The sequence below is a fragment of the Corvus cornix genome, chromosome Z (genome assembly GCF_000738735.6).
Source record: "Corvus cornix cornix isolate S_Up_H32 chromosome Z, ASM73873v5, whole genome shotgun sequence".
Taxonomy (NCBI): domain Eukaryota; kingdom Metazoa; phylum Chordata; class Aves; order Passeriformes; family Corvidae; genus Corvus; species Corvus cornix.
The window spans coordinates 70,694,719-70,838,897 of NC_046357.1; the positions used below are offsets into that span (position 1 = coordinate 70,694,719).

At 38.4% G+C, this 144,179-nt stretch overlaps 2 protein-coding genes across 5 annotated transcripts; both read left to right on the forward strand.

The window, feature by feature from the left end:
- The first annotated feature begins 60,234 nt into the window (after positions 1 to 60,234).
- Positions 60,235 to 71,313, forward strand: NUDT12 (nudix hydrolase 12). Its single transcript, XM_010405721.4, has 7 exons — positions 60,235 to 60,524; positions 60,733 to 60,946; positions 63,713 to 64,305; positions 65,234 to 65,401; positions 66,324 to 66,437; positions 68,495 to 68,694; positions 69,934 to 71,313. Exons 2-7 carry the CDS (start codon positions 60,741 to 60,743, stop codon positions 70,042 to 70,044), a joined length of 1,392 nt encoding a protein of 463 aa, XP_010404023.3. The 5' UTR covers positions 60,235 to 60,524; positions 60,733 to 60,740; the 3' UTR covers positions 70,045 to 71,313.
- Positions 71,314 to 73,398: 2,085 nt separating this feature from the next.
- LOC104693197 lies at positions 73,399 to 113,725 on the forward strand. Of its 4 annotated transcripts, none has more exons than XM_019289616.2 (13): positions 73,399 to 73,514; positions 81,136 to 81,227; positions 82,234 to 84,753; positions 87,230 to 87,412; positions 90,610 to 90,777; positions 92,479 to 92,580; positions 95,894 to 96,004; positions 97,605 to 97,783; positions 105,875 to 106,032; positions 107,273 to 107,315; positions 110,581 to 110,767; positions 112,582 to 112,717; positions 113,450 to 113,725. In XM_019289616.2, the coding sequence occupies exons 2-13, from the start codon at positions 81,170 to 81,172 to the stop codon at positions 113,547 to 113,549; spliced, it is 3,945 nt and encodes a 1,314-aa protein (XP_019145161.1). In that variant the 5' UTR covers positions 73,399 to 73,514; positions 81,136 to 81,169; the 3' UTR covers positions 113,550 to 113,725. The 4 variants fall into 4 exon arrangements, with proteins under 4 accessions (XP_019145161.1, XP_019145160.1, XP_019145162.1 ...); XM_019289615.3 differs by lacking the exon at positions 73,399 to 73,514 and adding an exon at positions 73,521 to 73,806; XM_019289617.2 differs by lacking the exon at positions 73,399 to 73,514 and adding an exon at positions 73,521 to 73,653.
- Positions 113,726 to 144,179: the final 30,454 nt, after the last annotated feature.

Here is a 144,179-nt window from a genome sequence, read left to right on the forward strand (position 1 = left end):
GAGGACTCCAATAGGTCAAAAAATGTTCTTTGAACAGTTTTCGGTAAGCACTTATATCATGTGTTAAGATCAAGTCTATAAAAATATTTTCCTTGGATTTCTTTCCATCTTCTTATACTTACCACTAAATAAATTTCTCACAGATTGTATAACTTCCACTGGTTTTTCATTAGACACAAAGGACAGACACCCCACTTCCAGCTTTTGTCTTTTGATGAAGTCAAAACAAAAAGTTCAGAATACACAGATACTTCTACTCTCTGACGACTTCTCAGAAGTCACTCAGTCACTCAGTCCCTACATTTACCTCCAAAGTTCTGAAGCCATTAGGTGTTAAAGATCTCCTAACTTGCATTCTCTCCTTTACCATTATAGGCATCTATTGTCATTTCAAAAAACAAATTTCAGCCTCCAGATCAAAGGAGCAAACACTAGGATTAACAACAGCATACATGTGCTCACCCAGGTAGTTTTTCTGTGCTAGTGTACATCAATGGATCAACTTGTTTGGAATCTTATCATGCCCACATATCCATTTTAGCGTACCCTTCATCTGCACAGGAACTAATAAAAAGGACATTTTTGGAAATGTGTATGACAAACACACAAGCTTCACAGGTAAAATAAATACACTGTAGTAACCCAGCATAGGACTATAACAGATCCGTAAAGCACAGAAAAGTTAAATTTCATCAGGTGATATGGAGCAAAGTTTTCTTAAAAGCCTTAGGAAAAAACATTACTAGTTGTATGTAAATGGGAGGGATTCGCCTATTCTTCAGGCAGTTATTTCTCTAGGTTTGTAAAATGATGGCTTTACAAGAACAGTCCCAGTGTCAGACTGAAGGCCAAATCTCAGCATCGTATTTCTTACCCAGAGTATGCCCCCAAAGGCAGACCTGGTCTGAAGTAGTCACATATCAGAAGGATGTGTTCTCCATGTCATGTCACTGCTCTGTGGATTATTTCCAGCATCCTCCATGTAATTTTTACTCTTACAGCAAAAGCTAGCATTTCCACTCATAGACTTCTTTTAACTGAAACAGATGCCCATGTTCTGTAAGATATGCAGGTTCACAACACAACTGCATCAGATATGCTCAGCCTTACTGTCAATCTTTGATTCAATACACTGACATGTCAAAAAGATTTTGAAAGTACATACTCTCCTTCCCCCAAGCAGACACCGTGCAACACTAAAAAAAACAAGCAATTACAGTTTTGATTCCCCTTCAGGAAAAGAAAGGAAGGTTATACTTGATACTTCAATAGTAACTTTAGAAAGGCATAATGTAATTATTGCAGTTGGAATCTAAACAAGGCCAATAGAATGCATAAACCTGTTCTTGCAAAATGTACCATGAAATGGACAATAGTTATCATGAACATAGTTTTATTACTCAGCTGAAAGGTAGAAAGCACCCTGCAATTCTAAGCTAGAGTACTTGAGTCAGTATTAAGTAATTGAGAAGTATATCATCCTCTGCACCACAAATCTACAAACCTTTCCACCTTTCTATTCATTGAAGGACTCTCATACAATACTAACATATGTAATTTTAAAGAAATAACCCAAAACATTTAAAATGGCCTCAGCGATTTTTAGGATTTCACTATAAAAGGGTTAGAGAGAGATATACCCTAAAATTATGCGATTCCATGAGTGTAGTTCACGTTTCCATTTTTAATCTTCTTATAGTTCCCAACAAGCACTCAAAAGTTTGTAAGTTTACATACGAACTTGTGTGTTTACACACAAATTTTCTGGAAAAAATAGATGTTAAATCCATTTTTAGATTACAGTTACAGGATTGTTATTTTCTTCACTTTCTGGTACACAGAAAGAGCATTACTTTAAAATTTTTTTTTACATTTAGGTTTATTAATTGCTAATTAGCCATATTAGAAAATAATAACTTCTATCTTTGACCGAGGTCATCATAGAGAGGCAACATAATCACAAACCTGTAAATTGTTTAATACTGAAGGTAGACTGTTATATCTTTAAACAAAGGCAGAGAGTGAAATACACAGAAAATAATTTTGACCAAGTAACAATGGGTATTCTCTGGATTTTGAAGACTGACAGCACCACTGTTGTTAAACTGGAAGCCATATATTTTCCCTATCAGCTGTTTAATACTTTTTAATTTTTTTGTGGGCCACAGTTGCATAATAAATTCAGTGGAAGAATTTACCACCAATATCAGACCACAAGCCATCTCAGAAGAGACTGTTTCTTATACTAGTTAATTGCAGTTATTCTATGACTTTATGGAAATTTTAGTTTCTAAAAACAATCACAAGGAAGTTCTGAATTAAAATATTCATTCTGTTTAGTAATATTAAGCAAAATAGGAAGATTAAGCATTTCCTTACCAAGGCAGTACGTAACCTTGAAGCAATGAAATAAGAACTAAAATGATTAAGCATGTTCTGTTTCCTTGCTGGGGCTCTATTGCTCAGTCCCTTTATACTGTACCACATGTATTTATTTGATCTTACTTCATCCAGTCCAGGGTATACAAAATTTTATTAAAATTTTAAGCTTTATGTTGTCTTCTAGTGCTCTGGAGCAAGAATGTGCTGAGGGACACTGATCTGTCACCTGGCCTTCTCATACACCAGAGGCTCCTTTACAAAGTAGTACTCGTAATATCACCACAGTTATAGGATAAGAAATGCATTTCTCTTACCATTGCACAAGGAGTCATGGGAAAATTGTTATGTATTTATTTCGCCTTTATACTATTAGACACAAAGCTACATTTTCAGGGAAATAAGCCAGAAACACAAAGGTTAATATGGGGTTTGTGGGGGTTTTTTAATTGCAGGAGAGATGGGATCCTCACATTATACAGTGAATATGAGCCAATTACACTAGTGAGATTAGGTACTGACAGAATTCTTGGAGATGCCATACTAAGCTTTTTCTATAAATTAGTCTCTTGGAACTGTAAAACAACAATCTCAGTTTAATAGTTATTTATTTTTAAATTGGATTTTTCCTCTGTTTCTCAGGTTTTCCAAGAAAAGCTAATAAATAACAATAATAAAAAACATAACCAGCAAGAAAACATTTTTTGGGTTTACAATTTCTAAATCAATTGTACTGTTTCAGGCAACCAACTCCATTCATGATTTTTGGGAGTATTTGGAATGAGTTATTTGTGGTTCACTTCTTTGATAACACTGGCAGCTTTTGACTGGTGTATAAAGCGCTGTTACTGAAACAGGAGGCAAAACGGAAGTTTTAAAAAATTAAATATATCCACATTTTTATGCATACAGCTAGTACATATCAAAATTTGTTTTTAGTTTATTCAGGAATTGGCTCTTCATTACTGCCAGTGCCTAATTTAAATGGAAAACTGAGTTTGTAGATGGTACCACCTGTGCTTAGCTAAGTGCTGACTAAATTCTTTGCTAAGTCATTTCTGCCTCCTTGCCATTTATGACTCAATGTTACTGGGATGAAAAAAATTCACAAGATATTTTATGATAAGTGATACCTGCATCCTCTAAACAGAATATTTCAGACCACCAGAAATGCCTTACAGTAATGCACAGTAGTAATTAACTTAAATTGGTTAAGACCTACAGCATGGAAGACAAAATGAAAACATTTTGCCCTAAAAAAAGAACAGTGACTTCTAATTGAGATTTTTTTTTTTTTCAGTGAGCATAACATGATAACAGAGCAGTATGAGCTAAGCTATGTGAATTAATCAATCACATGAAGTGAAGTTATATTTCATTTTACAGGAAGCATTCGTTTCCCCTTGATCAAATCAGGTCTTTTGCCCAGCTTCAGCACCTGAAAGCAGAACCCTGAAGAAACAATTAACACTGCCTCCTTCTGGCACGTAGGTGTTTTTCTTTACATATTCCCCCAGTCTGCAAGATAATACCCTACATAATAATGATAAACAGTGAGAATGGAAAATTGGTTAGGAATATTTGGTTTGCATTTAATTTCTTGGCACTTCAGGAAATTCAGTACTCTGAGAAATTGTATTTGGCTCTGAGAACACCATATGAAATCCTTTTATTTCAATTTTATAATCATACTTCAGCTTCATGCTCTCTCTGACTCATTGTTTAAATCCTATAACTGAAGAAATGTGAGAATAGTTATTGTCTCCAAATTCCCTTAACATTTTCATGTCAGCTCTAGTCAGCTGACTTATTTTTTAATCTCTTCAAGAACAAATTTAAGAGTTTTCTTTTTACATCAAGATAATGTAAGGAGATAAAGAGTGTATGTTTTCATCCCCTGGTTTTTCACATTTTCAGAAATAATAAAATACAATATTAATTTTTTTCTGAGTTTTATCCCTTACAGATTCACATTATAATCTTCCTCAGGGCTTGATGCAAAGGACTACATTTTATACAAGAAAACAGTAATTATATCTTTTCCAAAGATTATTCAAGTGTGTAATTTCCCACAAATATTGTACAAGGATACATTTAAATAGGCTTAAATGTTTTTTTACTTCTATTAAATACCAATAGGCTGTCTACCAGATCCTGATCTAGCAATACCTAGATCTAACATTAGTTTTCATTTAATTTTATAGGAATGCAAAGGAATACAATTGCTAAAAATACATATTCTCTTGCACTTTTACAATGCTAAGTATTTAACATATTTGCAATTAAGCTTGTTTATCTGAATTTGCAAAGCATAGTACTGCAGAAGGGAGCACTTTATTTATATTTCTCATGAGCAAAATTTTAAGAGCTGTATTCACTAGTCACCAGAATTGAATTCCTAGTCTGCATGAGTCTAAGAAATAGCTGGGTTCCTTGTTGGTGTGACCCAGCCCGCTGCGGGGCTGGGGCAGCGTGATGCCAATCAATCCCAGCCCCTCCCCTGGATCGAGTTTCCCGAAGAGGCAGACTCAGAGGGTGGGTCAATGGGCAGCTCAGAAGCCTAAGCTGCACCCCCTGGGCGGTGCCCAGGTACAAGCCACCTCCCGCGGTTCAGGAAAATTCTCGGTTACTCGGTTGTTCACTGATTCTTTGTTATCCCTCCCGCCTCTCGGTTTCCCCCAGTGGTTCTTGTTAATTTGTATCCTGCCCCTGGCTTGTAACTCATTGGTTGCTTTCCCCTTTCACCAGGGTTTTCAAATTCCGTATAAAACTGAGGACAAGCCTCAGGGGATGATCCCATTGCATACCTTCCCACCGGATTTCATCCCTCCGAGTTTGTTCGGGTTGCGAAACTTCGAACAATAAACCTGTTAGAAGCCAGATCTGAACAGCCTCTCTCTTCCTTTGTCTCCGAGCTAATGTGAGCCGATCCCGTCGGCTCCTCCCGTGTTCCCTCTGCAAAGAAGCCAGCTAGCTAGCTCAGCCAGCAGCTCTTTTCCTGATGCCGAAGTCGTTTCAGGGACGCGCAGAAGTAACGCAGCTGGACTCTGACCTGGGGCACGCCAGAGCTCGTGTCTCAAGCACCAAGAACTGCATTAGTTCCTGAAGCAATTTCTGTTCATGTCAGCTCTGCAGGCTACAGATTCAAACTCAGTGAAAGGTCGTTTGGCCTCCCAGCAACTTCTGGACCTTGAGCTTTACTGACACCTCCTGGGTTTTTTTCAAGGTAAATCTTGTGGTGATCTCCACCCACAGTCTAGCAAAACATTTCCATGCTGCAGTAAGACACCTGTCAAAGAAACCTGTTCCCATCAAAATACAAGAATTCCCATCTTATATTCTGAATAGGGTTTCCTAGAGTATACAATATTGAAGGTAAAAAGGTTTTATGTATTTTACCTTCAAAAACTTCCTAGCAAAATAGTATTAAAAACAGATCTTTTCACATTGTGAAAAGAGACAGAAAAGATAAAAATACGAAAAGTCACCAGAATATTTTTTTTTAATCTGATTGAAATTTGAGATTTAAATCTGATAAAATTTGACAAGCTGCAGTTCTTTTACATTGACCCATTGTAACTTAAAAAGAGTCTTTAAATATCTTATCTTGGAAGTTGTACTCAACCTAATTATACTCTGAATATTGCTCTTTGTCACTAGGCTGCTGTTTACCCATTATAGCCCTCATTTTCATGATGAATCACAATTGGTCAAAACAGTAATATAAGTGCAATGTATGTTTTACCCTCCCTCTTTATGATTAATTCTACTAGTGGTATAAATTTGCATGAATGAATGTCAGAGTGCTTTCTGCCCTGAACATTTCCTGCTGGCTTCAATTCAGCCCCACTGACATTTATTACAAATAATAGCTAAATATTCTTAATGGCTGTGGTGGCCCCACATCTGAAGGTGATGCCTGTAATAAAAGCAGGCAAGACTAGCTTATAAAAAATACTAATCAGATTGTGTTTGCACATACAGTGGAGAGGACCACAGACAGCAGCAAAATGGAATGACAGCTTTTAAGTGCAGCTGCTGAAAGTCAAGGGTTCAAGAACATATCACATGCAATATTTTTTGTCGCTCTCCATTCTTTTACCATCTCTCTGAAGCACCTGTGACAACAATAAGAACATAGTCAAGTCAAAAGGGTCAAAGTTTCTATTTTGACCCTCTTTCCACAAATAGCAATAAATACCATAAATCACAGTGTAGTCACACCTACTGTCATTGTTAATTCTTCTACCAGAAAAGCATGAGAAATTAGAGGGACTTGTCACAACTGAGTCAGAGCTACATCTTCAGAGTCACATTTATCTTAGGTTAATATGAATCATATTAAAAACCTCAATTCTCCCCACCATGTCCCCCAAATGCAAAAATGTTCTAGTCCTTATACAGGGGAAAAAAATATGTTGCTCACCAGAAGTACAGAGCAGACAAGAAAATAGCTGAAGAAGTTTTGCAAGATGTTCACATATGCATCATACAGAAAGACTGGAGAAAACATAAAAAGAAGGATACTATACAGGTTTCCTATTGAGGACACAAAGCATTCTCCCCTTGACCTATGAATGAGCAGCTGCTATGCAGCAGGGATGACAAAGGTTAACAGGGTCATTTTAGGTTTTAATCAAGCAGTGCTACCATGTTCTCCAGAATATTCTAGAAACGATCCTAGAGCATCCAAATTAAAATTCGTAAGGACACTGCCTGTAAGGCTCTGATGGGGGTCATGGGGAAATAAATCATACTAATCATGTTGTTGAGAGGTGCCTCACAGCACTATATCTTTGCTTCCACTTAGTATTATCACCATGCAAATGGTTTAAGAAATTTTCTTCATCACCTTCTCAAGGACTGGAGGTGCAGGACTGGCCAGTAGCTCTTCTGGACTTATCCTCTCCAAGGATGTATCCCATGGGATTCTTCCAGGCATATCCCTGAAGAGGCCAACACAGAGCTGTTGTTTGGCTTTGTGCCTTTCTTCCCCTTTTAAGATCATGAACCCACAACCTTATGGTCCTTGCAGCCAAGGCTGCCCCTGAGTTTCACATCCATGACCAGTTCTTCATAAGAGCAGGACCAGCAGAGCACCCTGCCTTCTTGGCTCCTCAATTACTCATCATCCACATGCTCTAGAAAATCTCCAAGACCGATTGAACCCTTTTGTTTTGTCCCTCCAAAAGATATCAGGGTGGTTGAAGTCCCCCACAATGACCAGGGCCTGTAAATGTGATGTTTCTTCCAGTCATCTGAAGAAGGCCTCAGCTACTACTTCCTCCTGCTAAGGAGATCTGTAGCAGATACCCACTGCAGCAGCAACCACACTGGTCTACCTGCTGACCTTCATCCAGACACAAGCTCCCAACTGGCTCCTTACCCATTCCTGGACCCAGCTCCATGCACTCCAACTGCTCTCTCACATAAAGCGCAAATCATTCTCAATTTCCTCATCTCATTCCTAAGGAGCCTGTATCCCTCCTGAAACAACAACCCTCTTTGCTCATTTTTCTAGAGCCACATCAATGACACTCCTTAACCTTTTAATGAGACTACTCCCTTCTACTAATTACATAAAATATTTTTTTTACAGAAAAATCCATACCCAGGTTATTGTCCTGTCATATTTTGGGTATCAATAACAAAATGTTTATCACCATTTATCAGTAACAAACAGAACTTACAAGAAAGTGTATCTTTACAACAAATTGACAAAAAACTGAATGGTTTTGTTTAAAAGCTCCTTTTTTCCTTTCATTTTATAATGAGGACATTTAAAAATCTATAAGCATCTATTTCTATAAGCATAAATAACACAAATCTATGCATATGTAGAATATTTTTATATACATACAACTGATGTATGGATGTATGTACATGTACAACATCTAGTACTACCTAAGAGCTTTTTCTCATCTACTGTTCATGTCAAAATAGTGTCCTGTATCCTGTTTTTCTCTTCCCTTACCAACTCGTGAATTCACAGCACTACTTTGTTCTTAATTCCTTTACCAGGAAAGACTTGTGCATCAATAATTCCTCTTGCAGATAAGAACTTCTAGGAGCAGGGCTTGTTTTATCTATATTTATCTCCTGTCTAATGCAACTCTGTTTTGTCTTTTCTGACAGGCACCAAATAAGGAATGTCCACATCCGAGATTTTAATTACTTGAAATCTTTTTTTCTATTGATCACAGGCAGCAAAGCAGCTCTTGTGTTAACCTTTCAAAATGTCAATTTAAGTTATGAATACAGTAATCTTTTTTAGCTCTATTGCTCCAGATGATACATATTGAATTATATTACTGTTACAAAGTGTTTTAATTGTATACCAAAAATCTGCTTAGGAATTGCCTTTATGAGAAGAGCTGCTTGACTGCAGCTAAGGCTAAGCAGATCGGGACATAGGCTTAGACATTTTGCTGGGGCAATGCATATTGTATTTGTTCAGATTTTTATGCCAGCCCCTCTCACTCAGATTCTGCAGGGACCTCACATTTTTATGTAGCAGGGGCCAGAATGAAGGACAGTGGCTGCATATAAAAACAGCAGCATTTAGACAGAATACAAGCACCTCACTGTGGCGATCTATTCACCCATTGCTTTTCCTATTGCTCCCCCACTTTTCCTTGCCCCTAGTCCTGGCCACTCCCTCAAGCTCTCCCTATTGGTTCCTGTACCCCAACTCCGCCCAGGGACCACCCCGAGTCCCTGACAAAACCCCCCTACGCCCAGACCACCCGGTCTCTCTGCCTCTGGGGATCACGGGGACAAGATGTGATTCAAGTCATCTCAAACCCCTATGGGAGACCCTTCTTGACTCCTTTGCCATCACTGGTTGTAGTGCTGCTAGCTGTCAGAGCATGATCGTGGGGCCATCCGAAATGGACTATGGGAGGGCAGCCAGAATCGCACTTCCCTAAGCATCTCTGCTGAGCTCTCAGGAAGCTACAGCCTGCTAAGCTAAATCTAGCACTACAACACCTCACATGGCTAACATGAAATGTAACAAAAACTTACCTTCAGGAAGATACTAGCAGAGTTCTATTACCTCTGTAAATGGCTTCACATCATTCCCACTTCATCAGGGAAGTGTGACCTGTACCTCACTGGACATGCAGTAGTTTGACATTACATAATTTCTTTACATGACATAGTAAAGAGGAAGCAGAGATTGTGAATTTTTATATCGTCGGAGTTTTGATAGCTCACAGTCAGTGACTGCTAGTAAGAAGCTTCAGAACATATATTCGTTGATACAAGGTGCATACAACCTTTCTCTCAGGATTTACAAAAATAAAGATTCTGGTGGATTCATGACAACATTCTGGAACATTTCTACAGAAAGCAGTGCCGCTGATGCGCTCGCTAAGTTCATAAGAGCTGGCAAATGAAAAAAATGGCAACTTGACATGTTGGTGGTTTTTTATTGTTCAAGCAACATACATTTTCCAGATTCTAAATAAAGTTCAAATCAAAGGAGAGAAAGATTACCTTCTGGCTACTGGCCCAGTGACCTATCCTGAACACCATTTTTCCTCCTCTGTGTTTCATCATCAAAAGCAGAACAGATTGGGTTTATTCTCCATGGAATTTCCATGATAAACAATCAAATTTGTAATAATTTGGATGACCTGTGATATTATTCATGTTCTTAAGACTTTGTGGGATTACAGCTTAATTCCATATTCCTTCGAGGTTATATAAGGTCCTTAACTAATTTCATTAGAACTTTAATGAAGGGTTTCATATTTTATTCTCTCTTTTCTATTTTTTTCTTATATTTTGCAGAACATTTCTGCAACTGTGCAATTGAGATCTGAAAGAAACACTTCCACAGAAGTCTTCAGAAAGTCAAAGTCAAATAAAGAATACTAAATTCTTTAGCAAAATCCACAAAGGAAAAGAAAAATCAAAACCAAAAAATGCCAACATTTTCTTTAAACAAAAATATTGACATTGTTATTTAAACTAAACACAAGTGCACATTAAGAACATTTTCTATTTATTCTTGGACTGGAAATTAAATGTCTACATCCTTCCTCACAACATTGCCAAAGGCAAATCAGTTACTAACAAACAAAACCTTGTGATGTGTTCTTAAACAGCTTGTCATTGCATCTATTTTTATATTAGGTACAACATAATGCCTGTGTGCTCCTTAAGTCCACATTTTACAATATGACACATATGTTATTTCTCTCCAAAAACCTGCAAGCCAGGTGGGAAAAGTCAATAGTTTTCATGACATTGAGCATTCCTACCACAATATGCCAGCTTTGTGTCTTGCATTGTCTGCCTATTGTGCAGAGAATCAAATTGCCAAAACATCCTTTTGCTTAAAGCTGTAAACACATAGAAGATCATAGCAAACACTAGCTCTGTCACCAGTGATGCTCATGTAGCAGGTGTCTACAAACGTCTTCTTAAGATTTTTATTTTGAAAGGTCCTTCAAATAAAAACAGTCATGTATATAAATTAGAGTCATTGCTTGCCAAGGTCTGCAAATGTATGCCACTCCTGACGGAATAAGACTTTTTCCCATTGTGCTGACTGTGTCTAGTTCTTCTCTGATATATTTCAGACCATTTACCTAAAAAAATTATGGAAGTAGTGGAAAGGAGGGCACTTCTTCCAACTCATTTGCTCAATTTAAGTATCAGAGTATGTAAAATTTGCAACACAGATCACAGTTCAAAATTTCTGCAAATATCTCTACCAGACCAGGTCCAGAAGGGCTGGTACTACTGAATCTAAATGAATCAATTATCTGTAATACATCTGAAGGTGGCAAACTTGAGCATAAGGAAAGACTTGGAAATAAGCTAACTGGTGTAACTAGAGAGCATCAGTCAAGCATTTAATTACAAGAAAATATTTCCTAGTGAAATTCTGAAAGCCTAAAGATGAGAAAAGCTCTATGAGATCATTTTTTCAAGGTTTCCCAGTCTACATGTTTAAAAGTAATACCAGGAAAAGTTTTTCCTGTTGAGACTGACAATTTTGAAGGATAAAAATATCACAGCAAGAATTGACTCTCCATCACTATTTCCACCTTTGAAATCAGAAGTCACAGAAGGTTATTTTTAAACCAGTGGATGGAGGGAAGAGACGAATTAGAGAACTGGCATTTAAAATATACATTCTAGAATAAAGCTTGTGCTTTCATCTCAGCAAGGTGGTGTCAGATGTGCAGTAAGGTGTGTCAGTTTTTACACAATAAAATTCTCTGAGACCAAAAGTGTATGAAGAGAGAAAAATGTATCATTCTTGAAAGCTGATTCTACTTCAAATGAATTGAATACAGAAACCACAACTGTGATATCACATATGCACACACAATTTCAGGTTAGTGAGTTCACTATTGGTCTCTATTTGACAGAGTAAAAGCCATCATTCTCAGGAAGGAGTATTTCCAGTCTTGATCTTCATTGTTAATATCAGTAGCAATGAAATTCTCTTCAGTCATTTTTATTTATATTTAACATTATTGGTACAAAGACTGGTAATTCTTTTTCAAGTTAGTGCCACATTAGCCTAGTGTTACCTTAGTCCATGGATCAACAGCTATATACCAGCCAACAGCTATGCAACACAATTTCCTTGCCAGCAAAACCAGTGAAAGTTCAAATGTGTGACGGGTCCCACTTTAATAGCATAAGTAGAATTAAGCAGATATAAATCACAAACTTTCTGTTAACTTCCTATTAATAAAGAAACAGCTACAATGTCACAATAAACTACACTGCAAATCACTCTAAATGTCCTTGGACAAATTCTCCAATAATGCCATTAGCTGTTGAGAGCCACTCAAAACAACTCTGAAATAAGAAACAAGATTCCCAGAAATCCTAAATACAATTCCCCTCTAATATCTCTTCATGAGGGCCACTTCGGTCATTTTTTAAAATGCTTTAGAAAGCAGAGCAGAAAAGCAAAAACTCCTTCAAAAGCAAAGCTCTATGATGCAAAGCCATGTTAACAGAAATTTTCCTGTAAATCTAGATGGAGGTTCTCTCAGATGAAACAATTCCATTTCTCTGGAGCTCCAACAGCTAAATAAGAAACATATTCACAGAAAACATAGACAATAAAATATACCTGCACCTAACAATCAGCTGATTTTTAGCTGATAGATAGAATCTAATGCTTAATTGACACAGCCTGCTGTGTCAGTAAGGGAATCAGTGCTGTGTCTTCCCTGAGCGTCCTTGAGGGATCCGGCACTCTCGGAGAGGCTGATCCTCATTGGAGGCACCCAGGAGGGGCTCTGGAGCTGCCATGCAAACACCCACAACTACCGGTGTGGTTAAGAGCACATCACACACACAGGCACCCCAAAGTCGTTGACCGCAGATGAAGGAGCTGAAAGGGTTCTTTCATACAGTTATCCACAGGTTTATTGTGGAAGGTATCTTTCAGCTTTTTACCAGCTAGGCTAGTGGTTTAATGCCTTAGAAAGCCTCGAGCAGCGTAGAGAGGTAGCACGGGCGATCTAGCACTTTAGTAGCTCTAAAATCGGTACCTGTATCAGCTGCAAAGCAAATACCATCAGCAGAAGCAAAGAGGGAGAAATACAGCTCCCTGCTCACTCAATTCCCTGCAGTTAGAAGCTTTCAAATGAGACAGACAACAAGAGATGTTCACAGGAGGGTAGCTGAACCAAGAGAGGACGGGGCCTCCCTCGATCGTCCCTTTTATTCGGAGAAGGGGAAAGGGGAGGACTGGGGGCAGACCCGGGGTGAGCGGCCAATCAGACACTGCTGAAGAGTTTGAGTTACATTTGGCTTTGCCCGCGCTTGGAACAAAGGAGCTCGGAGCACATGGCAGGAGCAAGTGTCTTTGGGAGGGGGAGGGGAAGCTCAGAACAGGCAGCAACAGTTTATGCCCAGAAGGGTCCAGGGATGAAAGACCAGGATAGCACAGGGTCCAGGGGATGAACATTTTATAGGGGGACGAACAACCAATCAGGAGAGGGCCCAGGGGCGGAGAGGGCACATAAACCAATGGGATGGGAGAGGGGTGGGACAAAGGAGAATGAGACCAATGGGGCATTGAGGAACAGGGAACATTCTAGAACTTATACATATTAAACAAGGAACTTACATATTAAAACATCCATAAAACAGGGTGGAGTGCCAACAGGCCAACCAGAAACCATTGATCTACATGGGGAAACAAAGGTTTGTGGGACCTCACAGTAAGCTGGAGGGAGATGATAAACCTCTGAGCTGGCCCACCACAAGTTCGAGCTTGTGCTTGGGCCTTGTGGCTCTCCAACCACTCCAGCAGCAGCCACAACCGCCGCACCACTTAATGAATGCAAAGTTCCCAGTTCAGTGTTCCAGTGGCTAAACTGCATAGACTATTTCACAATAAAAAGCATGTCATGTCTTTTGGTGATCAGGCTTCCACTTTAAAGCTAAGTAGCTGTAATAAGAAGCTGATAAGGACTCAAAGAATGAGGACACTGAAGACTGAGAGGCTAAGTGTTTTTTCTGCTTTTTTCCTTTTACCATCTTCATATATTACCTTTTGAGGCATTTTTCCTGAATGGGCATGCAACCCATGTACAGAATTTTGGGAAAATGGAGTAAACGGAATACCTATAACTGTTTTCTTTCACCACTGTGGCACAATAACTTAATGTTATTGCATTGAATTGCTATATTCAATGGTATTAGTGGCTCTAAAAATACTGCAACAGTTAATGAAAATATTATCCTTATTCAAGTGGATTATAGTAAGGTTAGTAGTTTTCTAAAATCTGGATGAATCCTCACATTCTATACATTAAACTCCACTGGGAGGGTTTGGTGTTGATGACTTATACTTATCCTAATACAGTTATTTATTTCCATAGCAGCTTTTTAGAAATTAACATGCTGTACAGTTCAGCCAATATTTTAGGAAATAACATTTTTCTATGACAACACATTGTACACAAATCATTCCATCTCCCACATTTGCAGCATTTGTGATCAGTCTATTTTGCACCAATTAGCTCAATTCAAAAATGTTCAGCAACAGGTTGATTGTACCTTTAAGTCAGTCAAAAGAACTTACTGGTTTTCCTCACTAAATGACAAATCCAGTTCCATTATTAGTTTACTTACAGTCAGTCTTCAACATATATTGACAGTTTCTTGGCCTTATCAGCAGCATCCAATTAACATGGCAGCATACATTAATACAATTTTAAATCACCAAATTATTATCAGTTAAGTAAGTGGTGGCAAAATATAGCTATTGTAGAATTTTGTGCCATTAGATAATGTCTGTTTACAGAGGGCTGTGTACCTAATAAATCATCCATTATGTGGGAATTTGTGATGCAGCATATTATTAAGAATAGCCGCTCTACTCCCCAACACAATTTTTAATTCACTTCAGCTGACAAAATTAGAATTCCAAAATGTCTAAGCTCCTTGTTTAGCATGGGTACCACTGTCAAGCTTAACGACTAACTCCAGCAGCTAATATTTGCAGAAAACCAACCATGACCCAGGTAATGGCAAGGTAATAACAAGACAGAGACAGCCTAAGTCCTTTGGTTAAGAATGACATAATGTTTGCTGTCTTGTTCTCACTCTCTCTGTCCTTTCCATCCACCACATCTTCAAATGAATTGAAACATCATCACCTATAAATCTGAGTATCACTCCATTGCTTTCAAACACTGAATGGGCAATAACAGTAAACACTCACAGGTGTGATATGCTTCTCTTTCCATCTTTGAGCAGCACAAAAAGACTGAATCCAGAATTCTCAGTCCAGCCTCACTTACCATTCCATATCCTTGAAACTACATTGGTATTGATTATCATATTAGACATTCTTTTTCAAAACCCTTCTAAGTTTAATGTCTTTTTGATTAGTCATTCCTGAAAAAAATGACATTCAAATATACCTCCATTGTGCTAGGCCAATTTACCTCAGGTCAAATTCTGCACTATTTATACTCAGCTCACATACACGTTTTATTGTAGTTCTGTTGGGAAAAAAAAGGAAGAAAAGAAGAAAATAGGCAGGTTTTAAAGATACTGCAAGTTGTTAGATACTACCCAACGTTCTTCACTCAGAGCATATAAAGCATAAGTCTTTTTTAACAGAAATATTTCAAATTCCTTCTTTGAAGAGGTGTTTTCTGTCATCATTACAGGAATGCAGTTTACAGTACTTACAGGTAGAAAAGAAGCATTTTCTTTCATAAGGAGGAAAAAATATGGCATAAGGCTCAGTAGTTCATATGGCTCCTGGACACCACATGGTACCATTTTCCACCAAGAACTGAACACATGAAAAAGCAAATCATGTGTCAGAGGCTTTGACAACTTTTATTTGAACTGATCATAGAATGATCTGACATAGATTTATGCAGTGTGCTACACTTACAGTATGTTAAGGTTCAGGAGAAAAAGGTGGTGATGCAACTTCAAGAATTGAGCTGAGGCATTTTTACCTTTTATTTCTTAGCAGTAACAACATAAGGACCGATGTCTACAAACCAGTTTTATCATTGCAGAAGTGGTTAACACACAGTCCAAGAGCAGAAGCTAAGCACAAGGAGGTTAGCTAATCAAGAAACTGTTTCCATCCATACCTTTGATTCTTCCAGTATGAGAGATACACAGTCTTGCATTGTCTGAGAAGTCACCAGGCAGTTTCGTAGTGATGGTTTTCTAAGAAGCAGGTGAGAATATCCTTGAGAGACTTGCACACTGTGGGAGAACAGCTTGCACTTGGCCAGCTGCACAAATAAGAACAAGTGGAACAGAAAAGTGAAGATTTATTCTGGTGTGATAGGTTGGTTACTGTAAAATCCTTAGTTATATTCAGTACTAAAGGCTGAAGTTAATATCTTAAGAAAAATGTCAATTTTCATTACATGTGTAATTTTCATTACCTGTTGCAGTGAGCCACGGTTCCCACCAGGGTGTACTGGACCCTATCAGGCAAAAGGTCCAATGGTTTGACCCCTCAGGGACCCAGGAACCATAAAATGGCCGCCCATCCCAACATGGCTTCCCCGAGATAGCTTGGCAGGAAAAGTCATTGGCCTCGGCGGGAAAGACACGCCATCCCGCTTGCAGGCAATGGCCTCCACACTCTTCTCTCTTTTCTCATGCAACCAGTTTGGATTGGCCCACTTTCACCCTCCCCACGTACCTCCCTCCCCACTGGTTATGATGTGCTGTTCTCCACCTCTGTACCACCCCTTGACTGTTATGTTATTGGTTACCAGATGTCTGCTCCGCCCTGGCTGTCAGGGTATAAAACCCCCTGCCAGAGGCTTTTCTGTGCTCTTCTTGGCCCTTCTCCCTGCCGCCAATAAACCTGCTTCTGTTCTTCCAAGAAGAGTCCCTCGCCTCTTCCTTCTCCCTGTGCGCCTTATTCACCAGTGGTCGAGGCGAGCCCTGCTAGGGATCTTGCCCGTCCTCCCACGTCTGATTGGCCTCCATCCTCTCCTCCAGCCGTGAGCGAAGATCGCCCAGTGCTCAGGTCTAGCCAAGCTAGCCCTAGGCGAGCACCGCGGCAGCTACCCAGATACACACACTCAAAAAAAAAGACCATTACATCCTACAACAGGCATAAACAGCAAGGTTTTGGTACTGGTGAGCAGTTGTACTGCAGAGGTAGGTAGCCTCTGTGAGAAGAGGCTGGGGCTGCTCTGTACTGGACACAGCCAATTCCAGCCGGCTGCAATAGACTTACTGCAGGGACAAGATGGTTGTGCCTCTGTGAAAGTGTATTTAATACACAGGAAAAAGATTATGGACAGGTAGAGGGAGGAAAACGCTAGAAACAGCATGTAAGAGAAGAAAAGGGAGGAGATACTCCATCACAGAGATGAGATTTTCCCACAGCTGATGAAGCGGACAATGGTAGAATAAATTTGTTTCCTGCAGTAACCCACCCTGGAGCAGGAGAGACGTATGAGGAGCAGCAGCAGAAAGAAACTGCCAAGTACAGAATACAGCCCCATTCTCATCCTCAACTCCCTCTCTTGTGCCATGAGAGGGGATGAGTAGAGACCCCCTCTCCTGTGCCATGAGAGGTGTTGGAAGTGAAGGAGTGAAGTTGCATGTGCGAAAACAGGGATGCAATACATTAAAATTTGTCTTCTTGTTTCCCACTACCTGAATCTATTTAATTGTGAGTACACTAAAGTAATTCTTTCCAAGTCAAGCCTGGTTTGCCTGTGCCAATAATTGTTAAATGATCTCTTTGTCTTATCTCAGTTTGCAATTTTTCTCATCCTAGTTTCTCCTCCCATCTCACAGAGGGGAAAGTGAGAGAGAGGTTGGGTGCATAGCCCTTAGCCAGAGCTAATGCTCCACATATCCATAGACTGAAACACAGGCTGAGGTTTGGGCTCTTGTCATGTGTCTGAGACAGTAAGTCTGGGCAAAGACCTATTAGAAACTGGTGCTTGACTGAAAGATAATGAATTATTAGTTGCATTTTAGGCTAACCTTGAAAAAGAAGCCTGTGAGTCTTTGTTGGTAATCCTAATAATTTCTAGATTTTTAGTTATTTATTATGACAACATTAGCACTTACCCTCTTGATAGTTCCAATATATGTGTGCATAATGGTGGCATTTTTCCTTTATTTGTCTGTCTTTGCTAAATTCATTAACAGTGCACTAGCATAGATCCACTTTATTGACAGACACACAGTCAAAACACATTTCCACCAGGCACACTCTTGCACTTTACCTTATCCTCACTACTACAATTCAAGGTATTAATAAGAATATGTTTACAATATTAAGGGTTGAGGGAACAAAGCCAAGAAGAGGGGAGAAGAATTGAGAGTCAGGAGAATATACTTCTGACATACTCAGGAGAAGCATTCTTTGAATTAATTTCTTGCTGTAGTAGTTTCCTTCTACTAACAGTGGCTGGCAATTTCCATGTGCTTTTCAAACTACCTTCACAGCCAGAAAGTATCTCACCATGTTAGAGATACATCTTACATCTCTCTGACTCCAAGTACACTGACCCCCAAAATTTGTTGTTTCAGAAAGGGTACATGAGCAGGATACACTAACATGGCTAGGATTCAATAAGATATGACAATTTTTGCATTGCAAATAAATTTATGACATTTGTTAATGGCTCACTGAACTTCCAGGGTTTTCTCTTTCTTTTTGTTTAATTCCCTGAATTTGGAATGTTCCTGAGAAGTCTAAGAAGTTCAGGATGGACATTCTGGTGAATATCAGAAAGAATGCCATCCTCTTCCCTATGATATAAATATTGATATTGAAGAGTCCAGAGGTGGGAAAAGTCTCACTTGTGACAGGTAACAAAATGACTGCAGTAAAAATGACAACATGTCAAGTTGAGGTGAAATATTCATACACTGAACAAAAGCCATTTTCATGATGGCAAGTTGCAATAAAGTACCAGAAATTCAGCACATGTGGTGTTTTATCCTAGAGCAACCGACCTTGAGCACCTTCAATAAACACAAGACAACAAGAAAACTAAATACATAGATGCATCGCACCAGACATTTTCAAGGCAATCAAACCACATACTTATCTGAAAGCCTGCATGACCTTCCCTACTACTTTAACAAAAAAAAGAGTCTAATATAATTCCTAAAGTGACGTCTGTATAACTCCTTCAGGAATTAATGACTCTGAAGGTTCACAGGTTTTGAAAGAGAAGAATTTTCACTGCCAAAACCAAGTATCTGGAGGTGACAATAAAATTCTCAAAGTTAGTTTGTCATTTTATCTTTGGGCATGCTTTCAAATATACTACATATAATTGATTATATCAGCTAAAAGGAATGTTTCCTTGTATTTCATCACAGCTTCTTGCTGAAGAATTCCAAGTGAACCAGCAATACAGCTGACAGATAAGCTGAAAGAGGTATGGAGAATGCAAGTAGGAGAGGATTTCACTACTCATTGTTCACTTCATCACAGATCATAGTAGGGGAAAATAAGTAATTGCCATTTGCATCAGTGAATACTCCCCTCAAAATTACAATACTAAGACCACATTAACACAGGATATCCCATAACTTCATCATTGTTGCATCTTTCTATCTGATCCTTGTTAGAAAAAAAATTCCCATTTTTAAGTCTTCTAATAAAGTCTTAATTCCTGCTGTTCAATCTTATCAAAAAGAAGAATACATTAACTCCTTGGCAGGAGCCTTTGCAGTAGTTGAAGACTGTCAGCCCATATTCACCACTCTACTCATCTCTAAGCTAAACATCTTCAAGCTGTTTGGTCTTTTCCTGATAGTTAAGGTTTCTTCTTGACCCCTTGAGGGAAGAATTCAGTTTTTCAGAATGACTTTGAATTTTACTTCATATTCCAGTGTGCTTGTAGCCACTCCTAAACTAGTGACATTGGCAAATTCAGTAGATACACTCTTCATCATCTTTTAGAACAGTTTGCAGATTTATCTCCTAACCCCTGTATTGGGATTCAATTCTGTTTGTATACTCCTGAAATAAATAAGACTTCTTGTCTTTGAGAATACAAGTGGGGCTCCAAAGACTAAATATGACAAATATTTATAGGAAACAGCTAAGTAGCAATGGATAGCTCCCTAGAAATTGTAATTTTACTTGGAACGTACACAGATGTTAGGTAAAAAGTGAATAGGTGGCCCCATAAACTCATTTGCTAGATTTATAAGTGTATATTCACATATTAAGCTTCCTAAATTATTTTTTGGGTGAAATAAAAATCAGTATTACCATCTATTAAATATGTAAAGAAATCTGGCCAGGATATTAATACCCATTCCCTGATTTTTAATATATAAAAACTGCCAGGACTTAATCATAAAATCATAAAATTGGGTTGAAAGGAACCTTTAAGATCTAGTCCCAATCTCCCAGCCACTAGAGCAGGATGCTCAAAGCGCCATCCAACCCGGCCCAGAACACTTCCAAGGAGGGGGTATCCACAGTTTCTCTGGGCAGCCTGTTACAGGGCCTCACCATCCTTAGTCATCTTAACCTCATTACTTCTATTCCATGTTAAACACTATCACAACTCTTTTCTTTAATGTAATTATTCAGCTATTTGTTAGCTTAAGCACTGATCCTCATTTTCAGTTGTATTACCTATGAAACTCACGTCTTTATCATTAATGAAGTCAAGTAATACAATTGTCTTAATTAATCTATTGCTTTATCTAAATATGGTCACAACTTTAAAAATCACTGATTTATGGATTTATACAGTTTGGGCTGTTGATGGAAAAAATTACTGGTTTTTAAATCACTGGGGATCCAAATTAAGCAGGCTACTACAAATATGCGTGTGGAAAGTTTCACTAGACATTGTTTGCTCAATAAGTATTACCTACTGCGAACAAAATTAAATTCACAGAGAAAAGTAAAGCCCTGTCTACTGTCAGCTAGAATATCATTTAAATGTTAATAATTAATTTTACACTTCATATTTAATGACAGAGGGACAATCCCCTCTCCTGCCTGGTTGGAGATGCTGTGCCTGATGCACCCCAGGACAGAGTTGGCCCTCCTGGATGCCAGGGCACTGCTGACTCAAATTCAGCTTGCCTTTGACTGGGACCCCTAGGTCCCTTTCTGTGGCGCTGCTTTCCAGCATCTCATTCCCCACGCTGTCCATACGTCCAGGGTTACCCCATCCCAGGTACAGAATGGGGACTTTCCCATGTTAAACTTCATACACTTAGTGATTACCCAGTCCCCTGATTTGTTAAGGTGTCTCTGCAGGATCTCTCTGCCCTTCAGAGTGTCAATAGCTCCTCTCAATATAGTATCATCAGCAAACTTACTTACTGTCTTTTAATGTCATAACTGTTATGAAATGAATGCCATTTCATTTCCATTTGCAACATTCAGTGACATTTTTTTAAAGACCTACTACTTTAAGTCTCTGATCAACAGTGCTGTTAAATTCTCTGTATTACCATTAGGACCATGCAAGATAAAAGAAAATAACATTGACTCAATCTACTAAGAAGTTTCCTTAGCAATATTTCTTCCTTTGAAGAAACTAAAGGAAGAGTGTGTACTTTTTAAATAGAAAAAAAAAAAGGTTGGCAATTTGTTCTATGTTACTGTGAATCAAAAAACCTGCAGGCTGTTTGATTGTCTTTTGATCCAGATCTACTCTGCAGACAAGAAAAAATTACACAAGATAGAAGTCCTTCTTTTTCTTTGCCTCAGAGCTCTTTTGGGTTGGATTCATACTTCATTTCATCAGTTTTCTGGAGTGCAGCAATAAGCTATGATTCTGCATCTCGCCATCACTCCCCCTTCAGCGTACAATCTGCTTCTGACTTGCCTGTCTCAAACATAACACTGTAACCCCTCCCAATAAACTGTTTAAAGAAACCATGTCAAATAAATGTCAAAAAACTATGTCAAATAGTCTGTCTCTGACCTCCCAGCAGCACATTTATCTATGTTGCATTAGTGGCAAACTACTGCCCTGACATCTATAAGCCCCTACACAATAGAGGAAATACAACCAACTTAACCAACAAAGAACCACAAAAGAACTTGAAGTGGTAGGTACAAGGGACAGACACCACTATCCCAATGCCACAATGGTCATCACAGTCTGCAGCACCCTGCAAAGTTACAATGACTTTGGGTGAGTTCTTCTACCAGAAACATAAACAAGAGCACAGAGACCCTTACAATGCAGTCCAGCAGTGAGCTTGGCTTCTAAGACAGAAAAAGAACAAGGAACCCAGACCTTAGAGCTGTAAATTGTACAAAGAAAGAATGGTTGCTGGTCACTAGGACCTACTAGTGTGGAACAGCCCACACCTACACTCCTGAACTTCCTCGCTCTCAAAACAACAAATCCAGTTGGAAATACCCTATGATAAATACTCAGTCTTTTTACTCAGTAGAAAACAAGCTGGAAATTAAGCCCCATGCAGCCACTCCCCTTCCCCTGCCCCCTCAGTGACACAAAGGCCAGAATTTATGGGTTAACAACTTACCGAAAACAGCAAACAGAAAAGAAAATAAACAGTAGCATCAACAATACTAATAACAGCAATATATAAAAGAGAGTGATCACATGCAAAACGCTCACTGAGTCTCAGCCAATGTGACAGGACCACAGCTGAGACCTCCGCACCACTCTATTCATCATTTGCTCCCCTAGAAAAGAAACGAATTGCCCCCAGACCTGCTGTGCAGCACCTTTTTCTGCCACTTAAAGCCATGCCCCCTTCTTCTCAGAAGAGAGACTCCTCTTCCACTTGCTATTTCCAGACCTAATAGATGATGTAAGTGGTACAGAAAAACAACCTAGACATACCACAGAGCTCCAGCCTCCAGCCCCTCTCAGCTGCAGTGAAAAATTAATCCTGTCCTTGGCTTAAACTAGGACACTCAGACACACATCTCTTCAGCACCACATATGTGTGAAACTCCCCATAGCTTTTCACAAAAGCCACACATCAGTATACATTACATGCAAATAATAATGTACCCTATACCATGCCTTATCAGGTTTGTCACCTCTGTTGGGTACACAGTATCAAATACTGCTGCTATACATCAACAATGTAACTTTGCCAAGGCCTTCTTGCTCCTGATTTTCAACTAGGCGCCTTGTGTTCTCAAGCCTCCTTTACTATCCTCTCTAATAGGAAAAAACCCTTCATATCCAGCCAGGAGATGGGGCCCTCCTGTGGATGATTTCTTAAAGAAATTCTCTTATCTGATGCTGTCAACAATGCAAAAGTCCCTAAGGGAGTCTTATTTAAGGCTCTGTTAACAGCCTCTCCTCCCATAAGTCACAATCCATAGTGCTGGCTGTTCCAGAAACTCAGATAGTGTCTCCATTGATCAGATCCCAAAATAGAACTCCTTAAGAGTAAAGAACACAATTTTTACTCTGAGTGAAAAAGACAGACTGTGCCACAAGGGTACATGACATTAATGATAAAAGCAGAAGAAAGGATAAGGCTCTCTCTCAGGTTCTATACCCTGGCCTGGCATAGTCCTCTGGAGGAGAAAACATCCTAAAACTATGCCCCATGGTAGGGTCTGGGAATGTCTCCCACTTGAAGATCCCAACCACTCAAAAAGGTGCAAGCATATGTGTACCTTGCCCTTACTTAGTGTGTGGAAGTGTCTGATCATCACTCTTGAAAAGGAGTCAAGCCAGTCTTGGCATAGGCAGTGATGAATGAAGAAGAAAGATCTAGCCAGACCTGAACTCCATTTGTCACTCAGTTTCTTGCAGACTGTAAAGAGGGTGGTCATCTCCCAGCCTCCTCAGTACTACGACTCTGCTTTTTGCTTTCCGACAGTGAAAAATCTCCGAATTACATCACAACCCTTCATAAGAATGGCATTTGTAGAGCGTGACGCCAAAGGTGCATCTGGCAGGCCCTGGGGAATGGGAGAAGGCCTGCTGGGATGATTGTAGAGCCATGCCAGAAGGAGCATGACAAAGCAGCACAGCCTTATCTATTCTAGTAATTGAGAGCATTTTAACTGCCAAATCATACCCAGGGAGGGCACTGGGGAGGGCTTTGGATGGCACAGACCAAATTCATGCCCAGAAGCATTCTGCTTCTGTACTAGTCTGGATAACGTGAGCCAGCACCAGGAAACATTAATGGCACACTCAGAGCCACTTGCATAGACACAACCACAACACACAAATAACTCCACCTACACCCATCCATCTTGTCTTGTATCCTCATTTAAACTCACAGGCTTCATGTTGCAGACTTTCTCTCCAGGCTCTTATTTCTTTGGTTCATTACACACAAAGATCCCAGAATTTTTACTGATAACATTTATCTAATTACACTACTTACCTAAGACTTATCTTCTTCGTGACTTTTGTACATTGATTTCTGCTGGTAGAGACTCTGAGTTTGCAAGTCTTATTCTGATCTAAGGATGTATGTAACATTTCTATTTTTTCTCCCAGTGTAGGAACAGATTTTTTTAAAAATTGAAGATACAAATACATGTTTCTGTTCATTTTTTTTTGAAAGTGAAGTCAAAGGTGCAGATGGAAGGAGTAGGTAATTGATTGTCTTTGCAAATTACAGTAATGGCCTAGAATTTCTCCTGTAATGCAGCGTTTTGTAATTCCAAGCAAATGCATGATAGGTAATTCACAAATTGCTCAGGTTTTACCAGAAAGCTGACAAAAACTTTGAATTCCTCATACTTCTCAGAATCTGAAGCCTTGTCAATCCTATCTCCAATGATTAAAAACTGTTCTCTTAGGTTAATTCAATGGCCAGTTTATAATTTGCATTCTCAAATTCCAAGACACAATTCCAAGGTTTAAAATTATAAAAAAGTCAGTACTCCTACATAACTTTTGTTGGGTTTTTTAACTCCTGAAAAGACTTCAGGGAAACTAATACAATCTGTTTGGACACTGATTTGTATACTGTAAAGGTCAACAAAGTTGGTAAACCTGTTATTTAGAGTAAAGAATTTCAACCCTATTCCCATGAATGGTACCTGAATTCAGACTAACTCTGTTTTTATCTACAACTAATTTATTTAAAGAAACAACAAAAGATACTGAAATTCTTAGTACCTCTATGTTATTTAACTTTATAGATTCATATAGCAACACAGAGGTTACCAAAAATTCAAAGTGACTAGTAACATAGCTCTAAAACTGTAAAATAAAAGCTGGACTTTTGAGATTAGTGACTGTGAATAAATCAATGATACATTCAAATACTAGAGGTCTTATTCTAGGTGGCAGAAAATAATGTTTTTCTGGCACTTGAATGCATTACAGTATTTTCTTTTGTATGCACCCATTAGATCTGAGACCTTTTAATTAGCCAAAAAGAGCCATTTCATTCACTTTTAAAAGTGCCTAAAATGCATATATAGCTGATAGAACATAATGAGGCTTTTTTCCCCCCTCCAACCATCGTACTATCCAGAGTAAACATGTATTTTCAAAACAGGATCTAAATCCTTATTTACCCAGTTGACCACCAAGTAGTCCTATCCGTTCAACGGTTTTTTTCTGCTTGTCCAAGTGACCATTAGTACAATGCTTTCCAAGTAAAAGAAAACTCAAAAATAAGAAATCATGCCTACAGTATGTGAGGTAGAAAAAAACCAGTCTGTTATTTACAGGTTTTGGGTTGGGGTTTTTTCAGTCCTTAGGCTGAAGTGTAATGTTAGAATGTCACTCCTAATGTCATACATGTACTCTTTTTTCTTTTTTGAACTTCTTCACATTCAGAGTTACATACAAAGTTCCCATGCTACATTTTATATCACTGTCAAAGCAGCCTAGAATTTTTAGTGGTATTTCATGAAATTCTACCAGCATCCTCAGATCCTCCTGTCACTTTACCTCTGCACCACAATCACAGAGTTTGTGGTTTTGCTTTTTCCTTGTTCTTATGCACAGCTCTATCTAACTGTTCTTTCCTTTAAACTGCACAAACTTCTTATTTACACTTGTAAAGATGGGAACCTATAATATCATCTGGGCCTTTATTGAGTTTTTGCGTATGTCGTGCATTGTCTACTACCATATTTTGCTATTTGTTTTCAGGCACAAATGGTGTAGAAAGAAAGGCAAACGTTTAGAAATATGACTTATCACCAGTGGAAAAATATACCCAGGAAAAAATCTTCGAGTTTCAAGTTAAGTGTGAAAGCCAGACTGGTTATTCTTGTCCTAACATACTTAGCAAGCATGCGTCAAAAAGCTCAGTAACTCATGTTTTTGCAGTAACTGCAATCATCCACTAGAGTATTTTCTTCTTCTGTTTTTAGCACAAACCAACTTGAAATGTCCCAGAATCATTCACAATAACCTAATGAAAAACGCAGGGAATTGCAAAAACATAGAAGGATCTACATGTCCCTGTCTGTGAATTTCAGGAATTACTGGTAACAGTTAAAGGCATTCTCAAAATCCATGCCACTTCACACTTGATCTTGCACCTCTGAGTATTTCCTCAGCTCTTGGACCATTGTCTTCAAGGCTACCAGTCCATTTTCCTCTTCTACCTGGGCTGCAATTATTCACAATAACTAAATCTTTTCAGAGCAAAAGGTTTGTTATACTGAGAAGCTAACAGGGCCCATTATAAATGATTTCCATAAATGCACAAGCCTCTCACAGGCCCAGCATTCATAATTATTACTTTCATACATACTACCACAAAGGAGCACTCTGAAGATGCCCCTGGAAGTGGAACTTACTTTCTCAGAGGCGTGGAATTAATATTAAGCCTTTCCTTCCCCACTAAGCATAAAAAACTGATCATTCCAATTAAAGTACACATCTATAAAAAAATAACAAACACAAAAACTAATACAAACATATCCATTATTTTTCTGTCCAGGAAAATTGCAAGTTAACAAGAATTCTATTCTCTTTTATCATCAGAGTTTGTAATTCCATAGACCTGGAATATTTTACCCTATGTTTTAGTTGTATTTACCTTTCTTCGCATGGTACTAGTATTTCAAAATTCCTTAGTTACTGTACTAGTTTACATGTGTGAATGAAGAAGTTCATCTACATTGCGGTGTCTCTTTCAGAATAATTCTGTCTAGGCACATTCTACTCCAAGTTCTCATTTCTGCCCTTGCTAACACATCTGTTACCTCAGTCTTCACTTTGTGTAAAAGAAAGAAAAAAAATCCTCTAAGATGCACTACTGTCTTTAACTAAGATGGAAGATAAATATGTGTCCCCATTCATATAAAGGTGAGAAACCAAAACCCTCTACAAAGAAGACAGCAGAAGTGAACTTCAGTTTTCAATGACTGACTGGACATATAAAATGAAGATAATAAAGCACATCACATAAAAACATGAAAGTTGTGTAAAATGACTTGTCTTATTACACTACTGCAATCTTCAATGTTCCTTTCATATTCTGGATATTGGTCACTGTTCAGAAAAACAAAATAGAGCTCACAATGCTCCTGGTTCAGTTTACAAGAGAGAACAGAGACGTTTTATCTTCACCTCTTTCTTTTCCAAGGTCGTTTCAGCAATTAAGATGCATATTACACTCTAACAGTACTGTAGCTCTCCTCATCTGTGACTTCAACCTCTTTTCTAAAGATCTTACTCCTTTTCATAGTACTGTGCAATCCTCTCAAATATCTCAAAAATCCTCATCTTTCAATGAATTTTAAACAAGGACTATAGTTGAAAAAAAAAGAAAAACTAAAACAAAAAGAAAACCAGCCCGAGATACATACAACATATTAGGCAAACCATCTAAAAATTTATTTGCAAGTGTTATTTCTGCAAACACTAATGAAGATGCAAAACATATCTGCATTATTTACACTTACACTCCTAGTTTCACTTTTTAAATTAAACCACACCCACTACTGGGAGGAAAAACTTCAACTGCAAAAGCTATAGACAGCATGTTCAATACGTAGATTTTCTTTATCTCATTTTCATTAGCCTCTCTGCTTTTGTATGTGAAATCTAGGCCTTCAGCTTGGCAGTTGGATTTAAGTTTCTCTTCTCATTGGTGGATTGATAGAGGTTTTCTGAGGCGTGGAGTGAATTTCTACTGTATATGTTCAAGTAAGGAATTTACAGCAATGGTTAACGATGCCAGACATGGTACTAGCAGATGCTACACAAACTTCCCTTCAGAGCTCTGTGAACGCATTTCAGTCCTGATCTATAATACCCCTGCTATTCGATCTGGACCTCTCCTGTGCAGGGCCTGACAGAAGTTATCTGGTATTGTGGCTCTGTGATTCGGGCAAATAGCCACTAAGGACTAAATAGATATCCCAAAAGTCACCTTCACTTGTTTGATAAGCCAGTTTTATGATCAGATCTAGATTATGCAGAAGTTAATAGGCATTGTCATGAGTCAGTAAACACGAAATTGTTTTTCCGCATCTGACACAGCAAAGCAGTAAAAACAAGGTTACTCACAAAAACACAGGAAAAAAAAATAAATCTGGAATTAAGGCATACAAAACCAGTATTTTTTTCCTAGAACTATACGGTGTCCTTTAATTCTACACATAAAATTCCCAGTGGGGAATTTCAGCTTGTGCTTACAACTGACTGATCCTGAGGAGTCACTGTTGTACTAGTGCTGTTTACTCACTGTAAGATAGTTTAAAAAAAAAAAAAGAAGTTTGAAGTGCTAGAAGCTATACATAGTGGTTATTTAATGAGAAAGCATTTCTAAAAAAAGAATACTGCCAGGAGTGCTAGTTTGAAGTGAGCTGGAAGGCTTAGCATTTCCTCTCCATTCTCTGTGAGACTGTGGAATACATCAGGAAAAGTAGAGCAAACATGTAGAAACAGACCACCAGCATATCCTCACTACTACAAGCTTTCACAGATCTCTCAATGCCAGAGATATGACAGTTTTCAGCTGCTGAGTATCTGTCCCTGGTGTAGTAAGAAAACCATAGAGCCAGTTAGGCGTAAAAAGAATGAATTCCAGATGCTTGTTTTGTAACTGCATGTTGATATTATTTCTTGAAATGCAAGTTAAGCATTTTTAACGCTTTTTTTCTGTTATCTTTGTAATATGGCACAGTCCTGAATCTTAACATATAAAATTTTAATAATGATTCATCAGGTTTCAAAATCTTTAATGAACATGTTGCCCTTTTTCTTGGGAAAAATATTCTATTACTACATTCAAGACAAGAATACTAAATTTCCTTAGATGTTGCATTAATGACTAACTTACAAACCTTTGAAAATAAAGTACTTGCTAAATAACAATATACTTACAGTTATATTAGTGTGAACAGTGTCACTGAAACACAAAATATGATTCTAAGTCCAATTGTTTCAAAACAAAGTAGAAAGCATTAAAGAGGTATTTGTAGCCAATACTCGTATGATGAACTGCTGGATGCTCCCATGGGCAATAAACAAGATTATCAGTTATCCATTATCCTACAACAGCACAGTCCATCAGTACCTAGTGTTCTTGGCTAATCAAAACAAATAGACCAAACATAGTGAACTGTAGTGAACAAGTGTGAGGAGGACAAGGCAGCAGAGAGGACCTGTTGTGGGCTGACCCCAACCCCTGTTCCTTGAGAAGCTGGGAATGAAGCAGTGAATGCGATCTCTTATTAGCACGTTATTGACAGGACACAGGTAGAGTTAAAATAGCTTTGAAAAACTTACCATATTTCACATTGGTGAAGTGTCACAATCATAAGCCTGAGACAAACAGGGGTTAGGGAGCATTTTTTTATCTGTTTTTGTTTCTCACAATTCAACTCTATTTTAAATGGCAATAAAATAATTTTTCCTAAGTTGAGTCTGCTTTGTCCATGATGGTAATTGGTGAATGATCTCCCTGTCCTTATTTTGACTTGCGGGCTTCTCTATCTTGTTTTCTCCCACCAGCCTGGTGAGGAGGAGGACAACAAGAGTGGCTAGATGACTGTCTGGCTGCAAGCTGAGGTCAGCCCACCAAAACTTCCTTTATGGACTTGACCAGTTTTAAATGGTTCTCTGTACTTTCTTGGCTACACCTGGGCAGATATCAGAAACCTATTAGGAAGGGATAGCTGTCTAGATTTCAGAAATTTTTTAAATGAATTTTAATGAACTGATGTGATTTTTATGACAGAAATGTAATCATAATGGAGAAAGAATGCTATTAGGCTGAATTTGTCAAGGCCCCAAACTAGGGGAAGTGACATTAAATGCAGAAACACATTTATTCCCCTTAATTATGTTGTCATATTTTCTGTGAATATTGTGTTTTGCATTTCAGAAGAGACTTATTCCATTATATATATTGGATTGTAGCTATATTATTTTAAAAAATAAGTAAATATTTTTGTATTAGCATGTGATTTATATAATTTAAATAGAGTTCAGGTAGTTTTCAAAACTTATCATATGTGCCATTAAATCTACTGAAATGTTAGTTACAAAACTCTAACTTACACATTTCTTGACATCTCTGCAAGAGGTTTTGATATTTCAAGATTATAGCATTAAGAAAAAAAGCAAGAAATCTGCGGCACACATTTGTTAGGAACTATAATGCGTTCCACTGGACCTTTATGCAGAGGTAAAAGTATGTCTTCAGGGTAAGGTCCCTAGGTGACAGTCTCAAAAAGCATATTCATGTCAGCTTGGACTCTGTGAACAGCAGAGTGAATTGGCATTGTAAAACAATCAGTTTCTCCCAGCCCTGTGCTTGGAGGTGTGTCACACACAGTAACAGCAGTAAAGAGCCTTGCTTCTATCAAAGCCATCAGAGAGGCAAGAATCAGGAACTGTACAGTAAGATATAAATACAAAATCAATAACAGGAATACATAATTTGTCATCTACATGTAAATTAATTTTACTACCAGCATCTGCACGTCCAGAGAAAGCACAAATGTACCATACAGGAGACTTCAAGCTATTTTTCACTCAGTTTGTTAAATAAATTTATTACAAACATCTTCTTATTGAATTGATTACACAATTTACATCACTCTTCAAAATGATACAGAACCTTTATTATCTTTATATGGGATTTACATTCTAAATATTTAAAGCTAGAAAAAGCACACTGCATTCATTAACTTTAGACCTGTAAATGTTCTGTAAGACATATCTTTTGCTATTTTTAATTTAGGGTGTTCTGAACCATAATCTGAGCCATTCAAAAGGCTATGAAGAATTAGAAAAGCAACAATTAGATAACTGGCAAAAGATTATATTTCCCTGCCTAGCAGAAGCACCTATGCACATATTTAATTTTAAATAGTTGGTTCATTTCTGAACTACTTCTTAAATTTCTTCTTATTTTCATTAATTTTCATTATCTGTCAAGAAGGAAGTGTGCTACATTATCTGTGTATTCAATCTGAAACTGTCTCACTTCACTAAAAGCTAGATTAATGTGATCTTTTCTTTTACATTTCTTGACCTCAGAAGAGAAATTGTTACTTCACAATAGAAGATCTCCAATTGAAAAAAGATTTCCTAACAGCTTTGTGATACAGCATCTTTGAAACTGGTTTGCTTCTCCTTTTCTAACTTATTTTTGGATGTACAAAAAATCTCACTTTTTTTTTCTGAAAAAGAAAGCATAACTCATGAGAACATGAAGCACACAGCTTATTAAAGTCAGAACATTAGGAGAAATTATCTATTAGTTTGTCTGAGAAGCAAGTAAGTGTTTTCTTTCAAAGCCGAATTTCAGCCTTTGTGAAATATGCTGTAGGAAGCCCAGGAAACAAATCACCCACACAAACTGTTCAGATTACATACGTCTTGAGAAGCAGCAGTGAAAAATTTTCTACATATCCAAATTCTGTTCTGGTCAGAGTGAGATCTTGTTATTTTAAGACTCAGGATTTTGATGGAAGTGTAATAACATGAAGAAAACAACATGCTCAATAACTTCATGGAATACAGGTGATTAGAACTTTTAGATACAGGATGGTTACTAAACAATACATTCCTAATATTCACATAAAAAGCTAAACACTTGTAGTGGTTTGGTCCAAAATACTCATTATGGTTTATCTTCTGTGAGTAAGAATTAGGAGAAACGCAAAGAATATAAAAGAATATATGAATATGAAAGAATATAAAGAAGTTTATTAACAGACCTAAAAGAGGGGAAAAAAAATTATACCATACCTTCAGAACTCTCCTCCTGGCCCCCCACCTTCCTCCCTTCTCCCACTGACAATGTAAAAAGACAACCCTTGAGATGTTCAGTCTGTTTACCACTTCCATAATAACCTTGTTCAGTCCATTTAGAAAGAGAAGTCTCTTCTTGCTCGTGCTACGAAAACATTATCACAACAAGACAGCCACCCGGGTTGGTTCTCTGCTCGCATGTGAGTCCCTTCCCCCTGACTTGCAGCTTTTCCCGCAACTGCTTTCGAGGGTCCACTCTTGAAGTTTTTTGGGGTACAATTTTAAGGTTGAGCTGTTCAGAAACAAAAACAGAGGCCCTTCTCCTTCCCTGGGAGCAAAGGGTCTTCCTCATCTTCATCATTAAGACTATCTCTGGGAGCATCTCTAGGAACTGAGGTTTTCTCCTTTCCCATTTGGAGCAAAAGTCCTCATCTGGTCCATCTCTCCCTGTCCAAACTTCTCATGAAATTACAGCTGCCTCAGCATCTGCCTATCTCAGCGCAGGTGCTTTTGCTTACGAGCTGAACACTCCACCCCCCATATCCTCATGAAATTACAGCGGGATACTCTGATATATCATAGCTTCACAACAGAATTCCAGCTTTAAGCATCTCCTCTCTCTCTTCCCTCAGGTTTTCAGCTCTTCACAGCAATAAAAGGGTTAATCTCACCTCGGCCTTGCAGCTGTGTGGCTTATCGCTGTTGGTCACCTGACAGAGGTGCCGCTTTGCTGAAATCTTGGCCGCAGTGGGGGCGGTGCTGAGCCGCTCTGGCTGCCACAGAAGGGCCTGGCCGGGCCCGCTGGCCCCCACTTGGGGCCCGCAGCCACCTGTCCCAGCGCCGGAAACGAGAGAGAGCTTGCGGGGGGAGGTTTGCCTATTCTTAAGTGTGGATCACAGAGGCGGTCACAACTTTAAGTGGCTTAAAGAATTGTCCATATTCAAACTGGCCAGCTGATAGGTTCTGTCAGGTCCCAGAGGAAGCTGTAAGCACCCCTTAGCAAGGACATCCCTTCCGGGACTACGCTTGCTAACCTATGACAACACTTAAATGAAAAAAAGGAAAAATCCAAATGTCTTCACTATTGTTAAAACTACTCAAAGATGTCCACATTATAATAAACAGTGAAGAAGAAACCTCTGAAGACCTTCAGAGAAAAAGAGAAAACTCAAATGCCTAAGGATGCATGTAAGAACACCCATATACATGATACTGTGTGAAGGATTGGTTACGTGAGAAAGGGCATATAGATTCTTTGCAGCTTACTGATCTGAGAGGCTGGCTACGTGAGAACGGGCACATAGACCCTTGCAGTTAGCTGAGCAAGGTCTCACAGAACACTGCACCACACATCCTATGTAACAATTGAAGTTGCAGAATATTACATGTATCTTGCTCAATAACTGAACCACCATTGAGTCTTATTGCTGAGCTATGGGTTTTATTGCAGAGTTAGCAAGGATAGGTTTTGGCAGCAAAACAATGGACATCTGTGGTTAGAAGGCCAGAGAAAAAGGAGAACTGCTGACCACAGAAGGGGGACTAAAGGAGGGGTTAGAGATCAGCTTAGATGACGTGAACCACTTAGAATGTGCCTTTTACGAATATGCATGAGCCTATTATTGTTAGTATATAAGAAGCTCTGGTACAATCAATAAACGAATTCCTGTTGATCACTCATATTGAGCGTCTGGGTTTCCCCTCTATCGCAACAATACTGCAAAGCAGAAGGGCAAATATTTTAACACCTGTCACCCAAACTCCTCGTGTCAAGTTTTCCCTGGACTTTACTCTTTCTGCGTGATTTGCAGGAATTCTTTAACCAGAATTCTTTCTTACAGTGTCTAATGGGCACTGTAAGAAAATGTTGATTTGGTAATACTAAGAAAGAGCAGCACCCAGAGGCATTAGTAGGTGTGGAGTTAAAGCCCCAGTGGGCAACTAATTATCATGTAGCCACTCACTCCCCTTCCCCTCACCAACCAACACTGTATAGGGAGGAGAAATGGAAAAAGTAAAAAAACTAAAATTCCACAAAATAATGATGAGTAATAAATTAATATAATAAAAGAGAGGAATTAAAACACAAGAAGTCAAATTAATGCCCGATACAATTTCTCACTGTCTGCCAACTGATGCCTAGAGTGTCCTTAGGCAACAACCAGGACCTCCACTTTCTGTACTGAGCATGGCGTTCTGTGGTATGGAATATCTCTTTGGCCAGTTTGGATCACCTCTGCTGGCCATGCTCTCCCCTGGCTTCTTGTGCAGACACTCACTGGCAGCATGGGAGACAGATTATTTGATTACTTTAATATCTCATAATGAAACATAACTACTTACAAGTTTATTAGACACTGACAATGTTATGAATTACTTTTGTCCCAAGACTGTTTCAAAATTAGAATTTCCTATTGCTATTCTGCTATTGCAGAAATAGCAGTCTTGGCTTAAGTTTCTAGGAAGTACAAGAAAAATGTGCATAAAAAATCTATGCTTGTATTTCCAGACAAGTTTTTTACTGCTGGTGACTTAAGCAAACATAGAGATAACAAAGTAACAGGTGAAGGTAACTGGTCAAAGTAATTTTTCTCAAAAGACAAATAGCAAACACTGCATTGCTTATTCTATTTCAGTGAGAATTTGTCTTGAAAATCACCTTCTTTTTCCCTTGCTCAGGTTGCTGGTGCAGCTGGAAACTCAGATGAAAAATTAGCTAACAAACAGGCCCTGAGACACATTTGTTCAAAACCTGCTTCATCTTCAATGGACACCTGAGGAGAAACTAGTTAAAAGCTTGACAGATTCAACACGTGGCAAAGCATCTTTTGTTGGCAGTGCTTTAAATTGCTATGAGGGAAGGTGAATCAGTGAATCAGAGGTCAGCAGAGGGAAAGACAAAGCCTCTGTTACTTCCATGTTAGAAAAAAAGTGTTATATGCAGAATCCCAAAAACTCAGAAAACCACCGAATTTTACAAACTAATTTTAAAAATTCTTAAGGAAATCTTATATATATATCTGTGGAAACATATATATTCTAAGAGTGATTTTATGTGTAGCACTAGTTTTACATGAGATAAAAGGACAGATTATCCAGTTCCTACTCTCTGACCTTTAGAAGAGTCAAATTTAGATTCTGTAGATGCAGGAGAATAAATAAGTTTGGGTTTAAATCACAGTTTGGTAAGCTGATTAACAGGATTCTAAGATGTGCCCAGATGTGATAGTAAAGGTCCGTATTTAATGAGCCAAAAAAGCTTTTTAAGTCCTCTTTCTTACATCCCACTGACATACATGAATGCAAAAAATGTCCAGAACTATTCAAATGCAAGTTGACCAGATTTAATGAAGCATGGATTAGACTCCGAACAAAAAGGATCATATGTCTGAAAAATACCTGAAAGTATAACAGAAAACAAAATATATCAAATTAAATAGGATTTCCTGAATGACTCTACTATAATGGTAATAACCACTTAGTAGCTTTGGGTAGCCTTTCTGCCATTTAGAAATGGCTTGGGCTGAAGATGTGTTTAAATACTTGGCCAATATATAATATAAATTACGATTATGAAAGGGTCTGTGAGTATGAGGCACTTAATTTTCTTTTCAGTTCCCTGTCTTTCTTCTGTAACTCCCTTCAGAAAGGGAGGAGAGAGATTATAGACATAAAATTCTCTGTAGATTAATCAGATATACAGTATCAGGTCAACTGAATTCTAGAATGTATAAAAAAAATTCTTCTACAGATGTTCTGAATTCTGTCCTTTCTCCTGGAGGATACTGTCACATCACCCACCCTGCAAGACGCAATGAGTGTGTGAATCAGAGCAGATATACACCTGTCCACCTCCTTTTCCTGGATAAAAATAGGCCTCTATAGACAAAAGTATGTACAGGAAAACCTAACTAAAGAAAAAAAAAAATCATATTTTGTTCATTTGGATCAAAGAGCATAAGCCTGACACAAGGCCCTCAGAAATGAGAAGGAACCAACCAGCTGTGTTTGGATCACCTCCATTCTGTTACTCTGATAGGAAATCCAGATTGTTTTGTGTGCAGAACCCACCTTTACATTCTGGTTTTAAAAGGTTCTTTTTATGTTTAAGTGATTTCATTATTAGTTGGTTTCATTTCTTCATAGGTGTGAAGGAAAAGTCCATATCACTAGGCAGAAAAGCATGCAAACGTAAAGGAATTATTTATCCCTTTTGACTAATCAGCTAATGAATTTACCAGGGAAGAAGCAGGGACAACATGACACGGCATTTTATTTTCATCACAAGCTAACTAAAATTATTGCTTGTGTCGCAACCGTAATGAGTCAACAAACTTGCTTGCATTTCTTTGTACTCACAAATTATACCTGTGACAACAAATCAGCACACATTTTGTTCCAAAGAGTAAAAAACTCCAAAGTATGTTTTAAAGCTCTTTTCAAGTTTGACTTACTATCTTCTTGAGTTCTACTCCCTGCTTGACAAAGTTTTCCAACTTATCTGAATGCTGATATACAAGAATGCAATTATTTGACCAGGTAGGAAAGCTGCCAGAAAGGCCTTTGGTGTTCTACAGCCACAGGACAGGTATGAATATATGTGCAGTTACACGATGGGTATGCCTTCATGCTAGAAAGGGCAACTGATGGACACCAACCACACTGCCAGCCAAGTGCCTTGGTACTGTACCCTCAGTCAATCTTCTTTGAGCCTGGATTTCTCTCCAGAAGATACAGGCCTAGCTGCAGTGCAATAACCTGGTAGTGTTCTCAGAAATAGTTGGGAGCCAGAGACATATTGTGAAGATGTGCTGGGAATGTGTTCCAGCCAATCTGTGTGTCAAGAGAATTAGGAGGTGAGGTGTGAGGAGTGAGTGTCACAGTCACAGCATGGGAACTTTACATGCTTTTCTTCTGGAAGGAGAAAAGATGAATGGTTACAAGCACCTTTCCTTTCTGGAGGCAAGTCTGAACAATTAAGCCTGTTCTCATGTGCCTGAACTCCAGTCTCACACTACAGAGGAGACCAATTAATATTTTCAGTGAGGCTATGAAGACTGTGCTTTCAAAAGGCAGTCTACCTCTAGAAAGCATGATAGAGTAGGCATGAGGAAAGATTGGCTCTATTACAGTTTCAACTATTAACACAGAGCTCATTTAACTCATTTATAATAATATTACACTAAATTGTCCTGTAACAAGTGAGCAATGATTATTTTAAGGCAAAAACAGGTTTTGTGAAGGCAGTACAAGTAAAAAATATTCATCTGCCCTCTTCTCAATAATAATAATGCAATTTACACGCTCTGACATGCATTCTTAATAATAACATTAGCACTCATAGGAATGATCCAGTTTTAATAAACTTTGCAAGATTTACATTTTCAAATAAAATCAATAGCAAGCATGTTCAGCAAAAATAGGACAATTTTTTTTCTAAGTAAACTTTTAACTGTGTTGTCATGTCAATGACCTACAATGAGAATAATCGTCACAATCTTAAATTATATATAATATTCTATTCTATTCTATTACATTGTATTATTCTATTCCTATTCTATTCTATTTGTTAATTCCTCGATGATTTTATGGATTTGCTGCATAATGATTCACCATAATCTTTTATTCATTTACTTTGACCAAAATTTCCTGCAAGTATAAAGCAAATATTTCACTTCTATAGCACCTAACCTAAGAATCTCAAAAAGTTTAAAATTGTCAGCTAATTAATTCTAACAACATTGCCATAATTTGACAAAGGTTATAACAGTTTCACTTCAGCCACCAGCAAAATGCCTTATCCTCTGATGTGAAATACAATAGCTGACTGTCTCAATAGAATAATATTTTGGGTCTTTTTCTTTCTGTGCTTAGCAGTTTCTATTAGCTAGTTGTAGACTGTTTGGGATCTTACAAAGTCAGACATTAAATTACTTCAGAGAAGACGTATGTTTATCTAGAAGGGGTCAGCAAACATGCAGAAGGCATAGACTTAAAAAAGCAAAAATTTGGATTTACTCTAGACTATGCATGTTTGGCCAGATGTTCTTTTCATGTTAGCAAAATGAATTAGCCATAGAGTTTGTTACTATTACATTCTGGGACCCCTTAGTACAATTATCACACTACTAATTTAACTGTTACACCATGAACTTGCAAATGCTAGCTTAAATTGCTAGCACATGGCAACATCTGTGTGTTTATAAAAGACATGATAAATCACATGCTTCTGGCAAGCACTTCAGAAAAACAGGTTCACTAAGCATACGTTTGGCACAGCTAATTATAGAATCATCTACATTTGCAAAATACAGGAGTGCAACAGACAACATTCTTGAAACATCCTGATCTGCATTGAGTAAAACCCCAAATGTCTCAAGAAGTATGGTCAAAAAGCCATGCCATTTCTGTAAAAAAAGCAAAAAGAGTCTGCCAACTGTTCCCAGTATATCAAAGGCATGACATTTCCTATAAATCTAGAATCACAGTTGATAATTCTCAGTCATCCTGCAGACACTATGCAGCACCACTGTATTCGAAAAACAGGCACTGGCCATTTTAAAGGCTAATCGCAAAGGCCTCAGATCTAGTTTACAGCTACTTTCAATTTTGTTCCATGCCTAGATTGGGCACAAACCTCCTGAAGCATCTAATCTTGTCTTACAAAGAGGAGAAAAAAAGGTACGTATTATACATTTTGTACAAACTGAAACCTGTGGCTAAACTATGGGGTATGCTTTCTGAGAGGCAAAGCACACAAGAAAAAGGTGTATGACACCTTTGCTCATGCTGCATTTTGATCCACTCTAATATAAAACAGCCTCTCAACGGTGTTGATGGACCACACGATATACAAAGCCACACAGATCCCTCCTTTCATTCTGTCTTCAGACTCTTCCTTTTCTTGACTCTCTGATTTGGAAGTTATTGAGAAACTGCACAGAATAGATGGCACACAATTGTATAGCTTAACACATTCATTTTATATATTTTACTTGCTATAGCTTTTCAAATTTTGAGAATTGTATGCCATTTAGACCTCATTCTATTTAGGAATGCCAGACCATGGCTCCTTAGAAAGACAGCTGAGAGGTCACTAAAGCTTAATCAGCTCCACAATCACAGCATAGTTCGTTCCCTGAAAGAACTCTCCCTTCTCCTCTTTCAGCTCCAAGAGCCACACAACATCAAGATCAGAAGAATGACCTCTCTAGTTCACAGTTCTGACTCCTGGGACAATTTTCTAAACCTCTATCAGGGTGCAAGCCACGTACTAAGATCCTGAAAAACAGTGTACGGGGTGATCATGAATCACCATGGCAGAACTAAGCAAAAGACAAACACTGTGATGTAGGTGTAACCAGAAGAAAGATGGAATGGGGAAAAAAATAAGTGTTCAACTACATCCCTCTCCTTTCTCCTAACCATTTTTTGGGCAACTTTTTTCTGTTTTTCTGCTACTTTGTACCTCCTAAAACACTTCAAGGCAAATCTTGCCATTAAAAAAAAAATTAGAAAATCTGCAAGAGGACCGGCTCTGCCTCTTTTTAGAAGGAAACAAAAGTACCTTCTCCCTCTACCCTCCAAACAAGAAGGAAAGCATAGAAGTGAAATATTTTCTTGAATCTTCTTCAACCATTTTTTTCTAACATGCTGAAAATGTTTCATCTTCCTTGTCTCTACTCCTTCCCAATGTTTGCTTTGTTCTCATGATAAAATGGTGTATATCATTAGCAGGTTTGAATGCACTTAGTATTGTTTTGATTTTTATTTTTCTTCCAGATCTGTAGTGGGTACCTACAGCTGTTTACAAATTGCTTCAAACAACCTGAAACAAGTGGCCTGAATGATTCAAGGTTATTGGTAAGGGCACAGAGAGCCTTTCAACTCCATAAGATAAATTAAAATGCATCATAAGATGATAGTGATGAAAGCCATGTGAAATTATGATCTAAAGTTTTATATGCACCAAATGTAGTCTGCTCAGTGCTCTATTCCATATCAAGAAACCCACCACACGTGGTACTGGTTAACAGGAGTTCGTAGTCTCCAAAGAATGGTTGCAGAACCAGTGCTTTACAATTGCTCTTTTAGCCCTGGAAGAAGTGTTTTAGCTCAGAATTTACAGACTGCATAAAGATGTGTTAGGTACAGTAAGCCTTTAAGCAGAGTGGTAAGAATGTGGACCAATTCCATGACCACTTAACTTCTCTGCTGCTCAGAGATCTCCATGAAGTTTAACAGTAGAAATATTCCTAGTACCAGATTGTCTGGAATTTAACTACACAGAGGATGGAGTGGGAGGGAAAGGAATAATCTTTGCCTTCACTGAAATAATCAGACTGTAAAACCCAGTTCAGTTGGAGTAGCTTTTTTTTTTTTTTTAATTGTGCTTCCTTCTTTTTACAAAAGACTCTGCCAGAAGGCAGCCCTGATAGCTGGCTCCAGGAAAACAAAGCTGCCAAGACACATGGAGAAAATGGACCTGCCCTTGGACTGAGATAGTAAAAGGGAAGGTACAAATACAACTTGTGTGTGCACAACCCATCTGACCACAGTACCCTCACAATAATCCTCCCTGACAACACTGAAGAAGAGAGTGCACAGAAATTATTTCAGTCCCCAGCTAGTTATTGCTACCAGCCCTCATACTGTTGTTCTGATGTATGAGAGCCTGTACAGCTGATGTCCCCAGACCAAGGATATTGGTCTCTGAAGAATACTGTAAGAAAATGAGCACTCCGTGCAGCCATACTTTTCATATACCTTCCAGCTGGTTCTGGGTGTATGTCTTGCTTGACCAGAGACCCTTTAATTAGCTGAAAAACAGAAAATCAAGTATTAAAGGCTGCCTAGAATGCCTCACATCAAGTAGTGTAAAGATCAAAAATCTCTTAATATTTTAGACAACTTTGACCCTCATTTCTTATTTAATGTGGTTCTGGTACCCAAAATTAAGTTCAGAAAAGCAACAACATTGAAAGGGCAAAACCACATAACGTGTACTTGGACACAAAGAAGGAATGAGGACCACACTCTAAAGATCAGAATAACTCCACTCAATAATTGAAACTACACAGTAATTTAAGGGAAAAAAAAAAGGAAAGAGTATTTTATGGTCCACAATTATGGTGCATCACCTGCTATTGCTCTCACATTTTTCATTCAACAAATATTCCCTGCAGATACACAATACTTGAGCTCCAATATCTAGGTAAAAGTCAGATTCTTATGGAAACTTCAGAGGTAAACTCCTATCATTCAGTGATTACTCATATTTCATGTAAATGCTTACAAAATTTAGAGTACAAAAGGCAATAATATTTAAAGCTATTACAGTAAATTAAATTCTTCTTCTCTTCTAGTGCTCATAAAAAGAGTTTTAAGCATATTTTAGGTTTACAAGAATAAACAGTGGCAATTTGTTCTCCAAGGACTTAAGTAAAGAAAGCAATTATTAAACCCACCCAAAGCACAGACACCTGCAGACTCAGAGAAATGCTCTGGGAACCTTTGAATGCTCCCTGAAATGCTAAACATAGCAGGTTCTTCAGACATGTTTGTCTGGGCTCTGGTTCAAGAAGTGAAGGATTTTGCACAGCTTTTAGCTGTTCCTGTGCATTGTGTACCCTCCAGTGACAAAAACTCCCCAAAAAAAACTACCTATATTTTTCAACATTCTAACACTTTCTCAACTTTACTGTCAATGCAAGACAGACCTTTGATTAAATGTACTTTTCCCTATTTTCTCAGGAATTTCAGCTTTTATTTCATGACACATAACAGCTGAACTTATTTATATGGATTGTCACAATGCAACAATGACTATGCAGGTTGTATAAATTTTCATGGTAATTCTGTTGTAATCAAGGTCACCCATGATATCCCTACATTAACAAGATACTTACTTACCCACAATCAATAAATGCCTCTCTTAAACACCTGGAATCTAAGCTCTAACCAAGTGCTACAGTCCCCTGTTACACTGCAATGTCCCCTAGTTTACCACAATTTTAATATAGTTTGCACAATACAGAATATGATTTTGTCTGGATTTTCTGGTGGGACTAGAACACAAAGCAATGATAACCAGGAAGTTCAGAAGTTAGAGAAAAGTAGCCAAAAAAAAAAATCTAAATTCACCAGGCAAGGAGTAATCCTAACCACAAAAAGAGGGAAACAAACAATAAGTAAACCTTAAAAAAATATTTGTAAGCAAATCCAACATCCTGGATGAGACAATGGCCATGAAAACAAAATTCAAATTAATGATCCTAAACAGATGAAAGGATTCAGAGCAAACACATCCTTACCCTAAGCCCCTGAGACTAGTAGATACCTTACAGAAGGTTAAGGGATACCTACACTGGATATACACAGAAAAGGAGCAGCTGGTCTGCAGAGTGCCTTTGTCAGACGTATGCTCTCTGAGATGGTAGAATTCTTGTAACCTCTATAAACCATCACACCAAAACACTGAGAACCTAGCTTCCAATTAATTTCTACTAAACACTAAGTAGCCATGTTATGCTGTTAATTTACACTAACAGGACATAAAGGCTTAGTTTTAGAGGTCTGTGTACTTAAAATGAGTTGACAGAGAGATGCATGCTAGGCACATCTCCAGTAAAAAAAGGATTTTGCTGACTTTGATAAAATAGGAGTGTCTTTTTTATGTGATTACCGGTTTTTCAGACAACATCTACCATTAACTGCATGCAGTTGTATTTCATTCAGCAGCAAGCAGCACTTGAACTGTTTCCAAAAATAGAATTAACTACATTCTCTGTTTTGAATAAATCTGTTTTCGCATAATAATTGATTAAAACATTGTCTTTATAATAATTTAAAAGGATCATCATTAAAACTAATGTATTCTGACTCACGCACTTATATAAGATCTACAGAAAGAGGCCCAATCCTGGGTTTGTATAAGTAATATTTTTTCCTAAAAGCCCTTACTAATTTACAGATAGATCACTCTTAAACAGCCGTGCGATACTGAATAGTGTTAAATAAAAATTAGCAAGATTTTGGTAACAAGGACAAAATTAATTGGCCTTGTAGCATATGGTTCAAAAAATGCTTTAGCAAACACTGCATGTATTAACACTATCAAAGCTATTGTTTCAACATTATAGTGTAATGACTTTATGTACCTGAAAATTACCAGCTTTAATTGTACATATTATGGTCATAAAGATAAGCTGCAGTATCTCCTTTCTTATGTGTGTTACAGCATTACTAAACTTGTACATTTGAGAAAAAATTAGTGTATGAGCTCTTAGGCTCATGAGCAAAATTTCTATCCTTCATACCTAGTTTTCTAGTTCCAATGTCTATTATCCATCTAAAGTGCCTTCTTTGTTGTAAAATAAACATGTTTTGTAAAAATTTAGTGATTAATGGTTACAGCATGGTTTTGTTGTAGTTTTCTTTGAGTTTTTTTTAACCAAACACCTCACCTTTGGAACTTCTTTTACAGTCTTCTTGTAATCAATGCAAATACCTGATTAAATATCTCCATGCTTCATGCCTTTTAAGTCTAACTGGAGTCTATGCAAATATTCATGATTTTATCCTGATAATTTTCCTCTCCATCTTTTGGCTTTCCATTTTAATGATAAGGAAAAGGAAGAGCTTTCCCTGGCAAATACTGTGTCCAATTTCAATTAAACAAATCATCTAAACTGACATTTCAAAAACAAACCAAATTCGGTAATTTGCAAAGAAAGAGAAAATCACACTCAAAATCACATACTGCACAGACTCTGTACATATTTGAGATAGTGACTTTAAAATTCAGATGGTGAGTTTAGAACTAATATATGTACCCAGAGCAAATGCATATCATACGTACGTTTATATAAAGAGACAAAACCCACACACATTGCTTTGCTGTCTTTCAGCCTATTTTGCTTACTTTGCAGGATGAGAAAAAAAATCTGGTTTTCTGTATTGTGCATACATATGTGTTCCTGGTGTCACTACCTTACACATACACAAAGATACACTCCATGCAAACCATGTATTTTGTTATAAAATTGAACTAACGTGTACAATAAAAAATTTATTTGCCTGTTTAAACACAAAATTCTTTTTTCTTGGATGATATTTGTGTTTGCTTTATGCTCTTCAGACTGAGTGATCCGCTGGTTTGTACTCTCTCATGTCTCATGAGAACCCTCTAGTGACCAAGGTTCTCAGACCAACTGTTCATGTTTGTAACATCTTCCCTAACTTGTCAGCACTCAGACAAAATCATATTATTAACTGGGTTTTTTTCCCCCACTGATTCATATACACTAAGTGTTGCTGTGATTCCTTTGACAAAAATAGGTACTAACATTAAAATCTTCCATAGATTCCAAACAACACTTCAAATACATATTGAAACATGCATAGCATAGCACTATCATACACTATGTGCCCTATTGATGGGTAACACTACCATTCTACATCAGCTAGTTCAGGCACTAGCAGTCTAACTGAAGCCTTGCATATAACCAGGGAGTTTAATCTAGCTCTCAGGTGGGCATTACTGCTACAATTAGGAGTTTACTAAAGAGTCAGCTATTTTAAAAGCCCAGAAATACCTAGCAGGCAGTATAGCTACACTCTCCACCTGGACAAAAACAAACTCAAGAACTAGGTAAAGTAAACTTAGTATTTCTGTGAAAATATTGAAATTCCTTAAAGACAACATCAATTTTTCTTCAGATATTTAGTGAAAACAACTGAAATATCTTAAATCAAAACATAGCATCTGCCTTCTCACTTGCTATATTTCATGCAAGAGTATGATCTTACTCATATCTCAGTATCTTTTTATTAAAAAAAAAGAGCATTTATATATTTTAAACTTATATTTCTGACTTCTAAATGCAGTTGCAACTCAGGGAAGTAGCCAATATAGATTCAATTATATGGAAAAGATGCTTTAACTGCAATGCAAATTCAATACCAAAAATCCAAAGAAAGCAGCCTTGCCTGAAATGTGCACAAATCAATTCTTTGCAGTGATTTGAAAAGAGCTGTGCTTTAACATATAGCTTACTAAAACCAGAGTTGATAAAGCCCAACATTCCTGTGGGTAAAGTTTTACTGAAAAACTGATCATCTATAACAGACTTCATTAAATTCTTTTTTCTTCTTCCCTAAATGATGCAACCACTACAGCCCCTTAAATTCCTAGTGCTGAACATATTAATCTGTCATCTACTGAAAACTTAGACAATTTGAATTCAAAGTAGAATATTAAGGATCAGCTGGCACCCTATGAAAACCTTGACAGAACACATTTTAGACACAATGTTTTTGTATTACATCTTTCTTCTGAATTTCTTCAACCTTCTTCATCTTACTAGGTAAGGTGCAATTAAGGCAGGTTGTGGTCCATACAGTTGAAAGCGTTGGGAAGTCATGATTAGACATACCAGAAACAACATGACCCAAACCACTTTTTAAAACAATACTACACTCAAAAAAGTTTTTGTTAACATCCATAGGCTGCACCGATCTCATAAAATGGCTTCCAAGCCGTAAAGATGATGTTCTAACTTTCATTTAGATTACCTTTGATTTTTTTAAACAATTTCTCTTTTAAGAAGCAGTGGGTGCACTCTAGCAAACACTAAGGAGACTTGTAGAGGGACCTCACAACAATGCTTGAGAAGTGTCCCTGGGGACAGTCATCAGCAGTAACTGGTCTCATGCTCTCTGCATGTGGGATCCTGGCACTGTCTACTGCTGGAATGATTTTTAAGCTAACTAATAGAAGAAGCACAAGCACACTGAACCTCAGTGATGTAATCTCTTGCTGCACAGCTCCTTGCGAGATACTAACCATTGGCAGAAAGTTAAGCTGTCATAAATAGCAGTAAATTGCACCAATGGCCAATTAAGTAAAAAATTAATAAGCTTAGTAATTTGTTCTGTAATGAAATGTATACATGTAATTTAGCACAATTATATGAGAGGATGCTAAAACAGAGTCTTTAAGATAAACTGTTTCAGTAATGCTTTTTTAAATGCTCTCTAAAATATCAACAGATTCATCAGCTTTGACAAAGAGCATTGCATTAGCAAAGATATCACAAGTCAGTAATAAAGGCATCAGAATTATGGACTGAGATGTTTGCATGTCTGAAATTTTACAACCAGACTTATTTTATCAAATTTTACTTTTGCTGATTTTCTGTATTTATTCTTATATAAACTGTTTATAATCCCTCACAATTCCATCTAGAAGGAAGCACAGAACAAGCTTGTCATTTTATAGAACAGAATACAACCCTTCTTATGAAGGTAACTTCATGTTTGCAGCAGGAGAAACCACTTGAAACATGAGGTTTGTTTCAATTTGGCTAATATCTCATTATTGTTTACCCAAAAAGCACAAGCCATAGCTGATTTTGTGGTATTTAACTTACTTCTTGCAGAAGAGCTGACACTATACAAACACTCGCCAATTACGAACATCAGAACCACTGCTCTTGATAGCACTGCCACCTGCTGTTCATCTTAATTTTGTTTCTTGCTCAATAGTTTTAAACCACCGACTTTGTACAGCTAATTTCACCTTGTCTGTAAGAAAGATATATAATCAACATTGATTTTTTAACCATTTTAAACACCACTCATTGTTTCAGTTTCTGTTGGCAGCTGATGCGTAATTGTCTTCTTCTCATGCTTTCTTAAACACACAGAATAATCACACTAAAGAAGTAAGACTTTCTGCCTGCTTTTTGGAAGTGTTTCTCTAAGATTCTGTATGTGTTTCTTAAGATGTCTTCATATAATAAAAATTAAAGAGTAAATAATCTAACTACAAATTTATTTAAATCATTTTGTTTATTTTTTAAGGCAACAAACCTAGCACAGAAATTCAGGAGATGTTAAATAAATAAGTTCTATTCTTCAGCAAGTAGACCTAGTCTGTTGTTGTGGGGTTTTATTATTTAAGTCAGGCCTTCAGCTTTACAGTATCAATAGACTTCTGTGAATTTAATCAGAGGGGACTGTTAAACAATGAAAGATTATTATATGTTTCCTTTGCAACTCTCTTTGGAACTAGCCTAGGTTTCTGCATACACAAAAGTGCAGAGTATTTAAAGAATAATTTTATTTCTGAAACTCAAACTTGGCACATGTACATACTTTAGTTTTAGAGAGAGAGAGAGAGAGAAAGAGAGAGATGAGATGAGATGTATGTTTGTGGAGGAGTTTCTAAACTTATTTATTTATATGTTTATATATTTAAGCATGCAACACTGTCCTAAATCTACTACTAAATTTCAAGAGTAGTAAGTAGGCCATGATATCATGATGGTTGTCTTATACTGCTGCTCAGAATATTGTGTTGGAAGAAAAATGTTCCTTTCCAGTTCCTGGTCTTGAAGGCTGATCTCCAGGAAAAAAGTTCATGGCTAAATTGCTAAAATGAAGAGCGTGGACTGTGGGATAAAAAGCAGTGACAAACTTTTGGGGCAGATTTGAAGATTCAAATTGAGGAGTTGTTTCTGCTCTGCGCTGGATTTCCATAGCAAGGTTTTCATAGTGGGGGGGCTACAGGGGTCGTTTCTATAAGAAAGTAGTCTGTAAGTATATTTTCTGTAAGTAACTATCCAATAGAGCTGGTGCCAGCCAGCTCCAAGACAGACCCACCACTGGCCAAGGCTGAGTCCATCAGTGACAGTGGTAGTGCCTCTGGGATAACTGATTTACAAAGGTGAAAAAGTTACTGCACCAAAGCAATTGCAGCTAGAGAGAGGAGTGAGAATGTGTGAGAGAAGCAGTTCTGCAGACACCCAGGTCAGTGGGGAAGGAGGGGTAGAAGATGCTCCAGGCACTGAAGCTGGATTCCATCTGCAGCCCAAGGTGCAGCCCATGGTGAGGCAGCTGTGCCCCTGCAGCCCACGGTGGGCCTTGGTGGAGCACAGATCCACCTGCAGCCCAAGGTGGACCCTATGCTGGAGCAGGTGGATATCTGAATGAGGCTGTGACCTTGCAGGAAGACTGTGCTAGAAAAGGGTCCTAGCAGGACCTCTGGCCCCATAGAGAGAGGTGCCCAGGCTGGAGCAGGTTTTTGGGCAGGACCTGTGGCCCCACAGGGGACCCAGGCTGGAGCCGTGCATTCCTGAAGGACTGCAGACCATGGAAGGGACCCATGCTGGAGCAGTCCATTAATAACTGCAGCCTTTGGGAAGGACTCATATTGGAGAAGTCCATGGAGCAAGGGAAAAAGTTCCTCCCCTGAGAAAGATGCAGCAGCAGAGACCATAACTCCCATTCCTGTCTCACTTGCACTGCTAGGGAGAGGGGCAGGGAGTCAGGAATAAAGTTAAGAAATTAAGAAGGGAGGGATGGGAGAAAGCTATTTTTAATATTTGGGTTTACTTCTCATTATCCTACTCTAATTAGATTGGTAACGAATTAAACTAATTTCCCCAAGTCTGTTTTACCCATGACAGTAACTTGTGATTTGTACCTGTCTTTATTTCACCTCATGAGCCTTTAATTGTATATTTTCTCCTCTGTCCAGCTGATGAGGAGAGCGACAGACTGAGTTTGATGGACATCTGGCATCCAGGCAAAGTCAATCCACCACATACTTTTAATGGGAATTCTTTCTTCTTCCCACTATGCTGACTATAAAGAATCCTTTAGCTATATGACTGCCTCTACACTGACAAGGAAGTGTAGATAGATAGCAGAGGGACTGGGCTGACAGAACAAGGACATTTGCAATGTTAAGACAATATGGGAATATAAATTACATCTGTTAAGAAAAGAGTATAATAAGCAGTCATGCAGTGATAGTATTAATTAGGTTCAACTGTTTCTTTTGGAGGAAAGACAGAGAAGAATATGACAGAGACGTAGTATGAGTGACATGAAATAGGTGAGAAATGACTGCTCACTCTATTCCAATACAATAAGAGTGAAAAGAGCATACTAGATGGCAGGTTAAAAGCAAAAACAATACCACCAAAAAAAGCATGTTTTATTCCAAACAACTTGCAATTAAGCTGTGGAGCTCCTTGCTGAAGAATGCTGTAGATGCTAGAAATTAATGATTTTGAAAAAAACCTATTTTTTTAAAACCCTTTTTAGAAAAGATCATTGACTGTTAATAATCATGAATGCCACCTCTAAAGTATTCTGCAAATTATTGAAAGCAGGTCTAACGAAGAGTTCTTTTAATCTTTAACACCGTGAGATATGTTTTTAATCACTGCCAAAGAAGACATAGACATCTTGGACTTAACAAATTGAGAAAACACCAGCCTGAAAGCATGCCAAACTATCCTGAGAAAAGTAGAAGAACAGGAAATGACAACTGAACAACAGCAGCCAGGATGTAGCAACTGGAGTAACTATATTGAAGACATAACTGTGATTGGTGAGACAAAATTATGGAAGTTGTGTAATATGATTGTAGCAGGGGGGGTCCCGGGAGCAGGGGAATCCAGCCAGAGTCATGACACAAACACCGATACGATTTGAGCATCATGCTTCAGTTTTTTATTGTTCGGTTACACCAAGTTATACTTTTTCCCCCAAGTTCACACCCCTTTCCCATGAGAAAGCCTCTAAGCAGCAGGGGAGCTGACCAGTGTATACCTTTTCCCAAGGCTGTTCAAGGCTGCCAGCGAGCAGGTGCCTTGCAAGCCTGTTTTCAGCCGGAGGCCCCGTCAGGGGTACTTCTGCAACAGCCCTGGGATGCCCAAGCTCTCCTGGGGTATCCTATATTCCACAAGGAATCCCTCTACACATCCCCCGTTTTCTTTTTGGGCAACCCAGGTCTGGTCGATGATTTTTTGAAGCCCTGCTTTAAGGCAAAAAAAATACACCCAAGTATTATTAAACCTAATATAACTACAAATAACAATCGGCAGCCTTCTACTACCAAGGTACACGGGCATGTGGTGATACCCAGACCCTTAAGCCAATCTCCAATAGGGTCATGTGTCTCCTGAAGGATGTGTAGGGCCCTCTGGAGGTCAGAGAGGTGCTTGTGAATTGGGACAGAGTGGTCAGAAAGATTCATACAGCACATACCTTGGAAATCTTCACAGCCGTGGCCATGAGCTAGTAGTAGAAAATCAATGGCTGCTCGATTTTGTAATATTGTATGTCTAACACTAGTAACATCTACGCTTAACTCATCAAGTATCTGCGAAGTTATGTTTAACTTATCCCTCTCCCAGCAAGCAAGTTTATGCAAAATAGCGTGAGCCCTGGCTGCTGAAGCACCAGGTAAAAACATAGATGCTAGCCAAATTGACTGCCTTCACTCGATCTAAATGGGTGGACAGCTGATTGAAAATGTCCACTAATGCTCTTGTCTCAAGACAGTCAAAAAACTAATTCCCTACTCTATTTCTGTGTCTGATGCCATACCTAAAAATTTATGCAACTCCCCTTCTTAGTTTTGCCTTTGGAGAGGGTTCCCTGACACCCACCACAAGTCACTAGCAACCACCTAGGGCAGCTGTTATATTCGCCCAGGGTCTCGCTACTTCTCCTGCTACGGAGAGTGGTGGATCTGGCAAGTCCTCAGCTCCCTCACTCAGCCACGTCTGCAGCCTCTCCCAAGGCTTCTCAGGACGGAAGTCCCAGAGTTCCAGCTGTTGAAGTAGTGGCGACACTTTCCTCAGGAGCCGATGCTGACTGTGCCTTCTCGCTTCGGGGTCTTGTAAGCGTAGCATGGCACCACTTGTTGGGCACCCCTCTGGTCAGTGCTGCGGCGATGACTTGTCCCTGTTGTTGCAGGACATTCTGCAGCGTTGCAGTAAAAGCAGCTGTTTGAGATGACTGTTCTGCACGGGTAGCACGTACGAGCATCTCGTCTACACCTGCTCCTTAGGGCAGCGTGGCAAGAATTGTCTTAGTTTGTCTATTAGCATTTTTAAAGGCAAGGGTCCGGAACTTTTGCTCTTGGAGCTCTTCAGAGAGCTCAGTTGCATCCTTTAAGGCTGCTGACAGACAGTCGATGAACTGACCATATGGCTCTGACAGCCCCTGTCGGACTCCTGCATACGGGGGAGACTTCTTCTTTTCAGGTACTGACAACAAGGCTTTGTGGGCAAGAGTCTGTGATGACTGATGAATGACTACGGGCATGGTCAGCTGTGTCACCGTCGCCCCGTAAGCTCCGCTCCCAGTTAGCATGTCAGCTTGGAGTGCATACAGTGGGTCTTGTGTGTCACCTTGATGTTTGCCAGCTTCTTCTTGTGCTAGCTGTTTCCACGTTCGCTCCCAGAGCAGGAACTGAGAAGGGGTTAACAACAATTGTGCGACGCTGATGCAATCATTCGGACACAGGACATCTGCTGTAAAGATAAACTGCAGAATGCTTCGTGTAGCTTCAGACCGCAAGCCATGCATGGTGACCGTTTGCTTGGCTTGCTGCAAGATCTTCCAGTCATGGGGTTCCCACTGTGCAGTGTCCCCTTGTATCAGTACAGGGCAAGCGAGGGCATCCACTGCTTGCCAATCACCCTCAGTGATTGCATCATGGATAACCCCATTACATCTCCTTCGCAATGGGTCAGTCCTCTCCATCGGGGCTGATGGAAATGATGGCTGCACCTCCCCTCACGAGAAGGGAGGGGCTGTAGGCACCGTGCTTGATTCTCCTGATGGGAACATAGGAGGTTTGAGTGCTAACTTGACCGGTGGCGCCACGGGACGCCACGATGCTGATGGTGTAATATCACAAGCTTTGGACTCTAGCACATCTTGCCACGTGGATAAGTCAGCAAGCTTCTTGATTACTTCTTGCATCATTTCTTGGTGCTTCTCACCCTCTTGGGGCTGACCCCCAGCAGCCCTGGCTGGCTCCGGCTCTGCAGGTGACAAAACCGCAGAAGCTGCTTCGCTGCCGGATGTTGCTGCACTGTTCGGCAGAGGGGGGTTGCGCTCTGCTGCTTTCGTCTGGGAGTTAGGACCGCTCCGTTGCTCTGCCCCTTTCGGCTGGGCACCAGGACTGCCTGTGTCTCCTTGGCCCACCTGCGCCCTGCCCCCTGACTCAGGCGGCTCTGCTCCCGCTTTCGCAGCCATTTCTCTCTCAGACGTCGGACGGATAACATCCTGCCCTGCTGAGTCCAGCAACTCCTGCAGTGAGCAGACGGGTGCTGCTGTGCCTTTAATCGGTCTTCTCGCGGCCAGCCCAAAGAACCGTGCTACCCTGGACTCCGCTCTGGTCTCTGGCTGCCACTCCGTAAGACCCCCGTCTGTTCCTTTCTCGGAGCTGCTACACCCGGAGCTGCCACTCTCTAAAGCCTCTATGGCAGCCGCGGCCACTGTCCTCTCTATGTTCATCTCTGCGAGAGTGCCAGTTACTGCCATCCAGGTTAAGCCGAGAGCTTTAGCTTCTTTAGCTTCCTTTCCTCCCTCAATCGTGGACAGCCACAATTTATATCCAACTTCCCCCCACGCTTCGGTTGAGAACAAAAGCAAAATGTAACTCAATAATCCATGTTCCCGGGCCCACGTAATGAGGGCATTCAGATCTCGGTCTTTTACAATTTCGCCTCTCATAGAGAGAATATTAGCTAGGAGTCGAGGTCCTGCCTCATAGTCCATAGTTTCTGTGCTGTGGATATTCGCTCGGCCGCACGAAGATACGGTCTCCGGCCACTCAGCTTTGAGGTTTAGTCCCCGGCTTTACTCGGCTTTGGGACTTATCCTCCGGCTTTCTATTCTGCTTTGAGACCAGGCCCCCAGCTTTACTCCGCTTTGGGGCCACCCACTCTGGTTCCCCTGGCTCCGCTGCACCGATTCAATGAAATTCGGAGTCTTACCGCATTTAAGCAAACCTGCATGAAGCAAAACTCACTTGGGTCCCTGCCATTTGGGCGCCACGTGTAGCAGGGGGGGTCCCGGGAGCAGGAGAATCCAGCCAGAGTCATGACACGAACACCGACACGATTTGAGCATCATGCTTCAGTTTTTTATTGTTCGGTTACACCAAGTTATACTTTTTCCCCCAAGTTCACACCCCTTTCCCATGAGAAAGCCTCTAAGCAGCGGGGGAGCTGACCAGTGTATACCTTTTCCCAAGGCTGTTCAAGGCTGCCGGCTAGCAGGTGCCTTGCAAGCCTGTTTTCAGCCGGAGGCCCCGTCAGGGGTACTTCTGCAACAGCCCTGGGATGCCCAAGCTCTCCTGGGGTATCCTATATCCCACAAGGAATCCCTCTACAGAAGATGAATAGTGAGAAAGAAAAAGCAGTATAATGAGCATGAAATCTGTCATAGGAATCAAGACTGTAGACATAAGCAGATCCAGGAGATGGGCAAAGAGTTTAAGCTGGCAGATACAAAATGTTCCACCATGACTACAGTAAGGGTATGTGGAAATGTGTGTCACTATTCTCAAGGATATCTGGTCAAGGACATTTTTCAGTGCAGCAAGTGAGAAAAGGAGGAAGCCATATACAAGAACATACAGGGATATTACAGCTGGTGATGGGGTCAGTGGCTCTGACCCAGGAAGAGGTGACCGGTCCGGAGAGATGGTCCCGAAAGGAATCGCCTTCCTGAGGCCCGGTGTCTTCCCTCAGCTGCTGGCTAGGAGGGCCCTTGCAGAGGCTGTCAGCTCTTTAGTGATTGTCAGCTCATGATTCCAACTCAGCTCTGCAGGGCAGCCTCCAGGCCAAGCCAGACCAGAGAGAGAGATGAGAGGCTCGTGTGGCTGGTTCCACACGGAAGGAAGCTTTATTGTCGGTCTGTACTCTGGCGAAGGGGAAAGCCAGGGAAGAGAACTCTCTCCCACAGGGGCAGAGGCCTTAGCTTTTATAGGGATACAAGGGATGGGTGAAGGCCAATGGGTTACAAAGGATCTGCATAGGGTCTCCTAAAGGATTGTGGGTCTGTCTTTTCTCGCCGTGACTAAAGAAGTGGTTGCCTTTCCAGGGAGTCCTGCTGGGCGATTACAAAATCTTTTATGTCAGCAGACATCCCTCCAGGGCAGGGGCTGGGCATACCCCACACAGGGATACAAACCTGACCACCAAATGATAAGGGAAGTGATGATGACAACCAAGTCTGTTCAGCCACATGAACTGATGAGGAGACATGTAAGAGTACAGGAATGTTTATTTCAGGAAGGTTATCTTGACTGGGAACTTGGTCAGTTGGCAAACCAAAGGAACAATGGTAAGCCAGGAAGCAAAATATACTGAGACACACCTGACAAAGCAAACATGTTGGCAGTGACAATAAACTAACACTGCCAGTCACAATAGCTGCTGAGCTATCAAGTAACAACAGCCACCACTTTGAGGAAAACTCAGCTGGAGTTTGCAGCTGATCAGTCTGCAAACCCAGGGGTCCTCTGGTTATTTTGGAAACCCAGGGGCCCTGAACCATGTGGAGTGAGGGAATCAATAGAGCTGTGGAGGGACAAGAAGAGGGAGAGCAAGGAGGAACAGAGATAAGATAGACAAAAAGGATACAAAGGGGTCCAGTTGTCTGTAAAATAGGGCCAGTCAGTACATTTATGTGACTTAGACTTGCGCCTGATGGCCATAGTCTGTCTCATCTTCTTGCGCCTTCTTATTAAAAATTCTCTTATCTTCCTCTCTGCCTAATTGCTTGCATTGTCCCGGGTATGTGCATGCCGCAAGAACTCAGTGCCAGGTACTTGTGGGGACCTGCATGCGCCTGTGTGTGAAGGGAAAGTGGTGCCAGCCACTGGAGTAAACCTGGGAATGTGGGCGTCCCTGACCTGTTGCATCAGAAGACTGGAGTGAGGAGGCAGATCCCAGCACAAGCTACAGAGCAAGAAGGGGCCTCTCCAGTCACAGGCAGGAATAGTGGTTGTTTCCAAAACACACTGGACGACACTGGCATGAGTAAGAAAGCTCAACACTGGTGGCTTGAGCAGGACTACAGATCACAGGGGATAGAAGGTTAATATGATTAAAACAAAGAATTAACCCAGAGAATGAACAGTTTTATGAAACCTGCTTTGAAGATCTAAATCTTTATCCCTGTATTGGTTCAACTACTTCCCACAGATATATTGAAAGTATTTTTTTTTTTTTTTGCAAAACAAGTAAAACTAGTTTCCTAGTTTTCAAATACACTTTAATTTAAGGGAAGTCATCCTTTGAACTTGAAAAAAGCTGCATGAAAATAATTATAATTAAAGCAAAAAAGAATTTGCAGATATCATTTAATGTCAGTTTGAAAAAAAATACTATCAGATATTTTTAACACCAACTCTGGGCCTCAAAGAGTCTAAAGAATAGGAAGAGGAACAGCTATCTCAACTCAAATTTGCTACAAATATGACTTCATTGATCATGAAGAAATACTTGTAAGCCAGACACAGAGAGATTATTAAAACCACTTTTATTGATCGACCCTTATTAAACAATTCAAACACCAACTCAGCCATCACCTGAGAAACTTGAGAAACTAAATTAACCTGTCTAGAACTCAGGGAGTCATGCTTCCAAATTCATAAGTGATCAGTTAAACACAAGGGCTTAACAAATGGAACCAAATTAGAAGAGGGAAAAAACTGAAAACCCAAGAACGATTTGGAGAAAAACTAGAAAATCTTCATCAGTCACAAAGCACACATAATAATCTTACCTATACCAAAATAATCTTGCCTCATCCCCACTCTAGATGTATTACTTCATTTCCTGTAGCCTTCATAGTTTTTCAGATTCTGGAGACTCCAATAGATTACTACACTATAAACACTCGCCATTTGGGTTGCACTTTGGGCTAGGTCATTGAACAGCTACATTTTTAGTGCCTTCATCTCTCCCCAATGAATCAAGATGAAGCAAGCTAAGCGAGGTGCAGGAAGGGAAAATGGGGCAGTGGTCAGGCATTCAATCTCACAGAGGAAGCAGCTGGGACCTCTCATAGCAGTGGTCCCTTCTGAAAAGTCACTTGCTGAAAAAGTAATACCTCTCAGCTGACAGTCCTGATGTTTGTGCTTCTGCCTTCCAGTTCTCCACATGGGGCATACTGTCCCCACAAATTTAATTCAAGCATATTTATTAAGTTTTGGCACTCATCACCTCCCACCCTCACATCAGTTGTTTGGGGAAAATTTGTTTCATAGCCATCATATCACAAACCATTCACTTTTCAGGAACACATTCTGGGGAGATTGGTACTGCTACATGCCTTTTTTTCTTGTCAGACACAGCATGTATTGCAGCACATTCCACAGCTGAAAGAAATTTCCTGTTCAGCTGACTGAAAGGATTTTGAGTTGAAAGAACTCTTATTCTCCCTGTTGTCTAGACTGCTATCTGAGGTCCAGAGTTAGTATTATAAACAGTATTTTGAGATTTTTAATTTAAATTAACTTACACATGCAAATGGATTTTTTTCATAATAAATACTGTCATCCAGCTTTGTTACAGCTCTTTCCTACAAGAAAGTAAAAAAAATCCCACCAAAAGAATTCCATCTCTTCAATACCAAGAAACTCATATTTAGACCAATGCATGTTTTGTATCAGGCCCTTTAGCACTTGCCCAATTGTTTTCTGGGGGGACTGCTTGGAAACTAATCAGGGAGGTGCTTAGGAAAGACACTAGCTATATTGTCCCAAAGTCCTTGTTTACCACTCAAAAGGATACTATAACAGAGTGCTGAAGGGTCAGATAACACTGATTTCTGCTTCCCTCATAACAGCTTTGATTCCTTAATTCAAATCAAACATGCACCAAAATTTTATTTTGAAGCTGAGAAGTGCAAAAGGCATAGTCTAATAATGCACTAATTATAGTGTACATAAACTAAAATACTTGACAACACATTCCTTTCACACCTCCAATGTCTTACTTTTTTCTCTTCCAATGAACAACTTAAAATCAGAGCTTCTTTTAAACTTTACCCAGCACATCAACTCTGAAAAACAGAACCTTCATGAAACATGGGTGGAATTGAGAGGTTAAGAATGAAGTTAAGAATGAAGTGCAAGCCCAAATAAAGAACTTCTGTCATATTGTTATTGTTTTACTGAAAAGCATTAAAATAGATTATTCTTGTGTGTAATCTAGCCCCAACACTAAAACGGGTTCGATCCAGATTCTCGCTCCAAAGACTCTAGATAATATAAATATAAAAGTAATGAGATTTTACATTCTTTTAAATAAATCTATTAACCTAAATGAGAGTTATAGGTGTCTTTTTCAGACATCTACCTCAGCACAGTTTATTAACTCAAATAACGAGATTTAGAAGGTAACTCAGACCAGAAAGAAGCACTGTTGTCTCACTTCTTGCAGGCACTCCAACACTTATTTTGCCCAATCACTGCAGTTCTCCCAAGGGCACTTAGGTACATTCTTTACAGCACATGCAATTTTTTTCTAAAGGTTGCAGCACAAAATGAATAGGGCATCAGGGCATTCAGATATTACTCCCTGACTGCTGTCTGCAGCAATCAGCAAGCATTTTGAAAAGACTATCATTAGTCACTATCAACACGGAGCCACCAGAGCCTCTTTCAAGATCAGAGTAAATTAGTGGTGCTGCATCCATTTCCATTCTCACACTGACAACCTCAGACTCCTGAAGCCTTGCAGATACACCTTTACAACGATGCTCCCCACTAGTGAAGGGCTAACAAGACTCAGGCAAGTCAAATGAATACTGGCCAGTACAGGCTTTATTTTCTATAACATTGAAGAACCATGGCACAGCTAAGTCCAGCACCACTTTGACCTTCTCTGTGAGTTTTAAGTAGATCTTGAACACACCAAAGCTAAAAACAGCTTTTAAAGCAAGTTACCATTGCATATTTCCATTCTAAATGCCAGGAAAATTAATCCACAAGCACCAGAGGTTTATGTCCAAAAAGGAGACAGAGGAGTCCTGTTACTTTATTCGAATAAAGGGAGAGGTCATGGGCATGTCTCATGGGGTCTCTCAAGTTGTTGGAGGATGCAGCCTCCTTTTTATCCTAATTTCCCGGCCACATTTCCCTCTCCCTTTCCCCATTGTCTGAGGTACTTGAGAGACACATACCTCCCGAATTGCCTGTTCAAGACGCCTTTCTAATGGGTACCCCCCCTCCCCTTTTTTTTTTCCTTTTTCCTTGTGTGTCTGTTCCTTTTCTCTAAGTTCAGGGATTTAACGCAGTCTTGAGTGAGTAACAGTCTGTGTCAATTAGTGGAATTCCTACGGAATTTATGGTTCCTCCCATTGCTTCTTTCACCTCTCAGTATCTGGCTTTATCTACAGCATGCCCATAGTCTGTTTGTGAAGACACCTCCTTCTCATTCCTTTCATAAAGAAACAATAAATTGCTCTTAGAAAATTCAGCTCAGTGATTATTAAATAGAGATCTACATATTCGCAAGAATTTGTAACCTTTTATCCAGCAAAGTGACTACATCTGTTAGTAGAAACAAAGTATTTTCAAACTCACAAGTTGATATGTTACAATTTTAAATTCACATTCAATTTATTATAGTTACTGGTATTTTAAACAAAGGGTGCTAGGTCGTTTTTGCAAGGACACACTGGAAGATGGCACAAATTACACCACAAGTACTTAAAATCATGCAATTGGGAACTGCTGACATAGTGTCAGGACACGCAGAGTATATCCTACCATCAGCAGGCTATAAAACCTGCTTCCTTGTATTATTTATTCCTGTTCACACATTACTAAACTTCTCCAATACTCTTGATTCAAAAATGACTCTGCCCTTGAGTAACAGGTTATGGAGACATATACATATACCTCTCTATATACGTATTTATATATATACATGTATGTATCTCGAGCTAAAGCTCTATTGCTAAAACAGAAACTTGAGGGAGCTTCTGAGGGCCACATTTAAAAACGAGCTCACAACTAATCATTTTATTATTTGAATATAGTGGTGAATACCTCAAATAAAACATTAAAACAAAGATTTGTATGAGTTAGTTATTCATGTTTAATACAAATGCAAGTGGGAAAACTAGTAACGTAGTACTGATGAAAGAACTGGATTTAGCTTAACCTTTGCATTCCAACTTCAGGCAATTGGAATAACTGCAATCTGTTTTGCAGGATTATCCTGCACAGTACAAAACTTTTATTTTGACTTTTCAAAACTACTCTTTTTTCTTTCTTTTTTTTTGTTTCCTTTTTTTTTTTTTTTTTTTTTTAGCACTCTAGGATAACAGTTCCATGTTCGCTTCTATAGGACTGGTATAGCCTCGATTTTCCAATGCTTTTCTTAGTGATAGGAAGGCTAATGTCTTTACGAACAATTTGATGGGTGAAGGTATGGGTGTTAACATCTTTGAAACGGGTGTCAACGCCTCTATCAACTTTGGGCAGCACGTTCGTTACAGAGCCCACACAGCTTGGCTCCTGAAACAGACAGGGGTCAGCACAAGCCTCAATTTCTGAATTTTAGGGTCAAACGACAGGTTCGGGGGGGGGGGGCGGAGGGGAGGGCGGGACGCGGGCATGTGACAGGCGGTGCCGGAAGGCTGTATCCTCCTAGTACCTCAGCAGTGGGGAAAGGTAGAGGGCAACATGCGGCCGGGAGTTTAGGATAAAGGGGAGGCTGCGCCCTCCGAAACCTCGAGAGAGAAAACCCCACGGGTGCGTGCCCCGGTGGCCTCTCCCCCTTTATTCGAATAAAGTTGAAGGACTCTTCCGTCTCCTTTTTGAACATAAACCCCTGGTGTTTGTGGAATTCTCCTGACATTAGGCAGGACACACTTCTGGCTCATAAATCATTCCGATTTCCCCGCTAACTCTTCTCCCCTGCCACGTCGTGCCACTTGCTCCACCTTTCTCACAACTACTTCCGCATTCTATTGCCACCGACGCTTGCCTTCTGCTAGCGCGGTGAAGCACTGCTGAAAATCAACCTGACAGCTTCCCTATAACCACGGAGATTCCCGCCTGGCGGACAGGCACGTTTGTCCTTTAACCTATTCAGCGCCCCGGCCCGGCCGGCAGCGGCGCTCAGGGGAGCAGCCGATGATTCCACCCCCGCAGACTCTCAGGCCCGGCCCCCGCCTCAGCAGCGAGGCGGGGCAATCGCGCTCGGCCCCGCTCGGCCCGCTCGGCCCCGCTCGGCCCCGCTCGGCCCCGCTCGGCCCCGCTCGGCCCCGCTCGGCCCCGCTCGGCCCCGCTCGGCCCCGCTCGGCCCCGCTCGGCCCCGCTCGGCCCCGCTCGGCCTCTCTCGGGCTCGCGCCCGGGCGGTGCTTCCCCTGCAGCGCTACCGGGCGCGGCGGGAGCGCGCACGGGGCCTGGCGGCCCGCGGCGGCCGCGCACGGTGACGGGGCTTCGCTGTTGAGGCCGGATCGCGGCCCTGGGGAAGAGAACGGAGCGGGTGCTGAGGGAGTAGGAGCTGTCGCTGTTTGGCGCAGCGGTCCCAGCAGCAGTGTGTGTGTGTCTCTGTGTGTGCGTTCGGTCCTGGAAACCGCCACGTATTTTTCACACTCAGAAGAATCTTCATCTCCATAGTGAAATCTTTTGGTGCTTAAGCCTCTTTAAAACTGGATTTGATTGTTAAGGTAAAGTTTCACTATGTTTGGAGATGGGTGGGACAAAGACTCGGTTTGGAATAACCAAATCACACCAATCACAAGAATTTGTTGTGTCGTATTTTCGGTGATAATATTGATTGTCTGTACAGCATTAAAGTTCGGTCTTTTACTGAAATCGTTTTAGTAGTGGTGGATATGCCCTCAGGCATTTTTATTTTCTTTTTTTAAAACTTAGTTGGCACAATGACTGACCTTGAAAAGAACCTGCATCAGGACATGGTTTCTCAGCTGCATGACTTTGCTGCTGCTGGAGACGCAGCCAGGCTGAAGGTGCTGCTCAGGCGCTCCCCGTCCCTGGTAAATGCGGCCGCATGGAATGGCTGGACAGCCCTCATGTACGGTGCCAGAAATGGACACCTCGAGGTTGTGCAGGTTCTTCTTCAAGAAGGGTAAGCTGTTTAGTAGACCCCATTCAAGAGTTTTATTTTGCACCCCCCCTTTTTGCCCCTATCAGTTTTGTTTCAGAGAAGTAAATTTACCAGATAGTGGTAGAATTTTAAGGGCTAAAACTCAGGAAAATGTATTCTCTGTCAGTTTATAATTGGGTTCTGCTCTTGCATCCTGCTTTTCGTATTTGCTAAGAAAGTCTAAAAGTTACGAGCGTCTCTAAAGTTACTCCTTTGATATTCAAGGATATGCTGTCACTCCTCACAGAGGCCAACAGAATAGAAGTAAGTTTGCACCCCATTCCAACCACTGTATTGAATATAAATTTGGTGTATTTGATTGTTCCACTTAAATTTTTTTCTCTGAACTTGATTTGTAATCCACTTGAATCTTTTTTTAGTGTAGAATGTTTGTTGACTCTTCAGTAGGACATGACAGACTCTCCCCTTCCAAAGTTACTGATTGATACGTTTCAGTTGAATCTTAGGTTTTGGACAATACACTTCCTACTTCTTCCTTGACCATGTCAACATTATTTTCTTCAGTTGGCATGGCACCAAGTATGTTCATTGCTTGTCAAAAACCTCCTATTTTCAAGTCATCTGTGTTAGTTCTAGTGTTTCAAGACACTCAGAAATGCAAAGAATGCTGTTCTTCTTGAGACCCCAAAGAAGATGCATGTCAAGCCTGAAAAAAGTCGAGATAGAAATACTTCAAATGGAAAATATTTCAAAACTAAGGTAGAATCAAATGTGGCTCAACTGAGTTTAATCAAGCTCAGGCTGTTCCTTTCTGCACTCCAAATTACAGAAACAAGCAAGTTTAGTTCATTCGGTAGTTAATGAGTAACTTCAGGCATAGCATTCTGCAGCTTCCAGTAATCATCCCACCCATTTTTGTTATTTTTTTCAGTTCTGCCCAAGTCTGGTGGCTTCTTCTGGGGCTCAGAATGGGGCATTAGATGAACCACTGGTTTGTACTATAAATCAGTACATTCTAGTATGTAGAGGAGTATGTCAGTGCCAGATTTTGTGTATTGAGGAATCCTTTGATTTATCAACTGGTAAATAGGATAACAGTTTTTGAAGTTTCGCTTTTCATTAAAAAAAAGTGAATATCACTTTTAAATGTCCTCTTCATGTTTGCTCTCTTAGGCAACTGTATCTTGAGATGTTGCTGTGGCCTCACTGGCCTCATTTTAGTTAATGCTTAGAATAATTATTTTGACAATTACAGTTGCTGGTTATATAAACATGAATGTCTATGAAGATAATATTTCATAATATTACAGAGAATAGTCCTGGAAATCTAGTCAGTTGTTTTTTTTATTACAGAATTATAGAATCATAGAATATCCTAAGTTGAAAGGGACCCACAAGGATCAAGTCCACCTCATAGTCCTGCACATCACAGCCCCAAGAGTCACACCATGTGCCTGAGAGTGTTGTTCAAATACTTCTTGGACTCTGTCACACTTGGTGCTCTGAGCACTTCCCTGGGGAGCCTGTTCCAGTGCCCAACCACCCTCTCGGTAAAGAACATTTTCCTGATAGCCAACCTAAACCTCCTCTGAGAGAGCTTCATGCCATTCCCTTGAGTCCTGTGACTGGTCATGAAAGAAGTTTCTTTAGCACCAAAAACTTGTAATTAAGTTTTGAGTAGTTGTCTAAACTATACTCAAATTCCCTCAAAAACTACCGAGTTTAATATAAAATCTCAAAATGGTCTTGCTTGTGGTATAGTTACCTGTGTATCAGCAATATTAATATTTACTGGCATCTTCTTGTTTTAAAAACTGATGAGTCTAGTACATATTACATAATTTGTAGCTTACAGTGACATTTCTGTTTTACCTACCAATTTAAGATTAGCAAAAAATGAAAGTGTGTTATTTTGAGCTCCCAATCTACCTCAATTTATTTCAGGTTTGGGTTTCTTTTTGTCTTTAGTATTTACAATACATATCATGAGGCAATGTTCCCTCATCTGTTTCACTTTACACACATGAGGCTGTATTCTTGATTCTAATTTTATGGTAAATCATCGAATATCCTGAGTTAGAAGGGACCCATGAGGATCAACTCCTGCAACTGTGCAGGACATCCCAAGAATCCCACTATGTGCCCGCCTATGTGCCTGAGAGTGTGGTCTAAACACTCCTTGAACTCTGGCTTCATGTCCTCTCACTGGTCAGCAGAGTGAATTGATCAGTACCTTCCCCTCTACTTTCCCTCATGAAGGTGTTGGAGACCCCAATGAGGTTTCTCCTCAGTCTTCTTTTCTCCAGACTGAACAAGCCAATTAACCTCAATAAAATATTTTATTGTGAATGTTTTGTTGCTGCTTCCAGTAGCTTGTAGAAAGTAATATTTGTTAGGCTGCCTTTTTTTTTTTTTTTTCCATTTTGATTACTGGTTATGAGGAACAGAACTGTAGCCTGACTTTCAAAGCTCTATTTTTGAGCCTTTTCTTAAATTATACAGTGTGTGGAATTTTAATTAATTCATTGCTTTTGGGCTACTGCATGAATTTTGGTGAATGATAATCTGGAAAGGATCAACAAAAATGTGAACTAAAGCCTTAGCAAAAGAAGTACAATTGTATTTCATTACCACGGGGCCCAAAGATTACCCAGTTTAGACAGTGTCTAGAAGTTCTTGTACCTTAATAGTGTCAGATGTATATGCTGTAATTAAGAATAATACAGCATCAGGAGCTTTCCTAAACTTATTTACTCTGGTAACCTCAGCTCTTTCCTGTTTCTTTAGGTGTGACAGGTCCATCGTTAATAAATCAAGGCAGACAGCTCTGGACATCGCTAAATTTTGGGGGTACAAACACATAGCTAATTTGTTGGCTAATGTGAAAGGTGATCAGAAGCCTAGTTTTTTGTCAAATGATGTGAAAGAATATGAAAATTATTTCGGAGTGACGCTTCTGGACAGAAGGAGTGATAAAAGAACAGATTCCAAGTGGCTAAGTAAAAAACAGTGCCATCCAGCTACAGTATACATCCTCTTCTCAAACCTAAGTCCCTTGGTTACTTTGGGTGGGGGAAGAGAGAGCTCGCAGCAACCAGAAGTAAAGCTTTGCAGGCTGTACTGGAAGGATGTGGAACAGTGTATGAACCAAACTGAAGAATGTACCTTGATTTTTCTTGGAGTTGAACTTCAATTTGACATGACCCTGATGGCTGCTTGCAATGGAAAAGTTCTGCAAGAAGATGAAGATGGGTTAGTTGCTTGGTTTGCTCTTAGCATAGATTCTGCTTCTGCTGAAAAATTTAAACAGAAGCATGAGGCCTATTACTTTCTTCACCCGCCAATGCCAGCACTACTGCAGCTACCTGAAAAAGAAGCTGGTAAGATGCATAAAATGCAGCAAGTACAAAATGTGTAATCAGAAAGATACACTTCGATATTCCTTGAGGTATAATTCAAAGAAAAGACAAACCACTGCAAAGAAATCGTGTATTTTCAGTGGCTTTAGAAATATTTTGATTTTTAAAAGCCTTTTAGTGGTTCCGTGAAGAATTTTGTATGTAAGAACATGTGCATTTGCAAAGGACTAATTTCTGCAGTGACAATATTAGACTTTAAAATGTATTGATCATCATGGGTTTTAAATAGTACTATTTAAATATTCATGCATGAACATTATTAACATGAAAAAAAGGAAAAAAATCTGTGATTACTGAGTTTTCATTACAATAAATGAGAACCTAAGTCCTTTATAACAGTGTGTTGAATACTTATTTGACACGGAAGTGTTGAAAAGTCAGGATCACAAAGTGAATTAGTGTTAGTATGGACAACAGATGTTGGTAGTGACTGCTGTTGTAGCAGTTTTGCTTTTACATAAGGATAAAGGGAAAGCTTGACTTGCACCTTAAGTTTAAATGGAACAGTGCATTATTATGTCAATACCTGCAGTAGCCCTAAAATGATTATCTGGAAAAGACTTGATAACATATAATTTCGGCACTTTGCCTAGACAAAGTGATTTTTGTGAGAAACAGGGTATACTGATCTGGATGAATTTGTTTCTGAATGTGTAAATTGCCCTGTAGCTATTTAATACCATGTTCTATTGCATTTGCTGTGCTGCAAAGAAAAAGGTATGCATAACTCATATTGCTCAACTTCTCTTGTAGCCATGATTATGATTCAAACCACACTCTTACTTTGATTTTTTTATGTTAAACTTCACTATTTGCCTTTTCTATGCTGTTAAAAACTTAACATTAATTAGTATTTGATTTTGTGCATTTTCAATGTATTGTTTTAAAGGAGTAATAGCCCAGGCGAGATCTGTTCTAGCATGGCACAACCACTACCGATTCTGCCCAACATGTGGGAGTGCAACCAAGATTGAAGAAGGAGGTTACAAGAAAACTTGCTTAAAAGAAGATTGTCCCAGTCTCCAAGGAGTTTACAACACATCATATCCAAGAGTTGGTGAGAATACTCACTCAAAACGGGCCTCTTTGTATTCTTATTATATGCATGTAAATCAATTTATTTTCTAGTTATTTCAGCTGCTTACTTCTGTCCTAGGTCTTACATATTTTTTTCTCCACAGACTATCTGTGTCTCAGCTCTGTTTAGCACTAAGTAGTTCAGGCTTTCAGGCTTCTCTTTCTTGCACTAGTCTGTGACACAGAATTGCTGCAAACCTTATTGCAACAAGTAATATCAGTTAGGAATTCCAACAGTATAAATGAGATATCAGCAGTACAAAGGGTCATATTTAAAACTAGATACATACTTAAAACTAGATGACAATAAAAAGGGGAAAAGATGTCAAGTTGACAGGGTTGATTAGACCAATAGGAGAAAATATTAAGTTAGAAAAAGATACAATGACCAGAAGTGAGGAAGTTTGTCAAGGTGCAACATCATATGAGAAACTGATAGCAAGGTGGAAAGTAGTCGGTATTTAGTCAGTATTTGCATTGTCACCAAAGTGTCTACTTTTTTGGTGTTTAGTCAAAAATACATTCTTCAGACCTCTGTGGTGAAGAGAAGGTGATAATAAATTAGTTTGCTGCAGAAACTATTATGCTGGATGCATAGCTAGGTTGGTGCTGCTGAGACTCTTAGCAGATTGTGTGCTTTGGTTACAGGTAATTTCTGTTCTGCATTCCAAGCCTTGGTTAGTAAACTGCTGCTGCTAAGCATGTGCGTTGCACAACAAGATAAAGAGATACCTTGCATGGAGAGTAACCGCAAAGTGAAAAGAAATAACAGCTTACTCTAGGCATGCACACAATTATGATTTCAATATCATTTTTGTCTTTATGTGCATTGGTATGGAATAGACTGGAAGTTTTTACTGTCCCTCAAATGTCAAAATATATTGTTTTCATGTCCTTTGCAGATCCTGTCGTGATAATGCAAGTCATCCATCCAGATGGGAACCACTGCCTTTTAGGAAGGCAGAAGAGGTTTCCCCCAGGAATGTTTACTTGCCTTGCTGGATTTGTAGAACCTGGTGAGTAATTTCATTTTCCTTTACCAAATGTATTTTCTCAATAACAGTATTGTACCTTTACCGAGACATATATTTTGTGTTATGTCGAATTAATTTTTGCTTCCTGATAGATGAGTTGTTGTAATAAATATGCTTATTCTGTATTTTGCAGCTTCTGATTTATTACAAAAAATTACATAAAATATTTTTTTAATTAAAATATTTACATGGTTTCCATATCATGTCTTAAATCACTACTTACAAGGAAAAAAAATTTAAATCTTGTCACCTTGGCTGGTGATACTTAGCAAAGGATTTTAGCATAGGAAAAGTAGATGTTAAAGTGTAACTTAAAGTTAACATAAAATTAAGGATATGCTTATTTGTTTAGGGCCTGATTGATTATATGGAAGATGAGTAGAAATATAGGAGAAAGGTTCACGAAGGATGTCTGGACTTCAGGCGGCTCTCTGGAAAGCTGTTTCTTGCATAGGCGAAGTTACAGCATTTCAGGGAGTGAGTATCCAGAGCCAGCCCTACAGCTGCCAGCTCCAGCTGTAGGCATCCCTTTCTGTTCAAGTTACAAAGCATTCTATACTTTTCTTTGCTGAGTATCTTAACACATAACAACCAATAAGCACCATACACAATACCTTTACATTTGCCTATAGCCTATCATAACTACTACCATCACCATATTATAGTCATTATTATCCAATCACAAGAGTAAGTAAGTTACAATTTAAGCTTACAGTGGAAAATTCTCAGACTTTTCTTCTTCTTGCTACATCAACATTTCTTGTTTGCCTGCTGTATCTTTCTTTTTGGTAAAGACGTTTTCTATTTACTTATGCTCTTCTTGAGACTTATTTACTTGGTGAAAAACATGTCTTTGTTTGTAGTCACATACCTTTGTCTACTCCTAAAAATCTCCTTCGAACTCATCTCCCACCTTTGCCTTCTCAGTTACTCAGTGATCACTGGTTCAGCAAAACATCTTTTACTCTCTATCAAAACTTGCTTTCATTTCTACCTCATCCCCAGTTTCTACATTCAGAGATCTTTCTGCCAAGCCTACATACCTGTGAAACTTTCTTACCAAACTTTCATCCTCTCCAACATAGAAATTATGTCATTCTGAAGGAAAGGTAGAGATATTTCAATAGCTATGTCAAGCAATAATAGTTGAAATTAATTATAAGTACCTGCAGAACAACTTGTAAAACATTCTTATATTGGGAATACGTCTTAATCACCAGTGAAATTATAGTGTATAAATATATTCAGTGAATGTGTGCAGGTTGACATATAGTGACAGCACAAACAAGTTTATTCAGGTATCATTTGAAAGAAGTCAAGATGTTTTTTTCTGATGGATGGACTGTGTCCTTTAATGACCCTTTAATCAGTGGTTACAGCACAGTACATGTGTGCATCTGTAGACCTGTGACCATCAGCATTCCACACACATACATCCCCAGTTTCCTGTGGATATGGAAGCAAAGCTTTCTATTGCAGTTTCAATTTACAGTATTGTCTGCATCTGTTAAGACAATGAAGGATGAGTTAGGCAAAGGGAAGAATACACTGCAGAAATGGGAGCAAGAATTCTAAATATCTGTTTTCTTACTATTTTAAATACTGATTTTTCAAGTTGTAGTACATGCTGTTACAATTATACTGAAAATCCAGAAATTAACACAGTTACAAATGAACAGATCAATGTTTCAAGAATAATTATAGGAATGATGTATTTTCTACCTAATTTTTGACATTTTAGATATAGTAATAATGGTTTGTGTGTATGATGAATTATCAGTTCAGGAAATAAATATTATTATGGAGAAATTACTACACTTTATTTTCAAAGTTCCATTTTGCTTTGGTGGCTGGTTTTACCTTACTAGACTTTTGTGTCGTGTGCTGAGGTCTTTGCTCAGATCTGGGAACTAGATCTTTATGGATAATTGCCTTGGGCAGCTTCAAATCTTTTGAGTCGGTTCAAAGCACAGGATGTGATCATTGCTTGGAGTATTTTCATCAGCTGCTTGTTCTTTGCCCTTTTTTTTTTCGATCAGGTGAAACCATAGAAGATGCTGTTCGAAGAGAAGTAGAGGAGGAGGCTGGAGTCAAAGTTGGCCATGTTCAGTACGTCTCTTGTCAGCCATGGCCAATGCCCTCCTCCTTAATGATTGGCTGCTTAGCTGTTGCAGTGTCCACAGAAATTAAAGTTGACAAGAATGAAATAGAGGATGCCCGCTGGTTCACTAGAGAACAGGTAAAGTTCAATTTCATTTTCTTCTTCTGTTAATTAGTCTGTGACTGTATTGGTTCTGGCATACAACAGACACTTGCTTTTCCAGCAAGTCGAATGAGCATGTATACTCTTCATTTTATCATACTAAGTTGCATTATATTGTGGTTGTAGGTTAGACACAACCAGAGAAAAACAGATACGGTAATGTCTGAGTTACTTGCAAGCTCATTTTATGACATTTTTGCCAGTTTGCTTTTCACCTTTCCCTTTTGGGAGATAGCCAAGTTATTTTAACCCATTTCCTTAGCAAGGCTGTGGTTTTCATCCCGAAGTAGTATTTAATAGCATTATTCATCACAGTTTCTACAAACAAGCATGCTACCAGATTTGCTGTGAGGGTGGAAGTTAAGGTAAGGACTCTGGGAATTCATTTGTTTGAACATCTTTTTTCATGTACTGTTTTAATACTCTGGTATTAAATGCAGCTTACTGTGCGTTAATAGGAAATCCTACACACAGTAGTTAAAATACAGTCAAATAAAAGAGAGGCAGGAAAGACTTTCACAGAAAGAAGTATTTCAGTTCATGAGTAGAAGGAAAGATTGTTTTCACAACTTAGTTTTCATAGGTTTTCCCACAGCCGGCTTAGGAGCTAAGCTCTTAATAACACTGAACTTCTGCCTAGCAGTTTCAAGTGTTTTGACTGTAAGTCAGCTTGAATGCAAAGTTAGTCACCTACAATCTCAGTGTGTTTCTGTTAACACTGGGAGCATTATTTTAAATAATAAGAGTTCTGAATGCAGCTAGTCACATGCAAGTTGGTGTAGAGCTGGAAATAATATACCTTGGAAATGTACTGAAAGTGTATTGCCATGCTACTTGCAACTGCTTCAGAAAACCAAGAAAACACATCTCCTTTGGCACTACATGTAAAAATAAAAGAATTATTTTTGTCACAGTATAGAGCACCATCTGGTGGTCCTTGCCATAAACAGGCTTCACAAAAACCCTAAATAGTATACTAGCCATCTCCACAGTTCTGTTAGCAACAAGGTATGCTTTGGGGCACATTAAGCTCAAAAATGTCATAATTCACACTGTGTGGGACTTTCTCTGCATCTACCTTGGAGAATTTCTTAGTAGGTCTTTATTAGCAATATTAGACTGATGAATCATTATAGGAAAATAACTTCTGCATTAATATAATGTTAAATTCTATATAGTATCTTCTAAAGATAAAAAAATCTGGTTTTATTGCAGGTCGTGGAAGTTCTTATTAAAGGAAACCAGCGTTCTTTCTTTGTACCACCCAGTCGAGCTATTGCACACCAGTTGATAAAACACTGGATTGGAATGAATGCTAATCTTTAATTCAAGTAATTGATTTCTTTAAGTTACTTCTTCTATTGAATGCTTAATTAGGAATAAATTAGAATTGTTTGTCTAGCAAATGTGTAACCATGTGACTTTCTGAGCCTTTACTTTGGTTCCAGAGCTAAACTATGCAAGTCTTTTTAGGTGTTTTCAGACCTGAATTAGATTTGGACAAAACCCAGTAATTATTCCAAGCAAGCAAGCAACAAATTAGTAGAATTAGTATGTTGTTGTGCACAGGCTGGGATTTTGTTCTAGAATGAAATTACTGTGCCTTTTGCTCTTACAATTTTTATGTTTGATTTGGTCTTCCCCCACTGTAAGGAGTCACAGCATTACAAAGAGGGCTGTCTGACCCTGCCTGCTGTTTGAATTCTCTACTTACGTCCTCCTGTTTGGCCTTAATTATTTCTTTCTCATTTTTGCCTATCTCCATTCTTTAAATTTCACCTGTGATAAAAATCTACATTCATTTTAAAGTTAATAGCATATGTAAATAGTGAATATGTGGTACTTCATATCTTTTACATTAATAACCTAATTTACATTAATGCTCTAAGAAGAGCATTTACTCATCCATTCTGATTTGGCCTGCACTTACCCAATAGTATGTCAGTCTGAATTTAAAGGTATAACACAACACTTTGTTTGTGAAAAAGATTTTGGAGAACCATCCCCAAAAGCCTAAGTATTAATGTTTTTATAAGATAATAATGTACTTATTGACACTAGGCAGTGAGTCATTTCATTCTCTGATAATTAGAAATGAAATTACGGAGTAATGGAGGAGGAAGAACAAGACATATCATCTCAAAATATGCACAAAGTTCTTTATGGAAATAGAGATACTAAGATTATTACTGCTATTAAGAATCTTACACTTGAAATAAGTATATTAACTGCAGCTGTAAGACTGGGAAAGCAATATGTTATTTATTTATGTGTATTTAATGCTACAGTTCAGATTTGTCCTTTAATTTATCAAGTTATTTAAGATAATGTTGATATTTTGAAAATAAAAGTCTACTGGTTTATTATTAATTTCATTATGTAATAGTTCATAGTCTGATATTCTGTAGTCATTGCAGTGATACCAAAAGAAATGCAAATGACCTGAGGAAAATGCAGTTAGAGTGATAAACTCATTATTATATGGCGATTTGTTTATTTGGAGTAATTTAAATTGTTTTTAACAGTGAATGATGTCATATTTTTTCCAAAATTCTCAGCAATCTGGAATCAATAAAACTGTTCTACAAATCCTGATTGTTCTTTTTTTTTCCCATCCATGTCACACTATGCTCAGCAGTTTTCATGGTTTTTTTGGTAAGGCAATGCCTAATATACTTGAAAGCAAGAAGCATTCCTGAGAGACTTGGAGTATTTGGCATATCATGTTGCTTCATTCTCTCCCTTGTTTCAGCCATACCTACAAATAAAGAAAATCAGGTTATCTCTTGAGTTGTCTGGAAAGGAGAAGGAAACAATACACTTCCCTTAAAAATTGCTTTTACAGAGAAGGAGAGTTGTGGAAAGCTGTTGTGGGCCACACGTACCAGCAGGACTGCATGGTAACAGTGGCATTAATCTTTTTTTTTAAATTGTGGGACAGAACAAAGTCTAGTTGCAGGTTGCTCATGAAGTAGAGGAGAACATTGGAAAGTATGTGAACAGTGGAAGCTAAGCAATGAAAGGACATTTCAACTATTACTAGGGTGATTACATTTAGAGAGATGAACAAGAATGAGCAGATGGAAGAGGGAGGATAAAGCATAGAGCAAATATAGGTAGCATAAAAATAGATAGTTTATCACTTTGGGGTAACTAAATGTACATGACTAAAACCCATTGGAATACTAATTTTTTTTGTAGAAAATTATGAGGAGTTGCTATAGAGATGCACTTCTAACAGTGAAACTCCAAACACAGTATCCATAACCAATACTGATGTTAATAATCTGCCTAATTTTTTATTTGAGAACCTGTATAACAGTATATATCTTGCAATTACAATGCTAGTAAGTAAATTGAAAATTTTCACTTTCCTGCATGAAGAAAAACTGAAAAAGAATCATACGACAAAGGGAACAACACCTGAATAATCTCTGATTTTGAGAATAATATTTTAATGATCTTTCACATCTAGTAGCTTAAGAGTGTCAACAATTTTTAGTCCTTATACATTTTCAAAATCTAAGCCAGGCTTTTGAAAAAGCTTTTGAAACTTTCATTTCATTTTTCCCTCACCAATAGATGAACCATTTGCAGGGAAGAAGACAAGTCTCTCCTGTTCAAGAAAACTACTTTGATAAATGCAATCTATTTAAGGGAAGATTTTTCCTGGCTTTTCATTGATTAATTTGCCCTGTTTGTAGGTCAAGGTTTGAATTTTAATTTGAATAGTGATACATTTTCTGAATGACAGTTACTGTTTGCAGTTTACATAGGAAATGTCAAATTCAAGAGCCAAATGCTGTGCTTATCTTGCAACTAGACTGGTTTAGGAAAGTGCCAAATTAAATTTAGAAGCAATTAAACAGAGTGTAGTGGTTCTGACTGGAGTATTGCATGGGCAACACCTCCAGAAGATCTCAGTAGTTCGACTTATCCAAAAGACAGCAGCAGCTTTGCAAGCAGGCTTCTTGCCACAAAGTTAATGCGGTACGCAAAGAGAATAGTGTTACTTACAACTCTAAAAAGTGTGGTTTTTTCTGCACTGTGTAATAATGATCTCTCTCTTTTCTCTCTTGCTTCTACAATGGTATCAGACCAAAAAGAGTACTCATGACATTAGATGTACAAGGCAGAAAATTATGGAGATGCCTTTTATCCCAGTTTGCTGCTGTGCTAAAGAGAATTACCTTCTATTCAGTATGTAATTTGAAAATATTGCATATTTTATCTATTTTCATGATAACTTTCAAATAATAGAAATAGTAGCTTAATGAAGTAGGAAAAGATAATTAGGTCTTTGAACACAAACCAAAAATTGATACTTCTGATGAAGCTGTAATCTTATGCAATGTAATGACATTTTACGTAAATATAACACTGGTTATGATATTTTTACAAACTTTGCATTTGTCCCAATAAACATACTACTTTTAACTCATTTTTTGTGCTGGATATATGTAAATGTGTGAAAAATAGAATCATTCCAGTGTTGATTGTATAATATGAACATTAGGTTTTATGTAGGAGCATTGTCAAGTCAATAAATGATTACCTTGAAGTCTACAACATGTGAGGGAAAAACGGGTGGATGTCAACAGGCTGATTAAAGGTAGACTAGTCATGATGCTTCATGGAATTAAATATACTAATCAGATTCTGAGCTTAGCAGACAGAAATAGAAAAAGAAGTGGAACAAGACTGTGAACATTGCTCCCTCTTTTATCTTTAATTTTAATTAGGTAATCTGATTGATTAAGACTTTTCAGACAAAGCTGACATTTTGTAGCCACTGGGTAAGTTTAGTTGTTACTTTTATTATCTGCTTTAGCTGTAAAGAGTTAAATAACTGGTAGTCTTTTATTGCTTCAGTGATTTGAAGGATATGTATATACTGCATATCACTGCTGACTGGGTTTGACGGTACAGAAGGGGGTAAGTCTAAAGAAAAAAAATTTGAACTTGTTACCCTATTAAGCCTTAGCAAGACGGCCAACCCATCTTTCATGAGCTTAGAAAAGCAAACTGTTCACAGACAGTCCGTAAGAGCAGGCATCTGAGGAAAATCAATATTGGCTAGTAGCAATGGTAAGTATAAACTTTTTTTCTTAAAATTAGGCTCTTTTAGGTAGTATTCTGTAGGTACTAATTGTTACAATTTATCATAGCTGTTACTAAATATGGGAATTCTGCAGATTTTTTTCACAGTGAGAAAATATGACTGTTTTCCTAAATGATAGATTTTTAAGATGGATATTTGATTCCTTAGACTGTATTGGTTATCTTATTTTAGCATATAAGTACTTAAAATTTCATGGTATATAATTTTGGAAATTAAAGCCTCTCTCAATGAAATTGCATTTGTTAGAAGTACTGTCTTTCTGCAACCGGTATTTCACATTGGAATATGAGGAGTGCTGTGATAAGACTACAGCATTAGCAGTCAAGAAGGAATATTAAATGTTACATATTCCTTTTTCAGCAATTAAATAATCCTGGATAGTAATTTTTTTTTTCTCCTACTATTTCATCATCCTGCAAACTGAGCTACCTTTGGTAAAGTATGTCCATATTTCTTTCTAAAGAGAGAAGCATTCCAGCATTCAGCTAAGAAATGTAGGTATTTTCTCAAGACCTCTGCCAAAGCTAAAAAAGAGTGAATGAAATAAGCATCTCAAATTCTTTTGTCATTCTAAATCTAAATTACTCCTTATTTATTCTGTGTAAATTGCTCATCTGGAGAAAGTGACCCTGGAAACTGCATGGTCAGAAAATATGGTGTCTTAGTTTCCCCATTTTGGACACCAGAAATCAAACGCTAGAAGTTAGGATAGGGTGGTGGATTTTGGCCTTATTTCCCTTGAAATGGAATATTTTTCATACATAATTGTAATTTGTATTTTATAGTCCCAGGCATTTTGAAAATAAACTACCTCGTTTTCAAAGAAAATTGTTATACTGTACGCCTACTGTGCAGGGTTTTTTTGGTGAGCTGATTTTCATGTATAATCAAATACTTCGAATTTACCTGGTTTCTGTTAAGATGGGTGAGCAATTCTGAAGCTCAAAAAAACCTGAAGTAATTCAGATACTGAGAAAGAATTATAGTATTACATTGACAGTAACATCTTTGACTATAGAAATTACGTTTCATTATTGAAAATGGTTGTGTGTTATAGTGAGATTTCTGCTAATTTCATGACCAATTACTGCATCACATCTGGAGGGTATTTCCCTTACTTGATGTCATTTTTGGTATTGAAAAAGCACAAATTCCATAGCTAGCACTCTAAATATCGGAATGACAAACTCACTGACATGAACAGGCTAATCCCGCTAATACCCAATTTAGGAGGTTTCCTGTGGTCTCTAAAATAAGAATAGCAGAGGTCCAACAATGTAAACAGAAATGGTGGTTTATGTGATTTTTAAAATATGTTTTCAGAGCTTCTGATGAAGAAAAGTTATTTTATGCAGTAGAAAAGGGATGTAATGCACAATGCATCAATAGAGAACAAATTCTGTTCTCTATTTACAAATATGTTTTTACTTCTATGATAATGAATATATGAACATCCATTGCAATAAAGTTGAAATATTCATTATTTGTGTTAAAATCATGATGGAATGTTTTATGGAGCTTTTACAGCACAGAGGCTACCTACTAGTTTGTTGCCGCGTAAGGCAGTGTACATTTTAAATGAAGGTAAAAATGAAAAATGTTGGCGCAGAAGTTAAATACCTCCAACATCTGAAATAAATGCATATCTTTATTAATACATTAATTTGTCTTTTGTTAAAAAAGCTCAAAATAATTAGTCAAAAAGCAAGATTACTTAATAAGTAGGCAGCAGCTTTACAGGAAATGAGTTTTACATAAAATTTTGCAGAATTTAAGAGCTGAAACCTGTGACTTCACTTCTCCCTAAAAAGGCAGAAATGCCTGTGTATATACAGCCCATGATCGCTGATCTGTATTTCACTACAACTGTGCTGGCACTTGCATTCTCAGTACTGAGTTAAAATAATCTTGAAAACATTTGACTGACTGCTACTGTAGTAGCATTTTCTAAATCTAAAGTGAAGAGTACCCTGCCTGCAGGGAGACAGCTTTAACGTAATGGAGAGAATAGTATACCTATTATTTCTTTTCAAAAGATGTGTCAAAATCTATTCAACACTTTGTGTTCTGTCCGTTTCTGCTTGTAGAAAAGTCAAAAATAACGCAGAATCTAATTACGTGGAGTTTGGGTTTCCTAAATATGCCGATTTATGGCATAAGTGATATTCTTAGTTGTTTAGACAGTAACCTTCCTTCTGAATCAGAACTGAAGAAATACTGACTGGTGTTTGCAATCTTTTCATGATCTGAAAAAAGAGGATCCTGATTTGGTGTGTTCTATTAGAAGTACCACAGCACATTTCATGAAATAAAATGGTTGATCAATGGGTCCCAGTACAACACCTGGTGCAGATTGATTTCACTGTTTTTATGTGTTTCATAAAACTGGATGCTCTGTTCTCAGAGCCAAGTGGACACTGCCATATATCTACTGAGTTCCATTTGATTGGAACCTGATTCTTTGCAGACATACAGTTCACATTTTTATTAATTTTGCAAAGTGCTATATGGTACTGTTACGGTCCCTGTAGATGGCTGCCCGCTTCCTTTTTCCTGGACATTTTGCAGACACCTTTTTAAAGACCAGTCTTTTCAGGAAAATATGTAGATGAAACTATAAGCAAGTGAAGATAAGATCCATTCCAGCTGAGGGAGAGAGTGAGAAACACTGCTAAGACAGGCGTTTTTGATGACACAGTTTGTATGTGTTTGACATTATAAAACGTTCTTTGACATAAAATATGTTCTACAGTACTTCAGAAATGTGTGTTAGAAATTATTCAAATAAAATACTAGTTGAAGCTTCATAAAGAGAAAAAGGCAAAACTAGAAGGTACATCAATAAGATGTACTTCAATGAGATAAGTAAAAGGTAAATCAATGAGCCCTTTTTGCGAACTCTGTGTGGAACTCAAGATTCTCCTACACAACTTATTCTAATGACATTGTAAATTATCTGTGGGGCATTACCCCAGTGTATGAAAGCTAAAGTAAGGAGTATACAAACCACAATCAGTATGGAGAATAAAAAGAAGAAATCAAGTAGTAAACTTTAGCATTTGCCTAGAGATATTTGAGAATCTCAAATGGCTTTGGAAAATTCTATTTAGAATTTCTATGATTTTAACTGTCAGTTACTTCACTGTGAGGCACTGAAACAGGTCACCCAGAGAAGTTAGGGATGCCCCATCTGTGGAGTTGTTCAAGGCCAAGGGGGATGGAGCTTTGAGCAACCTGGTCTAGTGGAAGGTGTCCCTGTCCATGGCAGAGGTGTTGCAATGAGATGATCTTTAAGCTCCCTTCCAGCCTAAGCCATTTTATGATTGTATAATTCACAAGAAAATTCAGACTTTCGTAATTAGAGGAGTGGAGCTAAGCAGTGAGAGACTGGGCCACACATAGCTGGTAACTTGAGAAGCAAAGTCAAAGCAATGATTAGTATGGAATAGAAGAATATTGTGAAATACAAAGAGACATAATGGAAATAAATGAGAATGAAATTCAGTGTCATTTAGGTCATCTAGGGCAACAGGGACAAAAAGTAGGATTCTGTATCCAAAGGGAGGACACAGATGAGAAGGGTTTAATGTTGTTGAAACACAGAAGGAAAGAGAAGTAAAATATTCTTGTTTCAGAAAGGCTTGTTTTGGTATGCTGTGACATCATTCTAAAGTCTGTGAGCACGGTAGAATTCAGTAGAGAAATACTCAGTGAGGTGCCACTGAAAATATTCATAGCAAAACCTTCTACAACATAGGATACTGAATTATAAGAAAGAGACTTACATTCTAAAATGATAATTTATATTATCCTGAAAGAACTTTAAATATTTTACAAATATATTGTGTCATCACACCATTCCAATTCAGCATTAGCAAATATATTCTCTACATTTTCCTTTCTTTTTTTCCTTCATCTTTTCTGAGTCTCATCTTTGTAAGTTCACTGAACGTTTGTTTAGAAAACTAAAGAACACACATATTTTCACATAAGATGTCCACAAGATAAATATATAAACAAAAAGTAAAACAACTCCTGTGTTTTCAAATATACTTCCAGTTAGTGTTCTGAGGCAACTTTTCCTGCATAACAAGATGAACTCAAAGGCATTATTACAGATTTTTTTTTTTTGCTTTTATTATCACAGAGCTTGTCATCATCTGCATTAACCTGAAGGAAACAGCATTACAGATGTTATCAACAATGAAAACAAACACATTCTAGACAGAGCTTTATCTGTATTTATAGTGTGATATAAATATAAATACAAACATTTCTAGAGTGATCTTTTACTCAAAATTAGGATGTTTTTATTCTGAGCTAACCCAAGCACTAATCTTTGTAGTAAGAATAACCTGTCATGTAAAAAACTATGTCAATGGACATTGGCTTCCATCCAGGCAAGTGCTGAATGCCTCTATTCCCAGCTAAGCTAATTTGGCTAGTGTTCAGCTAGTCTCCAGCAGTGGAAAAAATAGTCCTTAAGGCAAGGTCTTATCCTGCAGTCCTGATGCATTCAACTAATCCTTGCTCAAGTCAATAGGTCTTGTGAGTACGATTGAAGGTGATAAGATTCCTAGTTCTGTGAGCACATCTCAGCCCCAGGACCAATGAAAGAAGAATAGACAAAGACAATGCATGGGTAAAATAAATGAAAAGCGAAGAACTGACTCCTCTTCTGATGTGGTAGACCTTAGAGAAGAAAGGATAAATTAACATATGGAAATGTAGTATGGGCAGCAAAACTATTCGCATAAAAAAATTCTTTACAAAGTTTTTGAAATTTAAGGTATCAACAATTTAACACACTGCAGGTACAGTAAAAATAGTATGTAAATACTATAATTAATATCCAAGAGCTGATAGACTTAATCATAAAATCATTAGAGCTGTTGAAATTAATCATAAGTGAACAGTGCAAATAATTATTTTAATTTTGATCTACTTACTACCAATTACAGAAATTACTAAAAAAATACAGACTAATCATCCTGTTAACTTATATCATAAATATCATCTTCGAAATTAAAGCAAAATCTGTAATCCTACCTCTGTAAACAGCTGTGACCTGTGGCTATTTCTACTGATGATTTCACCTGCCTGCTCAGACTTTTAAATTTTAGGAGGTATTAGATCATTTCCCAAAACCCTGTCATGCAGACAACCAACGCTATCTACCTTCAGTACTTTCTGAGTATCCCACGACACCAAATACACATAAATTTGAGTAGTAGTAGAACTACTGATCATCTCGGATACAGAATTCCTTCTGTGAAGTTGAAATATATTCTACCATTACAAAACCTGGCAAAACAGACACTTCAACTATGAGGAGAAATTGAAATCAGTATGGTTTTCTTTATAACTGATCCACAGTGCTTTCTATCTCCTTCATATTCAAGCTTCTTGCAGTGATTCTTTCTGGTATTTTAGGTTTTTTTTATTTTTCAATCTTACCTTCAACCATGTGAACCTTATCCTCAAAGCCATCATAATTCAAATCCACTGCTAACTGATTACAGACATGCCTATTAATTCTTCACTAAAAGTAAGACCTTAAACACTTCATGTATTAATTGTGTCTCTGGCTTAATGTTGCATTCAGCATTCAGTAAAATTCAGAATTTGTTTAAAGAGTAATCTGTGGTACATACAACTGTTAAAGTAACCATCAAATGTAAAGAGAAACTAAAGTAAAACAGCTGGTTTTGATCTGCAGATAGTTTTTACCAGCATTTTAGCAGTGACAATTAGAAATCACATTTCCTGTATTGAGATTAACCATTGCATTACTGACTATAGAAAAGGGGGAAAAAAACATGAAAATTGAATTCCTAGGGAACAATTAAAAGTAGTATAACAAATGCAAGTAATTTGGAAATACAACCATGAAGGTCAAGAAGGTGAAGGGAAAGGATAAAGCGAAGGGGAAGGAATTGAGTGTGTGGCATCTTCCTTAAGCTGAATGAGGGAATTCCTAGAAGTAAAAACATTTTCTCAGTTGCACCTTAATGAAATACAACTGAAACCTCAACCATAACCATCACATTAAGGATCTGTGTTGTTCTTAAAGTCATAAATATATGCATCAATCTGCAGATCTTACATATGCCATCTTAAATATGAGGCTGCCACTCACAGCATACTTGCATATGTAACTCTTTAAGATAATACTGATTTTTATCTGGAACTGATGGGCACTTGCTCATACTGTACACTACAAATAGTTCTTGCCTCTGTGTCCTTTAAAGCCTTGTATTTGATTTTAAGCTCATTCTTCCTACTGAGAACAGAGCTCAGTTGGCAAGTTTGGCTGTCCGTCAAGCTTTGACTAAAGACTCCTGGAAAAAGGAGAGGTATAGCTTCCTACTGAAAACTGAGTATGTAAACATTCCAAAGTGCCTGCTGTGAAATAAATACAAGACTTTCACAGCCTACCTGCAGTGTCTTCCAAAGAGAAGAGGAGAATGCCTGTATTTTGCAACCAGCTAACGAATGTACACTGGCATATTCAGTCATTTGGGCCTCACACAAACTTAAAATTTTTCAGAAGTAGCAATGACTGCGTCTTGAAAAAATTTCTTCCCAGTTGTTTAGCTAGCTATGTATCACTGCATACAGTGACATGTGACGTGTCTTCAAGCATCAATGTAATTATTTAAAATGCTTTATCCTAATAACAAGATTCATATATCCTCATTATACCACGTAAGTTTGTAGCCTTAAAAATTCACTTGCACTCCTTCCACAATGATGTATTGCATGTTCTGATAAACAAACATATAAAAGATGATTATGACTAATAACACTTGTAGTCATTTGATTTTTCCCAACATAACTCTTACTGATTTTCAAGACCACGCTTATGATGTATTAGGTGTTCATGTATTTCTCACTTCAAAGAATCCCTTCTCATGAGAGGAAAACAATTATTACAAAGTATTTCATTACATGTATAAATAAGATTGAATTTAAAATTAATGCTTAAATCAAAGTATTAATCTCTAAAACTCAGAATCAGATAAAATCATAGACTGTAAAAGGTCACCCACTGCTCCACAGACTTTAAATAAGTATCGGTTCAGGCCCTATAACTGAGACCATGCGACCTCGATTTTAAGCTATTACTTGAAAATCTTCAAAAGTTGTTCCTAAATAACCAGAAGAAGAAATAAATGCATTAGTACGTGCTCTAGAACTTCTCTATTTTTTATTATAACAAGTTAGAAAATCTCAGAGGGCAAAATTATTCCAGAAAAGCTTTCTCATTATCCAATGTTTTCCCTCTCACACAGAAAAGTAGAACACAGATGCCATTGATTCTTAGAAATGAGTAGAAAGAGAAGAAAAAGCTGCAAGAGCAGAAAGAGCTCTGATTCCAGAGAATGTAAGTTTACAGAAATATTTAATACAAAGTAATATCAACAGAAACATATGTGGCTATTCTTAGTTTACTCATCAAGACAGAAATTCACCTTTGTGTCCAAAGCTGTTTGTCAGATTGGAAATATTTACACTTAAGTGTGGGCACATACAGATAAGGTCTTAGTGAGGGTAGGTTTTTTTTATTTTAGTTAAGCTGCTATCCTGGCTATTTCTGGCAAAGGCTTTCCAAAGGTATTGTTGTTCAATTGCCTCAAAATGTCATCATTCTTGGTGTAAATCTCAGTGTTGTCTTAGTTTAATAGCTTGTTCTAGTCCTGTTTAGGTAGATGTCGCTATTAAACTGTTACCCTCTAATGCACATGACCTGTTCTAAAAAAAGCCCAAGCAAGACATAATTTTATGTCATTGTGTGAATGCCATGAAATCTTGCCTAGTACAGCCAAGAAACATCATTTTATTCTACTTAGAATGGGTAGCCGTGACTCACATCTCCTGGCAATGTGCCACGGACCTGCTGTATGATTGTGATAATCAATCCCTTTGTTTGCTCATCTGTAAAAGGATTATAAAAGCAAACTTCCATAGAATTTACCCCAAACTGCAGCCAGGCAGGCAGCGGCATGTTGATTGACCCAGTGTGCTCACAGGAACAAAGTAAATACTAGGAAGGGTAATAAAATTTAAAATGTAACTCTTATTATAAGAAATGGAATTCCTTATCCCCTAACAAAAGCAAAACTTTATTTTAAAAAAGTGCAAATACATTGATTTTCTCAAATCAGAGTGAATTAATGTGGCCCACCCTGTTTATCTGATTTCACTTATCAGGTAATTATGACAAAACAAGTTAATATTGAAAATTTAAAAATAATGTGAAAAATACACTAGATCTTAAAGATAATATAGGCATTTTCTATGAAAAGTGTCTCAAAGCTAATCAAACATTTATGATACTGCTTAACAAATCATGGGAATATGTTTTTTTCTTTTTTTTTACCTTAAATTAGATGAACAGTTGTCACCCACTTGTAAATGTCAGCAAAGTGTAGGAAGCCTTGAAAATAAAGCACATGAGGCCCTGTCTCACTTCACAGAGCCACTGGATGTAAAGGGTGCTGAAGAAGATGGAAAAGATCATGAAAACAAGAATCAGAGTAGCTCAGATGCTTCTGAAGATAGAGACCTTGAAAATGTATCAGACAGTGAAAAAGAAGGGAAGAAGGAAAAGAACTGCCCTCCTAAAATGTTGTCACCTCAGCAAGATGAAATCCTAGCTACAGTAACTTTTGGTGAGTTAGAGGGCTCATTCAAAGGAAAAATTACACTGTGTGGCAAGCCAGACTTTTCAGAGTCCATTAGCTTGACCACTGGAAAAATTTCTGCTGAAGTAAAATACGGCTCTTTTAATATGAGAGTAGAAGTTAGGAATATTTCTTTCTTTGATTCTGAAACAAAAGTTGTGGATGAAAAAAGGAAAGGTTCAAAGAACAAAAAACACTGTCATGAAGGACAGTGCCAGAAAAGTCAGTGTTCAAAATGTTCAAAGTACCAGTGTCCTTCAACTGACCACTCAGCAGAACACAAAGGGAAATATAAAGGATCCTCTAAACGAAAAGTTCAAACTGCCATCAATGAAAGTGCCTCCCTGGAAATTGAAGCAAAAGACATTCAAGTGGAATGTATCAGCAGAAAGAAGACTCTAAAGGTTAACATCAAAGCTGTTGAGCCGGCACAGAGCAAACCATGTAACAGGGAACATGAAGATACATACTGGAGTGAAACAGATTATTCTGTAACAGAGGCACTGTGTAACACAGATTGCGAGTCATCATTTAGCTTTCATGAAAAAGCAGATTATACGTTCCCAGATGGATATACACTTCTCCCTCCACCTAAAGAATTTGCTGACTGTGACGAAATGCACCTGGATACAATTGCAGAAGGCATACCTTCGTACCCTGTTAATAGCAAAAAGGAATCTGACAGTCTCACTACAGCCTTGAGTATTTGGGGGGAAGAGAATTATTTCTGTAAACTTAACACAGAGGACTATGAAGACCACACCAATGAAAAGGAAGATTTTTCAAAGGATAAAGTATTTTTCTCAAAAATAAATAATACTAATTGTCTTGTAGCTATTAATACCTTGCATAACCCAAACAATGGGAAGGAATGTGTTAGTAAAAGCAGTGTAATAGGTGCAGAAAGAAATAACTGTGACATACACAGAGACACAGGGCCAAAAACAGCAAGAAGAAAATCTTTCCCAGATACTACCCTGGATGTACTATCACCAGTTCACCCTAGAAGGGATTCTGGCTTTTATTCACTGCCATCCTTAAAAGTATTGCTTAAGGAGACCAAAGCAGGAGATGTCCGTAACAGGAACTCGCATATTCCTACCGAATATAAGGAACTTTGTAAGTGTCCTGACTTGACCTCCTCTCTGACAGAGCTTTGCAAGTATCCCGACTTGACCTCCTCACTGAGAAATTTGAGAAGTCTTAAGTCTTCATATCAGTACGCTTTCACATCATTTGATCATAATATTACCATTTATCCATCTGAAGATGTCTGTCTAGATGGCACTTGTTTACTGAATGACTGTGCAGACTTTGTGGGGCAAGGTGAAGAAACAGAAGAAACATTAATGGAGAATCTTCATTCCAGTGGTGCTGTACATGACAAAACAGACAACAGCCACAAAGAGCCTCTTGGAAACCTAGCCATGTGGGAAGAAGACTCTGAGTCTACTGAAGCTTTAGATAAAGAGAAATCAGAGTACAACCCTATAGAAAAGCATGTTGAATGGCAGAAAAAAGCTCACCTGGTACAAGTGTCTCCACTTTCTACAAGCCCTTCAGGTGAATTCATTAATGACAAAGAAAGTACTAATTATGCATCTACAGAAAGCATCCCAAAACAATGTTCCGTTTTACAGTTAAATGTTCACCCACCTTATGCAGAGTCTGAGGTAACACATAAAAGAAGAGGGTCAGTACTGACTGACTCTCCAGTGATAACTGGAGAAGTAGAAGAAAGACTTGTCCAAGGTGACCCTACATTGATGCCTGAATGTTTTGGCTCTGCATTAAGGAAAGAACCTAACCTTACCAGCAGTATACAAGAAAAATCCTTGCTGTCATCCTTGCTGTTAGATCCCAAGGAGCATCACATGAATAAAGAATTGGAAAGCCTTTCTGAGGTACAGGACTTACCTGGGGATGTCCTTGTTAAATCTGATTGCCATAATAATTCAGCCCAGGCTTCCAAATTATCTACCCCTTCAGTTTGCACAGAAAAGAAAGAGAATTTCACAGAACATTCAAACATCAAGCAAAGACTGGAGAACTTTTGCAGTAAACAGTCAACTGATGACAGTTTAAGGAGAGAGCCTGGAGCAAATCAACTACCTCTGTTAGTCAAGTCCAACTTTGAAGAAATTGAGTCAAATTTTAAAATAAAAGAAGATTATTATGAGAATGCAGATGTCTCCTCATCATCAGTAAAACAGATTAATCAGAAAGGTAGGTGCTACAAGACTTTTCAAGTTAGTATCACTTACACACCTTTTGTGTAGGCGCTTTTGTGACATCTGTTTTCTTAGAAAATAAATGTGTCTTAAAGGTTTACAATGATATTGTTATGGTATGGTATGTTTGGCCATGGGGTTAAAAAATGCAGTTATTCTACTGAGGATTCTAGTAACCATCTTAAAAAGACAAGAAACCTAAATTTAAAAAAAAAAAAATGCAGCTTTGATCAAGAAGCAGTTTTCTACACTAAATCACCCACCCATCCTGTACATCTAGTGAGAGAAGCAAATACCATTGCAGGAAATAATAGTAAAAGCAGTTGCCATGTGATATGAACTCAGAGCACAAGTCAATGTTTAAAACCACAGAAATCTGGCTTTCAAATCCATGTGACTTATATGAATATTGTAGTCTAAGTACATCTCAGTCTTAATTGTGGCTGAACATTTTCATGGAATGACCATAAGGGATCCTTTAACCTGCTTTTCTCCTCTCTTTTACATATTTGAGAGAACTGCATATGAAAAAGGCTTACTTTTACTAGCTAATATTTTACAAAATTTCTTGTCTTCCTTTATATAATCCATCTACCTATATCCATAACTGGTCATTTAAAATGCGTGTTTTGAACTATAAAAATGTTAAGCCATCCTGGGACATTGCACGCTACAATGTGAGCCTTTTACATATGAGTATCTACACGCAATATGTGTGTGTGTGTGTGGTGTTGAAGTATCACTCCAAACACTAAGTTTATTTTTTTTAACATTAATCAGGCTATATGCAAATATATCTCAGATTTATCTCTCCAGAAGACAATGTTTCCAGCAGATTTGGAGGTTAAGAGGTTTATACTGTTGAAAAATATACATTTTCCTATGGAAAATGTCTTATATAATCCTAGTTAAAAGCATCTGAAAGTTTTTTAAAAATCTTTTAATTCACCATACCTGCAAAAAAGACTGGTATGACCTCCATGGCTGTCTTGTTTGGCATTGATAACGGAAATTTAAAAAATACCTAAAGTCTACATCACTATATAGATATACTACATAGATACATATTGCTATATAGATCAATATCGCAATACCATTATCTCAGTATCAATATATAAAATAAATAGAGAATTTATGAAATGGAAATCTCGATGGAACAAGGTATAGAATTAAGATACTAAAGGAAAACTGCATGCCAAAATCCTTGACTTCTCAGACATTAGACCTAAGTGGTTAAGGACCCAGCACAGAAGTGAGGTGTAGCTATTTCTTTCATTTTTATTTTATTTTCTCTTCTTTTATTCTCTCTTCCCTTTTGCCCTTTGCTAAGAATTATCTACTTGTGTTTTTTCTCATACCTATCATCTCACTTTGGCCCTCTTTTGGTCCAGGGTCATATTTTGACTTTGCTTTACTCCGCAATGCTGTGGAGGTCCTACCTTAAATGAATAAATGTGTACGTCTAGGAAGCAGTAAAAGAGTTTGAAGTTTTACAACTCATTAACATGAATTAAAATCCACTTTTAGTTCAAGAATACCAACCTACTTTGCCAAGACATTAGGCAATGTGGGACTTTCTGAGCTTAGTAATCCAGTGACACTGGAAAGCAAATGTGGCATTTTTCAGCAAAGAGTGAGAACATCTAGAACAGAGGAGAAGAAGAGATGCCACTGTGATAAACAGGATGGGGGAAAGGCAATCTAGAAGTCTCTTGGTGTTCTGGGGACTTCATGATTATCAAAGAGGAAAAGACCCATGCAAAGAGCAGTACAAGGGCACTGCAAGAGATAGGTTTCGTAACTCTCAGCAATGGTCTGGAATAGTGTCCTGGAATGGCCTGGCTCAGTTACATATGTCAGTGATGAAGATCTGGCTGAAGCCAGAAAGAGACTGTACAGCCATAAGTGCACCTACACAGTCCTCCAGGGAGTCTGTGGAGGCTGGACTTTCTCCCTATGTGCCCTTGCCAATGGCTACAGTCACATTTTTCAGAACAGAATATAACACAAAATCTGTTTTCCAATTGTTGTTTTACATGAAATAATAATACAACAAGTTTATTCTGTTTTAACTAGAAAGAAATCTAAACCAGAAAAATCTTCATGCATGTCTTGCAAGATTATTAGTATTCAAATAGGAGTTTTTTATATCTACCTATACTGACCACTTCGAAAATGTATGAGCACGTTAAATAAGATCCATGAGCAATTTACAAGTTTCTGCATTAAAATAGTGATGTACAAATGGCTATGTAGGTATTTAACTAAAGGCACTTGTACTTCCCTCTGCATAAAGGCCTCAATTAGTCCAAAACATATACTTTCTGAATATTTTCATTATTATTTGGTATTTTCATTTATATGTTGGTTAGATTATTCTTGTATTTAGAATGTGGAAATATTAAACAGCAAAAATACTTACATAAGTTGTGTCACATATTACTCACAAACAACATCTGGTTATAACTTAGACTTGAAATCAGAAATGAATAAAACCAGAAAGTTACCTTTGAAGAAAGACACCAGAGCGAGTGACAGCTCCCAGGAAGATGCAATAGACCAGTGGGCCAGAAGACGGAAACAGTTCAAAGATAGCAAAAAATGCAGTTCTACTGGAGGAAGCTCCATAAACAGCACAATCACTGAGGGTTCAAGTGAGTACATTAGTCTTACACTTGTGATCTTTCCCCTTTGTGTGATTGACATTACGACAGGGTTTTCAGCTAAGGAAATTGATCTCCAGTTCATTGAGTGTCTGTGTTAGTTATTATCATGACTAATATGAGACATCCTCTCTCCTTGGTTAAGCAATCAATCTGACTAAAAAAAAGTTTATTCTACCTTGCATGTTCCTGGTAGAACATGTTCAAATAATATGTTTAAATATTAAGACAAACTCTAGGCACAAACATGTAATCATGTGGCAACAGGTTTGAGGTTATAACAAAAATCATAATCCTGATATCTACTTATGTCAAAGCCATGCTGAGCTGGGAGTCTTTCTCTACTCACAAAGGTGCTCCAACTTTAATCCAGGCTTGTTGCCTAGAATGTCGTTCACTGTGACCCGTAACTGTCTCTTTAAGAAATTTGTCACCTTGCCACATGCAAATTCATCAGCTTAACTGCATGGGAAGGAATTTTTAAGATTAACTATTTAGTGAATTTACATTTCATGCAGATGGAGCCACCAAGCAAGGATTGCACAGTCTAGGGGGAACATACATGGTACTTCTTACTTGACGCTACCTCGCCTCCTGTTTTGCTACTTTAGTAATAAAAGAAATCCTTTGTAGAGATGAAGAAATGTGCACTTCCCTGTGGAAATATTTTGTGCTACAATGAGTACTTTTGGTACAGGAAGTTTAATTTGTAGATATATAACCTCCTCTTTGAAGAAGGGAAAATACAAACCTGTAGAAGACTCTGAACTCTAGGATTTCAGCACAGGTCCAACAGATGATAAACTAATATGTTCCATGCCTGTACCAAAGAGGTAAATCCTACATCAAACAGAGCCTCAATTCACTGCCTAAACACAGATTTCAGTTGCCAGCTGGGATACCAAGAGGGACCTGAGATATGTGAACCAGCAGGGAACCCAAGCCTTCTTGAAGTAGTAATTGAACAGCAAGCAGGATACCATAAGGCATCTAATATGGTACGGGGCACCTATATTCAGGTAGGTGAGCCAATCCCTAAGGTTTTAATACCTGTTAACAAAGGAGCAGGAATTTTATTTCACATGGAAATAAAAAAGCTGTTTATTGGTAGCAGTCTTCATTGTTCACCCCTAAAACAAATTCTAGGTCATGGTAATAAGATTAGAAAGTTATCTTGTCAAACCACCTGAGCTCAAAAAAACCTACCAGAAGTTACACACATCAGAGTAAACTGTTCCTTGATTTCAACAGTAATGTCTCTTGAATATAAAGCTGGACCATAGATTTTACTAAGTCAGGCATATGTTGGTTTCATAGAGAAGGCATATATATATTTTTAAGAAAACAAGTCAAAAAAGAACAAGTTGCAAGAGCTAGAATTGCTTTCCTTGAGACAAAGCTTTGGGTAGCACGTGGCATAAACCCAAAGTGGTCTCCAGAACAGGTGACTGCGCAGACAATTCTGTCACAGATTTTCACATCTAGTAATTTTAGATAGTATGCCACAGGCCTGAGACTTCTGTCCCTTTTTGTTTGGTAGCTAGACTGTTCCCTCTTGTTCACAGACTTGAGACAACTCTGATTGACATATGGAAGCAGCAGCTCCTAACATTCTTACGTCCAGCATCTGGGAAGAATTTCAGTGCACTTGTTTGTGACATGCCTGTTTGACATCTGTTCCAAAAACTCAAGGAGAGAAGAAATGTTTTGGCATAATTCCATACTGTCAGCATGGCAGCATCTATAGTTTTGCCTATTTGTTACATTTTAACCTACTCTAACTCTACTACAATTATAAAAATACAGCATTAAACTGGCAAAATACTGTACTTTACTGAGTTGTTTGGTGCTAGTCTAGGTTTTCTTAATTTACGCATTCATGGTAGCAAGGTAAAAGGAGCTTTAAACATATCAGCATAGTAATATTTATTTATTTGTCTATTTACTAGTAGCTTTTTATGTAATTAAGTACGTCATTTCATACTTTCTGCATAGTAAGGGAGAAGACAGTGGATGTGGAATATTTGTCTAGACAGACACAATTGACCACATTTTCTAAGTGACAAAGAACTGCCACTTAGACATATTCAGGAAGTGACTTCCCAAACAAATATAACCTTAAATAAAGGTCAATTTTTATCTTCTCTGTTTTTAAACTGGGAATTGTTTTACATCAAACACAGGATAAACAATGCAAACAGATCCTTCCTCCAGCTGCATTAAATCTAGCTGCATTACCAGGCATTTCATACTAAAAGGAACATGATGGTTTTTTCCTCTCAAAAAATTTATATTTCCGGTCTATCTGTTAGCACAACATCTGATGATATATATTTATATATGACTTTCACCATCCAGTCTTAGCTTTGAAGTTGCAGCTCCTGGTCTACTTGGGATGTTGTCAGACTATTACACAGGCTTTTTCTTTACATTCAACTTGCTGTTTATAACCTGTCGCAGCCAGCTGCCTGACATCCTATTGCCTTAAGCGTCTCAACGTTAGCAGAGAACTAGAGTTCTCCATCTCCATGTGAACTCATTGCAAGACATTGTGAGTGTAAATTACTATAAAAGATGAATCTGAAAATCCTCAGGATAACACATCATACAAATATTCAACAGCCTATGAGGGAACTAGCCAGAAGTTCTATGTTAAAAGGAAAAAAACACCTTATTTACAACAAACTTACTTCCTTACCTCCTTTTTAACAAAACTTCACATGTCTGGAAGAGATAAGACTAAGCAAACAGCAAATACGGTCATCAATGCCCCTGTCACAGAAGATACTTTTCGTCTTCTCTTTTGTCTTCTGATACGCACTGAACTCATACCAAATTTCTAGAAGATTTGTTTGATTTCCTAATCAGATGGGTCATATAAGATAGCTTAAGAGCTAGGTACAGCCAGATGTATCTTAAAGAGGTGCAGCTCCTGTTTTGACCATTTGCATTAAGACTTCACTTCTTACTCAAGCTGAACGTGCATTAGCCTCCAGTATTGTGATCTTATATTTGGAAATCCTTGCAGACTTCTCCTTTAACAGCAACAAAATTGAGAACTCAGTACAAACATTACAAAGAGTTCATTAAGCTTGTGGTGATTCTTCCATGCTGACTGGATGAGGTCTCTTATTCTTCATGCATTTTCCCTATTGACATAACTTTTACTTGCTTTATCGTCATGACAGTAAATTCAGAGGATGCTCGATCAGTAGATCTGGGACTATATTCTGAAAATGAGGACAGAGGTTTTTATACAGAAAACTTTCATTCTGCTTCCTGGGTTTTCAGAGGAGATGATGTCTCTCCAGATAACAGCCCTAGATGTCTCAGCAAAAGACCTAGACCAGTGGCAAGTAAGTTGGCTAGAGCAACAGGTAATAAATGTCATAAAAATTTATTAATTTTGGGCACTCTGAGGATTTCAAGGGATTGACATTTTGGAGAAGGTGCTGGTCCCTTATGCTTAAGACAGGAAAAGGAGCAACCCAAGAATCAAAAAGATTATTTAAAAAATACATAAGTAGTTCTTATTTAGCTATTGTCTTGCAAAATACCATCATTACTTGATAAAATTTTAACTGGTAAAAGGTTATAACTAAACCTCATGAGATAATGGTAGAGGAAATGTAATTCCATGACTTCTTCAAGCATGGCAAAATCACACTGAGATATTTATAAAGTATTACAATGGACATAAAATCTGTTTTACATCAAACTTTCAGACATAGTCAATCCAGAAAGAAAACAGTCATTTGCTATGAGTATGAAGGATTATTCTATTTGTAGTTTAAATCTGTGCAAACAGATATAGTGAACAACTTTTTCTGGGGGATGGGAGGTTTTCCTCCACTTTGCAGTTCAAAGAAACACATGAAAGTTCAAAGAACTAAGACAGGCCAAAACACCCCTGTGTTTTATTTATTTATTTATTTATTTATTACTTTCCAGTAAATTGTTCTTTGTTGGAGCTCATAAATCATTCAGAATATGAGAGAAGACAAATGTGCTCTATAAGTCTTGTGATATGAAAAATTTCCCTTAACATACATGAGAATATTCTGGAAAACCATTTTGGTTGCTTGTTCTCCCAGGGGAGAGCTCAGAACTTCCGCAAGATAGTTAGTCAGTATTGAAGTATCTGTTTTGTACAGAAAACATCAATTGGCCTGCTGGTAAAGTAACCTTTAAAGCAATTTCTGTCTTCCAAATAATACACAATTTGAAAAAAAACCAGTTGTCATAAATTGCTGTTAAATTGGCCTCCATTAAGAAAAAACACAGTAAGACAGTCAAATGATGAAAAACAGACACTCCAAGAAATCCAATTTACACTGAAATCCTTCATACACATAAGATTTGCTAAAGAACCAGGCTCTTTAAGTCACAATAATAATACCTATTAGACCCTGAGAAAAAGATGGAAGTTTACAATTAGACCCTGATATTCCTTTTTACTGAGGCTTATCCCGTTAAGTGTTAAATTCTGCTGAGTTGAAAGGGTTTTCAGCCCCCCTTGGCAGAAGATGCCACTGTGGTTGGGGAGGTTGGACTACAGGATTGGAAGGCAGTGTGAGTGTGGAGTGGAAGGAAAAGCAAAAGGAGAAGAAACAACTATCCAAAAGATAGATACCTTATGAAATATAAAAAGAATGAAACAGATTTACAAGAAACAGATTTAAACCCATTTGGTAAATTAGAGTGTATTTTGTATTTGCAGCATAGAGGTCTGACACAGAGAGCATGAGTGTTTTTCTCTCCCAGAACACAATCAGTAGAGTGGAATACCTGAATATTTCAGCTCTTCATTACAAAGTCCAGGCACTTAATTCAAAATGCTGTTTGCCTGTGCCCTAACATGAATGATATTTGGTCGGTCACAGTGTGAGTGGTGTCACTGTCTGAGGCAGCAGTAAACAGCCAGGAGTGATACTGAAAGCACCCCAACCACTAGCAGAATAAGTAACATTCAGTGCCTACAAAAAGTTTTAAAAACAGGCTGCTGCTTATTAAATTGAATGTGTAGAGAAAAAGGGTATCTTTCTTCCTATTTCCAGTTCGAGAAAGAACTGTGAAGATTGCTAAAGGAACTGGCAATTACCCTTGGGGTTTCAGGATCCAGTTCTCAAAGCCTATCCTTGTGACTGAAGTTGATACAAGTAAGTTGTGTTTCTACTAGTTAATTTCTCCTGTGAAAATATATTAAAAAAATATATTATCCGATATAATGATATTATATGTATCTACATGATATGAGCTACGTAGTATAGAACATCTGCTTTATATTAATTTATAATATACATGTACACAATAATTTCCATACTTAGTGGGTGCACAGTGTTTAATAGCTCATGAACTGCTCATGAACAACTGTCCTAGAGCCCCACTATCCCTAGGGGTAAATCAGACTCCACTGCCTTCTTGCATGTTACTTCATACCGTGTGCACATGCCTGCATTCAGCCCCACTCCAGATGTAAAGTCTAAAACTTTTGTGGGCTGCCATCCATGAGTGACAATAGGCCTTTAAAAATGAAAAGGAAGATGCAGTGATCCTTCTAATATTTCCATAAATCTTATTGACTGGGTACACTTCTGCCTGGATCCATTGAGGCATCTGTCAGTCTTGACAGGTGGGCTGTTAACTTCCTCAGGGATTTATGATGATTGTAAGGAGCCCCAAAAAAACTCCAAAATGCAAGTGAGTGAGAAAAAAAATGGCAGATGATGTTCAACAAAGATGAAATGTAAGATACTGCTTCCAGGGAAGAATGAGCTTCTTACTGTGCCTTAAATAATAGCGTTGGCACTTTCGGTCAGGAATGAGATCTTGCAAGTCACCACTTAAAGCTCTCTGAATTCGTTGGCTCTGTGCATAATGTCAAGCTTAGAAATCTGGCTAAAAGCTGACTCAGTCAGTAATTGCAGAGAGAATGAGATGCAGGCAGTCAGTGTCATTTTACTGCTGCCTAAGACCTTGGCTCATCCAAATCTAGAGCGTTGCTTGCTGTACTGCTCTGCATCTCAGGGCAGGAACAGCAGAATTAGAGAAGGAGCAGAAGGTACTGGAGACTGTGATAGATTCTTACTAAAAAAGCAGATACTATGCAAAACATCCCATAGAAAGAAGGCTAGAGCATGCCTTCTGGCAAGGCATCTGAGAATAGCTGTCACCATTACAAGCCTTATGTATGAGGTTGTCTATCATCTTGACAACACTGGGAAAGCTTGTGAATTCAGAGGCCTGTGAGTTCATAAGTTCTTTACTTAAGTACAAATAAAATCATTGGTCATGCATACAGCAGTAACTCTAACACTTACCGATTTATCCCTACTAGTTAAAATGAAATATAGCTACTCACATTTTATATTACTCTTTTGTTTATTTGTATCCTGTTTTCAAAATGCAGTTGCTTTAGAACAGTGACAACATTTAAAAAAATAGTTTTTTTCAGACAAACTTGTAGAATTATGTTTTCTCAAAATGTAACTCATTTCATTAGGAAGAAATTCTTCCCTGTGAGGGTGGTGAGGTATTGGCACAGGTTGCCCAGAGAGGCTGTGGATGCCCCATCCCTTCAAAAGTTCAAGGCAGGGTTAGATGGGACTTTGAGAAACCTAGTCTAGTGGAAGGGGATTGAACTAGATGATCTTTATGGTCCCTTTCAGCTGAAACCATTCTTTAATGAATATTTTAATAGTATTTTACAGACCACTTATGGTCATAAAGTCTTGAGCATTCATATGGAATGCTCAAGGCCAGCACAACCCAAAACATTCTGACATTTGCAAATTTCCAAATAATTTTTAATACACATAAGAGTGGACCAGCGTTTTATTTTGCTTGTTTATTGTCAAGCTTTTACTAATCTTATCCCTACAATTTCTAAGCATTATCAGAAATACACTGAAGGGTCACACTTACTGCATCATGGGGTACAAAATCTTTAAAAGCATACATTAATGAAGGCACGCTGAGCCAGGGGGAAGCCCTGGAGGTCTGGCTGCACCCTCACCGATAGCGATTCTGCAGGTACCAAGAGCTCCTCACCCGAGGGAGCTAGTGCCAAACTAGGCTGTAAAGGCATGCAGGCAGAGGCAAAGAAGAAGGAGGCACTTCCATATGGATTTCATGAGCAGATCTATTCCACGTGAAGGATCAAGGACAAAGAGCAGGTTTAAACAAAGGGTCCAGGGATTTTATAGTAGAAGAGAACGGGGTGGAGAAAAGGGAGATAGCCAATAGGGAAGGGAGAGAGGGGAGGAGTTCACAGGGAATTAACCAATGGGGAATGGTTGTAGGAGGGGTAACAGGGAACAACCAATGGGACATCAAGTAACGCAGAACTTTCCAGAACTAATACATAATCAACTAAGGGAATAAGTATTTATGAGCTTATACATAAAACTAGGAGGGGAGACTAGAAAGCAATCAACTTGCAACAAGCAAATCAGAGAAACAAAGGATTGTGGGGACACGCCCTCACCATAGAGGTTGTCCTTAAACATCAGTGCCTGACTACCAAACTCAAATTCTGTTGTTCCCTCTGGGGTCATTGTGGCCACAGCCACTTGCACCGCAACACATTAAATGTTAAGAACATGGAATAATATTTTCCAAAAACATTCTTTCACAGTACATTAGGAATGCTTATTTATAAACAAGAAGATAAATACTGTATCTGAGAAATTTGTAACTGGGATTTAAGTAACGTGTGTATTGGTGTCCATGAATAGAACATATTTATCATCTCACTAGTTTGCTTCCATTCCTGGCTGGCATGTGTCTGAGCACTGTTTTATTAGGAATTAATGTGCTATAAACAAAAGGTGATGCATTAAAAATCTGATTCAGTTCTTCCTTCACTGGGACCTTTTTTACTTACCATGTAATTTCTTCCTAAAGCCAAAAATCCTCAAAATGCTATCTCCAAATTCTATTAACCAGCAAAGAAAAATATCAGTACAGAAGGTACTCTTTTGGGGTTAAATTCAAAGTTTATCAGAATAATAAATTATTTTTTTCTATTGACTCGACTGAGCTTTGCGTCAGATTTTTGTTTGCACTTCAGGCCAAAATTCTCAGATACTGAAATGTCTATTTGTATCTAAAAGCATTTAAATCCTAATGGCATTTTAAATGAAATTTCTCCACTGCCAGTGATTTTCTAGGGCTGCATCAGTATCCAAACACTGAAGCTTCATTTACAGATGAGTTATAGGTTGCTCAATAAAGCTTGTTCCACCTCCAAGCCAACATCATGAAAGCCTTAAAACATAATCCTTGATTGGTTGAACAGATACTTGTTTTCCTAGAAAAGCATGATCATATAGACACGCTTGATATCCTAGTTCTAAATAAATTTTTGGGGGGGGTTTGTTGTTGGTGGTGGTGGTTTGGGTTTTTGTTTGCTTCTTTTTTTCTTTTTCTTTTTCTTTTTCTCTTTCTTTTTTTCTTTTTTTAAAATTCCAGATAGTGCAGCTGAAGAAGCAGGGCTACAAGTTGGGGATATTCTGATAGCAGTCAATGGAACTGATGTCACCAGCATGCCACATTCAGAAGCTGCCAATCTGGCAAGGAAAGGTAATTCCGAGATCACAATAAATTAAATGAATGGGTCAGATTTCCTGTTTAATGCTCCAGATACGTTCAGACAAATTGGGTGATGTATGCAACAAAATCTTAATTAATAGTTTAATGCATTAGTATTTAATACAGTAGTATTGCTGAGGCCACTTTTTTATCTAGACCTTGTTTTCTGGACACATAAGAAAAACATTCCCCTAAGAGCATGTGACAGTAATGGTTTTGGCTCTCCTGTTATAAAGAAAGTGACTACGAAAGTCCTGAAAGTGATTGTAGAGGCACAAATGCCTTATTTATGCCTTATACTTCCTCGGGGAGAGACTTCACATCTTCCTTCCAGTTCTCTGTCGCCAAGACTTGAAGTCTAGTCAGGAGATCAGAGAGTTTATTTCATGAGGCATCCTTTTGCACCACCACAGAAACAGAGTCAACGATATTTGTCATGTACATTCTTCCTAGAATTGTAATGATTAAAACCCAAAGATAGCCACATTTGCATGCCAAAAATTAATTTCCTGCCATTCCCTTATTTATGCCAGATAAAGTTTTGACAAAGGCTTATGGGAAATTCAATAAATTAAAATACTTTTAGAAGACAGTGACAAATTTAACTTGGCACGTATCATGTTCTTTAATTATACAGGTGCCATTCACACTGTTATATTTAAGAGAATGTTTAGTGTTTTAGCAGAGAAATCTCTGATTACTGGTATTTTTAACTCCTCAGAGAACACCCTGTGGATTACATCTTGGGACACCAACAGCATTCCCGAAGTCAGGTGTCCCCAAAAAAGAAATCCAGCAAATGTTTTGCAGATAACATAGTCATAATCATAGTCACATTTCTCAATATGCCTTCAGGCATTACCACCTGCTGCTTAGCATTGATATAATCAGAATTTTAGGCCTTTAGGGTCAAAATCATAGATATATTGATACTGTCAGCAAATATTGTGATGTTGCATCTCATTGATGATGAAGATAACGTATTTTTTAAAATCTAGCAATCCATCATCTCTTCTGAGTGCTTGCCTTTTGCAAATGATAAGTAGATTCTTTAGCCCAGCTTAGGCTCCAACAGCCACCCTCCTCAGTGAGGGGCACAGAAAAGGTTAGAATATTCCAAGACATGGAAAATAAAGAATTCTCAAGTGCATGTGTAAGATGACTGAGACTGAAGGTGCCCGTAAGAGCATTCGTAGCAATTTTTGGTTAAACCTCAATTTATGTACACCCGTTTGAGGAAGGAAATTGAATTACTTTTCCTAACTGATAAAACACACAAGTAGCAAAGATGCTTCTCACAAAGATAGGTCACAAAAAATTATTCTAGAGGTGTCTTCAGATAGCTGGCTCCAGTACTAGTCCTCAACACAAAATCAGTTTTATTCCTGAATTTGGGTTAAAAAAAGGCCAAATATCATTTGATTTAATTTGGTTCCTTGCTGCTCTGCTCCTTGTTGCTTCTAGAAGCTATATTGGGAGGATATGGGCATGAGATAGAATCGTGCTCCCTTACCCTCCATGGGTATTCAGAAATATTGACACGGTTATAGTTTTGACTTATGTTTTCACATATAATATTTTATATGTTTAGGTCCTGATATCCTGACTATGATAGTGGGGTCAGACATCAGCCGTTACCCCAACACCCCCCGACCTACCTGCCGAGGATATCTGCACAAACGAACACAATCAGCAATACTGAAGGGCTGGAGAAAGAGGTGGTTTGTGCTGAAACATAATGGTTACCTACACTATTACAAACACAAGAAGGTAAGGAGAGTGTCTGGTGAGGAATCAAACTGTGCCCAGAATTATGAAGTGCAGCAGTTTCGTACTCAAATTTAGAGATCATTGTCTTATGGTATTTACAGCAGAACATCAGCGCTACAGGGTTTCGCATGAGGTGTATAAAGGAGTCTTGTTGAGTGCTCTTCTACAGTTCTCTATCCACCTGACATTTCCAGCAGAATAGCTGGTAGTCTTGTTTCTCTGCATCTGTCATTGTACACACATGAGCCATCTAAACAGGAATATGCTGCAGAACCACTGGGTATGCAACAAAACAGTCTGGCCAGTGCTTTATTTCAGCACTAGATATTCTGGTGTCAAAACAAAACCAAGTGAAAAACTTACACTAAAAACATTCTTTTGGAGAGAAGATTTTATTTTATCATAACCTAATCTATTATCAAACTCCTGAAACATAAAAATGGATATCTAGTTATACTTTTTAAACACTTTTCAGTTTTTGATCAATTAAATATCACAGAGTGTTAGATAAATTGGAGTGAGGATTAGAAGGTGCCCCATAATCTTACATTCACTAAGATTTAATTACATTTTCACTTCTTTCTTTTACCTAGTAGGTTTCTTTTAATTCATTTGTTCCTCAACTAGCTTATTTATTGCACTGAGAAAATAAATATTTCAACCATGCAAACTATATGCATTTCCTTTTTCTTAAAAAGAGTAAATAAATTTAAAGAACTGCATAAATATTTTATAGCAGCAGCTAACTACTGCTTATTTTCTTCCATTATCCAAGACTAGTGCCATTCAAATACTTTTTAAAATTATTTCATACCATTGTTTTGCTCTGTCTCTGGACTCCAAAGAATACACTGAAATATTGAGGCGCTATTTCAGGAGATGAAAACACAAGGATTTTCTTCACTGCCTTATGTGCTTACAGAGTACTCTGAAGAGTCATTTAGTAAGAGAGAGAGAAAGATGCTTAAATACAAATACAGTTCTTCACTACTGAGAGATCCAATGCCCAAATGAAATAAGAGGGATCTCAAGTGTACTCATTGGTACTTCGTTCTTTTGGTATGATTTCTCTCAGGACATAAAAAGAAGACTGCTCATCCCACTTTTTTTTCTAAGGGAATTACAAGTAATGTTTGTAGTTTAACACAGCTTTTATGTTATATGTCAGCTGCATGATTAAATTGGCAATGTTATGTTCCAGGCCTTTCTCATTCTGGAGGAAAAATTTCTCCACTTACTGTATCTAAGATGTTCTTTGAAACAGTTAATTGAAGGCAAGAATAATTCAGGGGGAACAAAAATTCAGGATAAGCTGTCTGTCACTATCCAGCAAACTAGCCAGAGTAATCAATTTACTCATCTTCATTCTGTTGTTAAGAACATCAACTTACATTGGTGTATTTCCAGTGACTCCAGCAAGGGCATGCCTGATTTCCAATTGTGTAAGAAGACAACTAGGCTTTTATTTAAGCCTGAAATGTAGCATATAATGTTTTTTTAGTGGAGAAGGAAAGGGTGATTCTTATCTGCTTTAGTCCATATCAACAAACACAGAGAGCTAGATTTCCACATCATTGCAATCTACAACCAGAAATTATCCATCTTGAATTTTCCTCTTCCTGCCTACCTCAAAAAGAAGATCTCTAGAGCTTTTTACATTTGGCTCTCCCATGTAATTGCTGCTTTTCTAGAGTCATCTCTAACCAATCACACAGTGGTGATGTGATAGCTGTTGCAAGATATTCAGTCACTTCACATGCAAGGTTACTTTCTTTTCCCTCAAACAGATGCTGCCACTGTCCTTGACTCTACAACCCATAGAAGTAGTTAAAACATATTTTTCACCTCAGTGGTTGTAGCTGTGTTTGCCGCCTCAGAGCAGAGATATTTTTGTGTTAGAACCTTGTTTTTAGTAAATTACTGAGATCAGCAGAGATAAATGATTTGTAATTCTTTTGCCTACATGTGGCAACCATGGAGTTCCACTATATATTCTACAGGTCTGATTCCCTGTTGTCCAGAACACTGGTTCTTCTCAAACATGCTATTTCCTTATTTTTCAACATGCCCAGTTTTTCTCTTAAAGGAAAGATACGTGGAAATTATGAGGAGACAAACATGAATGTACACTTAAATCCTTCCCTAAGGTAAGTATAAGCAGACAAGTTTCTTGTGCTTGAACTTAACACATTTTTTCAGGGAAAGCTGAAAGCACATCAACATAGCCAAGCACTGATCCTTTCTTTACAGATAGCAAATTTGCTCCTCTAAAAGTACCATTTGCTGCTCAGCACAGTAAAGGGGCTGTGAAGTGACCACAAAATGTCTGTGGTGAAGACTTCTGTATAGGACAAATAAGTCTTGATCAGCTTTACATGAGACCAGTAAGATAGAAAAAGCAATCTACCTCACAGCAGCAGAGCATCACTTCAACAAGTTAAATCTCTGAGCTGTCATCAGCAAGTCACTTTTAGAACATGACAGCTAACTTGAAAACCTTAAAATATGTTGCAGCCTTCAGGATAAAAAAATACCAGTCTTGTGATTTCATCAAAGAGAAGGAATATAAATTCTGGGACCCAGGAACAAATGGGCCATTGAGGGTTCTAAAGACTGTGGAGCATGCATTCATTTATCATTGGGACATGCTTGCTAGAGTGCTAACAGTGTTCAAGGCTTAGTAGGAAAACACAAGGATTAAGAAGGCATTATAGCCAAAAACTTGTTTCCCAAAATTCCTCATTAAAAATATTCATCATGTAAGGAGTTCAGCAAATTTAATACTGGCTTTTACAAAACCACTAAAAGTTCCACTGAAAGCCAGAACTCCCTAGTTTCAGTTCATCATTGCTGTCTTGCTAAGTAAGACTGGATAAATAAAAAAACTGTGTATAACAAGCTCCTCTCTGATTTTTATCCTGCAGTGTTTCTAGGACTTATATCCAGCCTCTTTGGCATAAGTAGACCCTGGTAAAGAGGGTAGCAAGGCAAATAACTAATCTAGCACCTGAACGGAAATGAAGAAATAAATATCATTGTAGTTGTCATCTAGGAGAAACTCTAAAGAGGCCTGTCTCCAACAGAAATAGTTAACACAGTTAACAGGAATAGTTAACACAGGAAAGTGTTATCAATTTATCTCCGTTGCAGACTTCCTTTCCAGAAGTCAGAGACTGATGAATTCTAGTCAAACCAGCTCTATCAGGTCCTCGTATTACATTTGTCATTTATTCCATTTCACTCTCCAATTCTCTCAGCTAAGAATGATGTAGAAATATAGTAGTTAGGAAAAGAGATCTAAAGAGTGTGAGTTTGCTGCCAGCATTTTGTATGGACTCCAAGTAGGAAAGTCAAAAGAAAAAGCTGTAATAAGAAGGAAGTAGGAGCAATTAAATTGGAAGGAATAGTTAAACTGGAAACTATTGTCCTGACAGTAGAAAAGAGCATGTTTTAGTGATTCAGCTGTAGTGAGAGCTTGAACTGTGAATAAAGAGCAAATTGACTTTTATGTGTAGTCCCAAGTCTCAGAGAAATGGCCTTCATGATAGTTCATGTTTGTAATGTTCTGAAACATGTTATAAGAAAACTGCAATACTTACTCTTGAGAAGCACTCTTATTGTGGCAGCAGTGAAGGACAGGAATGTGCTTTTTGTCAGTCTTCATTGTAAGCATATGTAATAATGTCACTTTTAAAGAGAATTATGATTTTCATTTCTTAAGATCACGAGTTTAATTCCTTTAGGAAGCCCTTAGGCATAGTGTGAGTGACTAAGACAAAGTGTCTCAAAGCTGAGGGGAGGGCAGCGAGAACAAAGATGTGCATTTCTTATCATCCAAAACAATTAGACCCCAACCTGGTAAACAGCTATTACATCACCTAAATCATCAGATGTTAGGTCATATCCCTGTTTCCATTAGAGTAGAAGAGAGAAGGAAAAAAAAAGCTTTTAGATTATTTTCATTTCTGTGGTATATAGAGTCCAATTATTACACCAAGAAAGAAATCCCCTGCCTGCCAAGAGCAGAGCCTTCACAGCATTTCAACCTATGACAAATATTCAGTCCTTTGTTCTCTTGAAAAAGCCTGTCTGTTCATTGCTAAGCCTAATCACTTTACATAAAAGGCTTAGCTAGAAATAGATTTAGGTCTGAGCCATTGCTCATAAGGATATCACTTCTATTTGTTCTTCATTCTTGCTTGGAGCTGTATCATCATAGTCTGGAAGCTGCCACATTATATAGAGCCTGTGTATAAACTGATTTCTTTATGTTTTCTGCGGCTCCCACAGCTCCAGAATATATTTTTCAATTAACATTTAAGAACCTGCTGAATCCACTGTCTCCAATACATCCTCTGTATTATTCTATTGAGAAATGATAAATAATGCTAGCTGATGATATGCATGTTAATTTTGGCCTAAAATATTGCATACCCTGACCCCCAGAAAGTCATACACAGATACATTATTTGATCTGATTCAGGTTGTTCAAGATTTTAACTCAATCAATAGTTCTTCCTGTGAGACTTGGTCCTGCAAACTGTTCATTACTTTTTGTGCAGCAAATCACTCAACCTCAAGAAAAGAACCAACTGGAATGTGAAGATTAATCATTCCACAAGACTGTTTGATTGTACTTCATCTGACAGCCAGTACTGTTTGGTGTAGGATAATTAGGTTCTTCAAATCAGGAAGCTTTTAAATCTTTCTCCCATATTGTTTTGTTCTTCAGTATGTTTCTACTCTCTCTAGTTTAGATGTAAATTATTGAAAACAAAACAAAATTAAAAACTACGTAAATTCATCTTTACTGGCAAAAAAATGCCATACAAACAGTTCTGGAGTCTAGAGCTCCCTGTTCACTGACATATGCAAGCCCTTTCCTCAAGGGAAAAGGAAATAGATGTAAGGAAAAAAGACATAAAAAGCCTTAGTCTCTCCTCTGCCCAGCTCAAAGAAGGAGTAAATGTAAACAGGCTTTAGCTGTAATATCCTTAAATAACCAAAAAATGAGCCTACCACAAAATACAGTGATTAGAAAAAAAGACATAGGGAGAAGATGATTTTAGTGATATACTAAGCAAGCAGCACCAGACCTCAAGGAGAAGCTGGTCAGAGAAAACCAGAAAATAATAGATGGTGAAAATGCTGAGTGCCAGGGAAGATTGTGGACACATCAGCTATGATGGAGAAAGCTAGGCAAATGAGAAATAAGCAAAAAAAAAAAAAAAAAAGTTCCGTTTCCTGTCTCATTTAAGAGATGTGTATTTTAAGAACACTGGGGCACATCCAGGAAGATATTTTTGAAAGACAGTCAAAAATTTGGTCATGCCACTAATGACCTGAAACCTCTATTTAGATTAATTCTAGACGCCACAGAAAATGTTTACAAAATAAGTTTATAGGGATGGGCAGTAATTGTGGTCAGTCATTTCAGTATTTAAAGTGACCATTGCCTTCAGGACTATGGACAGGATCCTACTGAATAATACCTCCTTGGCACAGCACTGGCCATGCTTTGCTCTAGGAATGGGACTTTGATCTGAATACATATTTTGGTTATGCTGTCTTTGCAATGTTAAAGAAATGTATTCATGAATTTTTATTTATACTTTTGTCATTATTAGGTAGTATTTTGTTCCTACAGAAGAATTATATATGACAGAGATAATTACTTGTGCCAGTGAGAATACAATCAAGTATTTAACTATTTAATTCCCAAAGGTGCATTTTTTTCATTGAAGGCTCTATATATTTATTTTTAGGCTAAGAAAAAATTACATGGGCTAATTACAGTTCAGCTCCTGCTGACAAAATTTATTAACTCTCAACAATCAGCCAATTTTATTCTATCAGACTCCACCATCTGTGTATTTTGCAAACTGCACTAATGTTCTCCATAGGCTCCAGCATTAGCACCCTTTTTTCATTTTATTCTTGCCAAATTTGATGCAATTGTTAGAGCTCCAGTCACAGATCTTCAAAGGAAAGGGGCTAAGAATATTTTTTAAAACGCAGCTAGAGTTCACTGTCCAGATGTGTGCACCTTTAAGATGTGTATTTAAGGGGAGCTGGGCTGAGAAAGTGTGGGGATAAACTGCTTCACCTACCCATGTGCATTAAGGAGCTTAATGGCTCTTTATTACTAACCACAGGGAAAGATAATGGCAGTGCCCTTCAAAGAGCTTTGACACAATCAGGAACAAGCAAAAGGGTTTTGAATTGCTCTGTACTGAAGGTTGTCTGAATTGTGTGGGAAGGTTAACGAACACATTGATATTTACAACAACTTTGCAAAGGAACTGAAATCCAGGCTGTAAATTATGCTCACTATTTTCAATTTTAAGTCTTTTTTGCCTGTATCTATACATATAAGGTGACAGCTTCAGCATAAACCAAACTGCGAACATTGCCATTGATTAGCAGAGACCCATGATCCTAAATTCTTCAGTGCACTTTGAAAATCCTGGTATCACTCAGCTGCACTCTCAATGTTTGGAATACCTACACATATCTACAAAGTTTTTTGCATGCAGATACGGCTTCTGATGAACTAGAAACAATTAAGAGAGCAAAAACAGCGATGCAAGTTTAGAGGATGTCATAGTTTAGCAAGCATAGTCCCGGAAGGGATGTCCTTGCTAAGGGGTGCTTACAGTTTCCTCTGGGAACTGACAGAACCTATCAGCTGGCCAGTTTGAATATGGACAATTCTCTAAGCCACTTAAAATTGTGACCGCCTCTGTGATCCACACTTAAGAATAGGCAAACTCCCCCCCCAAGCTCTCTCTCGTTTCCGGCGCTGGGACAGGTGGCTGCGGGCCCCGAGTGGGGGCCAGCGGGGCCCGGCCAGGCCCTGCTTGGGCCAGGCCGGGCCGGGCCACGGCCATCCTGGAGCCGATGGACCTGTTCCAGCCGTGGAACCCCCCCCCACTGCCTTGCCGTGGACAGCCGGAGCAGCTCGGCTCTCCCCCCTCTCCACTGCGATAAGAAAGATTCAACATTCCAGCTGCAAAGCTGCAAGGCCGAGGTGAAATTAACCCTTTTAGTGCTGTGAAGAGCTGAAAACCTGAGGGAAGAGAGAGAGGAGATGCTTAAAGCTGAAATTCTGTTGTGAAGCTATGATATATCAGAGTATCCCGTTGTAATTTCATGAGGATATGGGGGGTGGAGCGTTCAACTCGTAAGCAAAAGCACCTGCGCTGAGATAAGCAGATGCTGAGGCAGCTGTAATTTCATGAGAAGTTTGAACAGGGAGAGATGGACCAGATGAGGACTTTTGTTCCAAACGGGAAAGGAGAAAACCTCAGTTCCTAGAGATGCTCCCAGAGATAGTCCTAAAGATGAAGATGATGAAGACCCTTTGCTCCCAGGGAAGGAGAAGGGCCTCTGTTTTCGTTTCTGAACGGCTCAACCTTAAAATTGTACCCCAAAAACTTCAAGAGTGGACCCTCGAAAGCAGTTGCGGGAAAAGCTGCAAGTTGGGGGAAAGGACTCACATGCAGGCAGAGAGACTCCTCTTCCTAAATGGACTGAACAATATTTGGAAGTGGGCGGCTGTCTCGTTGTGATAATGTTTTCATAGCAGGAGCAAGAAGAGACTTCTCTTTCTAAATGGACTGAACAAGGTTATTATGGAAGTGGTAACAGACTGAACATCTTAAGGGTTGTCTTTTTACATTGTCAGTGGGAGAAGGGAGGAAGGTGGGGGGAGGAGGAGAGTTCTGAAGGTGGTATAATTTTTTTTTCCCTCTTTTAGGTCTGTTAATAAACTTCTTTATATTCTTTCAAGTTTGGTGCCTGCTTTGCGTTTCTCCTAATTCTTATCTCACAGAAGATAAACAGTAATGAGTATTTTGGACCAAACCACTACACTAAATTGGTGTTTCCGCCCAGTTCAAACCGAACTCGCGACAGAGGGTGTTTGATTAGTTTGTCTTTTCTGATTGCACTGCTGGTCATTAAACTATATGATGATTCAAAAGCTTAAGAGCTTTAGAACTTTGACTATTCCCTGAGTTTATTCCCATCTCACAGGGATCAGTTTCATATTAGTTGTGAACTTTGGGCACTTCTTCTTTCTAATTGCAGGATGAAGGGAAATGCAGACCCCTGGAAGTAACAAAGCTGGAAGGAGCAGAAATTGGTGTCGACACCAGTCTGGGTAAACCATTTGTTTTTAAATGTATACCTCAAGCTGGAAATAGGATTTTCTACTTCTGTGCAACTTCCAACCAAGAAATGAAGAGGTAAGTGATCTTTTTTTGACAGCACCTGTTTTGTTATTCCAGTGTGGGGAGAAAGAGTTTGAATCTTTGGAGGATGTCCACAATACCTACCTTGACCCTTAGGGAAAAAAATGAAAAATCTATCAGCAGCAGTGAAGATAGTGTTTCTAACTCTCAATTGCAGAAGCCTCAAAAATTATTTTTCACTTTCATAGCTTTTTTTTTTAAATAAAATCTTTAACATTCATGTTTTGGTACCCCCCTGAATTCTTGATTTCTCTTGAGAACAAAACCTTCGCCCCTGTTTTCATGCCTTCTCTCCCACTGTTAAATCAAACAGAAGTGTAAATTTTCCTGTGGATGTAAACTTGCTTATCAGTCTATCTTCTGCCCAGCAAGGACAGTGCTAGTAATAAATACAATCCTATCTTGATCTCCTTTTCTGTTGCTCTGTCACATTTTCATTTTAAATTACATTTTAAAATGCAAATGTGCCACAGAAGCATGTTGGTTCTGATAAGAAGCAATGTCTTTAGGTTTGACACAGAGTTAGACTTTAAAGGCACTGGTTTTCATTTCCCAAAGACAACAGCTGACAAAACGACAACACTAAAATCACCCGTAATATGAGCAAAGGAGTAATAACTTTGAAAGAGTACTAAAATCTAATCTTATTTTCCTCTTTGTTTTACTGTGAATTGTCAACAAAATAAAGCTGTGAATTAAGTTGACATTATGGTGTTCATACATCCATTTTTTTATATCATCTCACTACTTAACATAACCCACCATTGTAATAGCAGAGCATTTTCCATTTCCAAATTTTATGTCATTCATAGCACAACAGAATATAACTTTGCAAATAAATAGCTTGCTTTATTCTGTAGTTTCCAGTTTCAGGGGTTTTTACATTTCCCACAGATTTGTTATCTGCATTATGACGAAGACAAGAAGAGTGATCATTAACCTGACCTATTGAACTATATTTTGAACTATATATTTTGATATATAGATTCCCTTGTCTGGAATATTGCCTATATTTATTGCGATCTGTTGCACAGCAAGCTTTAAGACATATTTTTGAGAGTCAGCATTGTTTATTTAGATTTAATCCACTACTTTTCTGACTTAAAGCCTTGAATATGTCCTGAAAATTGTGCATTCCTTTAGATGCTGCACATGTCAGCAAGAATTAGAAGAGGCAGTGAAGCATATCTGTTCTGCTCTATCAAACTAAGCTATTCTTTTTGTTGTATTATAGGTGGCTGGAGGCTATGGATAAAGCAGTGCATCCCATCCATCAGGTAATGTTGTATTTAGGTGAGAAGCATGTGTACAGCAGATTGTGAAGAAGGCTGAGAGAGAGTAGTTGTATTTGTACATGGTAGGTGCAGACAGCAACATGGAAGCTGCACACTTTGATTCTATTGGGCTGTGAATCACCCCCAATCTAAGAGCCATATACAGAATTATGACACAGCTTATATGCTTTGCTGCCATATGGTGGAATTAATCAAAATACTCCCTCTCCAGATACCAGCACCTTTAAGCTGGTTTGGAAACATAACATGAAATCAGTGTAGCAGGCAGAAAGCAAGGGTAGAGATGACTCTCACAAGAACATATAATACTGTTTGGGGTAAAAGAAGAGAAGGGCCATATCTTCCTAAGTATTCCCCACAATTCTGCCTTGATTGCAAGCAATCCACTTTTTCCAGCAGAATACTGGGTGGGGGTGAGGCATGATTGCTGAGTTCTTATTTTCAGTGTTTTCAGAGATAAAGAAAGGTAAGTATGCTGATAAAAATTTACTTGGCCATCTCTTTACACTGTTACGCTCTCTGCTGGCTCCTGTGGCTAGGAAAAATACAGCCATAATTGATCTTGAGCTGGTGCTGGGAGACCTTACTTAGGCCAGCATAATTCAATATCAATAGTTTCCGGCTGACCCCTGAACTGGAAATAGAAAAGCTAATTTTAGTATTTCCAGACTTGGAACTATAGAGGTCAAAGACATTTTAGTCTGCCCTTTCCTGGCCCCATGAGTCTTACTCTTTCCTGCTACAGACAGACCACCTTTATAAAAATAGGCTGTTGATCTGTAAATTTTTTTAAAGAGGTTTAGCTGATGAGCCAACTTGTTTTTAATGGGAGGCTGAAATTAAGAATAAGTATCAAGATCTACCTTTTTTTTTTTGCAAATGAAACTAAATCATCAATTAAAAACGATGAAAATTGCAAGGTACAAATTAAAACCTTCATTATTGAGTGGGGAAAAAAAGTGGCATGGGTGATTCCTTCAGCAGTGTTTAGTGATGGGTTTCAAAACAGTGAAAGGTGTTTCTTGTTGCTTTAATACCTTTTGCACTGAAGTAAAATTGATCAAATGTATATTTCTTTTGGCTTTAGCTTCCAGATGAGGTTGTAAGTGCAAAACCAAACTTGTTTCCAAGTATATTCTTCCTGAGCATTTCTCAAAAGAATATGAAGGAATCCACACACTTGAAAAACAGCAAAAATAAATCAAACAATTGAAAGTGTATACCTAAAGAACCAATAAAACCTGAGCCAAAAAGGATAATAAAGGCTCACACAGACAAAAGACATCAAAAGAGTGTAGCATGCATAAATAACCTGCTGTATAAAATTTCCAACATTAGACATGCATAGAAAGATCATTCATGCATTCATCCATTACAACACAGTAAATTGGCTCCTTTCTGTGCTACTGCATCTTATTTTTGATGTTTTATCTTTCTTAATTTTTTTCTTTGAGCAACCAATGCCCTTTTTTGAAATAAATGTTTAATTTAGTAAGTGACTTTCACTTCCTAACCTTCCTTCTAACCAGACCTTCCATTCAGTTGAGCAGAAAAAGCTTGTATTTTCCTTCTTTTTTGTTTGCTGTACTTTTTGTGACCGACATTTTGCAATAGCTTGTGTGTTACAGTAGAGCTCGCAACACAGTGATTTAGTAGACCATCATACTGACACCAGTGCCCTCTTAATGAATCTACAAGGATAACTGCTTTAAGAATACATCTAGTGGTACCGCAGTCCTCTTCTGCTCTTTGCTGCAATAGCTATATTGTGCCAGGAATCTTCTGTCATTGCCTTGCCAAGGATATTAAAGAAATATCATAAATAAATGCAAAAGAAAGCCCCTACAGTAACAAACAAGAAGATGTTGCTATAGCACATATTGCCCCTGTGGATTTCAAATGACAATGACACTGGTAAATGGGGAATTTTAAAGGTGCATTGCAGATGGCAAAACATACTAGAAGAGGCTGAGATTTTAACACCTCTCAGATTTAAAGAAGCAATGCTTTAATCTCACATTATATAACTTGGTTTTATAAAACAACAGATTATTTTTTCCTAATTTTCTTTTTGGATATTTTATCATACAAATACCCCATATGATGGCAATGTTTCATGGGTTAAGCTTTTTCTTCACAAGTCAATGACAATAAGGTAACTTTGTTAATGGAAGAGACTCTGCTTTCTATGCAGGGAAGGGAAGGCATCTGCAAACATTTTGTGTGTGGTAGTGCTTCCATCCAAGTCTGAATGCAGTATCCCACTGACAGACACCAGGACATTTTCTCTGAAACCCAGAGAGCAGATGATGAATTTTGTGTTGCCATATTATACACAGTAAAGACTACTGAAGTCAAGCAATCCACTAGGCGATTTTTAAAATAACTTCACACAGCTGTGAAGTAATCCTGTTTGTACCTGCAAAACATGAACTGAAAAATAAAATAGATGCAGAAAAGACAAATCATTATTTTAAGAAGAGAGTAGACACTTGGATATTTGCCATCACATATTTGTAGTTTCATTTTCAGCATTGAATTTTGTTGTGACCTAACCCCAGTAGCAGCTCAGCCCCACACAGCTGCCCACTCACTAGCTTCCAGTGTGAGGGGGGAGAGAATCAGAAGACTAAAAGTGAGAAAACTAATGGGTTGAAATAAAGACATTTTAATAGGTAAAGCAAAACCCCATATACAGAAGAAGAGCAAAACAAAGGATCATTCACCCCTTCCCATGGCTGGGCAGGTGTTCAGCCATCCCCAGGAGAGCAGGGCCCCATCATACGTAATGGGTACTCGTGAAGAGAAACACCATCACTCCAAACTTTGCCCCATTTCCTTCTTCTTCCCCAGGCTTCATATGCTGAGCATGTTGTATGGTTTGAGATATCCTTGTCAGGTAGGGTCACCTGTCCTGGCTGAGTTCCCTCCCAACTCCATGTGCATCCCCAGCTTCCTCACTGGTGGGGTGAAGGGCAGAAAGGCCTTGGCTCAGTTCAAGCCCTGCATAGGAATAACTAAAACATCCCTGTGTTGTCAACACTGTTTTCAGCACAAAACCCAAACACAGCCCCGTACTAGCTACTGTGAAGAAAATTAACCCTATTCCAGCCAAAGCCAGCACAACTTTTCAAAATATTTTCACAGTGAAAGCTACTTTCTTGGCAGAAGACTAAAGCTTGTGTCTTTTCATGCCAGCATCCTTAGTTTTTCTACCAGAACATTTCATTACATGCTTACTTTACAGAACCATGTGTGGGTAGATGTCACACTGCATAACACTACACTCCCACCATTGGCTATCAAGAACCCAGAGTGCCTGGGCCTTCTGCACCAGCTGGACAGGAGCAAAGATGTCTGGATTCAGCACTACTGCATTCTGAAGGATGGCTGTTTGTACTTTTATGCCACTCTCCGGTCTACACCTGCCCAAGGTAGGGATGGCTGCTAGATTTTAATTGATTATTGAAGTAGAAATGTTTCACTGCAGTTTCCAAGGAGAACTTTTACCATTAATGACAGTTTCTTGTCAGGAAATTCCTGCTGTTCCATGACGGTGAATGAAGGACAACCAGACTCAGTCTCTATTTATCTACTAGCCACCTCATTCCTGACCCTAGTCTTTTTCCCTTTTCCTCCCACAGTCTGATTTTTTCTCTCTGTATTGAGTTATTCTGTGCACCAGGAGCAGGTATCACAAACAAGATCCACCCTTCTAAAGCATTTTATGGTGGCTTGAGGCAGGCCCACTGATGGCAATCTTCTGAAAGCTGTCAAATCCTGCATGTTAGGAAGCATCCTCAGATACCATGAACTCAGACTGGTTTTCCTGAAACTACCAGGTTTACACATGGCCTTGTTAAAGCTATTCCACCCTCAATATGCAGAACTTCCCTACTGCAGGAGAGTCTGGTGGTCCAGGATGTGACCACAGTCATTTGCAGCTAAAGCTGCCATCTAGGAGCCCTCCCCACAGCAGGAGAGGGTAGCTGCCCACTCTCAAAGCAGCAACATGATGCTACTGGCGTCAATTGTAAGCAGAGCTCACTTCACACACAGAGAGGGGATGGCGAGGACCTGCAAATGCTTTCTCCCTGTGCTAAGGAAGCTGGCAGTCAGAAGAAACAGAAAGAAAATGCTTTTTGTTTGCTAGTCTTTGGATTGAAAGGGAAAAACTTTTCTTAGGGCTTATGCTATTATGATCAGGCAAAAGGTGCTCCCCTTTTTATCATTCGCATAACACTCTTCATTGCCAAAGGCCATACTTATGAAATGACATGGGATTTCCTGTCCACATGAAACCAAAGCTAAGGTTTTCCCAGAGAAAAGTAGTGAATTAACAGAAAGGCAGAAATTAAGTTTTATGCATTTATGACCCTGAAGCATGTGCTCCTCCCACATATTTTCTTTTGCTGTTTAAATATCCTACTACATAAAAATTCTTCTATATGCTAGTGGTTTTTTCTTGTTACTGCAGTTTTTTTTCATTTTTACCACATATCCTCATTCTCTCATATAATTCTCAATGCTAAAACATTGTTTTGGGGCTGTTTGCCTAAATGTGAGACCCCCCCAAAAATACAGACCCAGTTTGCAGATCTTTCTGACTATTCATCATGTATGTATAAAGTGAACTTATACTTTAAGTTGCACTGAAGTAAATTCTGGAAGAAAAAAATAAATAAAAAGAACAAAACAAAACCAGCTAAAATGAAAATGTCCAGAAGATCAAATTCTGTCTAATGCCTCTTCTTCACAGCTGGCTAGTATGGCCTGCCATGGCATTTCAGTTACTAATGGCAGCAGGAGTAACCAAACCTGGTTTTAGGAAATTTTTTTTCATGTTGAAATTCATATCCCTTTAGTTTTTAAAGGAAAGAAAAAGAAAATATCAGCAACAAGAGCCCCCCTTGCAAAGAACTTTACAGCGGCTTGAGGCAGCCTCATTAAAGGCAGTCAAAAGCTAGGAAAAATATTTTACCATGCCTTATTTGATGAAAAGCTAAATAAATCTCTATTGCTCATCATTTGATAGACAGGAAGCCTGTTTTACACTGTTTGAAATCAATTTTCATAAAGGAAAAAGAAACTGAACTTTCACATTTTTAAATCTAAATTCTGTAAAACTCTGTGAATACACCGATCCGAAATTCCAATTTGCCAGTTTTGTTAGTATGCTTGTAATTGGCAGTAATTCTATAAATGGTATCTGCAATGTACATGATGCATGCCATTTTATTCTGTCCAGGTGGCCTTTACCTGCAAGGCTATATTGTGAGTGAACAGTCCCTGGGCTCCAAGAGATCTGTAATTGAACTCAAACCTCCATCTGAAGAATTTAAAACATTTTACTTATGTGCAGAGAATGTAAATGAAAACAAAAGGTAAACCAAACATTTTCTGTTTGTCTTTTTTTTCCAGTTTATTTACCAGACTTTAGGAGAGAGGAACTCTGTAGCTTGGGAGGATCTAGTGACAACTTTGCAGTCTTTTTTCAGTTTTCTCTCTAGATTTCCCTTTAGCAGTAGCCTTAGTCAAACTGTGGTAAAACATATACTGGAACCTGTGAGTCATCAGTTCTCTTCTTGTCAATGCTGGAACAACTGCAGGGCTGGCTTGCAGATGTTTGGAAATAAACCTGGATAAGGTGCCTTTCACAATTATATGTGGGTGATTATACTGAACACAAAATAGAGTGTATATCCTCCTCATTCCCAAGAATTATTTACTCCTGCCAATGGCCACTAGAATTTAATTAATTTAAGTAAATTGGCCAATGAAAACACGTTCTGAAAGTAAATTCCCTCACCATAATCCAGTCAAATTCCACATCTGTCAGTGGGAGTTTTTACCTAAAGCCTACTAATTACACTACCTGGGTTTTAATTTAATGAAGAAAATACAAAGGTTTTCAGTGTGTTGGAAAATTTGTGTTAAGCTATAATGTTTTTGTAGCCAACTCCTCCACCTTTTGCATCTCTCCAATCCACTGATTATCAGCACACATGGTAACAGAGTTGAACAAACCCCACTTATTAAAGTCATGTTTCAAAGGACAGAGAAATGTATACATAATACTTGGTCATGGAAAATTGTTGGTCTTCCATTTCTTCTAGGTGGATTACAGCTTTGAAAGCTTCAATTAATAAATGGTTACCCCTACATCAGGCAATCCAAGATTTCATGAACAGACCACTGGAGGAGACAAGGATGTGAGAAGAAAGCTCAGTTTTTCCCATTTCTGTTTTGCATTTAAAATTCCATGCTATATCTTGTGAGTCATCTCAAGAGATGCTCTAGCAGCAGCTAATCTTTAGCACTGCTATACATTCACAACTTTTGTAAGCATTAGTAAATAAATGCAAAGCAATGTTGCCTTCTTTGTCACTGTATTTTGTGTTTCTACTTCAACTCAGACCACACATAGAGTCTACTTTACAGCTGTGGCCTGCCATGTATTCCACATACATTTTGTACTCCCTGCAGGGGTTTTTTTTGTGGGTTTGTGGGGTTTTTGGGTCTTGGGGGATTTTGTGCAAATGCACTCTTTGCAAAGTGTTCTGCTTTTTCATCCAAATGGTTCATATGTGGGTTTGCCTGTAAGTTTCTAGGTGTTGTCGTGCTTAAGGTTGGGACAAGCTGGGTTTACTGAAGGGTTAGCAGCTACATACTACTACATGGAATAAATCTGTACATTTTGGATGTGCTATTGTACATTCTATCTTAAGTTCTAATTTTATGCTGATTTTGATTTGGTCATCTGCCATCATATCACAGCACATTTGTGAAGAGAAATCAATTCAAGAATCAAAGGATGCTGTTTCCTCCAAAGTTAGCAGTAAGAGACAGCAGCATAAAACTTCATCAGGGATATCAGGATTAGACATTTGTGGTAATTACAGCTGGTCATATACACAGTATTTCACAAAATTGTCTAACATTTAAATAACTCCTCCTATGAATAAATCTGGATATTCAGTTTCCAAGCTTCTCAAAACACTATTTCAAGTAAAATTACAAAGTTTAGTTCAAAGATACACTCAATACAAACGAAAAAAAAAAATTGCCAGTCTGTGAGATTTTAATTACAGAGGCTGTGATACTTGCTTTTCTTATGATCTTTAGACCTTGAGATTGTTGGAACACCCTGGAAACTCAGCTACTCGCTGTTACCATTAGCCTGGAAAATACCAGTTGCAGTGCAGAAAAAAGCTAAAAAGCAAGTGGTGCTCCCCTAGCCACCACAAATGTATTGTTTAGGAAACAGATTCATTAGCTTTACATGCTTGAAGCAATAGTACTTCAAAGAATGCTGCTAAACTGTTCAAATTATTTGCTACAGTGACTTGAGTGATTTATTGCAAAAAATAAGAATGGGTAGTTAAACACGTAAGCTATTTATTGAAAACAGGCACCCAACCTAACCATATGTTACTATGCTTGCTTTGTATAAATCTGTGCACTGAGGTAAAATGCACAAGTGTATGTGAAAAAAGACAGATCACAGCCATATTCTACATTCTACAGTATTTTAAAATTTTTGTGTTCAGAACTGAAATTTGCATATCTGCTACAACTCTGAGAATAAATAATGAAATAGCTATGAATTACTTCCTTTTCTTACTCTTTTTCACAATGAAGACAATAACACTTAGAGGTCAAGTGCAAATGCTGTTTACATGAGACTAATAACTCTTCCTGCAGAATAGTTATCCAATTAAGAGTGACAGCTCAGACCTAGGAAGCAGAAAGCAAACAAAAAACCAAACAACAATATATAAAACAAATTCAAGCAAAATTAAATACAAAAAAAATTGTTTTCCATTAGAAACAGTAGTGAGTCCTGTGAAGGGTAATGTAACTGTAGAAGGGTCTGGAATACAAATCCTATAAGAAGCAGCTGAAGGAGCTGGGAGTGTTTAGCCTGGAGAAAAGGAGGCTCAGGAGGGCCTTAATGATTCTGATTCAAAAATTCTAGGGTGTAGTAAACTTAGGATTTCTCAAATGACTATAAACTTTGAAAAATTATGAAAAATATCAATTCTTTAAAGAAAAAGAAAACTATCAAACTTTGGAATTATCTAGTTTTTGACCCAGGGAATTTGAGGAGGAGCCCAAGGTAAGCTTGCTACATTTCTCTGAGTCAAGGCTTGTTCCTTTCTGTCCTACTGACAAGAGATCAGAGTAGCCTATGGCTGTTGCTGTGTTCCTGGGAAGTAGCTACAGACTCCAAGGAGGTGGGCCTGCCATCCATTCCTTCTTGTACCACTTCATCTCCTTTTTTTGGTAGAAGAACCAAAAGCATTCTGAAAAATATACTGAGATTTTTCTCAACATGTATCAATAACATGAAAATTGTCACCAGGGAAATTTGCAAATTTTCAAGCCTAATCATTGCTGATTTTACTGTGATTTTCACCAGGTATTCACACCACTTTTTGGACAATATTTCTAGCATGAATTATAGCTCACTTTACTTGGCTTACATATGACTACAGGACAAATGTTAGTCATACCCATCAAGTCAGCCATGCCTTTTAAAAAAAACTGAAGTGGGAGGTTAGTTCTACATCTTTTCCGTAACATAACCAGATGGTATTTATTATAATGAAACACTGATGCATGCATCTCTTGTTGCTAGTTAATGGCCCTTCCCAAGAATGTCTCTTTAAGGTAGGAAAGAGAGTAGCAAAACAATACCCAGACTGCTCACTTTACCCTTCACAAGCCTGAACATTTAATCCAAATACATTTAATACCAGAGGATATGTTATTACCATGCTCCAAAAGCAATGAGAAATGATGAAGAAGTTATGGGTAAGTTGACGAAATTTTAAAAAAACTCCTGGATCTCTTAGGCAGGGAAAGGCGAAGGGACTGGATGAGGTGATTTGATGGAGAAGTTGCAGCTGTTCAGTAGCAAAAAAGACCCTGCCACTTATCCAAGGGCAAATGTGGCACCTATAACCAGAACTAAAGTTACTGAGGGTGCACTGAGGTTAAATAAATATTCATAGTCAACATTATACATGCACATGTACACAGACACTCTGGAAGGATTGTACTGCTGTCACTGCCTTTACTTTTAACCCTGTCCAGGTCACCCTAGACCCTGTGGTACTGCACTGTTGTTTATTGTCTAGAAGCTTAGACACGATTTTCTCTGGAGATAACTTCCTAAAAAGAGCCTTTTGACAGAATGGAAACTTTCTACCAAGAAGCCCTTAAGGGAACAGTTTAAAGATCTCCATACTGCTGCGGATAAAAATTGAGAATACAAAACCAGACCTCTCCTAACTAAAAGCTCGAAATTTTTTTTGTTTCAGGTTTTTTTTCCCCTCATTTATCTGCTTAGAGTGCCAAACTGGCATTCTTACAAAAACATTGAACCCTAGTGTCCGTCGGAAAGGGGGAGATGTTGGGGAAGATGAAACAGGAAGGCCTGGTGGATATGATTGCCTGACAAAAGATTTTGGGAATATGAAAACTACAGGCAACATCGAAATGAAAGCCACTTTTGAAACACCAGGCCTTCCTGTTTCATCTTCCCCAACATCTAGAAATTTTGGTTCAGAGAGGGGCAGCTGGGAAGATGGATTTTTCTTTTCTTGTCTGTTTGCAACTTCAGTCTAGTTGCTATATCAGTGGAAAAATAAAGACTCAGCAGAAATATCTATACATATCCAGTGTGCAGCTGCTTGCCTTAAAATCTGCAAGTGGCACTGTGATGAAAAATAAAGTTCTTGCATAGTAGGAGGTAAAATAAGGGGGGCCAACTGAGGTTTGTCACCGAAGGAGTATTCAGTAGTGACAAGAGATGGACTGCAATTAATCAAGATCACACAAAGAGAAGTTCTAAAGCATTTCACTTAAGGAATGATGTGTTGGAGGTGTTGCAACCTCAACAAAGTATAAAAGGTGTCCTAAAACATTAAAGGGGCTCTCAAACTACATTACAGGCTAACAGGAGGAGCAATTTCTTTCCCAAACTGATTTATTGATGCTATTCGTAACCAACAGAATTTTGATAATTTCATCATTTATTTAAGATTGTAATGCTTGCAAAAGTCTTTCACGCTAAGGAAGTGTGATTTTACTTACAAGCTGCGAAACAATCTCATGCCTCCAGGGCTTTTTTTCTCAGACTCATTATTCACAATATGGTCATACAGTTTCCGATCCCACGATATTCACCAAAACCACACTTTTTTTCTGCACTACCCTCTGGGATAGGTTTTTTTGTTGTTGTTTTAACTGTGCAAAGAGACACACTACTTTTACTAATTCCTTCTCCTCCACAAAACCTTTCTTCCTATTAGTTTTTCTCCTGCAAGGGAAAACTAGAAAGCATTAAGCACTAAATCACACTGTAAAATTATTTATTCCTAAACAAATAAAGCACCTCTGTGGGACTTTTTTTTGCAGAAATTCTAAGCAGCAGCCTCTAACATTCTTCTCTTAAGCATTCAGGAAAAGGATTCACTTCAGAGGTGAAAAAGCCTTCAAGTCAAATATAGTGCCTATACAATATATGCCAGAGAGCAAGCAGTTCAAGAAAATGCGTATGTGTTACTAACGTAAATGCATTGAGACTGTAAGACAGGAACAAATAACCTCACACAGCAAAAGCAGCTAAACTCAGCTACACACTAAAACTAAAATTCCTGATGGTATACACAGTGAACAGTTCTGGAGAACCAGTCTCAAAGGGTTTATACACTGTCTGAACACATACTGTGTACATAGAACCTCACACTCAGGTTTGAGAGTTAAACTGCAACACAGGCTTTACAACCATTAAAACAAACAACAGTCTTTCAGCTTCAAAGAGCACAGAGGATTTGCTAGGGGTTATGCAAAGAAGCGAAGGTATCTTTCAGATGCAGTAAAATGTCTTTCAGCAAGTCAGCTTCAAGTTTTCAGTCTTCTGACCCCAGTGGTATCTCCACCACGTCTGTGTCTCAGTAAGGGAACAACAAACAGCTCTGGCCCTGTGAGCAATTAGAGCAAGCAAGAAAGTGTGAGGAGGAAGCAATCATTTGTGGACTCCATGTATCAACTTCATTAGAGCCAGGTTTAGACCAGTACATTCCTCCCTGATCTCTTTGTAATCAAACAGCCACTGGTGACATTGAAAAGAGTGCTGCAAATATGTGTTTCACAGCTGCTGTGTTGTCCAGATGATGGAACTGTCAGAACTGAAATCATGAAATAAGAACTGGAGTTTTTACTGCTTTGTATCTTTGCTACCAAGGGTAAAAAAGGCAGTGTGACACAGCTACAGCCTTCAGTAGTGCACAACTGATTCACAAACCCAGATTAATGTCCTTTCTGTGCCTCTTGTTGCCCCAGCACATAAGACCCAATAGAAAAGTGAGAGGAAGGATACCCAAATAAACTGAGGAACAAACTGAGACTACAGGCAAAGCAAATAAACCAGAACAGCTCCTTGAAGAAAATTAATTTTAAGGGCTTCAGTGATGATTAGGATTTGACAGATACAGGCAGCTGTCCAGGCCAAAAGGACTGCAAAAGAAAAAGCACCAGCCAGAGTCTGTAGGGAGACAAAGAGAGGAGATAAAAAGGAAGCAGCATCAGGAGCAGAAGCAGACCAGGAAGGAGAAGGAAAAGAGTAGTAAATGGGGCACTTTGGAGTACAGCAAAACATAGTACTAGTGAAGTATGATGCCAGGGAAGACATACAAGATGGTGGTGGTGTAGGCTAAACTACAAGTGTCTAAGTCCTTCAGCAAAGCTGCTACTTCATGTGGACTGAGGGAGTGAGGCTGGCAGAAATGCACAGTAAACAAATAACATTATAACTCATTATAACTGTATGCACACCACAGACATCTTGAAATGTTTTGGCAGCAATGGGGGAGAGGAACATTGTGTTTTGACAAATTCTCCTTGCTTGAGGCAAACTGTCATGTTTGTGTAATAGTGGGTACCACTAAAACCTGAAAAACTGGTAACCTAGAAAGTCTCTTCAAATCCTCCTCTGTACAGCAAGTCTGGAAAAATAGCCATTAAAACTGTAACCTATTTAACCTAAATAGGTTAGCTTACTTAAATAGTGCCTCAGTCAACAAACATGTGAATTCTTCTTTCATCTTCCATATGACCTTGGAGTGTCAGTGTGAATACATGAAGATGACGGCAGGTTACATGCTACAGAACAAACCATTTGTTGCAGAAACCTGTTGTCAACAAGCCTGGTAAAAGTATCTGACCTGCTCTGCATAGCAGCATTATTCCCAGTCATTCGTATCTTTAAATCATGTCTGCGTACATTCAACGTGTTTGCCCACAGCAATCATCAACACTTAACTGTGATACCTCAGCTCTACAGATTATCTGTGGTGCTACCTCAATGCCCTGAGGTGTCTCTCACAACAAAGAGTTTGTATTGTGTTTTTTGTGGTGCCTGTCTCTCTCTTTGAGGGTTAAACACAAGATTAACTGCCTTTAAAGAAGTAAACAGAAAGAGGAGTGAGAAGGATTTCTACATCTGTCATGTGACCAGAAAGCTTTTCTTGCCCTCTGTAAACTTTTATACCAAATGCATTTCACCAGAGCCAATGCAGTTGCTGTACCTATTCAGCTATTTATATACCTTTATGGGTATTTGTGTAGATAGATACCTTCCCTTAAAAGTGGCAGAAAACAGTAGATCTGAACTTCACCTTGAAGACAAAACCAAGTTAGTGAACTTCAAGAAAGCCACGCTATGCACTCTGGTGATAGGCAACGTGTTACTTTCTGTCTTGCAACCAGAAAAACTAGACTGCAGTCAGGGAATACTTCTTAGTCAGCCTTCTGCAAAATAAATCATCTCTAAAATCCCAAATGTCAAAGCACAGACACTTTGTTGGCGTCCTGCAGGAGAAATGTCAGAGTCAGGAGAAGGTGAAAGTGAAACTAGGCCAAAAGCACCTATCCTTTGTGCGCAGTTCAAAATGCACACAGCATTTACTAGCTACTGAATGTTTCTTGAGATTCATTATCTATGCATCTGACCTCATACTACAGGGCTATGATGTTCCTGTATACTTTCCAGAGGAAAGCTTGACTCCAGACTTCACTTACCATTCTAGCAGCCACATAAGTAATTATGGGAAACGTGGAAAAAAATTTCTGTAATCATAATCCAAACATGCAAGGCAATGAGCGTCTTCCACAGTGTATTGAAATCAGGCCTCTGTTACACGTCCTTTTCAAATGTCACCCTCCTTACCTGCAAATGTAGTAAGTTCTGCCTTAATAAGTTCTGCCTAGCTTAGTTGGTGCCTCACCTTAGATTTGGATTTGTAGCCAATTCTATAGATATGAGACACTAGAGGTTTTCCCCTGTCAATATTGTGATAGCAAATCTAATATTTCCTTTCCACTGAAGCAAGGATATATATATATATATACATAACCTAGTTCAAGGCAGTATATCTTGTATACATGGCCCAGAAATATATAATAGATTTTTTTAGCCTTCAAATCAGACACAATATATACTTTAATTTACATACTTTTAATACATTCTGATTAAAAGTTTCAGACAGTATTTCCTTTACAACTTTGCTTTACATGCAATGCACGCATAATTTAAATAAGTTTATCTTTTTTTTTTTTTTTTTTTTTATGTGTGAGGCAAGCAGCATGTACAAAAACAAAACTGAGACTGGGAAACACTAAACACCTCCTGTTTCAAAAAAGATCTTCAATTTACATATCCCCTTTGTCATAGGTTAGCAAGCATAGTCCCGGAAGGGATGTCCTTGCTAAGGGGTGCTTACAGCTTCCTCTGGGACCTGACAGAACCTATCAGCTGGCCAGTTTGAATATGGACAATTCTTTAAGCCACTTAAAGTTGTGACCACCTCTGTGATCCACACTTAAGAACAGACAAACTCCCCCCCCAAGCTCTCTCTCGTTTCCGGCGCTGGGACAGGTGGCTGCAGGCCCCGAGTGGGGGCCAGCGGGCCCAGCCAGGCCCTGCTTGGGCCAGGCCGGGCTGGGCCACGGCCACCCTGGAGCCGATGGACCTGTTCCAGCCGTGGAACCCCCCCCACTGCCTTGCCGTGGGCAGCCGGAGCGGCTCGGCTCTCCCCCCCCCCCTCCACTGCGATGAGAAAAATTCCAGCTGCAAGGCTGAGGTGAGATTAACCCTTTTATTGCTGTGAAGAGCTGAAAACCTGAGGGAAGAGAGAGAGGAGATGCTTAAAGCTGAAATTCTGTTGTGAAGCTATGATATATCAGAGTACCCGTTGTGATTTCATGAAGATCTGGGGGGTGGAGTGTTCAACTCGTAAGCAAAAGCACCTGCACTGAGATAGGCAGATGCTGACGCAGCTGTAATTTCATGAGAAGTTTGGACAGGGAGAGATGAACCAGATGAGGACTTTTGCTCCAAATGGGAAAGGAGAAAACCTCAGTTCCTAGAAATGCTCCCAGAGACAGTCCTAATGATGAAGATGAGGAGGACCCTTTGCTCGCAGGGGAGGCGGAGGGCCTCTGTTCTTAGAGATGAAATGCTCCCAGAGATGGGTGAAGAGAACTTTTGTTTCTGAACGGCTCAACCTTAAAATTGTACCCCAAAAACTTCAAGAGTGGACCCTCGAAAGCAGTTGCAGGAAAAGCTGCAAGTCGGGGGAAGGGACTCACATGCAGGGAGAGAGACTCCTCTTCCTAAATGGACTGAACAATATTTGGAAGTGGGCGGCTGTCTCGTTGTGATAATGTTTTCATAGCAGGAGCAAGAAGAGACTTCTCTTTCTAAATGGACTGAACAAGGTTATTATGGAAGTGGTAAACAGACTGAACATCTCAAGGGTTGTCTTTTTACATTGTCAGTGGGAGAAGGGAAGAAGGTGGGGGGAGGAGGAGAGTTCTGAAGGTGGTATATTTTTTTTTCTTTTCCTTCTTTTAGGTCTGTTAATAAACTTCTTTATATTCTTTCAAGTTTGGTGCCTGCTTTGCGTTTCTCCTAATTCTTATCTCACAGCAGATAAACAGTAATGAGTATTTTGGACCAAACCACTACACTAAATTGGTGTTTCCGCCCGGTTACAAACCCAACCCGCTACACCCTTATCACACCAGAACATAATTGTGCAACAGCATCATCAGTGATAACAGCAGAGGTTTGGAAGGGGAAGTGTTTGTTTATTAATAGCTCTTGGAGAATCACAGGAGCACAGTACATAACAGATTGTTTTTCTTCTGGAATATACTGAGCTGATGACCAGTACTTTTCTCATATTCATGTTCTTGCCAAATAAGCAATGATTATTTTAAAGATATCTGTGGCAAACACTGAGTCAGATTTACAGGAGTGGTGAATATCCACCCCAGCAGGAATCAAGAGGACCTGCAGGCATTTGGCCTCTCTAACAAGCAGATATATAAATTTCAGTAATTTTCTCATAGTACTACTATAACAAGCTAAAATAGGTCACAATTTCTACCTACATTGTCAGTGACCTTTTATTATTGTGTGTTATTTTCTGTCTTGGCAGGATATATTTGTTTTCAGAGAAGCTGAATTTGCTGTAGTTAATATAAAGAATATAAATGCATAGAGTATGTATATATATTTTTTTATATATATACACAAAATAATGAAAAAGGACCATAAACATTAGCAACTGTGCTGTAGTAGAAATGTGCCTCATGAAAAGCTTAATAATCATATACCCAAAGCTTTATTTATTCTCAGGAAATATAGGAAACTGAAATAAATTAAACATAGATCCTGACCAAAGCTAAACTAGCAGTATTCAGAATACAGTGCTTACCCCTGTAGGTATGAATTCTGAAAAGAGATACGCTACTGTTACTCAGTACAGCCTGGTTGACAGACCACTCGCAATTGTGAAATGTTGCTCTGTATGGAAAGATAGCAGTAAAAATGTTGCAAAGAAATATATCCATGCCTGAGGGATCAGAGATACTAAAATGCAATGTGAGTTTCTCATTGCAGTGGGTGGGTATCAGCTACTTGTGCAGACAATAAGGAGCAGCATTGAAGCCAAGCCTCTAAAGGAGGAACAAAATGTTAAATCCATTGCTTAATATTTTTTCTGGTTTTGACCAACAGAGAAAAGATTTCAATTATGAAGACCACAAGTACACATCTAGCAGCCCTGACATTTACCTACCACTCAGGTACTATGAGACTAGAGTTATGTACTGCAGATTTCATAAAGCCTTCCATTCCTCTCTGCAGAAATTTTATTTCATCCTTCTTTTTCTGTTTGTTGTTACAACTGAAGGAGATGTACAAGACCATATGTTTGCATGAATTCTATCTTACTAATTGCTCGAAGAGCCGTAAGCAGAATCAATTAGCACAAGCTGAATAGATAGGAATTAAATCCAGGGGTGAAGGGATTATGTCTATGGATATATCCTTGGGCTTTGTAGCTATTATTTTAGGAATGCATTTAAAATAGATCCTTCACAGTGTATTCACGTTTAACTCTCAAATACTTCATGAAAACATTCCACTCAGGAGTCTAGACAGGTTGGAATTGTCCTTCCCAGGAAGGCTACTGTCATGTATTACACCCAGATAGAGTGAACTTTGCCAAATCCTTTCCCACTGCTATCTCTTCTGAGATCCAGGAGATGTCAGTTTGAGCCAATAAAAAGATGATACAAATATCTGTGGACTCCACACTCTTCAAGTCTCATATAGATTTATCTTACAGATTTATATAGTCATTTCAACTGTGTTTAAAGTGGTTTAAGTACACACCTGTATCAACAGGAAAAGAAAAATTATGTAAATCCAAAGCAAATATTTATTTGACTGTTTTTGCTTTTCATTATTTTTTATCAAATTTTAATGTATATAACAGAAAGAACACAGGAAACAGTAATAATCTGAACACAGAAAGGGATATGGCTTGATCACAGATCAGTTTATTAACAGATTAGTGAAGAGATTCCTAGTGTATAGGATTTTTCGCAGCTGACCTGCTGGAAGATTTTTCAACCAAACTTCTAAATTTCAAGGTTTGTGAATTTAACTTCAAAAGAACTTCAAAAATTCATTGCCATTTCAGTTGTTTTGATTCAAAAGTGAAACTGGAAAAAAGCCTTACATTTTTTATTTTTCAGTTTGAAAATTCAGTATTTAATTCAGTATTTACATGTTAATAAAAACATTTAAGAAACATTATCAAAGGTTAAAATTTAATTCAAGACTTTATTTTTGTCTGGGCTGTGAATGGCAAATAAAGATCAGCCCTCTAACTGGATGCTACAGGAAGCGATTTATATCCAGAGTACTCAGTACTCTATGAATCTCACACTCAGCTTTCTGTTCAAAATCTGAGAACATGCCCCTAAGATTATATTTCAATTCTTCATCTCATTCGATGCTCCATTGGACTTTACTTTAAATCAGATAGGAAAACCTCTGTTCTTAGAATCCTAATGGAAGCAGACGAGCCCTACCGAAATCTTTACAAGCATTAAGGAGTGCCTATTAAAAAGCTTTGTGTTGGTTTAACACCTTACCCCAAATCATAGTAAATGTCCAAGATTTTTTGATACAAACACATAAAATTTCTGAAGATATGATTTTAAGCACTTCCTGGCTTTCCACCCAAAGCCACTGCATGTCTGAACCTAGCTATTCAGATGGCATTCACTACTATTTATCTTGCTGTGGTTCTGCCTGCGGCCCACACCCATGTCTCACTTGTCCAGCAGTGATGTGAACAAGGGACCTGTGTGCTCTGTGCACATCTCAAACTCAGGTTCGCGGAGTATCTCCAGAAGGCCTTTGTTTTTCCCTTTCTTTCCTCTCCCATATTTTCTATAAATTCTTCAAACACTTCCTTCTGTTTTTAGAAATCCTCTGCAGTGACCAAATGGTGAGCCCCCTGCCAGGGCTCAAAGTTGGGACTCAGCTTGCTCTGTTGTCCAGCTTTCAAAAACTACTGTCCTCCACTTGGTACTCATTCACAAACCATGAACTCTGTATGCTTCCTGCTATTAGGCATTACTCACTTCTGCCCTCCTCCCCTTCCTAACATCCCTTATGTTGTTCACATGTATGTTCTAGACGTGCTTGCATTATATACTTTGTTCCCTCCCAAAAGTGCCATCTTCTCCCACACCTCTGCTCTCAGTGTTGCCATTGTTTTGGCTCCTGCCTAAGTGAGGACTCCCTGGTCCCAGGAAAACAGACTTCCTTCTCTCTGGCAGATTTCCCGCTTCCTATTTTACATTTTATTTTCCTACCTGGATGAAATCAAAACCCGTGGTGGTGCCAGCTTTCCAGCACACTATCAACACTCCCCTGCACCACAGAGAACAACTGGAATGGAGCATGTCGGCTAATCAGGCACAGTGCAACACTCATTCTGTTTTCTGATTCCTGCAGAAATCTGCAGGCTCATCCAGTCTCCTGCCCCGTGGCACACTCACAGCCAGAAGACATTAGACTGACTGCTCAGCTTTTGACCACAAACCAGAATGTGGCAGCTGATATTTCATGCATTAGCAGATAGTAGGGGGACTAATTCAAAAATCGCCACTGAATAATAATAAAGTGTTTTCTTCTTTTGACAGGAGGCCCACAGCAAACCAATTTTTCAATGTGACCTTCTTCCCAGTTATCAAGAACAACTACATCCTGATTAAAAAAACCCCAACTTTCATACTTAATCCTGACGTGTTTATTATCCAGGAAAGATGAAATTATTTGTTATTGAGCAGGAAATGCAAGTTATAATTATACAGAGAAGTCTAGCTTTGGAGATATAATTGGCCTAAATATAATGGTGATATTTAGGCTGGAATAAAGGCTAAATTGAAGCAGCCAAATTAGCAATGGTCTTGCAGATGATTAGTTGTTAAAGAAGGATTGAGTATGCCATTTTATGCAATGTACCCATAAAGGCACTATAACACTGTGAGCAGATAATTACGCAACAGTCTTAAATAATAATTGATCAGGGAAATAATCTAAAAACTCAGCATGATATTGGAGAGTGGCATGTATATAAGACGAAATCATTCCTTTTGGCAATTTTTATTTTAAATCAATTCTTACCATATGAGGATTTTAATTCTGTTTGTGCATATAAATTCTGCTTGTTTAAAAAAAGAAATAAAAAGAGAAATGCTACAACTGAGATGAGAAGACATTATTATTAAAAAAATAAAAATTCTTATTTCTTATATGCAGCCCAAAATAATTTAGGCACCACTACAGAAACAACTTTTCTTCACATCTTATCAATCAAAATAAAATTTACCTTACTCATATGTTTCTCAAATGTTCCTGCTTTCTAGATTGAACAGGTGAAAGAGAAGGTTGAGTATTCACCTCTGATAGTGAGATGTCATGATAGTTGACTTCCTACTGCCCAGCTACGCCATGGCATTTGGGTTCCCCATCCATCTCTCCATTATTTTGAGAAAAGAAAAACATTTGAATCAGGAACTGTTAAGCCTTCACTACACTGTATTCAGTCCCAGAAAAAACATTTCTGCTCATGTCTAACAATGCCTTCACATTTCATTACTCCCAAGCTCTCACTGAATTTTCCCTGTATTTTAAATATTCTAAAGCAATGTGATTTTAAACTGCCTCATCTTAGCTGTAGCAACGTTTAAAGGAAGGAGACAAATAACTGCTTTCTGTCATGAGATTCCTGCTGTGGTAGCACAGGCAGAAACCACTACAATAACAAATAATCAACTTCATCTGCCGTGGGCTGGATTTCAAAGCAACTACACATGCTAGGGGCATGGAGCTGTTCAGCTGTGCACACACACACAGAAACCATGCACCTAAAACAATACCAGCATGGTTTCATACTGTGCAATGTTACAGTGGGGATACTGCAACACGTGTATCAGACAACGAGGTCCATGGAAAAGAAATAGATATGGACCGATTCTTGGTAGATGTTTCAGACATGTTTATTTCTCCAGCCGCATGGCCGGGGCTCTGCCGAGGAACTGAGGCAATCACAGGACCCGAGGGTGCTTGGCCACGCAGGGGAACACAAAACAAGCAATGGGGAACGAGGCTGACCAGGGGCTAAAGAAACGCCGTGTCTCCCCCCCAGGGCCCCTCTCCCAGGACTACATGGCAGCGGGGAGGGAGACTCCAACAGTGCAACACCTCCAGAAGGTGTGTTTAGGTTCTGAAAGTGAAGATGGAAAGCATGAGACTGGAATGTTTGAACTCATTTCCTGAGAAGGCCTGAAAACTGCTACTCTGTAAAAATATATTTCAGCTTCTGGTCTCAAACACAGTCAAGAAAACCTCCAAACAATACAGAAGTGCTGATCTTTTACTGCCCTTGTTTATTCCAGTTTAAAAGATACTTCTTAGAAATCTTGATGTTAATTAGCTGTACATGTGAAAACACAGGCCAGCCACAGAATGCTCATATTTTTTTATCAAAAATTAACACATATCATTAATATATATCACTGCATCACTTCCCTTCTTCCTAGTTATTTCAGTTTTCTTCCCTTACTAATCAATCCACAATACTTAGCATATGTTTCATGCTTACACACATTTCATATTAAATAATTCATCTAGTTACAGACTCATTTCCAGTTAGCATCCTTATAAAATCATATAAATAAATGGTGTTTATTTTGATGAGGCAAAGGACAACCTGTATCAGTTTATTTCATTCTGTTGAAGTGATGAAAGAAAACCATTATACTCATTGCTATTATATTGGTTTTAGCTGGCCTTATAATCTCTTGTTTTCCTAAGTCACAGACTCTTGTACCCCTCCACTACATGCTGTTCTTTAATATTTGCTACAACTTGGTACCAGGTATTTATTATACAGTACTGGTTTTTTATGACCATAGCACTCGGAAGACATAAAAATGTATCAGGAATATGCTGTTCATTTTAGTCATTCTTAAACATACCTTGGCCCTATAATCTTTCTTCACAAGATAATAGTTCAAGAATTCAACATTTTTTTCCTTTAGAATTCTGTTGTGATTTAACCCAGCAGGTAGCTAAACACGTAAGAGCTGCTCACTCATTCCCAAACCTTCACTGGGATGAAGGAGAGAATTAGGAAAAAAAAAAAAGTTAAATTCCTGGGTTGAGTTAAAGACACTTTAGACACTTTACAGAGCAGAAATAGGACAGAAAATGAAAACAACAAAAAAAACAGAATTAGAATATACAAAAAAGAGAAGTAAAATGCAATTGCCCACTGCCCACCAATGGCCAATGCCCAGCCTGTTCCCGACCAGTGGCTTCTCAACTAGCTTTCTCCCAGTTTGTTTTTTGAGATGCCACCACAGAGTGTGGAATATCCCTTGGGTGGGTTGGGATCATTTGTCTAGGCCATGTACCTTTCCAGCTTCCTGTGCCCCCAAGCTTCTCGCTGGTGAGGAAGCACAAGAAGCAGAAAAGGCCTTGATGCTGTGCAAGTCCTGCTCAGCAACAAAAACATCCCTGTGTTATCAATATTACCTTCATATTAAATTCAAACACAGCAATGTGACAGCACTGTACCAGCTACTTGGAAGAAAATTAGCTGTGTCCCTGCCAAAACCAGGCCAAATTCTAGTTATTCTTTATTCTCCTACATATGACATTTGGATGCATGCTACATCCAAGTTAAGAAAGTGGCTTAGTTTCACGATTATACCACACTGTTTTAGCAAAACTGGATTCCATTGAGAAATAACAGTACTTTTCTGTTAATAGTCACATAGTTGAACATAAGATTTGGAGATATGGCTCCTTTTCTTTTGAAGCATGGACCCTATGAGTCATTCAACAAAAACAGCTGACATGGACTGTTAATAAAGCTAAATATTACCACAAGAGACATTTTTGACTGAAGGCTTTGGATTTTTTTAACAAATTCCCACCCTTGCATTTTATTCTGCCATTTAGACATTGATTTTTTAGAGCAAAAATTCAGACAGCAAAACCCCTTTTATACAAGTACAGATATGGAATGGTATACCTTACCATACTTAATGCCGCCTCACTGCTGTTGTAAAGTTCACAATTAAAATTCCTACTACTGAAAAAACAGCAAGAGTTTACTTAAAAAAAATAAAGCTCACTTTCTACAGGAAAGGACATTTCTTATAAACTTCTCTAAATCGTAGCATTAAAACAATAAAATTTCAAAGTCCTTTTCCAAAGTCCTCAATTGATGTAATTTATTTCAAGCTAATTTCACTATTGCACACCTCCTGTCTGTGGTTATTCGGCATTTTATCTTCAGTAAATAATCTATTTTAGAGTTCAAGATTTAAAAATAATCTTTCCATATTAGTACTAATAATTTAAAGAAAGAATGGCATCAAGCTGGAAGATGAGAGGGACCAGGAAAAACCTAGGACCAACACTAGCTGAGAATGGATCCTGTGATCTACAGCCTACTTGTGGCCTTCCATTACCTGAAGGGAGCCCACAAGAAACATGGAAAGGGACTATTTAAAGGAGCATGTAGTGACAGAATGAAGGGGAATGGCTTCAAACTGAAAAAGCACACGTTATCTTAGGAAAAAATTCTTTACTATGAGGGTGGTGAGGCCCTGGCACAGGTTGCCCAGAGAAGCAGGGGATGCCACATCCCTGGAAGTGTTCAAGGCCAGGCTGGATGGGGCTGTGAGTAACCTGGTCTGGTGAAAGGTGTCCCTGCCCATGGCAAAGGGGTTGGAACGAGATGATCTTTAAGCTCCCTTCCAACACATACCATTCCACGGTTCTATGTTTCTATGATTCTAAATACTATTATTATCATTTCTAAGGGTCACAATATCTAGAAGCCTGCAACAAAAGAGATGTTGTACAAAGATGTCCAAAGAGATAAACTCTTTAACCAAAACAGAAGTTATAACTTAAATGAAAAAGAACAAAAATAAAGGAGCCACAAAGAGGGATTATGCTGGCAGGTGACACAATAAGTGAATTGACTCTGTCCAGTTTTGCATGGACTAGATTCGCAATAAATACTTAACTATGTGTGATCTCACTCACTCCCAGAGCAACAGTCTAGCTGTATCAAGTTTAAGCAGCTGTCTTAGGAGGACATGTTATTTTAAGCCCTGAGCTGCAATAGTGCAATTAGGTTGTCCCCACACTTGCTATAGATATTGTAGCAATCCCTCCGCCATGCTTCTGTTTCATAGCTCTTCTGCAAAATTCTATGATTTCTGCAAGGCTATACAGGTGACAGGGTCATAGGTACAAAAAGACTGTAGCTTTACAGGATGCCTCCTAAAATCATTCCTAGTTATCACTAGAAATACAAACAGTCGCATTCATGCTCAGATCACATTTTTGGGGAACTATCAAAGAAAACTTATGATTACCTTGCCTCATTAAGAGCTTCCCTTCTGTTGTCCTGACACTTAATTTCTCTAAGCACCATTTTAAAAATTGCTCAGCTACTTCTCACTGATTTCGGATACATATGGAAACATCAGTTAAAAGTAACAGACCTTTTTGTGTGCTGTATTTAATAACCCTAACAACAAAAGCAGTTAAGTATCTTCACACAGAAAAAGGAGCTTTCACAACACGATGTATTTTAGCCTGTATTATTGCAGATGACAGGGAGCAATGATAGCATGTAAAAGAGAGACAAGTTTCTTACCACTAAAACAGGGAAATTATCCAACAATATTGCAATTAGCAAAAATCATGCCTACATCACATTACAGTTTTTGTAGTTATCTCTAGGCATTATTTGCTCTTACTATCAAATTACTTTACGAAGTTATTGAAGCAACTAGAATTTTCCAGTTTGTGAATTCACAAACTAGGAAAGGAAATGTCATCACAGCTCTATGTCTTCTTATAAACTCTACCATACAAAAAGCCTAAGGTGCTTTTTATTGTATATTTCAATTCTGTTTGGTGTTATGACACCAGGTTTTTAAATTTATTTTATAGGATTACCATTGCCACTTAAATACTGTATTGAGAATCAAGTTCAGTCACAAAGAGTTTGAAATTTAGGCTTTGATTTTTTTTAAGATAACCTGTGCTTGCCAACCCTGCCACTCTTCAGGAACTTGTTAGGTGAAAATAAAGACCTTATCATTTCATTTTTGTAAGAGATCACTTTCAGCAATGTCTTCATGGTGACCAGAGGCAGGACCCAAGGGGATGGTCTGAAGTTGTATCGGGGAAGGTTTAGGTTGGAGATTAGAAAAAGGTTCTTCTCCCAGAGGGTGTTTGGGCACTGGAACAGGCTCCCCAGGGAAGTGCTCACAGCACCAAGCCTGACAGAGTTCAGAAAGCATTTGGACAGCTCTCTCAGGCCATGGTGTGATTCTTGGGGGGTCTTGTGTAGGGCCAGGAGTTGGGACTCCATGATCCTGACAGGTCCCTTGCAACTCAGCTTCTTTGATTAATTAAAAACTCTTTAGAAAATTCAAAATGAGCTTGTAAATAGTTTGGAGAATGGCTAAAGGCAATTACTGCTTTTTTCAGACTGCTAAAATAGTGTTTTCTTGTGTTTTAACAAGCATCAACTACCATGCCTAAAAGCAATAGAAAGAGTACCTCCAGTGTGTGGGTTTGGGATCATCTTTTCAGCTCAAGTCAGCTACTGTTTTCAGACATGAATTCCTAAAATCCCCTAATTTGCACCCCATGCTTTATATTCGGATTTGCTGGCTTCAGTAAGAGCAGCAAATACTCATATCTATAATAAAAGATCATTCACTTTCAGAAGTAATGGCTAAATTCACACACTCACATTTTAAGTGCTGGTATTTGGTTTCAAAAAGCTTTGTTTTTTCTTAGGATATGGGGGAAATGACTGAAAGCAAAGCAAGTATTTCTCAATTATTTAAAGAAATCACTGTGACATTTAATTTTCATATAAGTAGAACAAATTGCAGTATCTTCTGAGACCAAGTAGGTTGGTTGCTAAGGCTGCACTGAAAATAGTAGGCTTTTTCAACTTTCCTCCAAATTTATTTTCATAAAAAAAAACTCCAAAGAAAGGAGATGATTTGGCAATAAAATCATCTCAAATGTGTTCATTTCTGTTTCAAATTAAAAATATATTGTTGATGGTTTTTTAAAAAAGAAGTCTTTAGAGAGCAAAATTTTTATGAAAAGGATTGGAAATAGATGTTTCACTTTTAAGCAGAATACACTTGCAAATGTGTTTTAAAATTAATAATAAGATGTCAAATGGAAGAAAATTTTAAAAGCAAATTCATTGCATTGCCTGTAGTCCTCTCTTCCTTTTTGCTGTGAATAGGCAAAATACTGTATTCTTTCCATAACTGCTAATGGGAAAAAAAAAAAATATCCATGAAATATTTATGTGTTTATTCTCTTTTTGTAAATACTGTTCTATCTTTGCTTTGGATTCCTATGACTTCAGACTGAATTACAATAAGAAGCAAGAGGAGCAGCACTCAAAATTTCCCAACTAATTTTATTCTGCTTAGAGTATTTGTGCTGTCATCAGGAACAAAATTTACTGCCACAGAAAAGCTTGGAAAAGTCAGAGGTGCTCTTCTAAAATTCAGCATTTCTTGCACATATAAATGAGGCCCTATCTGTGAAAGCCTCTCTTTCTATTTGTTAAAGTAGGGGTCCAACACCCATCATGTTTTGCTCTAAAAAATGTGTGGAAATGGAATGACACTTCCCATCCCTTTTTTACACAAGAAAAAGATAAAAAAAGGAAGAAAGAAGGGAAAAGCCCCCTCAGAAAGAGAAGTTCTTATAATAAGCAGTCACAAGTAATGCTCGTTACCCTAGCAACTGCCACATTTTATGGGATTCAGTTTGCCCCCAGGCTCCACAGCATACCACAGAAATTTACTAGGTTCTGGTCTTGAGAAGTATTTTATGTTCACACAATATAGACACATGTAGACCCCGGAGAGTTAATACCCAAGCAAGGAATGAATTTATGTTTCTGAGTAATGCTTCGTGTAATAAATGAGTTGGTTTCAGGGTGTTGGTTATTACTGTTTAAATGAGATATAGAAGAGGGGAGTTGAGGGTGGAATAGATGGACACGTTAATTGAAGGGAAGTTGCGAGACTGTACGGGTGTAATGCTGGAATGTAACCACTGGATGGGGATATAACAAGGACCCAATGGGTTTAATGGAAGGAACTTTCTAGCGCATTGCTTCGTAGGGTACAAGGGATGAGAACGATGCCCTAGACTGTGATTGGAGAACGAGCCAACCAGTGAAGTGGACTTGTTTGGAAATGATTGGTGAGGAATGCACGGAGGTATAGACCAACCAGTGAACAGGAAAGGGATCAATCACCATGAGGATTAAGAAATGCACCGGTCCGGTAGCACCAAAGACTTTAAAAGCTACCTGCACCTGGGGGGCGGGGTAGGGGGGGTCCTCCTGCGGAACTTGGGGTCCAAGGGAGCACCCAGTGGGTCTCACTGTCTTGTTGGTGTATTGTTTTATTCTGGCTTGTTGCACGGAGCCTGGGCTTATCCTGGGTTCCCGCTCTCACCAGTTAATAAATAAATGAGTTGACTTTTCCTTTCAAAAGTCTCAGCCTCGTTTACAACTCTTTGTGTACTTCCTAATTTTACTACTTATTTCTGAAACCCTGTTTGAGAGTTGACTGACTGCACAATTTTTTAACACTGAATTTGAGATGACGTTAGCTTTGTGATGCAGAGAAAAATAGCACTAATTGGGACCACTGGGGCAAGGGGAAAACAAGAATTCAAAATAAACTATGTGAATAATATGCATGGGGTTATTCCAGAGCACAGGTATACGAGTGTGCCACTTATTCCAGAAGAATTTATCTATTTGGTATCATTCTAGCAAGATAAGCAGCTCATAGATGGTAGTACACTGTGACTTCTAACACAAAGTGAGGCGTGGGAATGTAATGGAAGGGGGAGTGAATTAAAATCTTAATTCATGAGACATACTAAGCCGAAATAAATAGAAAATCTGTCAATTTTCATATTTTTGAGCGCATAGAACACCACAACTTTTGTATTCTACTATTACTGTCTCTGTCTGGCTCTGCGGGGTCACACACGTGCACACACAAATGCACGGCTAGCTTCAGTATAAAGTTGGAGGCAAAAGAGGCAGGAAGGTTCTTTGCATGGGTTCCAACAGGAGCATTTATTGCTTCTACACTGTTGAAGACTCCAGAGGCAAAGACGAGAACGCCAAACTCAGAGGTTTTGTCCGGGGGCGGGAAATGGCGGGACTAGGGAATGGGGACCAATGGGGAAGCTCTGGGGGAGTGACGAGGGGTAGAGGCTAGCAGCCAACCGGGGAATTCAAATTGGGATAGATTAACATAACTGAACAATGCATCCTGGGAGAATCCTTTCTGGTCACCCCAACATAAAGTGGTTCTTGTGGTACTAGGGACTTGTCTCACTGAAAACTCTCTGTCCCGTGTAACGTAGGTTCACCGGCCACCATATTCTACCTTTTTTTTTTTTTTAAAGCAGGTGCATGTTAAGAAAAACCAGCGGTTTTGAATCATTACAGTCAGCGTACCAGATGCTGGCTTTCATCTATAGTTATTCACTCCAAATTTAGATTAGCACAGAACAGCCTAGGAAACTCTTCCACAAAATGTTCGTTAAAATATAGCTGCCTCTGAACAATAGGGAAATGTGAGCCTGAAACTAATTATTACATGAGAATTAGCCAGAACTTTATTTTTAACTATACTGTGACAGTAGTTTTCACATAATAGGAACAGGGAGTTTTGAACATGGGTGATCCGGAAGACTGCTTCTACCCTTTTAGTATTGCAGACTGCACTACCGTGTAGCAAACTCTTGGCTACATCCTGCTTTTCTAGATAAACACAAGCACAGTAACTCAAAAACTTTTTAAGTAAACCAGAACATGCACAGCCATGTTCAGTCTATGGCTGCAGCTTGGGACTTGAAAAAGATAGGAAGTTTTTAATGTAGGCCAATGCTTTGTTCAGGAAAGTCTAAACTCGCTGCACTGCTGTCTAGGGAAGCTCTGGCAACGGTGAATTTTAGATTTTTTTATTATAAAAAGCAAACTCGTATTTTAAATAAAACCAGACTTTTCAACTGGAAATTAAAATAGTTTCAAAATCTCTGTTTTAATATGCCTAGTGACAGAGAAGTGAAATAAGAAGGCTTAAGGGCACAATGGCTAAAGGTGCAGTTGAACGTGCAGTTCCAACCAGAAATTATGGATCTCACGTGAATATACTGGATGTTACATTAAGATCACGCTGAACCCTAAATAGCATCTCCCAGTCTTAACTCTTGCAGCCTCAGGGAAGGATGGAAGGAAGGAAGGAAGAACAGAAGGAAGGAAAAGCATATAGAAATTCCAGCTCCAGTAAAAGAGTTTCACCAATTCAAGGTTCAGGCCAATAGGAAACACATTTTAACCCACAGACATCTCTTAAAAGGCAATCAAGAACCATTACGAATTATGGATCTACTTTCAACAGGGGTGTTTGAATAACTATTTTTTATCCACTATGTGTAATAATAATTATTAACTGCTCTCTCAAGGATATTTCCTGCATCTTCATCCATTACCAGGGTTCAAGGCAATAACTGCAAATAAAGCCTTAGGATGATGGAAATAATTTGAGCTGTTAAGTCTGATATGAGACAAAAGATACAGTGCCAGTAGTTTCATTTTTCATGTTCCATCATAATTGCCAAAGAAGATTACACCTGACATTAATAATATGATAACAATTTATGACAAAAATTAATTTTTAAGTTTTTAAAAATTTAAACTTAAAAACCAAACATCCATGAGAGTAACAACCCTCAGTATGTGAGAATTGCCAAACTATAGTTCCTCTAGGCTACCGATTACTTAAAGGTATCTTATACCAAGTTTATTTTTAAAGAAACACTTATGAACAAAAGAGGCTTCCTTTCATAATCCACTACACAAAGTAAGAAGGCTTCTGTTTTGCATTTTGTCCTGAGAGTATCCACCAAAATCCAATCAGCTTCCAAAAGTTTTTTCACTTTCCAAGGTCCACTTCTGCCTCCTGTCTACTGGCCATCTCTCCTCCAACCCTGTGGTAGCTTTCATGCTTTAAAAACCTCAGGTGTACACCTGCATCAAAGGCTTTATGAACACTTACTAGACAGCTTTACCTGCTGACTCAGGGAACACATACCAAGTTTAGTCAGCTGGGATTTCCCTTCAGAGAGAAGCCATGCTGTCCCAACACCCCACATTTCCTATGTGCGCTCAGGTCCCTCGGGTGATGCCACAGCCCAAGCAGCTCATTTGCTCTGCATTTCCATGGGGTTCAACACTTGTATGTGTTTCCTTTAAACCAAGCTGGCTCCTCTTGCTCCCTTGTTCTCTCTGTTAGCAAGAGGGTGCTGGAGATGACTTAAGTCAAGCGAGTCAGAATATGGAGCACAGCAAAGACTTATCCTACAAGGGTGTTGGCTGCAGACAGCTATTTTTGCACGGTCCAGTTGTGCTTTAACAGCTGTTGTTCCATCTGTAGACTTCTTACATACATTCCTAACCAAGAGGTCAAAGTGACACTGCAAGACTACCAAGCCTGGCATCACCTCAGTTTTAATGGGCAGTCTGATGTATCCCTGCTCTGAGCACAGTAACTCCTGTATGGCTGGAACACATTTTTTCAGAAGGGACTTTGCCCCTGTCTGAAAATGGGACAACTCCCTTAATAATCTGTTTTTAACACCAATTGATTAATTCAATGTTAAAGGGAAAAAAAAAGAAAGAAATCAATCCAATATCCTTGGGTTGATATTTCATGCATGGTTTTTCCCCTCACATTTTTAAATTAAAGAGCATGTTAAGTACCCTCTACTTTCAATTAATTATAAATAAATATTCCACATTGTTTTGATAACCTGTTGTCTGATCCCTCTGGTACAAATAATTTATTGTGTACATGAGACTTTCCCCAACACCTTCAGCAATAAAAAATGAAACAAGGAATTCACTAAGTCTGTTAGTGTCATCACTCAAGCACCTCTTTGACATTTTTTCCTCCTGTCATCTCCTCACTTGTCCCCTAAATGACTTCCTGCTTTTGATGCATTTAGAGAACTTTTCACTACCATCTTTTGTTTCCTTAGAAAAGTGAATTTTCCAACCATCTTATAGTCTTGTTTCCAACTAAGCAGTCCATTATACACTGTCTGCCTTGTCCTGTGCATTTAAGCAGGCTTTTAAATTGTTAACATCAGCCTTTCCCCTGTGATAGCTACCCAAAATCTTCTAATGCGTCAGACATGGTTTAATGGAATGCTTTGTTTGGAGGTTTCTTGCTTTTTTGGACTGCCTCATTTTTACATAATTAAAAATACATGTAGGATTTCTGTGGATGAATTCAGTGAGTTACCTGACTTCCTCATCCCTATAACAATTATAAATCTAACTGTAATGTAAATGTTACTACAGAAGTATCCCAGTAATTCATCCAGAGGTAAATGTTCAGTGTCATCTGGAACAAAGTGCAGAAAAGCATATTCCCATGAATTGCCAAAGAAAAATTCTTTGAGAAAGCAGCTGTCTGCTAAAAAAAAAAAAACTCACTATATTTAGCACACATTCTAATACAGATCTTCTTATTCAGCTATAGCATGTAGTCAGGGTTCATATTAACTAGTGCTGATCAAAGAACTAAAAAAAGGCAGCCTTGTAGTTTCCAACTTCAGAATTAAGTTTGCATTTTGATAGTGGGCATTTAATCCTTCAGCCAATTTATAGCATCCTGATGATGTCATCTTACATGGGTGATTAAAGACACATTTAATCTTCCAATCAGAGAAAATATTCAGTCTCAAAAGGAGCTTTAATCAGAATGATTCCCTGCTGTGCAGAAATTGCCCCAGCAAGCAGCATTACTGACCTTCCCTCTGCAAGAAATTTAAATTTCTACCAATTGATCAGTCAGGATTACTACCATTTCACACCACATCAAGATTAAACGGCCTTCCCAGATCAAAGATATGAGAAAACTTTTCACTTGTACGAGTAGAATACTGCAGATACCTACAGTTATGGGTTTGTTTTTCTAAATTGTCTTTTAAAAGATACCTCGGGTGATTCCAGTTACTGAACTAAGCTTCTGTCATGTCTCCTCTGATTAACACACGTACTTTACTATATAAATACAGTATTTATATAAATTAATATTAAGCATTAGCTGCTGTCATAAGGTTTCTGCCTTCTTCTGTCAGCTCACTGTCAAATACAAATTAAAATAGTGCCCCCAAAATTACTTCTCATGACATAAACAAGTCCCAACTGATAATATTTTTCAATACACTTTACAAAGTGTAGTGGTTCGGTTTGAAGTCCATGACTTAATTCGTTTCCTTCTGTGACACCTCTATTTTTGCAACCTGATCTACCTGCTCGTTGTTTCGGTGCTCCTCATCAGCTCAACTCTTGACTTTCACGGATAGCTTTCTTAATCAGGTAGTGATGTCTTACAATCATGGATAAGATTTTTTTCCATGGAAAATTGCCCACCTGAGGCAATCTTTTCATTCCAAAAAATGTCTTACCTTCTGGCTGAAGTTCTAAATTAATCAACAAGAACTCCACAGGAGATAGGAATGCAGGCAGCTGATTGGAGGTTTTACAGTAAAATAGTGTCACAGCTTTATTTTTCTGAAGTCCAGATCCTCTAATATTAAAACCGATGGCAATTTTCCCATTAATTGGAAGCCTAAATCATGTAAGCATTTTGAAAGATACCTCTTTTTGAGGCCAGATAGAAAAGTTACCAATTACTGCAATAGCAATTTCAATACTGATTAAAATCTTGGATGTCTCTGCAGTTAATCATATAAAGCATGTATTATACAACAAAAGTATGTAAGAATGATTTTTTTTCTACCCACATTTTTTAGAACCTAGATCTAAGAAGACAGAAGAAGTTTTTTCAAATGCATCACTGGCCTTCTGAAAATGGAAGGCATATAAAAACATTCAAATATTCAAAAATAGCTGCACCTCAAATCCAGTGTTCAGTTTTGGGCCCTTCACAACAAGAAAGACACTGAGGTGCTGGAGTGAGTCCACAGAAGTGAATGGAGTTCATGAGGAGCAGCTGAGGGAGCGGGGGGGCTCAGCCCGGAGAAAAGGAGGCTTAGGGGGGATCTTGTTGCTTTCTACAATGACCTGAGAGGAGGGTGTAGCCAGGTGGGGGTCGGGCTCTTCTCCTAAAGAACAAGCAACAGGACAACAGGAAACAGCCTCAAGTTGCACCAGGGGAGGTTTAGTTTGGATATTAGGGGAAATTCCTTCATATTAAGGGTTGTCAAGCACTGGAACAAGGCTGCCCAGGGCTACGGTAGCATAACCATCCCTGGAGCTATTTAAAGACATGTAGATACGGCTCTCAAGGACATGGTTTAATGTGGACTTGCAGTGGGTGAATGGTTGGACTCAATAATCTTAGAGGTATTTTCTAACCTAAATGATTCCATGTTTCTAGAACTGGGTACTCCAGCCTTCTAAAAGCCCCTCCGAAATGTTAAAACTAATTCACCATCTCTGAAACATTGCTGTCTCACAAAATGTACAGATTGGAGAAGTCTTTACAGATCATTGTATCCCACCTCTGCTCCTGGGAGTGGTGAATTATTCTTTTTTTCCCCCTAGGTTTGCAGTTCTACTTCAAAGTTATTAAATTGATAGGATGGCCACTATCTACATGAAGGTTTATGTACCATTTTTGCTGGCACCCCCAGCACTATTTCTACTTCATTTTTTTTTTTCCAACTATCTCTTTACCAAGACTAATTCTGAGAAAACTATCAGCTAAATATTGAAAACCTGATAAAAATAAAAATATTTGAATTCTATAGAAAACATTATTATAGATGGATCAGCAAAAATCTTGCATACAGTCAGTTGCTTGGAGCTGTAGCTATTCTGGATATCCTCCAATTTTTCTTCATAAAAATTGGAAGATGCTTGCCACAATTAAGAAATTAAAATCACTGTGGTAAGTCAGAAACAAATTAATTTGCATTTAATATATTCTTTTTTTCACTTTCATCCACTTAGCTTAAAAGGTTGGTGTTCCTCCACTGAATGTTCCAGTGCACAATGACGTTCTCTCTCCTTTCTGATTTTATCCATCTGCAGCCTACAGTTCACACCGTGAAGCTCTCTTCTGCAACATTCCTGGGCGGAAAGAGATTTCTACAGGCATCCCAGTACCTAATGCTTTTTATGAACATTTCTTGAGTTTCTGAAAAATCAGCTAATGTAAAGCACTACAGCAAATAGTGGCTTGCTCCATTTTCTCATAGGGTTCAGGCTGTCGATGCTGTTCTCAAAGTTCTTGCATATTTTAGCACTTGTGTCTCCTCCACTATCACAGAAAGAACAGCTCATAAGGAGCTTCAGCAGGCAAGAGTCTAGCAAAATGCCAGAATGGAATGCAACAATAATCCTACCAGACATCGTAGTTAGTATTTACACCATAATACGTAACAAAGCTTGAAAGTTTTTAAGTTTTTTAAAACTGAAATTATTAATAAAGGAACAGACAAAAGTTTTGCTTTTTCAGACAGCTTCTCAGACTACAAAATTGCACCATCTACCTATTCACACTGTGCAGGGCTGCTCAGTATCATAAAACACCATGGGATTTGAATTCAGGCCATACTCAATTGGAATAAAGATTATTATTTTATTCCTTCAGCATTCTCATCTCAATTTCATCTAAGCTTATGAGTATGAAAGTGTACACACAGAGCTGCAAGCTCCTGCCTCCTACCTTCACTGCAGCCCAGCCTGATCACAGCATTTTGCTGAGACATCCCATCAGCCTCCTTAACCAGGCAGAAACACACTTGATTGGTTCCTAGAGAGGTCTGAGACCAGCACACCATCTTCTTCCATGTCTTTGGTTTTTTTGATACTGGAACCACACTCCTCCTACTTTCGTAGCGCTGCTCCTCTGAGGTTCCCCATTTATTTCTCCAGCCTTCCCCTGATATATTCCACTGAATTCTTTCTGCCCTTCCTCTCTCCATAGAAATGAAAGCACTGCGCAAGGCTCTCCTTCTTTGCCCTCCCCCTCTTTTCACTCCAGGCCAATTCCTTGATAGGTGACACCAGGCATATGCAAGGTGAGAGAACTTGTCTACTAAAAATGGATGGAATGTGGTCAGTTAATTTCCTTACCTTCTCTTTCGTTTTCAACACAAGACAACTGATTCTAGGTTTTTCCCCCAAAAGTGATAGTCTTCTTTCCTCAGTTCTTCTAGTGTGGCCTAGATAGTTCTTCTGTAGGTTTACATCAATGTCATTCTCTATCACCAAACCACTAAAGCTAAGAGTAAGTTAAAAAGGTGTAAGACAGACTGGGTATTGAAATATTAGGGTAATGTTCCCTTGCTCTTTCCAAGAAGGAAAGGAAGCTTTCCACATTCTGTAGACCTGAAGGTAGTTTGATCTTCCCTGAGTGCTTCTGTGATGGAATAAAGAGGAAAAAAATATTTCAAAAATGCCTGGGGGAAAAAAAAACCCCGTATAATCTGTCTGAAGGTTTTCAAGGATTTGGAAAGTTGGCATTACCTTCTGGCTAAAAAATGTAGTGTGAGAAAGGGGGGGAAAAAATCAGTAATTCAAACATTGTGTTCTTCTAAAGATCTGTCTATCCAGCACGTTTGTGCCATTCTTACAGTGTTCAGTGTAATCATCCATCATGGAAACTGATGTCCCAACTAAGAGATCTCAGAAAACCTTTCATGCAAAAAGTCGGTCTTCAAAATCATCAATAAACCTGCACTTGCCATATGCTCCGACAACATGCAAAGATATGTGCACTTTAACTGCTGGTTGCCAAGCTTGACACTGTCTTTAAAGCCATTAGCATTGTAATAAATTTACCTTTTTCAGTTTTAATGTACATTTTTCCTACAACAAATTAACAACTTATTTATACAACTTATTTATACATCTGTAATATAGCTCCACTATAAAATTAGTCTTCAAAGCATTTTTTCTAGTTTTTGCTGCCGATATTCTCACTAAGGATGATCTTTTCCTATTGTGTCTTTTTAGGACATAATCCTTTTAAGGTGAAGCTCGGTAACTGGCTTCAACCAGACCACACTATAGAACTTCTAAAAATTGATTATGCTGGAAAATTTGTTTCCAATTCTTTGGCACCATTGAAACTTAGAAAAAACAAGTAAGTCAGCTGTGGGATATGCCCAGCCACTGCCCTGGAGGGATGTCTGCTGAGATAAAAGATTTTGCAATCGCCCAGCAGGACTCCCTGAAAGGCGACTACTTTTGAGTCACAGTGAGGAAAAGTAGACACACAATCCTTTGGGAGACCCTATGCAGATCGTTCTTAACCCATTGGTCTGTCCCAGACCCTCTGTAATCCATTGGTCCCCTTGCTGATCCCCTGTATCCCTATAAAAGAAGACCAATTCGCCTCTGTAGAGGAGAGAGCTCTTGTCCCTGGCCTCCCTTCGCCGGAGGGAACCCACAATAAAGCTACCTTCGTGAGGAACCAGCCACACGGGTCCTCTCGTCTCTCTCTCCGGTCTGGTTTGGCCTAGAGGCTGCCCTGCAGAGCTGAGCTGAAATCACGAGCTGATATCACTAAAGAGCTGACAGCCTCTGCAAGGGCTCCTCTGCCAGCAGCTGAGAGGAGGACACCGGGCCTTGGGAAGGCGATTCCTTTCGGGACCATCTCCCCGGACCAGTCACCTCTTCCTGGGTCACAACCTCGGACCCCCCCACCAGCTGTAATAGTTAGCTATTAAAAATTCCTTGCTTAGTTTGTATTACACATAGTGTAAGCAGTATTTCCCACATTTTGAGGACTGCAAGTGTGTGTGAGTTAAGCAAACATCATAACCATGTCTGATCACACAGACAAATAGCTCACCAAAGGTAAGATGCCAACACATTTTTTATGTCTGAACTCAGCTAGATAGCCATCAACCACTCTCTTAGTGTAGCCATACAATTACAGCACTGGACAACATTAGAAATATGCACATAAAATAAATGCATAGTCCTTTTCCTGAAACAAAGGAACAGACCTAAGCATCTATTTCACAGAAATCCAGGACCCCATCTTTCAAGTTGTTTTTAAATGCTCCTTGGTCTAAAGTTGTATTTTTTAAATGTCCTCTTCTTATCCTACACAGCAAATGAATCCACAACAATAGCTATTTATAATACCCTTTTTATTTTTCAGCCAGAAATACAATTTAATTGGATAGTTCAATAAACAGTGGTGTTTGTTCCTTAAACAAAGCCCCCATCTCTTTGGCATCTGACCATAATCTGTTTTTCAAACTGAAGACTATATAGGAAGACTTTACTTTCAAGATCATTGTTCAATACATTAAATTTACACCAGTGTAGTTAACTTTGAAAAACACACCTTGGTTTTTTTGTAGTTTCTAATAAACTTAAAAAAAGATAACCAAACCACAAAATGCTCTCTAGTGGGCTGCCTTCATTTAAACTGTGGAAGTGACAGAACTCTTAATTTTCCATAGCACACGCACTAACTAGTGCTTTCTAGTAATTCTGAGTGATAAACAAACAAACAAAATCTTAACTCTATCAGAAACAACTGATCAAATAATTTATGTTTCAAAGCAATATGAAATTATTTTTAACTTCTGCAGAGGTCATCAGCCAAAATCAAGTTACACACTGCTTCAGTAAAAGACTGCACCTAAAAAAAAAACCAACAAAACAAAAAAACCCACTATTTTTCCTTTTTAAACTTTTAAACTGAAGTTACCAAAATATTTTAAATACATCTAGGAATACAACTGTCAAAACTGCAATTGATGTCATGTTTGGATAAAAATTTATTAAGTAACAAAAA

Coding starts and splice junctions, on each gene's coding strand:
- NUDT12 (XM_010405721.4), top strand. CDS start 60,741: ATGACTGACCTTGAAAAGAACCTGCATCAGGACATGGTTTCTCAGCTG. Junction 66,438..68,494: donor TGCTGGATTTGTAGAACCTG/GTGAGTAATTTC, acceptor TTTTTCGATCAG/GTGAAACCATAGAAGATGCT. Junction 68,695..69,933: donor GCTGGTTCACTAGAGAACAG/GTAAAGTTCAAT, acceptor GTTTTATTGCAG/GTCGTGGAAGTTCTTATTAA.
- LOC104693197 (XM_019289616.2), top strand. CDS start 81,170: ATGAGTAGAAAGAGAAGAAAAAGCTGCAAGAGCAGAAAGAGCTCTGAT. Junction 84,754..87,229: donor AAAACAGATTAATCAGAAAG/GTAGGTGCTACA, acceptor GTTATAACTTAG/ACTTGAAATCAGAAATGAAT. Junction 106,033..107,272: donor TCCAACCAAGAAATGAAGAG/GTAAGTGATCTT, acceptor GTTGTATTATAG/GTGGCTGGAGGCTATGGATA.